Raw genomic sequence first — 125,230 nt, forward strand, 5'->3', positions numbered from 1 at the left:
TGGTTTATTTTAGAATTTTGCCACCTAAGGGGAAAGTGAGCCGCTGAAACTGCCAGAGTTCAGCCAAAGTTCCCCCAGCCTTGTCCTCCCCGTTCAACAACACTCCCATTCGGTAGACTCACTCTTCAGAAACCAGAAGTCCTCACACCCCCAACCCCAGCACTCCTTCTCCAGTCCACACCCTCTCCTGGGTGACCTCATCCACAAACATTCATCACCTGGCCCAACAACTCTCTGCCACTCACCCAGATCTTCCACCTAAGTTCCAGAATGCCACCAGAAATGCCACAGACGCTTCCAAGCCCCGTGATGAGAACCAAATTCACTGCTTTCTACCAAATATTCTCTTATTCTTAGATTTGCATCTCAGGAAGTTACCACCACTAACCCACGCACAGAAACCTGGGAATTGTCTTTCACTCAACCCTCCTCCTTATCACCTGTGATGAGCAAGGCTTGTCAATTCCATCTCCTTAATATCGCTGAAATCCACCCCCTAAAGCCAGTAATCACAATCCCTGTTCCAGCCAGCATCATATCTAGCCTGGTTGTTTGCAACAGATTCCTCATCTTTGCTCCACCCTAACTGAATTTTTTTTCTATAAAAAAAAAAAACTAGACAACCTATGGAATGAGAGAAAATATTTGCAAAAGATGAGACTGACAGGGGCTTAATTTCCAGAGTGTATAAACAGCTCATACAACTTAATTATACACAAAAAACCCAATCCAAAAATGGGCAGAAGACCTAAACAAGCAATTCTCCAGTGAAGACATACAAATAGCCAATAGGCACATGAAAAAAATGCTCAATATTGCTAATTATCAGAAATGCAAATCAAAATTACAACGAGGTATCCCCTCACATCAGTCAGAATGACCATCATTAAAAAGTCCATAAATGATAAATGCTGGAGAGAGTGTAGAGAAAAGGGAACCCTCCTACACTGTTGATGGGAATGTAGTTTGGTGCAGCCATTATGGAAAACAGTATGGAGATTCCTTGAAAGACTAAAAATAGACTTACCATATGATCCAGCAATCCCACTCCTGGCCATATATCTGGAAGAAACTCTAATTCAAAAAGATACATGCAGCCCAATGTTCATAGCACCACTATTTACAATAGCCAAGACATGGAAACAACTTAAATGTCCACTGACAGATGACTGGATATAGAAGTTTGGTATCTTTATATAATGGAATATTACTCAGCCATAAAAGAGAGTAAAATAGTGCCATTTGCAGCAACATGGATGGGCCTGGAGACTGTCATTCTAAGTGAAATAAGCCAGAAAGAGAAAGAAAAATACCATATGGTATCATTTATATGTGGAATCTTAAAAAAAGACAAATGAACTTACTTACAAAAAACAGACTCACAGACATAGAAAACAAGCTTATGGTTATGCGGGGGAAGGGGGTGAGAAGGGATAAATTGGGAGTTTGAGATTTGCAGATATTAACTACTATATATAAAACAGATAAACAAGTTTATATCGTATAGCAGAGGAAGCTATATTCAATATCTTGTAGTAACCTATAATGAAAAAGAATATGAAAACAAATATACGTATGTGTATGTATGACTGAACTATTATGCTGTACACCAGAAGTTGAAACAACACTGTAAACTGACCATACTTCAACTAAAAAATTACAAAACAAACCAAAACGAATCATATTCAAATGCTTAAAATCCTTCATTCTCTCCAATTGCCTGTCTGATGAAGTCCAAAATCCTTGGCATGTATGAGGGTAAAAAATAAGACATTTTTTACATCAACAAAAATAGGGAGTCTAGTACCAACATATCTTCACTATAAGAACTTCTACAGGATTTACTTCTGGAAGAATAAAAACTATCCCAGAAAGATCTGTGAAGCAAGAATTAGTTAAAAAAGAATAGTAAACTTGTGGGGAAAGCTAAATCAACACTGCTTGTATATAAGGATAATGGTAATATCTGATTTATGTAGTTTAAAAGCAAGGTAGACTTTGGGGTATAGACAGTACATTGTATACACTCTATTTTTGTTCTTTCCTGAAATCTACTGAAATGATAATGAAGAGATTTTTTTTAAAGATACAAGCTCCCAAAGACAAAGAGAATGGAAAACCAGTATAATACCGAATGCTAAAAAGCAGGCGAATGTGTGTGACTGACTAGACAGTTCAAAGAAAACTGAATTCTAAGTCAGTGGGCAAAGCTGAGGAAGAAAAGCTGATTGCAGCACAGATGCAGAACCCTCACGATTATCAGGAATCAGCAACACCAGGCACCTCTGAAGGGGATGATAAAGGTGGGATGAAAAACAGGAGAATTATTTGAAAATCTGTCTAAAAAGGGGATGTATCCCCAGGCTGCTGCTTCGCTCCAGGCAGCAATTTGACTGCCCCTCCTCCACCATAGCAAAAACCTGGAGGTTTATGTGCCAGAGAAGGCCAGAATATTATTCTAAAAACAGAAAGACTGAAAGAACGTTTACATTCTATAATCTAAGAACCTCAGCCTTTTCCCCCAACTCAGTACCCAGAACACTAGCAATCAGAACTATAGCCTCCAAGTGACAGACTGGAGTATGTCTGCTTTGGAGAATCTGGTCTAAATACACTGACACCGGGGGTTCCCCCAGGAAAAGGCCTGGCCAGATCATCCGAGAGGGAACTTTTCAGTTAACAGTTCCCCACCAAGACTCAGAAGTGTTGTCTCCTACCCACCCTGAGAAAGTAAAGCTTAGCTGTGATTGAGAGTCAGACTCCGCCCTGCCATTCATCGGGCTGGGATAACAGAAAGTCAGCAAAGGTAACAAGAAACACTGTCTCCTCCACGCTACGCGGCAGTAAAGTTCAGAACGACCCCTTTCTATGACCACTGCTTCTCACTCACTGAGAAACTCTGTCCTCTAGAATCGCAGACTGTAAGAAACACTGCTGTTTGAAAGCATACCAGTAAGAAAATCATTCTTTTGTCTGAAGGATCCAAGTCACGTCGACAGAGAAGCAGCCCTGATTTACAGCTCCAGTGCAGAGCTTTAGATGAGGGGTTTCTGGACACAGTATTCTACGTTAGTGTTTACTTCACAGTCCAGACCGGATATTAACTTCTTTACACAGATCCCTATTAGCTTTGACCCTCTTAGAACACAGCTTCATTTACATTTCACCTAAGCGTCACCCTTGCCCGCAGGCCTGTAGCAGGCACGCCTTTCCCTCCGTTGGGTGAGACGCCCTAGCCCTACGTTACCTCTGGTCCCTGACCTCCCTCCCTGCCGCGGGCCCGGCAGCCCAGGCTGGGTGGCTAGCTGGGCTGGAACAACTCTCTCAAAGAACACTGGAGGCTTTAGTCCGCCAGGCAAGAGAGCAAACCATGTTTGAGGTCCAAGGAATATGGGAACTAGAGCTGCAGCCCAGAGAAGCAGCCCTGAGCGCCCCTGGGGTGAGGGTGAAGGGAGCTCTCAGGGGGAAAGGGCAGAGAGGTCAGAGGGGCTCCGGCGGGAGGGAGGCTCCAGGAAAGTGAGGTTGACTGAACGCCTTCAGACACCCAGACAGCTGGAGGAGAGTTTGGAGTGAGCTAGTGAAAGCAAGGGGACAAAAAGCATTTCAAGGAAGGAAAAGTATCAGAGTGACTCATCTGTGAATATCATTTACACAGTCAAAATGAGGTAAATTCTGAATACTCTTTTAACCAAAATTGTTATACAATTATATGGGAAAAATGGGGGAAGGAAGAGGATGTGAAACAGCTGAGTCCTTATCTTCCATTTTAGAAATCAGTGCATAACATTTAAAGAAAAAATCAAATAGTCACAGTAAGTTATTTAGAGATATGGAAAGAGATAATTAATAAAATACCAGGTACAAGATGTGAAAGCGGTTGCTTTGAGGAGGGGAAAGTGGGGAGAGTGGGCTGGGATGTACTGTTTGTAATAAGAATTGTAACTGTTTAACTCCAAGTTATGCACATGTATAGCTAAAAACAAAACCTAAAGCAGGACAAGACAGAACTCATCTTGAGCATAACTGCACATTGGTTGGGAGGGACTGATTACAGATATTCTAAGCTTTTTGTATTGATTGATTAATTTTGATTGTTAAATTTGTTAAATTTAAATGTTAATAGAATAGAAGCAGAGTGTATAATTTCCAAAAAAGGAAGGAGAAAAAAAAGAAATAAGGGGGGGAGTGGGGGAATCTCAAAAATTCCTAAACAAGACAAGAAAGCAGAAAAATAAATACGAGAAAAATCTGGAGAGATTAAAGTCACCAAAACTTTTTTCCTAGAAATGAGTCCAATGATATCATAATCACAATCAATATAAATGGAGTAAATTCTCTAGTCAAAAGACAAAGTTTGTTAGACTAAATGAAAATTAATTCTATATGTTGATTTTATATATGAAACATACCTAAAACAGAAGAAATAGAAGGGTTAAAAGTAAAAACATAGAAAACATGTGTGTGCCAGGCAAATGCTAAACAAAAGAAAGCTGGTGCAGATATATTAACATTAAATAAAATACAATTACGACTACAAGCATGAACTAGAGATAAAAGAGCTACTACATTGATATAAGTTTTAACTCAGCATGAAGACATGATAATTATAAACCTACATTTCTTAATAACACAGCTTCAAATTTTAAAAGAAAAACTGTCAGAACTCCCAGGAGAAACTGATAAATTCACTACAATTATGGGAAATTTTAACATATTTCCCTCAGTTAATTGATGGACCAAGAGAAAAGTTTTTTCCGTAAGGACATAGGAGATTTGAAGAACATAATTAAAGGTTTGGCCTATCGAACTTATATATAACCCTGCAGCCAGTAACTAGAGGAACATAATCTTTTCTCGTGTATGTACAACATCTTTAACAGATTTATTGAGGTATGACTGACATACAATAAAGCTGCACGTATTTAAAATGTACAACACGATAAGTTTCAACTCAGTATACATCCATACCACCACCTGGGTGGCAGCATAACTGCTTAAGAGACTACATTTTCCACCTCTTGCGGCTAATTGTAACCACGTGATGACATTCTAACTATGCATGTAAACATAAAAAAGATGTGAGTGGAGTTTGCCAAATGGATCTTCCATAAAAGCTCCTTAAAGGAAGACCAGACAGCTGGCATACATCCTCTTGAATTCTCTGGCCCCTTTTTCCATCTGCCCTCTTTCTGTTTCCTGTCTAGAGCACAGACATGATGATTGGAGGGTCTTGTGGTTTGGAGGCACAGTGAGGGTGGGAGCCGTAGGCCAAGGATCGTAGACAGAGAGCCTGAGAACCTGATGAATCCCTGGGGACATTATGTCAGCCCTGGGCTATCTACATCCAGACTTTATCACCCTGAGAGAAAACTTAACTTCCATCGTGTTTACGTCTCTGCTATTTCCAGTCTCTATTACAGACATGAATGCAATTCCGAGTTGATTGATAGTTGGTATTGGAAGTCGGCTAGTGCAATAACAGCATCTAGAACGTGGCATCGGCTTAAGGGAAGTGTTTAGGGAGGATCCAGGCTCCTGCAAGCCAGAAAGCAGGTAACCCTGAGGATTTGCAAACCACCTGGTTAAATGGTTCCTCACTGAATCTTAGAAAGCCATTAAGAAAAGTTTCTGTGTTCTGACTCCTTTGCTGCTTTTAGCAAAGTTCTACATGAGACATGAAATCAGGCTCGAACCAGTCTTTAAACATTAAAAAATGGAAATAATACTCTGCTAAGGAAAGCACTCTCTACTTAGGGTCCACATGCACACACAAAATCAGGAATCAGCAATATAAAAGCTGACTTGAGGCTCTCATTATGTAAGGCTGCTGGATTAAAAAGTCAACTGCTTCTCTACCCCCCAAATGCGAGCAGTTTGGAATTGCAGCTGCTTGACAGTCACCCCACCAGAGACTAACACTGTGGCCCCAGAACTTTCTCAGGCACCTTCTGTTAAGAGGCCTGCCTGCCCATGGTGCAAGACTCCCAGCAAAGACCAGGTTAACAGTGCCGTCACCCCCTTCAAACCTTGAGAGTAAGTAGGGAGAGGGTCAGAGCATGGAAACCAACATGCAAAATCTGAGCGTGTTCAGGCTTAACGCAGTATGTAAGATCTTTGGCCACAGTAACTCATGCTCAAGAATTGACTGGAAGCCTCCTAATCATTTCAGGAAACTATGTGAATAGAAACAAACCGACAAAACCCACATCTGGCCTGCAACTGTCTACGGCTATAAGCCAACACCCTGGGTCCCCCACACAGAAGGGGCTCCGTCTACAGGTGGCTGCCAAAGCTGTGTGGCCCTTAAGGAGTATGTCACCCACATCCAAAGAGAGTAAGGAAATGAAAACAGCATAAAAGCACAAGAAGAAGACTAGAGAAAATGAGAGATGTAATTTTGAAAACTGGAAAGTTGTATGTATGAGGTTTTAAATCCTTAAGTGTGAATGTTTTCCACTCTACGCATGAGGTGGGGAATGGAAAACCAAAAAGGAATAAAATAATTGGAGTCTTAGAACTTGTAGAGACTTTAAAAATTAAGTTCTTAGTCCTTTGAAAGCAGGGGCAGGAGGACTGAAAATTCCTTTTTTAGGCGATAATGACTGATCCTGGAGAAAAAGTTTACAAGAATTAGAAAACTGGCCCCTCCCTCACCGGCCCTGCAGTGATCTCCACCCACCCCGACGCCCAAGCTGGTGTCTCTGGCCCTGCCACGGAGCTCCCCGGCAGCTCTTTTGGACCTCATGCTTAAGTTTGAACAGACAGCCAAGGATCACGATAGAGGTGAAGGCAGCCTCAGAGATGAAAGGCAGAAGCCAAAAGAAAAGGGTTCTGGCGTGTAATACATAATGAGGGACCAGAAGAAAATATCCAAAAAACTGCAATCAATAACCTCAGAAAAATTAGAGAAAATATTGTACCCATGATACAAGAATGCATGCTCTTTATTCTATTTTTTATTTTTTGGAGGTGGGGAGGTAATTAGGTTCATCTATTTATTATTTTTGGTGGCGGTACCGGACCTCATCCTTGCTAGGCATGCAGTCTACCACTGAGCTATGCCTCTCCTACCTTGGACGCTATTTTTAAAAGGAACATTCATAAAGTAATAAAGACTTCTTGGAAATTAAAAATATGGAAATGGAAGTAAGTAATTTAATAAAAGGATTCTAAGATAATATTAAAGAAATAGCCTGGGGTGTAGAATAAAAAATACAAAGAATAGAAAATATGAAATAAATATAAAAAATTAGAGGTTCAGTCTAAGATATGGAATATCTGATTAAAAGAAGTTTTGGAAAGAGAGACAAATAAAGTAGTTAGTGGGAAAATTATTAAAGAAATAATTCAGTAACATTTTCCTGAACTGAAGGACATGAATTTCCAGATTGAAAGGGCCTATTAAATGCCCAGCACAGTAAATTATAACAACAAAGAAACAAGCAAAACTTTTTTTAAAAAATCAAACACTCAAGGGTATCTCACCACAAAATTTCAGGGTGAATATTAAGAGCAACTTCTAAAGTCTTCCCAGAGAGAAAATCAAGTTGCACACAAAAGATACTCAGCTGCATACTCACAATGGTGTTGGATTTAGTAATACTCCTAAAAACTAGAAAACAATGGCACAGTGCTGTCAAAGCACTATACGACTATTATTTTTACTCTAAAATTCTACACTCCATCAAGCTGTTTTCAGGCATGCCAAAACAGGATATCTGCCTTCTGGACTCCCTTCCTCAGGAAGCTAATGGATGATGAATTCCACTAAAACAGAGCGTGGAACCAGGGAAATTCAGAACCTAATATCTGTGAAACAGAGGAACCACACAGAAGACGAGCAAAGAGATTCCCTGGATGATGGCATAGGGAAGAGACAGGACAAGTCTGCAGCAGGCCTCATGCCACCAGCCAGTCTGGAGCAGGTGGCCTTCTCGCGATGGCATCAGCCTGCCTCCTTTGTTTGGTCAGTTTGAGAGGTTTACACTTTTTTTTTTAAATTGAAGTATAGTTGATTTACAATGTATGTTTCTGGTGTACAGCATAGTGATTCAGTTATATGTATTGGTTTTTATATTTTTTCATTATAGGTTACTGCAAGGTACAGCATATAGTTCCCTGTGCTATATTGTAGGACTTCGCTGTTTACCTATTTTATATACAGTAGTTAGTATCTGCTAATCCCAAACTCCCAATTTATCCCTCCCTCTACTTCCCCTTTGGTAACCGTAAGTTTGTTGTCTAAGTCTATGAGTCTGTTCTGTTTTGTAAATACGTTCAACTGTCTCATTTTTCAAGATTCCATATATAAGTGATGTCATATGATACTTGTTGAGAGGTTTACATTTCTGATAGAGGGAATGAAAACAAAACAAAAAGGCCCAAGGCAATTATAAATTCCAAGAAAAATTAAAATGTGCGTAAGAGATAAACTTAATCATAATAATGATGTAGCTTAATTGTGGACAAAGTTTACATAGTCATAATTATATAAGCAACAAATACTAATTTATCCAAAAGTTGTTGCCTATTATTGGAAGAAGGGATGAGTGTTGCATGTGGAGTATTTAAAGAGCTAAACCCTAATCTTCTATTGTAAAACGTATACTAAGTGAACTAAGAATTTTATTGATTTTATTACTAAAATTTGTGATAAAATTTCAAAGTGACACTTCGTAAAATCAGTAGGTCAGAAAGATTTTTTTAACATTTTTTTATTGATTTATAATCATTTTACAATGTTATGTCAAATTCCAGTGTTTAGCACAATTTTTCAGTCATTCATGGACATATACACACTCATTGTCACCTTTTTTTCTCTGTGAGTTATCATAACATTTTGTGTATATTTCCCTGTGCTATACAGTGTAATCTTGTTTATCTATTCTGCAATTTTAAAATCCCAGTCTATCCCTTCCCACCCTCCAACCCCCTAGTAACCACAAGTCTGTATTCTCTGTCTGTGAGTCTATTTCTGTCCTGTATTTATGCTTTGTTTTTGTTTGTTTGTTTGTTTTTGTTTTTTAGATTCCACATATGAGCGATCTCATATGGTATTTTTCTCAGAAAGATTTATTTTGTTTCTGATGAGCAATGGGTTTAGTTTTTTTTTTTCCTCAAAAAATGCAGAATTTTTTTACATTTATAGCATTTCATCAAGGTCTCTACATACATTAAAAGCATCTATTAAAAGTGTCCATTCCTCTTTCATATAATAAGAAAAAAGTGTCATCGATGAAAATCTTAAGTCGATTTCACCTGAGATGGTGATTAAAAGTGCAGATTAGTTACCCTGCCTAAGATGTGCTGAACCAGTGTATCTCTGAAAACCAGAAGTGACATTTGACTGACTCTTCCAATGATTTTTAGGTGTCCTAATGGAATCTATTAGAAAAACACATCTTGGATTACTCTAATGTGTTTTCACATTATAAAAATTAATCTTGTATCAAATTTGTCCTCTTAGGATAGGAAGTTACTTTTCCCGTAGCTATGAGGTACATGAAATTTTGATTCTATAAATATTTCAAACAATACCGCATCCTGTTGTTTCATCATTATCGTCTTAACTCATTTGTCATATTGCTCTGACTTCTCAGTCCTAATTTATCAGATAATGGCCGTGTATTTTATTCATTAACTCCATTCCATTCTCAGGAAGATCAATAAAATACCTCACAAGTGTTGGTCAAAATATGACATTGGGATATAAAATAAAATATGAGAAAATAATATTCTTTATAGTCTCAGAAACTAACCTACTCCCAATTTAGCCTCTACCCACCCACCTTTTAAGAATAAATTTTTGTAAAAAAGTACATATATATGTATATATATACACACATATATACACTTTATAAAACTATGTGAAAATTGACCCAAAAAAGAAACAATAAAGACTGAAAAATAAAGAGCTAATTGCCAATTTAAGAAGTTTAAAACAACAACAGGATAAATCCAAAGTAAATGGGAGCATATAATAGAATTCCAGGCTGGTGTTTATTTTCCCTCAAGACTTTACATACAATTCCAATGTATTTTTGTATCTGTAGCTGCTGATTAGAAGCCTGTCATCCTTCTGATTTCTTTTTTTCCCTTCCTTTCTCTTCTCTTCTCTTCTCTCTCTTATAGATTACCCTTTTTTGACTCTAATGTGCATGGTAGGGGATGACAGTAGAGAAAGAAATCAGGGTATTTTAAGGAGGTAAAAAGGGCAGGACTTCACCATTGCTTGACAGTGAGGACGGAAGAGAAGAGAAAAACAAAAGATGATTCACCCAATTAGAAGAAAACAAAACCAAGAACAGGTACGAGGTGGGTCGGGGGAGCAGATGAGTTGGGTGTTGCGGGACATTTTAAGTAAAGATTCCTGTATCTGGATGGTTCTATGGGTTTGAAACTCTGGAATGCTTTTCAGTCTGTAAGTTGAAGCTACAGATGAAGGAGTCGGCAGCATAAAAATGTGATAGATGTTGGAGATCCAGAGAATGAGATGCTGGGGATGTTGAGAGTGAGAGGGCAGAGAGTGAGAAGTAAGAAAGCCCAGGACGGAGCTCCCAAGGAATACAAATGTTTAAGGAAAAAGCAGAGAAAGAGAAGCCTGAAAAGAAAATTGAAATATTGGAGCCAAAAAGATGGAGGCGGAGAGTGGAGAGAGTGCCGTCACAGAAGCAAAGACAAGAAACAAGTTTTAAGAAGAAAACGTTTTACAGGGCCAAATGCTATGTTGAGAGCAGGCAATATAGATAAGGGTGAGATTTAGCAAGGAGGATGTCACTGGTGATCTCGGCTAGAGAGGTTTCTTCATGGACGCAGCGGGTGGAGGAAGATGGGGTGAGGGGTGAGCGGAAGGTTTAGAGGTGGAGCAGGGAGAGCAGACTGCTCTTTGGAATAGTGGAGGTGTGAAAAAGGAAGAGACAGGGTGGTGGCTAAAAATAGGAGGAAGGAGAGGGAAGGTATAGCTCAGTGGTAGAGTGTGTGTTTAACATGCACGAGGTCCTGGGTTCAATCCCTAGTACCTCTGTTTAAACAAGCAAACCTAATTACCACCTCCCCAACAAAAGAAAAAAAAAGATAACCAAAAAGGAGGGAGGATTTGATTTGATTTTTGAAAGACAACATGTGCATTTTTCTGATTACGAAAGTAGTTACATAGTCTTTTCATGAAACTCAGAAAGCACAGAAAAGTGAAAAGAACAGACAATCCTTCTATAAACCTAGTTGACAAGAGTCGACAACTGTTCATCCTTAGGTGATGGTCCTTTAAATCACCCACGTTTATTTTAATAAAAATTGGCTACTTTGAAGGATGCTTGTTTCATTTCATACATCGTGAGCATTTACCATTTCAATAAATAATCTATACTTTTTTGTTATTATAAAAGACACAGATGGCCACTAAAAAATAAAATGTCAAGCAGTAAATACAAAGTCTCAGGGGTCGTTATTGGTAGCATGGACGTGATGTGCACACACTAGAGGAAGGCACTGGCAGAGCAGATGCTGAAGACAGACGAGCAGGAGAGAGGGCGTATCTGCTGCCAGGAGAGGCTGTTGGAGGCGGGAGGGAAGGGATTCTGAGCTTCCCACAGCCCTGACTCTCTGTACAAAGGTCACATCAGCTGAGAGTGATGGGGGAGTAGACGAAGGTATGAAGTCGTTGCTGCCGGGAAGGTGAGAGGGCTGCCGATAATGGGAAATAGCTGTTTTGAGGTGGCTCACCTTCCAGTGAGATAGACGGGGTCTTGATCTTGGTGCTGATCCCTAATTAGCTAAGTGTCCCCGGTCAATTATTTAACCTCTCCGCAACTTCGAAGTCTAGATGAAAAAGTGAAAAGGTAGATGGCTGAAAACCAGTCCGTGCCCGGGGTTTAGCTGGGCAAGTGTGGGATAAAAAGGAACTTGGGAGATGAGGTTATTGGCAAGATAGCAGTTTAACTGATAGACTATGAGGTTTTTGCTCATTAGAGATGAAAATAAAGCAAGAAACTATCTGTAAAGGAAAATGAGTAAGTTCAAAGAAGTTAAGTTATGTTTACGGTTCCCTGTTCTACAAAAGAAATATTTTGAAACATTCATAGAAACAAGGTCCACCTCCCACCCCCGCAAATCTGCATTCCTGTCCCCCAGAAAGAAACACTACAATATTTTCACCCATGTCTTGCCAGTCCTTGTATTAAGCTGGGGGCCGATAGTTACCATGAACAGTGCCGCCCATGCTATGCAGCCCTAGCCCCAGGCGCAGGAACTTCTTTTTTAACCACACAGGCTAGCTTTGTTTTTAACATGCAAGATGCCACAAAAGCCGGAGAAAACCAGACGGAACCGGCTGGATCCAAGATGGCGGACAGCGTAGGCTAAAGGTTACCGATTTCCTTGCCTGGATTCTGTTTCCATACAGACACCTGAGAGCCAAGGACACTTGCCCTGATTTATCTGCTCCAAAAGTACCTGGTGTTTGGCAGAGATGCTTTTGCAGCTGTACGCTGAGAGGTACACAGTGGTCAGCCACCGCGAACAGGCGCTGAGCTGAGCACAGGAAAGAACGCGCCTGCGCAGATGAAACCTGGGGGGTACCTGAGGGCGAACGCTGCGTCATTACCGTGCTAAGGTCTTCGCCCAGAGCGGGGATTTGAACCCTACCAGGCACAGTTTGTACAAGGAGGGTGGGTGACTGCACATGCCTCGGCTGCCCCTGAAAATCTCCGCCTTTTTCCTAGAGCCCTGAGACCTGTCTGATTCCTAACCCTTAAAATTTCCTTACTCCTCTCCAGGGAGAAGGTGCCTTCAGAGCATGAGCTCCCCATCTCCATTCTCTGGCCGTTGAATAAAAGCCTGTCTTGCTTGCAAACTGTTTCCTTATTGGCAGCGTGAACTTGAGTGGGAAAGAACTCCCTGATAGAGCTAGGGGTGTTTGGTTCAGCTAGAACCTCAATGGGGGGGGGGGTCCGCATCTGATTCGGTAACAAGAGCGTGGATTCAGAGCCAAAGTTCCGGGTTACCGCTCTCTGCTCCATCACTTGCAGGCTGTAGAACAGCAGTTCTCAAACTTTTTAGTCTCAGGTTCTCTTTGCTCTCTTAAAAATGGAAGATTCCCAAGCTTTTTGTTTATGTAGATTATATATATTGATATTTACTATATTAGAACTTAGAACAGAAAATTTAAAATATTAATCCATTTAAAAATAACAACCATAAACCCATTACGCTAACATAATTCAGTTTTTATGAAAAATAACTATCTTCCAAAACAAAAACGTAATGAGAAGGGTGCACTTTTTTACATTTTTGCAAGACTCTTTAATAGAAGACAGCTGGATTCTCATATGTGTCTGCAATCAATCTGTTGGAAAATGTTTTGATTCAAGTATATAAAGGAAATCCTTTTTTTCAACAACATTGTATGTTGTTGAAGAAAAGGAGGAATATTTCAAGACTTCTCAGATAACTGTGGACATTCTCTTTTGATGCTACACCAAAACCTGATGTACGGTGTGGTTTCTAAAAGTTCACAATGTGGACTCCGAAAGCACATCAATGAACTTTTTGTAATCTATTATGTCTGAATCCATTGTTTTTTTTCATGTATTTGAAATGGATCCTTTGGAAAGTATTGGTTCACTGCATAATGCAGAGCTTCCTAATGCTGACACATTACAATACACAATTTTGACATATACATTTATTAACATCCATCTCAAGCATTTTGAGAGTGTCCAATTCACAGTGGCACATTCAAGTTTTCCAATTAAAAATTTCACTTGAGAATTCACATGTCATCACTGACAACAAAAACTGTCAGCTGTGTTCCTTGAAGTGAGGCTCACTTCACTTATTTTTGAGAAAATGTTCGCCAAATATTCAAGTTTAAATAACCACAGTTTGTCTGGCAGTTGCACTTTTAAGTAAAAATGGGGGAGGAAAAAGTGGCTAGTTCATCTCACAACTCACCTGCCCAAGTGCTCTGCCCCCAGACAGTCCCTGTACTGCAGTTTGCAGCCAAGAGCTCTATGCTCCATGGGTTCTTCCCACTTCACCTCAGATGATATTAAAGATGTGTATTCAAGGGTTGAGATTTAGGACAATTAATATGTTTTGCTGCTTCATCAAGGGCAGTTTTTTGTTTGTTTTTTCAAGCCATGAGTATGTGTGGGTGAAGGACACAATGACTGCCAGCACAGTGTGGTGCCACTGCCTTGGATTTGTGATTAGACACCAACAATTTTACCCCCATTGCTTTGGCATCAGTGCAAGTGTCAACACAGTGGAAGAGGCAAATAACATCATAGTATACTATCATTATGAAAATAGTTTTGATCTCACAAACCCCCTGAAAGGGTCTTGGGGACCTCTAGGGGTCCACAGACCACACTGTCAGAACCATCACTGCAGAGCAAGATATCTAGCATTTCTGGCTTTCAGTTTCCTTATTTATGAAATAGGATTAATAATGCTACAGCTACTCATAGGGTTGTTGTGGAAGCTAATTTAAAACATGTAAAAACATTTAGAACAGTCTCTGGGACATTGTGTTATGTAAGCATTTGCTAATATAATCACATATCCGATGTCATTAAATCATTATCAAATTTATTGACAGTGTATTAGTCCATATTAATGGAACATAATTGTTGGATATCAGGTTGTTTCCAATTTTTCAACACCCTTGCACATAAGCCTTGAACTGCCCAGAGTACACACAGTACTGTTGAAAAGTATACAGGGAATATCAAAGTGGGGAAGCTGAAAGGAGAGGGGATCTACAGCCAAGTGGGTATCTGACTTCAGCCGAGAGCATTTCTTAAGGTGGACGTGATCCAGGGTATTGCCAGAAGAATGAAAGAATGAACTGTGATGATGATCTCTGAGCTGGAAGAGGCCATGGTGTCAGCTGAGTCACCCTCAAGCACACTGAAGCCACCCAGTTGGAGTGCAGAGGACCAGCGCCTAGGACACAGGTCCCATCATGACTTGATGGACGGACTCTGCCAGAACATGATTTTGCTGGGGAACCACACCTAGGCCAGGAAAGCTAAAGTGACCAGCGTCTTTATAACTGACACCTACAAAAGATCCCCAAGCCCTACATGATGAGCTATTTCTTTCAAGTAATATTTGATTCAAAACATACTAGTGTCCTCCAAAATTCAGACACAAACATTTATAAGTTCATTATTCAGAAATGGAACTCATCCAATATGAACATAATGCAGCACAAAGGAGGTTTTCTAGCTCTGTTTTGTGGAAGCTTGTTTACAGTCAGGCTTCAAGGTCTGACTTCAGGATACTAGAAATGAAGTTCATGGAGTCTTGGCCAGACAGTAGTTAACAATACAGATCACTGGTGAAAGGAGGAGGTGTTTTTTTTCAATAAACAATGCTGTAACAAGTGGTTTTCCATGTTAAAAAATTGAAATTGGATCCCTATTTCAATGTACACAGAAATCAGTTCTACATGGAATAAGGAATTTCTATGTGAAAGGCAAAACCATAGAACTTAAAAAAAAAAAAAAAAACCAGAATACCTAACTTTGGAAGACTTTGCTGGACACAAGAAACACTAACCTTGAAAGAAAAGATTGAGAAATATGACATTAAATTAAAGAATTTTGTTCACTAAAGGATACCTTTTAAAAAACGAAAAGACAAATCATAAGTGGACAGAACATATTTGCAGCATTCATAACCGACAATGACTTGGTACCAAGAATAGTTAAAGAACTCTTACAAAACATCAGTAAGGAGAAAATCCAGTGGAAAAATGGATCTAAGACGTGAAGAGACATTTCACAAAAGTGGAAACATGAAGACCTATTTTGGGAAAAATGAAAAGATGATTAACCTCACTAGTAATCACAGAAATGCAAATCAGGACCATAATAAGTTATCATTTTATCCTCACTAGACTGGCAGAGATTAAGAAGTTTTAATGATACTAAGGGCTGAAAAGGATGTGGTCAGTAAGAATTCTTATACCGCAGGAAGGAGTGCAAATTCATACAATTACTTAGAAATACTATTCAGAATTAACCTGTAAAGTATCGTAGAAACTCTTGCACAGGTGCATCAGGACAGATGTACCAAAAACTCCACAGTGACCCTGTTGATAACAGAAAAATAACTGGAAGCAACGCAAACTCCCCTAACAGGAAAATGGAGAGATTATAGAATATTCACAGAATATACATACAATCATGAAAAATGAACAGCTATATGCAGCAACTTTGATGAACCTCAGAAACAAAACATTTGTTAAAAAAGCAAATCCCCGAAGTCTCACAGTATAAAACGATTTTTTTATGAAGCTCAAAAACAAGCAAAACTGGGAGGAGGGTATAGCTCAGGGGTAGAGTGCATGCTTAGCATGCATGAGGTCCTGGGTTCAATCCCCAGAACCTCCATTAAAAATACATAAATAAACCTAATTCCTCCCCCTACCCACCGCCTCCAAAACAAACTCAGCAAAACTAAGCATATTCTAGTCAGGAAGCTACGTACAGGAGAAAACCGTGAAGGGGAAAAAACAATAAATGTTAAAATTAGGATAGTGGTCGTCTCTTAGGAGGGTGTGAAGAAGTTTGGGAAGGAACGTAGCCAGGTATTAGTAAGATTCTAGCTCTTAAATAAAGTGGTTTCAGATACGTTCATTTTCTTATGCTTCACAATTTATACATAGGTTAGGTATTTGAGGTTATTTACCTCTTTAAATATAGTAGACAAAGGAGGAGGTTAGGTGAATTGTGCATTCTATTCCATGCCCCACGAAACACCTACCTCTCAATTTGGTGTTCCAAGGAGACTATCATGTTTCTCCTGTGGCCTCACAGATCCCACCTTGTGAAAGTCAGGCCTCAGAGATCCCTGATCCCTGGTGTTCTGTCGCCTACTTCCCCACCTCCGGCTCCATGCACTCGCCCAACCGGTCTGAGTGCCCAAGTGCTGCTGCGTCATTGGCGCATGCTGTCTCTACTGACTGGCAGCATCCCCGTCTGTCACCTGTCGGCTGACGAGCTTTCTGCCCCATTAGAGGACTTGAACGTTACCTCCAGGAGCCTTCCCAGAGGCTGGAGGAGTTCGGCCCTCTCTCCTCAGTTTCCACTGTGCCTTGTTGAGGCCTCTCTTTGGGCGCTCAACATGCTCATTTACTGGCTGGCCCTTCCCTAGAGGCTGAGCCCCCAAAGGCCAGTACTGTTTTCTTGTCACCTCTGTGGCCCCAGTGACTAACACAGTGGCTCTCAGCAAAGTCCTTCCTAAAGAAGGACTGTCACGGGTGGATGGGTGGAGATGGGGGGGGAGGGAAATGGTCAGGACTTAAGAGACCAGGCAGCAGAGACAGAGCAACAAGGTATAGTCCCCTGTGTGCCATGCAATCCTCCCTTCTCTCACACTCAAAGCGTCCACTGTTTGAAGCAGAAGAGAAAACAAAAAGTTGCCAAGCTTTATTTAGGTTGTAATGGTTACAGATAACACATCTAACCCTACAACCCACCCCGCCCTATTCGGCCCCGAACAGGCTCAGCACCCCCTCCCTCCAGTCTCACTTCTTGTCCTCCTCCTTCTTGTCCTTCTTGCCATCTTTGGTGGCCTGGGAGGCCAGGGAGCCCATGGCATTCCGAATGGCCTCATTGTTGGGATCCACGCCTGGAAGGTTCTCCAGGACACTCTGAAGGAACTCTGGGTCCTGCATCACGTCATAATCATCCTCCTCCTGAAAAAGGGCAACGTCAGCTGGGACAGGGGGCCAAGTGTAAGAGACCTGGGCCCCTCCCCAACCCGATGGGGCTGGGGGCACCTCTGGCCAATGGTCGGAAGAGCTGAGGAAAATGCCCAGTGCCAAGATACAGTATGGACCAAACATTAATTACGGACCAATTAGAGGAGAAGCTTGAGAACGATGCTTCCTGAGCTCAAAGGGTAAAAACAGATGCCACTGCCTTCAGGTTTCTGGCTATCAGACACTCTCTCCTCCTCTTCCTTCTCCTAGACTCTCTTTTCACCCTCTTGGGAAGTTATCACTGAGGATTCTCCAGACTGCTCCCACCAGCAAGGAAGGAGAATTACAGAGCACGGAGACACTCCTCCGATGGCCCGCCAGCGTTCTGGCCTTAGCAAGGCTTCCAGACAAGACATGTGCGTCTGCGTGCCTGTTTCCTTCTGCTTCTCACAGAGCTCATCTGTGAGGCCCTGAGAGAGGAGCGGCCCCAGGCCTACAGGCTTGAGGGTCTGGACACGAGAGGACTTTGAAGCCTGACAGGCGCAGGGAGTCATCGCTGGCCCTCACCTTGGCAGGCTCGGATGTGTCCATGGCTGAACTGGCATCCATGTCGGCTGACTCCGTCTGGCCAAACTCTGAGAAGAAGAGGTTGTCTGTTCAGTCCCACCTCCCCATCCCGACCTCTCTGCCTCGGCACGACCACCCAGGCCCTGGCTCACCTGCACCCTGCAGGGACATCTGCATGGCGTAGGCAATCTGCTCCTCCTCAGTCATACTGCTGAGATCGGGGAGCCCAGCGCGGCCAAACTCCTGCTGGCTGATGGTCATCTTCAGCAGCGCATCATCCGAGTCTGGGACCAGGAGGAGAGGCAGGGTAGAGCTGTGCCACGTTCCACACAGACCCAGCCCCAGCCCATCCCCTCAGCCCCACGTTCCCACACTGCCAGACCCCCAGCCCTTCCCCCCGAAGTCTACACCGGGCTCCCACCGAGCACCCTGCAGTCCCGGGACTTCAGTTCCACCTCTTTCACCTTCAGTCCCGGTCGTGGCAATGCCGGCCTCAGCGGCAGAGGCGGCAGCTGCCCGCCGCGCCTCCTCCTCCTGCCGCTGCCGCTGCTCTTCCATGGACACACGGAGGGCCTGGCCAAGGGCAGAGGAGGTCAGACATTCTCCAGCCCTCGCGCCCACTGGGCGCAGGGGAAGGCAGCTGAGGGGTGGAAGGGCGTGCAAAGGGCCAGCTTCTGGTTATACATATGGGAAAGAAGCTGGAGAGACAGAGGTGATATACGAAAAAAGGACGGGCTTGGGAGAAGCCTGGGGTTTAATTGGGAGAAGTGAATGAGAGAGAGTCTGACACTGGTGCCCCGGAGATCAGAAAGAATTGTGGGGAAGAGGGACCAAGAGGGGGTCTGGGAAAACGAGCAAGGGTGTTTAGGACTGCCTAGCCCTAGAGAAGCTGTGTGACGTGTGGGCGTGTCAGTAGAGGAGGACCAAGGAGGACCCTTGGGCTCTACCGGAGGTCAACGTTTGCTCACCAGGGCCAGCTCAGGATCAGCACTGGGATCCACTCCAAATTCAAAGTCACTAGCACCAAGACCCAGCATGGCGCCACCTTCTCCAGCCAGAATTGGAGAACTGATGAGGGCATCAGCCAGACTAGGGCCAGGAGGCACTGTCACCAGGTGAGAACCGGTTCCATCTTTGCCATTCAGTGTATTTACAAAGGCGGTCAGCTTTTCTGTGTTCACCTCCTGGGGAAGGAAGAACACAGGAGGCTCTCCTTGCCACCCTGCTCCCGGTTCTCTGCCACCTCAGTCCCTGTCTGTAGCTACTCGCCCACAGTGCAGACACTCCTCTGGGCAAGGACAGCTCTGTTTACAAAGCAAGTCAGTGTCCCACAGTTGGTCCTTACTCACCTCTTCCCCAAAATTGATTATGTCAACATTTACTTTCTCCTTCTTGAGGCGCTTAGCCAGTTTCACCAGCTAGGAAGAAGGGGAGGGAAATAAGGAACTCTAGTCCACAGCGTAAGAGGAAACAGCACACCTCACAACAGCAGGCAGAAACCAGTGGCCCTCTCCAGGCCCCCCAGCAGGAACACTGAATTCTGCATATCTACCTTTCCCCGGTGCCTCTGCCAAGCTCTCCTAAGGGCCCAAAGACCCCACTCCCAAACATGCACTGCCCAGATCCCCCAGCTGTCACTGGGACTCACATCCTTCTCATTGTCCTCCACAGGGCTTCCCACAAAGGCAATGATTCGCATCTTGTGATTCTTGCCCTGTCGGTGCTTCAGAGCCAGCTTGAAAAGGAAGTTCTCAGAGTCAGCTGGAGAATCATCCAGCTCTTTACTGTCACTTTGTTCCTTTCCTTATGGCTTCTATGTACCTCGAGCCTACCACCATGCTCACATCAGGTCTAAACCCTCTCCTCCAACCTTCCCTTCTTGCTGAGCTTCTCTGTGGACAGGAAGGGAGGTTAATTCTAAATTCTAGGGAGTTTTCCCTTCACGATCCTCATTGATCCTAGGATTCACCCCACTATATCCTTTCTACTCCTTTCTCTAGGTCATCCCTCTTCCCTTGCTCTGGTTCAAGCTCAAGATTCAAGGGAAGAAATGGACAAGGGTGGAGGCAGTACCCTAGAGCAAGGAGGAACCACCAAGGGGATCCTGTAGGACTCACATGGGCCACGCGGATGCCAGTGCAGAAGGTGATCTTGCCCTTGGGTTGGACAGTGTGGAGCTTAGACAGGATGCGGCCGGTGTCAGGGGTGAGCGTGGTCAGCACTTCACAGTCACTGGGATGCAGGGAAAGCACTTCTGTCCTGACTTCAGGTCAGGACAAGTGCCTCCAAACCGTGCTTGACTCATCTTTTCTTTAGAGACTTTGGTAATAACTATAATCTCTATTTTTCTTAATCAAACATCTAGTGTTTAGAGAGTAGTTCTTACAAGTTCTCATCACAAGGGGAAAAAGTTTATAACCATGTGAGACGTGGATAGTAGTTAAACTTACTGCGGTGATCACTTTGTAATAGACACGTTTATCAAACCATTATGTTGTACACCTTAAACCTATACGATGTGGTATGTCAATTATATCTCAGTAAAACTGAAGAAAAACATCTAGGGTTTAGTAGAAATAAAACACAGAAAATAAGAAGGGCTTGATTTTGTGAGAAACATACCCTCTTCTCCCAATATTTCCCCCAAACCCCTCTGATGTCATCTTGCCCTCAGGGCCCTGGGAACCCTCTTTCAACCATTGGATGCTACTCTGTCTCTCTCCTACCTTCTCCTTTCTAGATCCACCTCCTAGAATAGCATGTATACTGGGATGGTGGTCACTCATTTGAAGATTATCAGTTTCAGAAAAAAATCACTTTTGGGGCAATAAGATGTGTGATACACACCCTGGGGCTCTGATTCAAAATCACTTTTCACTGCCTTTAAAATACACTGTGAAATTTTACCCCAGGAGATTTAGCTTAACATTAAAAACAAGTTGCTATTTATATTTATACTGAATAGTGAAGAAGGGAGTCTAGGATGGTGATGGGTGAAAGCAGCCTCGTGGAATCTACAAAAGGGCAGCACGCCAGGTACCACAGCATGTCACGTACAGGAGACACCTCCGCCTTCCCCAGACCCCTCACGTACTTGGCCAGTGTGATGAGGCCCACGTTGTTCTCAGGGTTGCTGCGCGTCTTGGAGTGGCAGACTATGTTGACGGCGTCCTGTTGGGCCTGCAGCCGGGTGGGTAAGAAGTCCCCGTTCCGCATGTACTCACTGTTGTCCACACTGTCGGACAGGAATGGAGGAGGAGGGAGAAGACATATTGCAGGATCTCTCTGAGACATTCTCTCCAGTCTTTGTGGGACAGAGAATCACCTCCAACCTTTTCTGTTTTATTTTTTAAATATACAGATGACCAAGCCTTTTTCTAGACTGATTGAAAATAATCAAGGGAGGAAAATCATTTTAAATTTCCACAAGTGATTCTTTAAGCACCCAAGGTCATGGTCTACTAATGAACCACAAGCACCTTTGTATAAGGTGCGTTTAGTGTTCTTAGGCATGGTCATGAAGGAATATGCTGTCTGCTACTGAAATAGGAGTATTCCAAAGGGAGGAAATGAAAAGTGGAATTTAAAAATATTTATAAAATAACACATACTTGGCAGCACCAGGTGCAGGAAAGCACAAAGTAATCATCTGGTTAAATGTTTAACAGCTTTGGCAGCTGGGATGAGCTGCAAAAATGCAGTTTCACAGATTTGGAGGGGGTCTCACCTATTTTATCTATGTGCAACTTCTCACAGTCTCTAAGAATCCAGATAATATGAAATATAAGTGCCAATTTCCCGGAGGCCAGGGGAAGGCAGGTAAGTGAAGCAATTACACAGGATTAATTCATGAAGACCTGAGGTCCCTCAGAACTCTAATGGTCTATGGTTCCGCCCATGGTGAGGGAAGGGAACAGTGTCCCTGACAAGACACCTCATTTCTACTGACAAGCAAAATACGGACTGAGGCTTTTTTTTTTTCTTTAGTATCCTTTGCCTGGTAATAAATACAAACCAAAAATGAAGACAGGTAAGTAAGAAGCTATTGGAACACAGGTAGAAAAGGGAGGGAAGGAGGGGCAGTTTTCAGGCACAGGTGCACATCACCTCTGCTACTTGTCAGTTCTGTGATCCTGAGGAAGCTACTCACTTTCTCTAAGGTCCAGTTACCTCAACTGTAAAATGGGTTTTATTGCACCTACCCTCATATGGCTGCAATGAGGATTAAACGCATGGAAACTTAGCACGTGCCTAATGGCAAGCAGGAAACACAGACTAGTTCTTCAATCCACATAAAGGAGGTCAAGGGCTGACTCTACTGACCATGCATTATATTCTTCTTTCCCTGACACACTGTTTCTAATTATTCTCCCAGCACGGAGATAACTGCCTCTCTAGGTTCAAATTCAGTGGTGAGTCCAAATATAAAAACAATGGAAGCTTTGAGGATCATCCAGATGGAACAGCTACTAAGTAAAGACTATGGGCAAGACCAGCAGATGAATGAGAGCTGGAAGAAAGGTGCTAGAGGAAGAAGGAGGACTTGAGAGAGAGGGAGAAGCGACAGCGCAGAACACGGCGGTGGGACTCACACTGTGCTGTGCGCGCATCAGAACCATGGCGAGGCTGCTGGTTACGGTGGCAGTGTTAAACACCAGATGCCTTTGCACCTGTGTATGCAGCCCTAAAAAACGCACTGTTTAGTTTTCCCAACTTTGAACTTTATATGAATGGAATATTGTATGTATTTCTTGTGACTACTTTCGCTCAACAGTATATAATTTTCCCTGCCAAAAAATTCACATCGAAATCAGGGCTTAAGATATGATCCAGCTATTCATAAAGTCTTCATTTAAAAGAAGACTACAGATGCTGAGACCTCCTTGGCTGGAAGTCTGACTCAGCAGATCAAGAACAGAGTTCAATACGCACAATTTTTAATAAGCTCCTCCAGAGAATCCTGACGCACAGCAGAACACGAGGCCCTATACAACAAAGGAGTGGCTCCCATGGCTATTCTATGGCTGGGCTATTACAGCAGCTACCAACATGTCTCTCTGGGTGTCCTGGTTGCATCTGCCTTCCCTCCCCAAAAGAAACTGCCTTAAACCAACAACCTTATGATGAAGTCACATTAGACTATTTCCTACTCCCTAAACGTGCCTTGGGAACTTACACTTCGTAGCTTTGTTTATGCCCTTCTGCCTACGTGTAATGGTCTCTCTTTCTCAATACTTGTCTCAGTGCCTTCAAGGCCCCTCTTAAATTCTCTCTTGAGGACTCTGAAAGTTTCATGGTAACTAGTGTATGTACAGTGCTGCACAGTTTACAGAGCATCATAACATACGTGTGCCATCAGGAAAGCAGATGTTACTATTATTCTCATTTTATAAAGAAAGCGAGAGATTTACTACATTCTCAACAACACACAGCTGGTAAGTACCCAAAAAAACACAGTCCAAATTCTGTCCTCTTTCTATTCTAACATGCTCTCTCACACAGGTTGCCAAATTTAGCAAATGAAAATACAGGACTCCCAGTTAAACCGGAATTTTCAGATAAACAACAAATAACTTTTTAGTATAAGTGTCCCATGCAATATGTGGGACACACTTATAACCATTTTTCAATATTAAGAATTACTGTTTATCCGAAAATCAAATTTAACTCAGCATCCTATATGTTATCTGGCAATGCTATCCTCCTGGCAAAAAGAAAATTCCTAGGCATCTGTTTCATCCACCTGGCGATTTGTGTATGTTTGTGAACTATTCTGTATTTATTCTATGTTCACACTTAGAAGAAACTTTTGAAAGCTTGCAGAAGTTGGTGTCCTCAGCTTCTAATCTGACTCCTAATAACTACTCAGCCCAAGTTTGAGACTGATGAGGAGAGCTAGCTCACTGGATAAGAGCCTTTGTGTCAGATAATCCTGAGTTTAAACCTTGGCCCCACCACATAATTAGAGCTGTGTGGCTCTGGGTAAGTCATTTAAAACTGGCGAGACTCGGTATCCTCATCTGTAAAAAGGAAGGATATTTACCTGGAAGTACTGTGAGGTTTAAGTGAGATAAAGTAAATTAAATGCCTGACACTTAGGTAGCAATCTATAAATAATACCTTTGAAGATGATACAGGGGAAAGCAATGAAGTTAGAGACGAGTGAATGGGGCGGGGAAGGGATTTATCATCTCTCTTCCTAACATCCAACATTTCGAGGAGGCCACCTTCACGACGAGTCCGAGAAGCAGGACTCTGGCTAAAGACAGACCTGAGGCTGGTCTAGAGAAGACGATGCTGGAACAGAGAAAGGTAGCAGGGATCGGCCGGTCAATGGCTGTCCGCAGGTTGAGGGTTAATGTCCTCCGGGAACTAGCTCCGAGGACCCAGGATGACTCAGGGAGTCCATGCAACGTCTTCCCTCCCGGCCCAAAGCCTCACCTCGCCCGTCAGCCCCCCGCCCCGACCCCAGGCCCGCCCGGCCTCCGAGCTACACGCGCCCCCGACTCAGTCCCGCTCCCCACCGGGCCCCGAGGTTGCTCCTCACCAGACCATAGTGCTTTCCAACACCATTTTGCCAGCTTCCTCCCTCCCGACCGGCTCTCCCAGACAGCCTAACAACGACTCCTCCGATTGGCCCAGCGCTCGCCACCAATCACGGATCTCGGCTCTGCCGGCTGGCTCCGCCTCCATCCTCCGCGTTGTATTCTGGGAGTCGTAGGCGCCGCCAAAATAAAAGGGATGTTTGGGGGCGGGAAGAGCAAGATAACACCGAAAAAGAGGGCCCCACCTCCACCTTCCCTGTTATTCTGGTTCTCTGATGGGATTCCTTGCGGACGGGTTCTAAGAGAAGCTGTAGAGGAACGTGCTGTGGCTGCGTCTGTTCCAGCATCATCGTTTTAAAAAAGTGGTGGGATGACTAGTGACAGTCCAGCTCCCCCTGTTCCCCAAAGCACTTCGTTCGTCCAACTACCAAGCCCTTATACCCCTGAATTGCATGTTTGTGTATCCAGCTCTCCCATTTCATTAAGGGCAAGAAAGTGTCTTTATCTTTGCTATCCCTGAGTCCACTACATAGCCTGATACATGGTGGGAGCCCAGAATAGGTTTGATGATGAATTAATACTTTTAATCTCCCAAAGAATGGGAGACAACCTAGTCAATCGTTTTGGGGTTTTAATCAACAATTACATTCAAACATGCCTTGGCTTACCTCCCCTCTCCTCCACACACACATCCCAAAGTAAAACTGGAAATTCCAGGTGTCTATCTTGGGGGGGGCAGTGGGGGAGGACGGGAGTGGGTTGGAAGGACTAGGCTTGGCTACAGAGATAGCAGATGGTAGATGGAGATGGCAGGAGTGTTGTAGATATTGGTTAGTTGTTGATAAAGTTTAAACGGATATGTTCGAAAGTTATTGGTAACCATCAGAGCTGGCATAGAAATAAAACTTCCATATCACTAGAGAAAAAAATGTCAATATTATCATAGATGGAAAAGGAAAAAATAGGAAAGCACATAAAAATAATTGCTGACAAGTTCAAACATAAAATATTTTAAAAATAAGAATTATATATATATATTTAAAAGATACACAATGTAAATAGAGACACACCAAACTAAGTGACAAAAGTTAAAAAAATAAAGGGAGAGGAGAAAATAATATATCAGGCAATAATAATAAAAGAAAACATTGTAACCATGTAAACATTGTACAAATAGAAATAAACACAGATAGTTGAAGTCAGATCAAGAGAAGAGTACTTCATAAAATATAAAATTCATCAACAAAATTTTCTAAGTTAATCAGGATAATGCAACTCCAAATACAATTTGAACATCAGGAATAACTATAAATTATTATTCTTCTAAATGTAGAAGTAAACAAACTTTCAACCCAAACGAAAGAACTAGAAAGTGAATGAATACTGTCATCATTGTTCCGGGAAAACATGATCATGGTACCTGCACAGGGAGATGTCTGACACCTGCTTAGCTTTAGTCAGAGATATTTAACAGATTGTGACCAGTTTTTAGTTACTACACTTAAAAAGTCTATGTAGATATTGCAAAGAATACAAAATACAGTGGGCATAAAAAATGAGATAGCGAACAGGTCCTGTAAGACTGATTCTATTCAACCTGGAGAATGGAGAACTAATATTCTCCTCAAAAGGAGAAGATGTCCTGTTAAAACTATGTCAGAAGATTTTCAGTTCAGAGATGTGTGAGTTGCAACAACCCACACAAAATATGAAATCTGTTAAGATCACATTTCAGTAAAACAAGAGCTCTATCATGAAAAAACAAAAACAACTCATTCATTTACCTGGGAGTCAGGCACTATTCTAGGCACTTGGAAGGAAACAAAACAAAGTCCTATCTTTGAGAATCTTACATTCTATTGGGGAAGGCAGAAACTAAACCAATGAATATAGACATAGTCAAATGATAAGCACTGAGAAAAATAAAGCAGGATGAATATGGTTTCCATTTTATATAAACAGGATATTAGAGAAGCCTTACATTTGAAAAGAGACCTGAAGGCTACCTGGCGGAAAGAGAAAGTGCAAATGTTCTGAGGTAAGAGTGTACTTAAGAACAAGGCCAGCAGAGCCTGGAGTAGAGGGAGAGAGAGAGAAGAAATGAGGCCAGAGAGGCAAACAGAATAACAAAGTGGGATCATGTACAACGGCATAGGTTATTTTAAGTACTCTGAGATAGGAGCTGTTGGAGTTTCAACAGAGGATCACTCTGACTGCTGCACTGAGAACAAACTATGGGGAAAAAGAGCAGGAGATGGACCAGTTAGGAGACTATTTTAGTGATCAGATGATATGATGGTGGCTTATTCTAGGGTAGTAACAAGACGTGAAAATTGTGACATATGATTGGATTTCAAGTATGTCATAAGATACAAAACTGACAAAATTTGCCAATGAATTTGATAGAGGATGTAAGGAAAGAGAGTGTTAAGGAAGATACCAGAGTTGGTTCTAAGCAACCAGAAGAATGGTGTCACTATTTCTGGAGATGGATTAGGAGGGGTAGGAACCAGAGATTCAGCTTTGGACATGTTAGGTTTAAGATGCCTATAAGACATCTAAATGGAGATGTCAAATAAGTGGGTAGATATATGAGTCTGCAGTTCAGGAAAAAAGATCTGGACTGGAGATAGTAATTGGGAGCTTTTAATTGATTATGAGGTGACAAGTTGGACAAATTATATAGGGTCTTCAGGACTTTAAAAAATTTCCTAGGGAGTGAATGTAGACTAAAAGAGGTCCCATGATTGAGCCCTGGACACCTCAACATTTAGAGATAAGACAAAGAAGGAGGAACCAGAAAAGAGGCTGGAGATGGGCCAGCATCTTGGTAAGGACAACCAGAAAGTATGTAGTACCCCAGAAGCTAAGTGAAGAAAATATTTCAAGGAGAGAATAACAAACTGTCAGATGCTGTTGACATGTCAAGTAAGATGAGGACTGATATATTTAGCAGGATAGAGGTCATCAGTGACCTTAATAAAAGATATTTTGTCATGGCAGCAAAAACTTGGAGTGAGTTTGAGAGACTGGGGTCAAAAAAACTATTTGTAAAAATTCATTTTAAGACTGTTGGCTAACTGTGATCACTAATTGGACATTAGTAAGGAATTAATTTTTAAAGGCATGATGTTTTAAAAGAGCCCTTATCTCTTGAGTTAAAAATAAAAGGATATGATGTCTGGGATTTATTTTAACTTAATCCTTTGGAGGTGCAGAGAGAAAGCAGGGGTGGGGTAGAAAGCATAGATGAAATGAATTGGTCTTATTTATGTTGACAATTATTGAAGCTGGCTGCTGCATACATGTTGGCTCACAATACTACTCTCCTTTTGGTTTGGAAATGTCCATAATAAAAAGTAAAGAGAGGAGAGAGAGGAAATTGGAAACAGCTGATGCTTTATAATGAATTTTTAAAAAATAATTTTATAGATGATATAGACTTGTCCTGTCTTTGAAAAACTAAATCTGAAATCCATTTTAACTGGCAGGTCTGTTTAAAGAATGAATGAGATGCCAACTCTGAAAACAGTGAATAACTTTCAGAATAACTGAGATTGACATACCTTAGAGTAAAATATTAGACCAGGATTTCCAGCTTTATTATCCTATGGTTTTGATTTCCCTGACTTTTGGACCAGATCCTACTTGTATCTGAATACAGATCACATCGTACAGCTGTAAAGCAGCAGCTACTGCTCACCACTAGAGGGACCCTCTGACCACTCAAGTGCACATCAAGTGCACCTGCCCGCCAGTTGCCCGAGTATATCCAGCAACAGGGTAAGGGTAGCAGTAAGATAATTTTTTGCCTAAAACACGTTCAGATTCAATTTCTTTTAGGGAAGAAGTCCCCTTACCCAGCCTAATGGAGGGCTGAGCCTGTGGCTTAACCTCAAGGTAAAAACTTTTAAGAATCCCCAATTCTTCCTTCAATCCAATTACTTGTTCAATCATAATAATTTTACTCTGTTCCCTCCCTTCCTCTCCAAGTGGTTATCAACATCATCCTAGACGCACATCACCTCAAACCTAAATTATTATAGTCTAATCACTTTTTTGTATCCACTTTGATAGGACTTAGTCAACAGACTAGCCTCAGAATTATTTTTTGATCATGTCCTACTTAGGGACAAAAACATACTATGCTTCCTCATTGCCTACAGTTTAAAATAAAAATCTCTCAGCCTAGAGGTCAGGGCTTCCAGTGCTGCTTCTACCTACACTTATCCCAGTATCCTCATTCGGGTCTCCCTCCACCATTGCTCTCACCGCGGTCTCTTCCTTGTACTCTGAACAGATGATTCTTAAACCTGTAGGCCCTTGTGCTGAAGAAAAACCTTCCCAACACTTCCAGCCCACATGACCTCTGATTTTCTTCCACCTTTATATTCTGTATCACTCTTTCAGAGAACTGAAATCCTTAACTGTATCATTAATCTAATGTGCTATTTTTGCATGCATGTACGTGTGTGCTCCTCCTGGACACTGTGAACTCTTAGAAGGATGGTTACTTCTTTTGAAATGCCTGCCCCATGCATTGCTCATTGGCTACTACGTAAATATCTGTAGAATGACCTTAACAAGACAGGGAATAGCAGTGTGGAAAAGAGCAATATTTAATTAACTTGCTTCTCTCCAAAGCTCCCCTACCCACACACCTTAGAGCAATCCTCAGTTTTTGTCTAGTTTCCCAACTCAGTAAAATAGCCTAAGCTCAACCTCACGGAGAGAAACACAGAGCTGAGGGAAGCAGTCTTCATGCCTCCCTAAGAGTGACATCTTAGGGCCAGGTCAAGGGAAAGAAAGGGAGGGAATCCTAGGACCAAGCAATCTCAAGCTTGTTTTTCCCACTGTACCCCTCCTTTCCTCCTAAACCTGAGTAAGATTTGGAGCTTTGGATCCCCAAATCCCTCAATCAAAGTGGGTTGCAACCTAGGCAACAGAACTACATTAATTTCCTTCCTATTCATTCATAGTTTTTCCTTGTGAAGTTTCAGTTGTTAAGATGGAAGGGGTGGCTGGAAGGTGAATGAAGCCATTTCTCTTAGCCTGAGTTAGACCGAACTGGAGTAAGGAAAACTGGAAAGGATGCATTTGTTCATGGCAATGTGAACAAAACTGAGCCTGGGTGATGGGGTAGGAGGGTGGAGCAGATGGTATATGAAAAAGAACCAAGAAGAAACAAGAGGTCTAAATAACTGATGAAAGTTTAATACATTAAAACCAGATATTTATCACTTTTATATTGTATTTGCCATTTCCGAACAATACAAAGTAGAGGCAAATAGTGACACTTCATAAAAATGTTGATTCCCCGTCCCCTTCCCTAAGACCCAGCCTCCCTCAAATATTCCCTCCCACCCCCTACAGAACTCTGTCCTGAATAAAACACTTAAATACATCATAAATAGTAAATTATGAAAAAAATAGCAAGAATTGTTTCTTTCCTTCTTGTAAAAAAGAACATGGCAGCAAAGACAGGCAGCCAGAAACTGGCTGGAGGTGTCTAATATAGACAGTTACTCGGGGTACGGGTTAACCTACTATCAAGGTAGGACGGGATGGAGAGGGGATGGTATGGGGATTCAACAACTGGCCTGAGATGCCAGGCCCCCCTCTTCCCCTGACAGGACTAGGGGGATCAGACAGAACCAAGACTCTTGGAGACGGGGAGGAGAAGGATGACACAGCCCCCCAGTTCCAAGGTCTCTGCATGAAGAGAGGCGGCAGGGCATGAGGCACAGCAATGACCTCACTAAGGCAAGAATCTGCTGGCTCCCCGTGAGTTTAAGAGAATATTCTCTAGCCTCAGAGTCATGGACTACCTGTTAAACAGACACAGTTGCACAGAGCTGTCCCTCAGCTCCACGAATAGCAGGATACTGTCGGAAAAGGTGGTGGTAAGAACAAGGAAGAAATCTCCTTTGAAGAAGAATCTGAAATTCATTTGATAAGTCTTCATATTTAGAAAAACAAGCTGAATACATTTCAAACGGCAAAACAGTAATAGTCATTACAGCCCGGCAGTGAGTAGGTCCCGCCAAGGAAGGAGTTCTGCTCTTTCAGCCCCGTGACTGCCCCTCTGTTTAACAAAAGGGGTAAAGATTACCCCCTGTCCCACTCTCTCCGTTCCTTCAGCCTTAAGAAATTCATCAGGAGAGGAGGAGGTAAAGTTGAGCTGCTCCTGGGAGAGCAAGCACCACACTTCCGTTTCTCAAATACCAGGGCTCTTCTGAGGGAACCGTATGAACAGGCATCTCTTTGACACATCTGCGGTTTTGATCTGAAACTGTCTGGCTTGAAACTGTGTGCTATTTTTCTTTTCCTTTTTCAAGGGGGAAAAAAAAAAGGCTGGAGGTGGTTAGACACCCTTACCCCAAAAAAACTTTTACAAAGATTGCAGGGGTCTTCTTCCAGAGAGAAAGTTAAGGTGGGGATAGTGTGCCAGCCAATCTGTCCTGAGGAAAGTAAGAGTCCAGCTCCTGGTAAAAGGTACATGACAGGGAAGAAAACCACCAAGTCCAGCAATCGCACTCCCAACAGGAAGAATGGGGGTTTAAAAACAACTCAGTTCTGGAAGTCAAGGCTGGCCAGCTGGAAACTTGCGCCACTCAGCTCAGGAGTGGAGAGGGTGCTGCTGTTCTCAACCAGCCGAGGCACTAATGCCCATTCATGAGGAAGGGGAAGTAGAAGACGTTCTTCTTCAGGAAGGAGACGGAGAGCTCCCCTAGCCTCCGTTACACCCCTTTTCTGATGACCAAGAAAAAGAAAAATCAGCATTGCTGGGTCAAGGGTTGACATCTTGGGATCACAGAGATGGCAGAATCTTGTTCCAGGTCTTCTGAGGATTTCTGCTCACTGAAAAGAAAAAGGGTGTAAAAGTTAAGGATGTGGAGTATGAGGTAAGGAGGTAGGAAAGGAATTCAAGTGAATTTCCACCTAGTTGGCAGAGTTAAGAAGTTTTCTTCTAGTTCAGCTTCAACTTCCAAGTTACAAGGCACCAAAAACACAAAATTTTAATATTTAGGCGGCACTCAGTCCCCTAACCTTGCCAATCAATCCCTTGCTCTACTCCATCAGTGATGCTCCCTATACTCTTTAAAGTGTTGCACACCTCCCCCACATTCCAGACACTCACGTGGATGAACTCTGACTCTGTAACTTCAGGCTTTTCCAAGAGGGTTGAGCTAACAGGAGAGAAAGAAAGAAAAAAAAAAAAAGGCAGAGAGAAGAATTAGTAAATAAAAAAGAAAAAGGACTTTCAAGTCAAATCTCATACTGCTTCTTCATATTTCATTCAGAATCAATTTAGGATTCAGAAAGAAGAGGTTAAGAAGCTATTAGATTTGGAAGCACGCTGTTTTAACTATTTAGTTTCTTGACTTCTATGAAATACTTCCCAACACCCTCTTCTCGCGTCTTCAATCCCCACCTGTGGTAGGCACCCAGTGATCACTGCCGCCTGGTAGTCATGTCATAGTGTAATTTTCTCCTCTTGAGTTTAGTAACTTTCTTTTAGTGAAGAGAATGCAGCACAGGTGATGGGAAGTCAACTTTTGAGATTAGGTTACAAAAAGACGACAGTTTCCTCTTGGACACATATGCTTTCACTTGGTGGCTGTGAGGAAGCTAGCTGCCATGCTGTGAGCTGCCTTATGGAGAGGATCATGTGACACGAAATGTAGGGAGTAACACAGGCCAGCAGCCAACAACAGTCTATAAGAGAATGAATCCTGCCAACAACCACACAAGTAAGCATGGAAGCGCATCCTCCCCTGGGCAAGCCTTCAGGGGTTAACAGCTTGACTGTAACCTCCTACGACTTTGAGCCAAAGGCACCCAGCTAAGTCACACCCAGATTCTTTTTTTAAATATATATATTTTTACTGAAGTATAGTCAGTTTATAATGTGTCAATTTCTGCTGTACAGCATAATGCTTCAGTCACACATGAATGCACATTTTTTGTTTTCATATTCTTTTTCACCCTAAGTTACTACAAGATATTGAGTACAGTTCCCTGTGCTAGACATCATGAACTTGTTTATCTATCTTATATATATTAGTTAGTATTTGCAAATCTCGAACTCTCAATTTATCCCTTTCCACCTTTTTGCCCCCTTGGTAACCGTAAGTTTGTTTTCTATGTCTTTGAGTCTTGTTTCTGTTTTGTAAGTAAGTTTGTCTTTTTTTTTTTTTAGATTCCACATGAGTGAATATGGTATTTTTTTTTCTCTTTCTAGCTTACTACACACCCAGATTCTTGAGCTACATAAAATCTGAGATAATGTTTGTTGTTTTTAGCTACTAAATTTTAGAATAATTTGTCACACAATAATAGATAACATAGATTTTTGTACCTGCAAGTAAAGTGTTGCTGTAATAAAAATCTAAAATGTGAAAGTGCTCTGGAAGAGGGGAGCAGGCTTGAGGAGGGTTCTAGTGCAAGTTTAAAAGCGTCCTGAATATACTATAGAATCTTGCACTTTAAGAGGTTTCCCAGTGAGGGCTTAAAGGAAAGTGAGAAAAATCTTATGGGACATTGAAGAAAGAGGATCCCTGCAATGCAGTGGAACAAAGTTCAGCAACAATGTCATATGCAGGTATGTGGAAAGTATGTGCCTAAGGAACTTGGTGATCTAGTTAGGATTTCTAAAGCAAGTGCTGAAGGTGCCACCTGGCTTCTTCTTAATGCTTATAGTAAAATATGAGAGAAGAAAAGTAAATTAAGGAACAGACTACTAAACAAAAAGAAGCCGCAACTTGATGGGTTTTGAAAATTCTAAACCTCTCCAAATAATGCTAAAATTAAGAAATGGATAAAATCTATGGCACTGCCAGGAAAATGTAGTCTACAGATGAAGCCAAAGCTATGACTGTAAAACATTTTTTTAAAAACCGAAAGTACTATTCATTCATACAAAAGGCCATTCAAAAGACTAAGGGTATGTCTCTCAGATCCTCTCACGTTAACAGGATCTTTAAGAAGCACAGGGCTTATCAAGAAGGTATTTGTGGGTATGGTTTTTGTCTAATAGAATGAATCCCAATGAGATTCACAGGAGGCCCATAAAATCTTGGCAAGTATTGTAAGACCAGAAACACTACAGCTTGGACTAAAAGGAACAGAAACAGTACACAATTAAGAGAGACCACTGGATCCCCAAAACTCTGCTGGCAAGAAGCAGGCTGAGAAAACTACTCAGCTGCAAACACATTCTAGCTTTCATGAAAAAGGAAGACTCAGAAGGCAAAACCAAGAGTCCACAAGGCAGAGCCAAGAGCCATGAATCATTCTCATGCTTTGAGATCTGATCAAAGAAACTCCAACATTTGCTGGATTTTAGACTAGCTACGGTCAGTGACTCCCCCGTGCCTCCCACTCTCTCTTTTTTGTACAGGAATGTGTGAAGTGGTTGTCTAATGTTTGTCTCACCAACGTATGCTGGGTGTGTGGGGAAAAGACAGCTTGTCTCTTAGTTTCAGAAGCCTACAGTGATCCCTGCTTCCTGACATTCACACTCTTGGGTAATGCCTTCCTCTTGACTGTGGGGCTGATTTAGTAGAATGCAGTACAGGTGACAGAATGTCAATTCTGAGATGTCGTTACAAAAAGACTGTGGCTTCTGCTTAGGTGCAGGCACTCTCACTTGCTCACTCTGAGAGAAGCCAGCTGCCATGTTCTGAGTTATCCTACGGAGAGGCTCATTTGGCAAAGAGCTGAGGGAGGCCCTAGACAACAGCCAGCAAGAAACCAAGGCCCTCGGTACAGCAACCCACCAGGAAATGAATCAATAACCACATGTATGAGCTTAGAAGTGAAGCCTCTCAGTTAAGCCTTCAGGTGGGACCTAGCCCTGGCCAACGGCTTGACCACCACTTCATGAAAGACCTTGAGCCAGAAAACCCAGGTAAGCTGTACCTGGATTTCTAACTCACAGAAACTACAATATATGTTTGTTATTTTAAGTCACTTAAGTTTTGGGGTAATTTATTATAATGTAATAGATGATTAACATACCAAGTAGCAAAATTAAATCACAATCTTTACACTGGATCCTTTTGAAAGGCTGACTGTTCATTGTCTTCACTGCCTATGAATCTTTCTAGCCTTAAATCCTAATCTAAGAATTCTCACTTTACTCACCAGGAAAATGAAGGGTTAGCTGGGGTATTCTGACTAAATGTCAGAAAAAGTGTGTACACAAAGGCTTCCCACCACCCCCTGAAAGTGCAGAGATGTCGATCCATCTCTGGATATATTTAGTTCCAAATCACTAAAGATGAGCTCTTAGGAAGGTGAACATCCAAAACTCTAGTAAAGAGCAAAAAGACAAACAATGATCTCTAGAAAAAAAAACAGAATTGCGGAGGTTCTCAAGGACCTGAACAGAGAGATGAGAAGACTATGTGGAGAAAGAGGCCAAGGAACCAACCTTGCAGTTAGCACCTGCAAAGCCTCTCCAGCTGCAGGTGAGGAATAGGGGTCGGGGACAGTCGAGACCTCACTGATTTTCTCCAAAGGTGGAGTCTGAGGTAAAACATCAGGACGACCGAAGTGGACGCCTGGAAAAAAGAAAGGGGAAGAAAATCAATAAATAAAAAAGAAGAGAAAATGGGGTGGGGGAAATATAGGGGAAAAAAATGTAGCAACTTGGCTTTTCCTGGACAGGAATGGGGAGAAGAGGTCCTAGGCAGACAAGGTAAGGGCTCAGAAGGAAGGGAGGGAGTGCCCCATCACATGGGGACCCCAGCCCCGGCGCTGACCTGGCTCCACTTCCGCCTTTGTTGTCACTTGTGCCTTGTGTTCCCCAGAGACCGATGGCTGGTAAGTTACGCAGGAGTTGCCGCTGGGGCCTGCTCGCCGTGAGAAAGATGAGCCAGACCGAAACTTTTTGGAAGGAGAGGGCTTCACTTCAAAAGGGAAAGAGAAAGCCTCCTTAGCACCCACCTCAGAAACCGTCACCAAGACATAGGTACGGCTCGCTAGCGTCCCCAGCACAAACCCCAAGCTGTTCTTCTGCAAAGCAGGAAAAAGGGTTAATGTCAACAGAGATGGGCTCTATGCGCTACTCTTCAGAGGGGGCATCTCAGTTCACTTCACTTCGCAAAGCAGCAGAGAATCTAGAGGAAAAGAGACACATACATCTCTCTCCCCTCCTACACTCAACCTCGACGGCTTTGCTTCCACCTGATGAAATGCCCCTACCCTCTCTGCCTCACCAAGGGACGACTGATGCCTGTGATGAGGAGATGGGAAGGAGGAGCTGGAATCTGCCAGTGGCAGCAGCATGGAAGGTTTCGAAAGAAGAACACTGGCACTTCCCAACTGAGAAAGTTGAGGGAAGAGACCAAGAACACCTGCTAAGCAGAAATGAGTAAATGCTTCTCCAACCTTCTGATCCTAATCTGAGAACTCCTTGGCACTGGGGACACGGACAAAAAAACGGAACACTGGTAATATCCTTGCCTATCTCTGTCCATAAATGCCTGGCTTTGCCTATCTCAGCTTGTAGCATGGATCCTACACCCACAACTACACATTTTTGCAATCCTGCCAATTTCTCAGAAATGCCCCTCACCTCAATGACATATGTAGGGATTGCCAGGGAGGAAAAGCAGCAACTTGGAAACGACTGGGACAGACAGAGTGACTGACATAAGGATGGGCAGCAGTTCTCACGCGATGTGGGTAGAGCAGGAGAAGCCTCTGGCTTTGGCAGTTCCCTGACAGAGGTGTCCTGCCCCTCATCTCTTGAAGTAAGGGGGTCATTAGGGGTCATCTGGCAGAAGCCACTTACAAGGGATCTTCTTGAAAACTGTATTGCACATGAAGCGCTGGAACCGTTCAGCATAGAAGCCTGGGCGATGCACCGATACGGTGTCCTGCAGAGCAAAAGAGACGGCTGCAGAGTTAGGGAGGGGCGCCCAGCAAGAGGACTTCTAGTCCAGGGGCCTTACCCACAAATGAAATAACCCATAAGAGGAAACAGGGGCAAATCAGAAGGGAGGGAGGCAGAAAGGGGAGAGCGTCTAGTTGGCTGCTACTCACCCCATCATGTACCAAAGCTTTCCAAGAGTGCTCCAACTTCTTAACAAACCTGCCGAGAACAATGTGTATCATGCATTCACATAGGTTTTAAATAAATGACCTTACTGTTTTCTGGTTCAGGTAGTTAAAAAGGCAATCATAACAGAAAAACTTAAAAACAGCAGCTGGGAAAGCACTCCCACTGTTAGACTGGCTTTCCAAGGAACAGACATCGCAGTGCTTATTCAGCATGGAGAACAGAGATGCTTCTAGATGAATCAATTATCTCCCTGTGGGAAAAGGGTAGTTAATATGTCCCTGGCAAGTCAGGGACAAGAGTATTTATCATAAAAAGAGAGCTGCAAGGACAGATGGGCAAGCCTGAATGGTGAACCTTAAAACTGGATGATAAAACTTGGAATCAGTACATCAAGTATTGTCCAGTCCTCGTTAGTACCTGAAAACTTACAGGAACAAAACTGGGGTCTAACACTTCAAGTTTCTCCCCCCTCCAACCCCTTCACTGCCTCTTAGTGCCACAGGCTAATACTCTTCACAGAACACAATGACCCTCTTGTTTTTCCTCCATGGAAAAAAGGAACGTGTTTCCAACTGTATCCCAACGTGGAGTATGACTCATCTCACAGGTTTTTCACAAAGAGCCAGACAGATGGGGTATTTTACCTAGCTCAGACTTGCGAGGACTGACTCAGCTTTCCACAGAGGTATATGCTATGCCTGGGGAGGTGGTGGGGTAAGGAAGCCAAGAGACAGGTGAAATCAAGGAAATAACCACCATTTGAAACCCAATGAGGCAAGCAGCCAGACTGCAATCATTTCTTACTGCAGGAAGGATCTGGTGACAAAGCCACCTGAAAGAGCAGTGTGAGTAGTTACCTACAGCTGCCCTGCCCCTGGGCCCATAAGCTCCTCACCTGTAAGACTGCAGGATGTCGATGATGCCAATATAAAGCAGCAGCCTCTCCCCTTTACTGTTCCGGGCCGGGATGCCACCCATGCTGGGGTAGAGAAAGAGAGTAGGAAAGCCTTTTGGCTAGCAGGCAGAGGCTTCGGCTAACCTCTAATCAAATCAGGACAAGTAACTGAAACCTAAACGTAACTGTTCCAATCTTCCATAAACTGGGGAAGAAGGAGAGCCTTCCCCTAACCCCAAGAACCACTTTGGAGTACATATTATAACCTCTTTTTCTCCAAATCTCACTTGCCTGCCTCTCCCACCCCAACACCACCAGACAGAATCTAAAAATCACCCCTACTCAGCAATTTTAGGAACACTCTCCCATTAATTAAATTTTCTTGGTACTTTTGTATTTTAATTTAGGCACACTAAGACATTCTTCTTGAGAGTCATGGTAAACAATACCTTAATATGAAACCATCTAACATTTGCTGAGCCCTGTTCTATTTTATTTTTTAAACTTTTTTAGAGGGGGGAAGTAATTAGGTTTATTTATTTATTATTTAAACGGAGCTACTAAGGATTGAACCAAGGACCTCATGTATGCTAAGCATGTGCTCTACCACTTCAGCTATACCCTCCCCCTAACATGAAACCATCTAAGAGACATTTATAATGCTTCAGCAACTACATTTCCTTGATTCATGATGGTAAGAAAGATGCCGGCCACCCCTCTCTCCCCCTCTTCGGAGACGGCCCACATTCTGTCTATGGAGTGTGTACCTACTTTTAATCTGAGCACCCAACCCCTACATCTCGTGGCCTTTCTCTTGCCTTTCAATGTATCTCTCTGAATAAATCTACCTCCACTCAAAAAAAAAAAAAAAAAAGAAAAAAAGAAAGATGCCCTTCTATAAAGAAGTCTACAATAAACTGTTTTTGATGAAGTCCTAACATAATTTGCAGACATGTGTCTAAGACTCTTAATGCACATTTTTTTCAGTCTCTTCCTTCTGAATAGTTCTCCTTCCCAGATGTACAAATCCCAAAGTTAACGCATCTTCCTTTCCTTTTAGGTCTGTAAGCATTAATGTTGTTGACGTAACTGCTGAATCAAGGCTACTTCTTCCCCAAAGCTGCATCCCTCCCTCAAGAGAAAATGCTCTGAGCTTATGCTCTCCTTCCTGGTGCCCCGAGTCCACTCACTGGTCATCAGTCTCCACGGTGCCACCTCGTCGAGCCTCGCCCTGAATAGATTCCATGGCTGTGGAGTAGAGAGCCTTTTGGGGGGCCGGTCTGCGAGTGTCAACTGAGTGCTGTGACTCATTGCCCAGAGGCTCTCGCTGCGCATGATCTATGTTATGGATGGACACCAGGAGGCTATAGTCCATTATCTTGAAGCTCTGCAGCACCTAGTAGAAAGAAGAAACGCAACCTGAGCCTTGGGAGGTCTGAGAGTCTGTCTTGAGGCTCTCACAGCTTTCCTGATCTAATTTTTCTCAATAATGAACTTTCAGAGTTAACCACAGGATTAGCCTTTGCTCTTCCTGCTCCCTGGAGAACAGCATATTAACCTCCTGTGGTCACCCTTCACTGATACCCTTCACTTTCTTTCACTGGAGTAAATACAAATTAGGCCACTGCCTAGCCCACAGGCTCCTCTTTGTTTATTCCTTCCTTGTATTTCTTCATGGAACAAAGAATACATATTTGTGCTCTGAAGAATCCACAAGGAGGGGCTGGTAAAAGCACACTCTGTGGCACAGCAGATGTTGCAGGATCTTATATGGCCAGCTCCAATTCAGTTCAATATTTGCTGAATTCCCATCATTTGTAGGCATTCTGCCTGCTTTTGGGGATACAAAGATAATTAAGAGAGCTTCTGTCCTCAAGGATATTATAATGTAGGAAGGGAAACAAACATAAAAATAAATAAATACCGTCTAATATGTGTAACAATAGAAGTGCCTACATGCTGGAGGAAAAGCACAGAGGAGGTAAGGAAGTGATACATAAATTTATGAGGGCTAGATTAGAGAGAAAATATAAAAGAAGGAAAGACTAATGCCAAGGCCTGGATGCATGAAAAGCAGGCTATGTGCAGGGAGGTATAATTTGGTGTTGCTAGACCATGAAATGCAAAGGGTACGTGTTTGGCACATTAGAGAGAAGAGTAGGGACAAGACAATGACAGGCCTGATGGCACATTAAGGAGCCTGGGCTGTCTCCTACAGCGCTCAACCCAGTGCGCTCCCACCAGTTCTAGTACCTTACTTTGGTGGTGCAGCTCAACCAAGGGTGTTTTGGTAGATGGGTAGAGTAAGGGATAAAGAGAGCAAAGGACTGATTCTTTTTTTTTTTCCTCCAGACTGATTCTTATGTTTAGTTTGAAAAACTCCTCTGCTCCACTAAGTCTGTAGGTCTCACAACCAAACGAGTCCACCTGAAACAGGCATTATCCCGGAAGCAGATGCACAGTGAGCAAAGAAGGCAAGGATGGACAACATTATGGATTGAGTAGAAGATGACAAAAGCAGTTTGGAAAAAAAAAATCAAGGATGTGGAAAAATAAGCACAGAAAGAGGTCAAAAAAGCCAAAAGATGTTAAGAAATGAAAATAATCAACTGTCAAACACTGCAGAAAATTCAAGGAAGGACTGAGAAGTACTCTGTATTTGGCATCTAGGTGGTCATTAGAGACAGTAGTTCAACTGAAGTGGTGAGAGCAAAAGCCAGGACACAGTGGGCTGAGGCAGGAACAGGAAAAGAGAAAGGAAAAGGAGAAATGGAGGTATCATTAGACGGAGACATTGAAAAAAATCCTCCTAATCATAAAATAAAAAAGAGATAAACTTGTTTGTATGTAGACAGAAAACAGTAGAGGTTAAAGCCTGAGGAAGGAAAGGAAGTAAGCGGTGAAGCAGGATCCTAAAGGAAGAGGGAGAAATGGATCTAGGTCACAAAAAAGACTGACCTGGAATAAGCCACCAAGTTGGGAAGAAATTAGATTAAGGATGCTTAATGTAGAACCATTTATAAATTGGAGATAAGGGTAGCACAAAGCGACAGCACAGGATAGAAAGTTGAGATAATCTGTTGAGAAACAAGGCTTGGGGGGTGGGAGTTAGAAAACTGTTCAAAGAGAGTGCCAATCATCTGAAGTCTCTCGGAGGGGCTGATGAACAACAAGGGGAGTCCAGGCTGGTTATCAGAAATCTGTAGAGACGCCAGGACACACAGCTGTGTGATTTTCTTCAGTAGCACTTACCTTCCAAGATATAAATTTCAATTAGGCAGTCAGGACCAAAAACTGAGGAATTATGGTGCTGGTAAGAAAATAAGGGGAATGTGTGATTTTGAGGCCCAGGACAGGTAGGAAAAAAAAAAATGAAGACAGGTAGGGAAGAATAAACAGGGAGAAAGTAAAAATATAAAGGCATAGCAAGGATCTAAAGTAAAAGTTATTTTAAATGAAGTCTGCGACATATGAAGCTAAGGAGTCCCATCTCCCACAGATTAGATGCCCAAGAACAGCAAAGCTGTTTTAGTAACTGAGATGTCTTGTGCCTGAGAGAGAAGGAAATATGACAAACTCACCAAACAGTCGCGCTGCAAGGTCTTGCACAGAGCATTGTACATGTCAGCATCCAAAAAGAGCCCGTCAGGGATGTCTTGTAAGAAGTCCAGGTCTTTAAGGGTGGGGAGAGGCTTATCTCGCTCTTTTTGGGAAGCCCGCCGTTTGTAGGTTGAGCCCTTGAGGTCATATTTGATGTGCATCTTGACTGACCGTGGTAGAAGATTGTTCATCACCACAATCCGAATGTTCTTACCACCTGCCTGCACACAGTACAGTCCATAGAATTTAGGCAGCAAAGTCCGAGGGTTCTGGTTGAGGTTCTGAGGGCAAGAAAGTACAAAGAAGTAGGAGAGCAAGTTAGTTTATTTTCAGTGAAACTCAAGGGCCAAAGCTGCCACCTACCTTTGTCTGCTACAGGGGATTCAGGTACAATCTGCCTGCCCATAAGCCCACAACATATTTGTTTAAAATTTCCCAATGCGTCTATCTCAGTAATGAGATCACCACCAAGCAACTGACCTTCCAATATAGTCATCAGTCAGAATGCTATACATACGATGAATATACTCCTTCAGAGAGGTTTAAAACAGCACTGAAGAAGTCTTAACCCTTAGCCTTCTGTATAATATATTCTTGCAGGTATTAAGGGAGGCAAAGGAGAGTTCCCTAACTTCTCCAGAACCTCCAAAAGATCTCAGTCAGAGTAAGAATGAATACAGAACTATCAAGGGAAGTAACCAACCTCATTCCCTAATCTAGAAGCTGGACTAAGAATGGAAAACAAAAACGTCACTGAATCCTGCCTTTGCGTAGGAGGGTCTAAGCCAAATAACACTTAAAATAGAAGCGATAAACAAAACCCCCTTTAGCCACAGAGAGAAAAAGATGGGGCCAAACACACAAAAATGAACTATGTCCCTAAGACAGAAGTGCTGACATTGTTTGCCCCGCGAGGACAGCCGCCCCAGCTTTGCCCAGGAGCAGAGTGGACAGCACAGGCGGCCACTGCTCCTCTTCCACTCACCATGTAGTAGCCTGGAAGCAGCTTCTGCAGAAACTCTGCCTCTTTGTGCTGGACTGTTTTAATGATGAATTCGTCATCACTGGACACGTAGAAGAGGGAACCACTAGCCCCAGAGTTGCAGAGTTCAATCAGTGGCTCACTGCAGAGAGAGTACTAGGGCCCAGAGAGAAGAGAGCAAAAGGTTCAGAGATACCAGGGTGTGCCCAGCCAGCAATCAACTACAGACACAGTTCTATTCTAAAGAAAAACTAGAGCAAGAGCATGCAGAGAGGGTCTTCCTTTGGAAGCATCCCTCTGATACTGGAGTCCCAGGGTCCTGGGATCCAGACGCTTACCAAGTAATCATCAGGCCGTATACCAAACAACTCTCGAAAGTAGCGGAAGGCAACAGGTGCATAGGTCTTGAACCGAAAGTCATTGTAGTGATGAGCAGGGGTCAGGTTGCTCCCTTCACTGCGGGGTTAAATAGAAGAAGCCAAAACTTACCAATCCCTGTCATCTACGTAGTCCACACGCTGGGAAGACACTCAGTCACCCAGAAGGAGGTCAATATATCCCTCCTGAGAGAACCAGAGGGACTGGATGAGTCAGGTACATAAATGGACAAAGGCACAATGTGGGAATTAAGACACGGGCACAGTGAATCATATACCTGCTACTTAATGCACTGAATTGTTTTTTAGGGCTCAGTCCACAGGCCAGAAGCTCATGGAAGCATCCAAAGGACAGCATCTGCTCTCCAAATTCTGCAGTCCCACATCACCCTGATTAAAATCAGGTTTAGGACTAGATGCATGCCTTATTAGACATGAACCCCTAAAAGGCCCTGATGTTGATATGAAAAAGCCTCATTTTCCCAGGACATTCCCCTGAACATTAACCTCTTACCTTGGAAAGAAGATACTCTCTACCACATAGAAGTCTTGCATGAGGACATCCCGCTCTGGTTTGGTACTCAGGCTCCCCACAGTGTGAGTAATGCCTAACTGGATGGCACCTTTTAGGGCTGATGAGGTTGTCTGAGAAACCAGAGAAACAAGTTTCTAGTATTAAATCTGATCACAGCAATAAAAACTCGGGAGAAAAGAACCAGGAGCCCGGGAAAGCAAATGCTCTCCTAGTAGTTCAGACTGAACTGGGGCGATCCAGTCTCCCCATCTCAATGCTTCACATGGCAGTTAGGCCTGCAAAGAATACAAGGCCATGAAGATATCCAGTAACCAAGGTGGGACTGTCTGAGCCAGCCCTGGCTAGGCAGGAGTTCCCTCCTAATCCTATCTATATTTGGAAGATACATTGTATTAACAGAATAATCTTAGGTCTCACTCCAAGGGTTACTGCCCCTAGAGTATCTGGGGCCCTCCAAACATTTTATTCATCTGATATAGAATGTAACTAAAATTAACTGATGTTCCTATGGCTACTGAAGCTTCAGTCCTCTAAGGCAGGGCCTGAATGGTGTTACAAGGACAACAGGGTGGCAAAAAAGGTTCTTTTTTCTATTGTTTTTTTTGAAGGTTAATTTTTGCTTTTATTTGCCAGTATAACTTAACTATAGTGGCTTGCAAACTTTTTGACCTAAGAAATACATTTTACATCACAATCCAACAAACACACACATACATATGTATATAACCGAAATCAAAGTTTTGCCCAAAATGTCTACCCTGAGTTTTCTTGTTTTTAAGACTTGTGTGTGTGTGTTTTTTTTTTTTTTTTTGAGCAGTTTTAGGTTTACAACAAAATTGACAGGAAGGTACGGAAATTTCCCATATACTTCCTCTCCATACATATATATAGTTGTTATTTTCATTTACCAGAGTGGTACTTTTTCTTTTTTTTAACTAAGAATGAACGTACTTTGACAAATCATAATCACCAAAGTCCACAGTTCACTTTAGTTTGGACAAAAGTACAATGACAGATATCCATCGTTATAATGTCATACGGAGTATTTTCACTCCTCTAAAAAACTTCACTACTCCAGAATGGCATATGGAATCTCTTTTCCCTTGAAGAGAGGTTCAAAGCCTTCATGTCTATAACAGGACTCATGGCAGACCCATGCATGGACCAGACAGGCTCTAAGTGGAAAATTCCCCCACTAAATACAGTGGCTTTTCTTCCAACATTGAGCCCTGTCCTACTGGTTCTGCCCAACAGCCATGTGGAGTGGAGGTGCAGGGGGAAACGTGTAGTGTGTATGTTCATAGGAAGGCCCTAAGTTTTGTACCTTGTCACAATGAAGCTAGATTCCTGTTGGGTGTGTTGTGAACAGAGAGAAAAAAAAATTCTAACTGAAGAAGAAAGCCTGAAAGGCTCAAATTATTTCTGAGAGAAGTATTTAGATTTAAAATGATCATACTATGGTTAAAACAAAAATATAAAAGCCCTACTCTTACAATCCAAGGTTCCAGTATCATGGAAAAATGTCATATTAGCTGGATCCGTGCTGTTCAATATAGTAGCTACTAGTCACATTTGGCTATTTAATTTTAAGTTAATCAAAATTAAATTGGGGAATAAGGATAGCTCAGTGGTATAGGACATGCTTTGCATTCACGAGGTCATGGGTTCAATCCCCAGGACCTCCATTAAAAATGTTTTTTTAATTTAATTTAAAATACACTTCTTCAGTCTTACTAGCCATAGTCAGGTATGGTTTAGTGGCTGCCACACTGGATAACACAGATATAGCACATTTCAAACACAGTAGAAAGTTCTATTGCACAGTTTTGCTCTAAGTGATTTCCTTTACTCCAACCCTCACTGGATATTACTTGTATTTCTACTTACAATTTAATTGGGCATTAAAATTATAAATATTTTTTAAGTGATTACCTCTCCAAATAGGTTAGAAACTCATCTGTTTTTGTTTGTTTGTTTCAATGTTTAGCACATAAAAAGAACTCAATAAATGTCTGTTGAATTGACATGGGCCTCAGAGCCCATTCCCGGGAAGAGTCAGGTCCCTGACTGCGAATGAGTCAGTCCACTTCTATTACTCAAGATAATGCAATAAAGGCAGAGAACAGACACAAGAAAAATTTACGTGGGCCAAGCAAGGTACAGATGCCAAATAAAAGGCTGAATGCTGTCCCCTGGGAAACCTAAACATCTCCAAATTAGTCCAGAACTGAAGAATCAGATCACCCAAGGATGCTTCTCTCCTGCTTTCCCTTCACCAGTTCAATTTTCTCTTCTTGGCTATTACTACTACTATCTTTCCAATCCATTCGATATCTATAGCTCAAAATCAGGTGTTCTAGGTCCTATTCACCAACTGAAATTACAATCTTAAAAAAAAAGCCAAAAGCCAAAACATACACAAAGAAGAAATAAAGAAAAACACTTCAGCTGTTGTCTATCTCTGTATCACCAGGCTGAATGGGATCCAGCCTTCACTTTATGTATATACATCCAGCCCCAGACAAAGACAGAAAAACTTCAAGAGTCATGGTTCCCTAAAGCTAGGTAAGAATGGCCTTGGAGGCTTGTTACATGTTTATACCTAACAAGGAAACACAGTTTCTTCAGCTCAGTGAAACAGCATCCAGCACCAGATTTGTCCATTAAGAACATTCCCATGTAAACACACGTACAGATGGAAGATAATTCACCCTTTGTGAAGCAAATTCTAAAGTTCAAGTTGCACGATGGCAACAGTTTAAGATATCAAGAAATGGGACAGAATGTGGAGAAAAATATCAAAGGGACAGAACTCCTTCCTGGAGTTAGAGGGTAGGGTTCCACCCAAACACACCTTTTTATATGTTGTCTCTCCCGAGGAATCAACACCTCGGTGGCCTATTTTCTTCATGGTCATGCCAGAGGCATAAGGCACCTAGAAAACAGTAGAGTCAAGATTAGTATATGATTCCCATTAAAACATCAAACAGCTTACTTAATGGTACATCAAAATATACCAAAACACTCAACACATCCTTTTTAGGTTAAGAATATTTTATAAAATCTTCAGAAGATCCACCCTCTGCAAACACAGCTATATGGTGTTACCTCCCAAAGAATCAACTGGCTACAAGACACAGAAGAAAACTCCGAAGGACACATTTCACCTTTGGTCCTCAGAAATATGACATGGAAAATAAAAATGAGTATTACTAGAGAAAAGTAGAAACAGGGGAAGTAGGAAACAGCAGCCCCAGAAAAAAGGACAGCCCCTCAGTTTACAAAAGCAAGACAGAAGTAATGCGCAGCAGACCCAGCTTCTTTTTAGAGACTACTAGCCCTCTAACCTTCAATGCAACATGAACACTATCTGCTCAAACTGAAATGCACCAGCAGAAATGACTGAGCCACTGGCAAATGCAAGTACTGTGAGCCCGGATACGAAAAGGCTGAGGTAATAAGATGAATCCTCTAAGATAGGGGTCTCACTGACTTGAAGAGATTCCTGAGAATGTGATGTGGCTTTGTTTTCTACTCACATGACAGCCTCTGAAAAACAGAAGGAATAAAACCAATGGGGCAGAACCTGGAAGGCTAGTCTCCACAGCCAAGACACCAGCACGACAGACATGAAGGGATTCTTCATGGTGTCAATATTCACTAATTTAATAAGCCAGAAGGCAAAAAAACTATTAGAAATAGGATGTCACGATCTTAGGGCTTGATACTTAAGCTCTGCTCTTTTTGCTAAGGTCCTGAGTGCCGGAAAACTGTCAGTATATAAACTGAACAACAAAGAAAAACTTAGGAAATCAACAGCATCAGTATGGTTAAAAGAAGTTCACCATATTACCCATGAAGCAATGCACTGGAGGCATTAACAGCAAAACAAGGAAGTGAGCTTCCGTGTCAGACTGGGTCTGAAGCCCAGCCTTAACGCCACGTATTCATTCTGAGACCTTGGGCAAGCTACAGAACCTCTAATCCTCACTTTCTACATCTGTTCAACATGAATGACAATGGTACCTACCCTCAGAGGGGCTGTTTGAAAGATAAAGTAAGAATACCTACAAAAGGCACTTAAATACATTAAAGATGCTCAGTCAATCTGAGCTATTATTAATATTCATAATAAACTGTGATAAAAGTAGAGTTGTATAATTACTAGCCTACAAAGAGATGTGAGAACCCTATCTAGATTCCAAGGCCCAAGCAGGGGGAAAACAAAGATGTCATAAACAGGTATCCTATCCCAGAATTAAAATTTTAGAACCACTGTATCAGTGTGAAACTCACCTCAGATGCCATGGGTCTCTTGATTCCAGACCCTGTTAAAAAAAAAAAAAGCAAACACAACTGTAAGTGTGTACACATACTCACACAATCTCTATCAAGCACACTGAGACAATCAGGATTTGAGTTGCACTGAACCTGACAATGAGCTCCTGCCTCTTGCTCAAGTGATACCATATCCTTTAGGATAGGGATTTTAAATGTCCCTTCTCACTCACAGAGTCCTTAGTCCGTTCTATTTATAGTCCTTTTTTCTTACAGAAGTGTTCATATTTTCTCTAGGAAATGTATCTGCTCTTGATACATTTAACCATCAGAGCCAGAGGGTCTCATTTGCTACCATGGCTGATAGAGAAAGGGCATAAGAGATATCTAAGACTTACTGGACAGTCTGGGGCTTGATTAATAATTTCTCCTGTAGAGCGAAAAGGGTAAGAACTTTTAGAGCATATCTATGGTGCTTTTCTCCTCTATTAATTACTTCAGAAAAAAGGTAAAGAGTTGGTCTATGGAAACTTTATTTATGATAGCCAAGATACCGAAGCAACCCAAATGTTCATCAACAGATGAATGGATAAAGAAGATGTGGTGTGTGTGTGTGTGTGTGTATACACATAAATAAAATATTACTCAGCCATAAAAAAAATAAAATTCTGCCATTTGAAACAACGTGGATGGATCTAGAGGGTATTACACCTAGTGAAGTAAGTCAGAGAAAGACAAATACTCTATTACTTGTATGTGGAATCTAAAAAATAAAAGAAATAAATGTATGTAACAAAACAGAAACAGACTCACAGATATAGAGAACTAGTGGTTACCAGTGGGAGAGAAAAAGGAGGAGGGGCAAGATAGGGGTGGGGAATTAAGAGACACAAACTACTACGTATAAAATAAATAAGCACCAAGGATATGTCATACAGCACAGGGAAATGTAGCCATTATTATATATTAACTTTAAATGGGAGTATAAGCTATAAAAATATTTAATCACTATGTTGTACACCTAAAATTAATGTAATACTGTAATCAACTATACTTCAATTAAAAAAAAAAAAGAGTTGGGTCTTGGGGATGTGGAGGCTAAGAACTGGAAGATGCAATGTCAAAATAATGACACAGCACTGGGTGCAGGCAGAAACTGGCTCTATGTCCCTACATTCTCATCTAGATTTCTGCTGTAAATGCAACAGGAATTTGCTGGAATTTACTTACTTACCAAAGTAACTTTGACTTGCTAAATATTTAATTAATGCAGATGTGTAAGTGTGTAGTTAAATCTCATAAATATTATTTATGACTTTTATCAGTTTAAATTTAGGAAAAATTTCAAGAATAAGCATGTTTAGAAAGTGACTAAAAGACCATTATCTATAGAAAAAATACTGAACGGTTAAATCAGTTCTTAAGGGTCTGCCATCCTGTAACCTTCATCAATGATCACACTGGAGACACATGATCACAATTCCTCAGGGAGACAGACCTTTCTCCCCTTCATATTGGAGAATGTTGGCCTTTTTTCTTCAAAGACTACTGATACATTACTTTGATCTAGTTCTAAAGAAGTCAAAGGGAATAAAGATTAGCCATGTTAAAGAAAATTAAAAAGAAGTGGTCGAATGGGATGAATCTTCAATAATATAATACCTGAGTGGGAAGACCACAGTTCCAGTCCATGTATAAGGATTAATGTAATGCAACACAGACAAGATAGGATTAAAGACAATCAGGTAAAGCTCTAATTATGATTGTTTAAGACCAATGATCAAGGGCCCTGAGAATTTCAGAATATAGCTGGGCTCAGAGGAGAGAATCTGATAGCCCTTAATAGTACAAAGGCCACAGACTAAGCATTTTTGGTATCAACAAGCACAGCAGTAAAATTTCCTTCCCCCTCTAGAGTCTGAGCAGCAAAATTATGGGGAACAGATGGTTTTCACTCCTCTTCCCAAATAAGGAGGCAAGGGAAATGTCATACAGCTGTTAAGATGTGCTACATAAAATGACCCAGAAAATTAGGGAAAAAGCAGAGTCCAATAATCCATGCGTTCTGCAGGATGCTTCATCTTCAATCATGCTGACTTCAGACAGGTGGAAGAGTGTATATTTCTGGACTGGAACCCTAAGCTAAAGCTTCCAAGGAATAAGCCAGGATGACTCAGGTTTATGATTAAAACTGCTACCAACTTACTGTAAAATTTAAGGTTTCCACTAACAAAAAAATCAGTCAAACTTTTATCTTAGAACCTTTTAGCTGACAGTCAACATTCTGAGCTATTTAAAAATCAGAAGACCTGGGTTCAAATCCCTGTTACACCAGGCAAACTGTTCTCTATACTTAACTAAAAAATGAGGAACCTATATTAGGAAGTTTCTGCAAAGACTAGATGAGATAAACTAAACCAAAGTACTTCATGAACTGTGTGTGACATGCTATACAAATATGTTGTTATATGTGATTTCTAATGCAAGAGCAAAGTTGGGCCCACAGGAAGATTTAATGTTCAATAACTAGACCTTCATGAAATCCTAATTAGCGTCTCAAAATTCTTGGCTCCTCCTAAAACCCTCAGACTCTTCTTTCTCCCAACATCCCCTGTGCAAGTGCACACGCAACTACAAAATCAGTGATTCTCAATGAGGAAATCAATATGCTTTCGGTTGAGAAGATAACACTGATTCTGGACTCCTTGGTCAGTGCTCGACTTATCTCTTCCTTTTTTGTCCCAGGGGAAGGGGTCTGGAGGGATCTGGTAGAACCAAGAGCCAAGTCCAGTCCTAGGCTGACAGTCTATTCTAGAAAATAACCTCCTCTGCATGCTAGGAAGGAGTCACTGGACAAAGTAAACAACGGAGGAAAAAAAGCAGGTAAGTGATTTCAAAGCAGAGAGTAGGTCTGAGGCTTTTCTTACTCCCTAAAAAGTTCTACTTTGCTACCTTTCCTAGTTTTATCACACAAACATGTAGCTCTAGGGCTGCTATAATCTTGCAAAGTACCCAGCATGAAGGTGGGAGGACTTCACTCAGTGGAATATTGTGCCAACTGCTTAGCTATCTGCAACTGCAAAGCTTGGATTCATCCCAAGAACACTACAGCTGAAACAGTTAGAATGCTGGGGTCTACGTAACAATAATCAGAGCAAGTAACACAGGGAGGAGAATCAGGACCCAAGACTCAACCCTCTTCCTTGTCTGAAGTTTTGCCCCCAGGGCACAGACCACAGCTCTAACCTATCAAAGAAGATTAAAAGGGAAGAGAAAAATATCTAGAGAATTTGATCAATGTTACTGTTAACACCCAACTTGGTCCAGAAACCCAATGAAGAGCAGAGCGACATTTCAGGGAACCAGGTACCACCTGCTAAGGCTTAAGCTCTGCCAATGAGAAACCACACCCTGAGACTGAAGAGTCACTAGCACCCGTACCTGTTCACCTCACAATCAAGCTTTTTCTTCAGTAGGAAGAGGAGTGGAAATGGAAGAGGAGGAGAAATGGGGGGGGGGGGGAGAAAGACAGATCAACTTAACATGGCAACACCCAGCTTAGTAATGCCTGCCAGCCCATGTTTTAGGAGAATGAGATTCATCCCTATGGATAAGATTAGAATATTATTCAACAGAAAGTTTTCTAGCATCTGCGTGAAAAACACTCTCTGATACTATACTATCATCTTCTTAATCCATATCCATGATCCAAATATATCATCCTCTTTTTTAGGCAGGGAAATTGAGTACAGGGCAGGATTTCAATGTTAAATTTACTCTTCCTCAGGGAAAAACGTTTCTCCTGAGGAATGTGGGAGCTGTTTCTCCCCATCTTAGCTAAAACTCAGAAGGATTATCATTTAAATGCCTACATTACCATTGGTCCACACTAGGAAATGTGGCACGTGCAAGAGAGGACAGCACACTACCTAAAGGTAGGTGTAGAGGCTGACAGCTTGGCTATAAGTGCCATAGGAAAAGTCCTAAACCAGCTTCTCCTCATTGGTTCAATTGTAACACATCTCAGCACCAGTTCAATGCTGAATTATTTTTGCTCCACATCCCCTTCATTTATTCAACAAATATTTATTGATCATCTGTTATATGCCAAGAATTATGCTAGGCACTATGGATAGAGAGTTATATGTCTGTGACCTGGAGAAGATTACAATATTTCTACTTCTTTCTCCATGACTTGCACGTCTTCACATTCTCTTATTACTCCTTAACGCTACCTATAAGACTAAACTGAAATGCTGATGTTTTTAGAAAGGTTATTTCTCTTCACTGACCAAACAATTTATATGTGTATAGCACTTGAAAAGTTTTACAAACATATCTCATTAGGCTCTCAAAATAGTACTACAGGGTATGAGAACTGTTTGGAAGACTTAAGAGACAAAGCCAACAGTTACGTGTGAAACTTCTTTGGATACTGATTAGGAAAAAAAAAAATTTTTTTTAAGTATCTCTGAGACAGGAGCCTTGAGAGGAGAAATTAATAATTCTTATTGATTTGTAGATAGGACAATGTCACTGTGGTTATGTTACAACTCCCTCCCTTTCTTCTCTAAAATAAAATCCTTCTCTATAGAAATACATCCTGAAATATTTATGGCTAAAATCACATGAAGAGTGGGTTCACTTCAAAATACTCCAGGGGGTGGAGGTGGGGCAATGGAGAACAAATGCGACAGGACTGGCAAATGTTGCTGTTGAAGCTAGCTGATGGGTATTTGGAGGTTCATTATACTATTCTCTCTACTTTGTGTATACTGAAAAATTTTATAATTAAAAGTTCAGAAGGAAAAGAAGCAAGTCTGGATAGTCAAGCTTCTTCATCTGAGCTGGCTTCTTTCTGAGAGGTTTCCTCTGGTAAAAGTAAGCATCAAGGATGAAGTAGTTTGTTTCCCTCATGACTATGTAACTCCTACTTATCAATAGGCCCTGGACCAGTAAGCATTCTAAATAACTAGCTAATGTTGCTCTACTGGAAGCAAAAAATGAAGCCATGACAAACAGGCCGCACCAGAAAAATAATGGTTCAAATAAAGAGCCAATCCTGGTGATTTCAAGCCCTAGTCCCTCTTCAGAAAGAAGGAAATGTAAAAGACCTGGAGGAGCAAGGGTGTACTCACTTAGGAAAAAAAATTTTTTCTGGCCAGGGCAGGCTCAGTCTGGCTGAAATCTATAGACGTTAACAAAAGTTGACTTTTAAATAGAAAAAGTTGAGAACTTAGCTCCTTCAGACACAAATGAAGCTACCTGCCCATTTCCAAGCTTAAAAAAAAAAAATCAACAACCATTTATGTTATGAAAAAATCATTCAGCAAGGGCCTTTGAGATTTTTAGTCTAATCCTCTTACTTGTAAGTAAAAGCACAAGAGCCTAAGGGATATGCTCAAAATCACAGAGCAAAGGCAGTGACAGAGCCAGAATTGGAATCCACATTCCTAACTCTCAATTCAATTCTCGTTCTTCTAAACCATCTTGTTTTCAATATCCTGACCACTTAGAGCCAAGTGGGACAAGAAAGCACCAAGGGAACTAAAATGTTTTTACAAATTAACTAAATCTCAGAACTGCTAATGGACAACATGAACACGAATTTCCTTCCCTTGAGATACTCCTTTCCCTTCCATTTTCAGAGTCTTCCTCCATCAGTTTCTCTCAATAAAATTAAATAAAATAAAATTAACAATAATGTGATCTGTTTCTTTGGCAAGTCATCAATGTCCCTGGCAAAAACAGTAGGAAAGTACCTTTCCTTTCTTTTACTGAGATTATCCTTGTTCTAAACTAGACAGTGCCAGTTCTAGAGGAGCAGAAGCTGTCTTTCAAGTCTAAACTTGAAAAAGCAGTTTCACAGATTTTAGGGTCCTCTCTAGCAGTTGAAAGTATCTTTTTGTCTTTGTAATAAGACATGAACAATTTTAACAGAGAGAAAAATAGAGCTCCATTCATCTCATATTAGAGTTTTCTTTCTGGTTTAAGTGGGAACATCACTTGCTCTGACTAAAAGCATAAGGATTATGATTACTGAATTTGCAACGGACTAAAAAAGGGCATCTGGTAGACACTCTTTTGTTTTGTTTTTGGGATCTTGGAATTGACTGCAGAATCAGTTACCAATCCTTGGTCTAAATCCACATTAACTTCTAAAATACTTTCTGAAAGAATGATCAATAACTCCACATATGCATGGAGGAGCTCAGAATTCTGTTGCTTTTTTAGGAGAGCTAAGGTCAGAAGGGGAAATTCCCTTCTGCACTGTTTTTTTCCTTCACCAAGGACTCCTAGTTCAATCAGTACACATTCAACAACAAATATTTAATCTATTTTAAAGTCAGGTTAATTCACACGCAGACTTTCAGATTAGTGAGAGAGCAATAAGGCATAGTGGGTAGGGATGTGGGCTCTGAAATCATAACACCTAGGTTGGCTAGGTTTGAATACTAGATCAATCATTTTCTAGCTAGGTAATCTTGGGCAAGTTGGTTAAAACTCTCTAGGCCTTGGTTACCTCATCTATAAAACAGAGATATAGTAACAAGTACCTCATAGGGTTGTTATAAGAAACCAGCCAGGTATATAGCACCTAACATGTAATATATGCTCTACAAATACTAGCAATTATCATTATCATTGTGAATTATGAAACCCCATCTACAGGATGGGACAGGTCAGGGGAAATGAGAGGTGCAACAGAAAGAAAAAAAAGAGTTGAGACTCAATTTACTGAAGCAAAAGGAAATGGAGTTATGGGAAAAACAAAAGATAGTAATCTGATTCATTTTATACTGTGGATCTGTGATAAAATAAGTTTCTATGTTAAGATGGCAACTTTTTTGAAGAGGGTAGAGGGAAATGGGAGCTAAAGTCAAATAATGCTTGCAAAACAACCACAGCCTTCTCAGAAGACCATGTACTACTACTTTTAAAAGTCTGCAATTGTTATGGGGAAGAGGAGTTGGCTGCTAGTAACTGCGAGGAGCTCATGCTTCTTCAGTACAGATACACATCAGATCTACCTCTCTTACGGTTGACCCCACAGCACAGAAAGTTGAAACCTAAATGAGGAAAAACAGAAAGTTATCACTTACTTCTGGGGTTCTATTTGCTTACAGTAGAATAAGCATATTGAAAAAAAAAACTCTTAAATTTAAAGTTAAGAATAGGATCTGTCCTGATCCCCAGTACCATACTATGAAATGTGAGATGATTTTCTGCAGTTCTACTAGGTAAATGTCAAAAAAAACCCAAAACAAACCAAAAAGCAAAAAAAAAAAAAAAAAAAAAAAACAGAGAGAAGAAGAAACTTTGGCAGAAAAATTTCAGAAGTGATCACAAAACTTGTAACCCAAATAATTTCACTCTGGAGTAACTTCAAATTGGCAAAAAAATTTTAAGGTACAAAGCTCCTTTGGACACAGACTTCTATCCTTTTAAAAAAGAATGTGTGTACATTTTATTTGAGGGTCTTTCACTCCTGAAGGCAATTTGGCAATATCTAGCAAAAAGCTTTAAAAATAAGTATGTACCATTTGTCCCAGAAGTGGGAATTCATCCTAAATAAATAATTAGTCAAGTGGACATAGACATATATACAAAGATACTCATTGCAGTATTATACATAATAACTATAATTAGATAGATATAATTGGAAAGAATCTAGATGAATAGGTTATACAAATCATGGTGCAGTCATAAAATAGAATAGTATATAACCATTATTTTATGTGTATGTATGGACACAATGTCACAATAAACTGTTGAGTAGTGGAAAAAGGTGAAAAATTATATAGCATAATACTTTCGTAAAACACTTTTATCTATAAAGTAACACGTATTGCACACATAGAAAAGGTCCAAAAATTATGTACCTAAATGTTAAAATATGACTATATTGGGTAGTGGGATTAGGTTGATTTTGTAACTTTAAATTTCCATTTTTCCTTATGTATATAAATTTTCTATAATGAATAATTATACACGTAATTTAACAACTAAAGAAAAGAGATACACAGGGATGGCTTTACTGTCATTCTGTTTTACAACCCATTTTTCCTAGTAAACTACTACTCAACAGTCCCACACATACAGACCACCAGCACTCCCCTCCTCACACATTAACTCAAGCTCATTACAATCATATTATGTTGTTGCAGACAGACCAGAAGGAAAAATGTGAGAAGAAGATACCTAGAAAGCTGCTGACAACTTCAAGCTACAAATAAGCATGACTCCTATACACTCATTCTCTTTCTCTATTAATTATTACTTTGAAATGTCTATCCAACCTGATACAAGCCTACATCAGCACATATGATAAGAGGTTCTCTCTGAAGACGTTTATCTTTCGTATCTTTCAGAATAAAAATGTTCTCCTATAAAACAGAGATCTCTAATTTCAGCATATCTCCTGGATACTTAAAAAATATAAAAGAGCTAGCCTCTAAACTATGCAAATAAGCTAAGAAACCTTTAATGTTACTAAGGTAATTTCAAAACAGCTGAACCATCCAAGTCAAGTGCCAAAGTGAAAACAACCCAATCAATTCTTGCTAAAATACGAAGTTGAATCATCATACCATGTCACGCAAAATTTTTCTAAGTAACTCTGTACTAGTCTTAAGGAAGCACTCCATTTTGGTCCTTGACCCCACCCTAAACTGTGTTTGTGATGGAAAAGGTACTGAAGGAGCTGGTTTCCAGTCACTTGGCAAAACATCGCTGTGACTCTCCTTAAGTTTGTATGCTACTACTAAAGTACTGTAGACTAAGATTCACTATTGGGAAGGAGAAAATGCAGAGGGAGAAAAAAATCAATGTAATTCTGAGAAATGGGAAAAAAGGCAAACTTCAGAGCTGTGTTGACTTTAAAAGAGGAGATAATTGAAACAAAGATACTTTCAGACAGTAAATAGCTCCAGTGAGAGAGCTGTTCCTCTCCTCTCCCCCTCCACCACAACTCAGTGTGTGGAACAAAACAGAGTTGGCCTTAATACCAGAGCCTCTCCCTGTGCTTTCAGAGCAGAAGCATTTCCGTCAGAGATGAGATGACATCATCTACCAGATGAGAAACTAAGAGGCAGTGTGTGACTGACTTCCATGTTTGAAGTACACATATAATTTGGGGACGCCAGAGGCTAGCCAGACATGCATTCCTCAGACAACTGGAGCTCCGCCTGAACAGGTCATAGAGGAGCAATCGCAGAGATTCAGCTCAATGAGTTACCAATACTACTGCATAAATGTGTCAACAATTCCCATATAAAGCACAAAGAGACAAGCAGACTTTTTGGAAGCAAAATGCTAATTAGGGGCCCTTTTGGTCGATAATACTGAGAGTCAGAGATTTTAAAAGAAAAAAAAAAATCAAAAGCAGAAACCTGCAAAAAACAAAACAAAAATGTCATCAGTCCAGTTGCTCGCTGGACTATCTCAAACAATCTTTCTGGTCCTCTTTAACTTGAAATGCTGAAAGCCATTTTAATTACACCTCTGCATGTGAGAGGCATAATACTTTATCAAAATGAAAATACATAGAAATATGTCTGAAATGTCAGCCTGCCTCCTGAGAAGTACTGTTTACCGCTAAGAGACAGTGTTTAAAAAAAAAAACAGTACCATTACTATACCCTCAATAAGAACTAAACCAAGCCAGTTAAGAAAACCAAACCACATTTCACAGAAAAGCTAAATTTTATTTCCTAGTAGGTGTCAATTTTTCCTAAGGATCTTTCTTGAAAAAGTCATAAAGGCAAGAACGCTCTTAGAAACAAAAGCTCAAAAGCAGTCTGATCTACCAGTCCTGGGGTCACCTCAGCTAAGAGCCACCTTAAGTAGTAAGGAATGAAACACAAATTTACTGACTCAGCTTGGTAACATACAGACATCACACAAAGTCTTTACCGGTATTAACAATGTATCTGAACCTCAGTTTCCTAATCTGGAAAATGAGAGAGTTAAATTAAAATATCTCTGTATTTCCCTCCAGTGATAAACTTTTGCTTCTAGTTCTATAAGGCAAATTTCATCATCTCTCTTAAAAGACTCGAATCTCCTGGATAAGCCAACCCATGGCCAAGAAGCATTTGAGATTTCTGGCAGATCACCACCTCTGAATTTTATTTGCAAGTGCGGCTCTAGATATCTCGAAAAAGCAGTGAATATTGTTGAATTGGAATGTACATATTTCAACAGAGAAAGTCTAATGATATCATAATGAACATTAACTGTCCCAACAATGCATTTCAATTACCACCCCCCCAGATCCTTATGCAAGAAAATCAGAGATACAGAGTTACTTCTCTGCCATCCCTTGTATACTGGTTCTGGTCAGTGAGAACTTGAAGTTTGTCAGGAATGTTTACCAACACTGCGCACAGGAAAGCTAATATACTCTAAGCTATTTATATATCCTAAAAAAACCTCTTTCCGTTCTCTCCCCTCAACTTCCCTTTGCCTACTCCCCCTCAACATTACTGATCCTTTGGGACAGTGCTTATTCTGAGCGAATTACATATTGCTCAGTTTAGTATACAAGGCAAACAAGATATACTGAACTCCCTACAAGGAATCTGTCCTTCTCTCTCTTTTTGATAGTATTCTTCAGACTCCAACAATAAGAGGCCTTTTTGGGAATCAGATTAAAAATTAATACTCAATGTATACAGCCATTACAAATAAACAGAAAGAGAAAAAAATAATTGGTGACCAAGTTTAAAAAGATGGAGCAGTTGAGAAAAAAGTCCACTACAAACAGGAAACAATGGAAAAAAAACAGATCATACAGGAGACAGGAACAAAACAGGATCAACACATATGTACAAACTAAACAATGCTCTCTTTTGATAGGAAAGGGTGGAGAAGTGAAGTGCTATAGGGGAAGTGAGCTAGGAAGGGGTTTCCTCCAGGAAACACCATCGGTCAAAACACTCTCTGCCTTTGAGACTGAATGGTGGCCCGGGGTTTCGAACACAGAGAAAGAGATTCCCCTCTGCCAGGTTATCAGAAAGTGGCATGCTTCCTGAGGTATACTTTTATCTTTGATCAAGAGGATACATCCAATGAAAAAAGGAAAGGGAGAAGAAACTGACAACTTTGGTCTTTTTGGTTTCTTCATGTCGAATAAGAATATCCCAAAATTCTAGGAAAGAAAACATCCACTTAAAGGATAAAATAACCTCCCCTTCCTTCTCCCCAGTTCTGAGTTTGGCCAGGTACTACCTCTGTTGTTCACTTCACAGGCTATAGTTTTCCATTATATCATCAAAGAAAAACAGGCTGATAAAATACATAATAGCCAGTAGCTAGCACATATTTGAACAAAGCTATTAATCAGAAGAGTTTTATATCAACCCAGAACACATACAGAAATTAACAAACAAAACATAATATGTATTTTGATATTCAAAGCTAACCTGTAAGTACACCTTACCAATCAATATCAGATGCTGGATACCTAATAAATCTATATAATTATAATGAACACTGGGCTGAAGCAGCCATGGCAGAAATAAATGGTTAATCAAAAACAATGACATTCTGATGTCAGTTTTCTGACAGAATATACCAAGGGGACAAAAGAAAAAAGGGGCGGGGGTGATGTCAAATCTCTTTGGAGAAAGCAAACAGAAAAACCTCTCCCTACTTACAAAATACCAACCAAAATGGTACCTGGTGATATTCTGATTACATGGCATTCTGTGCTATCTTTACATTTCCAAATTTCAGTTTCTCACTCCAGTAAGTGGTATAAGTTGCTTTACCTTTCACTGTATGGAAGAAGTGAAGGGAAAAGAATCAGTCTACAAATGGCTTGCACTGTAGACAAAGAACACAGACAAAAAGCCCTCAACAAAATTCCTACCATATGGAGTTATCCAATTACAGCATAATTTACTGGTAGAGCTCTCTGTTGGGAAGAACAAAGCTACCAGAATCAAGGACTGATGAGACCAACCCTACTATAAAGGTTCAAAGCAAAAATGCTTCAATCCTGGGTCTTCTGGAGTTTTCCTTAGTAGTTAAGAGAAAAATAAGTCAGAAAAGGAGCTGACTTTTCATGATAAAAATCACCTGGTGAAGTGTGACAAATACAGAAATGTTTTGGTCTGAAGCAAAATGAGCTACATACAGGTTCATGATGTTCTAAGGTTTCGAACACTTTTTTCTTAGGGGAGTCACACATGATTTTATCACACGGCTCTTATTTCAGGGGAGAATAGACACCTTAGCATTTTAACTTTACTTTTTTAACTCCTCTACTAACTTAAAATCAAGTCTGTAAAACAGAAACTCTTTACTCCCTTCCTGGTAGTAAAAAGGGGACTCAGTGGCTGAATTTCAAACTCTTGAAGGACTAGTCAAACTACAGATAGGGAAACAGGCTCTTTGTATCCGGGTGTGACAGATGTTGCACTGTCAACACCTTATCAGGGCTGATTTCATTTTTTTAAGTGGTGCCACCGTCCAAATAATGAAGATAGAGGAGAAAGGAAGAGAAGCGATAAACTTCCTTTACACACCAAACAGCTGACAGCAAACTGCAGTACCTTTTATTAATAACCAAAGTTTAAGAACAAGCACATGTTGATGGCTGCTGTAAGCTGATATTCATTTATAACTGCCTCCCTCAAATCCAAACATGGTAATTACTCTATGGGAAAAGATGTCAAATATCTCTTAGAGCATATGGTTTGTTCTACCCTCTGTATTTCACTTCTCAGCAGCGTAAAAGACCAGCTCTGGCTTTAATGGCTAAATAATCTAGACAGGGGTTTAATATAGCCTTGGAACAGCTAATTGTTCTAAATTATCTGTCCTTCCTAATTTGAATGCCAAAAGATTTTGAGCCTCCAAAGGTTCTGAGTGGCTCATCTAAAACATCAATCTGTCCCTGAATCCTGATATTCTTATTTTGTATCCACTTTCAACACTGCCAGAAAACCTTGTGAATTCAGCTAAACATCTAAGGACAGTAAGTTGGTTTCAGGATGATTAAAACACAAACATACACTCTCCTACCTTGAATTTCTACAAAGCTGGCCTTCTAGTCTTTAACAATTTAGGAAATTATAAACCACTCCTTATTCCTGCCAATGTGTTAATTCCCCAGTACCATCCAGAGCATCACTCCCCTCCAATCACAAATAAAACACATTCTCTACAGCTTTTGTTGCATCAGAATCAAACATCTTATCCTCTTCAAAAACATATCCTTGAAATGAAATACTCTATTAAATTAAATTCAGTAAGCCAAAATCTAAGTGGATGTGCAGAGACAGCAAAAAGTCAACACTCCATATCTACACACAGTAATTTCATGTTTTCAGGAATATTTATGAGAATATTTCTTAATCCAACTGTTACAGTACTTGCCAAAGAAGCAGAGAAGGTGGCTGTAAGAAATTAAAGTAAAAAAAAGGAATCTAAAGCTATTTATTCTTAGTCATTATTACACCTTGACTTCACATATGAATGTAGTAGAACCAAGGCACTGTAAAGCCCACTGAAACCAAATATTTGATTTTCTAGTTTTTCAATAGAAAAAACATTTATAAAATCTGAATTACTACCTGCTAATACTAGGATCTGGGGAAAAAACCTAAAAATATCAAATAGTGACATTTAAAAAAGATGGTAGGACTATCTTAAGTAGGAGTAGAGACCTGAAGAGGAGGAAGATACATCAGTATATGATAGAAATATTTCTTTTTAACCCTAAATCTGTCCACCTGGCCAATACTTCCATGAGACAGAGGCTGAATCAAATTTTGGGATATAAACATACAGCTTTTAAGATTAACCTGGTTTCTAACACCTGATTTGATAGTTAAGAAGTTTAAGAACTATACACAACCATTCTTTCTGCACTGGAGGAGGGGAGAAAAGGTTTTAAATTAAGGAGTACTATATTAAAAACTGTCATTTTTACCTTATCCTTCTTCACACTTAGAATGCAACATGAGTTGTTCTGGCCCTCTAATCTTTTTAGGAAAGGCAAAAATCACTCTCAGGAAACTAAAAATAGATGTACATAAATAAAACTGCAGTTTATGAAGAAGATATTTGTGACCGAGTATTCGCTCATCTGAGCTGGAGTAGGAAAAGTGGAACCCTCTATATAGTCAATTCAAAATGGGTAGAATGCAATACCGGGCCTAAGGAAATGTCAGCGTCTCAAGTAAAGCATCCATCATCTGGCAGCCTGTCCTGTTCACAGTGTAGAGGCAACAGTAACTGTGGAACACCAGACACCTCTGACAGAAGCTCTAGAATTTCTGACTCAGACTCCCCCGGCCACATACACACACACATCCCAACACCACACATTTTCTCTCCTACACACAATCTGTTGCTTTTCTTGTGGGCTTCTCAGTCCTCCCTCAATCTTCAATAGTTTCTAACTACTTTGAGCTATATTCCCTGGCTCTCTTCTCCAAGTGCCAATCTCCTGCCTAAGCATTCTTCCAGTCCATTTCCTATTATGCAATATTCTCCCACAGCACTTAGAGCCACCCCCTACCCTATCCTTCTCAGGCCTAATTCCCAGCATCACCTCCCTCAGCCTCTACCGCAATTCAAGACTCCATCATTGCACCTTCTCCCTCTGTTTTCAGGGGCTTTCAGCCCTAATTTTCTACATTCCTCAGACTCTCTTCAAATTTTCCCATTCCTTCCCAAAGCTGAGCAGTCTAGAGATGAGAGTCACCAAAGGAGGATGCCTGATAAAATGTGTACGTGTGTCTGTGCGATCGCCCGCGTGTTTATATGTGGGATGTGTGGGGGAGTGGGGAGTGCACGAAGGGAGAAGGAATGACGCACTGGGGAAGCCTCTGAGGAAAGAGACGGCTCCAAATAACTCCCGCTTCCAACAAAATCCACAATTCCCTAACTCCCCAGCAATCGAAAGCGTCCCGTAACGTTTCCAGGTCTTTTAAGTCCCATGGCTTCTCTTCCACATTTTTATCCCATTAACCCCACAATCAGCTTGGATTCTGCCTCTCACACTACGTAATTCCGCTCTACTTATGAGGCCTCCTTTCACTCCACTCTTTTATCTTCTCCCTTCGGTTCCCTTTCTGTTTCATTCTTGCCCCCACCGACAATCTCCATCCTTTCCTGACCCTACTCTTCGAAGTCCTCAACTCGGTCTCCTCCAACACAACCAACGTTGACATCTTCCCTTTTCTTAGTCAAAGCCATCCTCTCCTCAGACTCTCCCTGCCCGCTCAGACAGCCCTGCTATAAGAAAGCCTAGCCCTCTGTTCTTACCGGCAACGCCTCGGACATCCCCAGCTACAGGTGCCCTTCCTGGGTCTCGCTCTTCCTCCCAGCGCACAGGCGTCATCCGCCCCCAGCCCACGCCCCACCCTGATTACCTGAAGACGAGGTGCAGGGAGGGACCCCGGAATCCACGGATGAAAACCCCACCACCGACGGCCCAGAGGAGGCCGACGCCATCTTGGCAGCCCCCTCCCCCTCAGCGGCCTCGCTCCCTTTCAACGGGCTCTTCTTCTCGGAGTCGAATCTTCCCCACGTCTCTTCACATAACCCGCGCTCTGCGGGCCCCCTCCTGCCCCCTCCGCGGCCTGCCTCTGAGACGTCGGGCCGGCTCCTAGACCAACTCAGGGCCGCACCATTCGGCTGGCATGGGGGTGATCTGCCGTCTCGCACCCGATCCGCAACTTTAACCGCTTTCCGCGGGAGCTACTTTCCCCTTTCACATGAGACTAAGCTCAAGCCGTCCGCCGGCACCCCGCGTCTGGACGAAACCACACCTAAAAGAACAACGGGGTGTGAGAAGTCCTAGCTGAGCGAACGCCCCCTCCCCCTCCTTCCTAGCCACAGCCTGTTTATCGACCAACCCCACCTCTCCACTCAGCGCGGCCAGGGAAATCCGGGCACTGCGCATGCGTCTAACCTTCTCCGCGGCCCTTTCCACCCAATAGAGGGGAGGGAGGCCCTGAAGGGAACCAAGCCAATCAGGAAGCTGTTATTGGTCACATGATGCGGGTCCCTCACGCCCTAACGAATCCAAGGGTCGAAGACAGCGCGCTCCTCCTGTCCGTAGACCTTCCCTACGGTGGCTCGATGGGTCCATCTAGATTCAGCTCTTCGAAGGGGCTGATTTGCGGTGTCTGATCTCCAGATAAAATTCCGCGGGGCTGGCCCTTTCGATTTCACAGTCCAGGGAAGAACTCCCGACAGAAGCGCTGGGGTCAAGTCAGAGTCGTTTAAGAGTTGAATATAACAAAACATCACATGCCACCAACCATTCTTCCGGCTTTACTGCTTTGTTTACTATTTAGTTTAATGTGCGTGCACATCTTGTTTTCCTTTAACATTCGAAACAGGTCTACACTTTTCCTCAAGCGCAATTCTGAGCACAGTGACGGAGCTCAGGAAATATTTGATAATGAACGAATGAACTGTCAAAAAAGGCCAAGGAAGATGATCAGAAACATATCACAATCTTCCTGCGATCCAAGCCCTCAGCCTGCGTCAGTTACCTAAGCTCCAAAGGGCAAGGAGACAGCGAAATTCCCCATTCTAGTGTACTCTTCGTTCTTACCCTGCTCTGTTTTAACAAAATGCCCCGGAGATTATGAACACTGGTGGGGATCTGAAGACGTGACTCTGAACAGAATGTAAGCTTCTAGAGAGCAAGTACTGTGTTTAACTCTTCTATCTCCAGCTGCTCTCATGGTATAACTGTACATAGTAAGGGCTCAATAATTATTTGTAGAATGAATAAATGAAGAGGAATGTAGCGGAGGATCCTCGAATTTGCAGCCCCCATGATGGCCTGGTTATCCTCTACCTGGATGTCTTCTGGGTCTTTGAGAAGGAACCTAGGACCTGAACATCCAGAAAATATCCGCACCCGTTTACCTCTGCCTTCTATCCCTCCTTTACCAAGATCGAAAACAGTTGTTTCCCTGCTGCCACCTGCTGGGTTCTTCATCTTCCTTTGAGTACTGAAGATACACAAACTTCAAGTGGTTGTATTGCAATTTGCAATTCCATAGCAATGAAATTGTATAGCGTTGAAGTATTTTATGATTCTGATTTTGAAAGTGGAAATAGACCGATAAAGCCCTGAGGCACCAAGGCGGTAGGTCAACAAGGGGATCTCCTCCCTGGGATTTGATCTGTGAATTTGATTTTAGCCCTTTTGAAAGGAGAGATCTCTGTTCTGTAGCTTCTTAGGGGTCTTTGTTTCTCCTTTATGTACTAGAAAATAGCTACTGTTACTCCTACCACCTTGTATTATGTCAGTTTGTTTACTTGTTTGTCTCCCTCATAAGACTGAGCATTTCAGGGCAAAGATTACATCTTACCTGTTTTCATATCTCAAGCATCTAGAATAGTGCATAGCACAGAGTAGGTGCTCAATACATATCTCCTGAATATACGAATGGATGAAGGCAAAATTCAAAAAGTGGAGCTAGGGCTGTCTCCCACCTTTTCCCCCAAACCTTGTCTCTGCCCCCACTCCCTCTCAATTCCTAGGATGGCCTCTGAGTCATAGAGCCACTCTTCCTCAGTAACATTCCTGGCATAGCAGAACTGGGGTGACGTGGCAGGGTGTGGAAGCAAGGGCAGAGCAGGACATGCTGGCTTGGGGCCCCCAAGGAAATGGAAAAGAGAGTTCACCAATATATACTTTGGAAAAGGGGGGAAATCTGGTGCACTCAAAATAGAGTCACACATACAAACTTGAAGAGAATAGTGCATACACAGACAGACACACAGCACTTTGTTAAAGTGATCTTCGTATCTTAGGACAGCTCCTAAGGTCAAAATGGAGTAGCTACAGCCTGGCAAGATCAATGTAGAGGCAAAATAAAAGGATAGGTACCTTATTCATTCACTTAGTCATTAATTCATTCATTCACCGAATTAACGATATTTAACCTCAACTATGTCCTAGGTACTTTGGGAATTCCTAGTATACACAGATGAAGATAAAATTCCTGCCTTCAAAAAGATCACAGACTAATAAGAAAAATAGACACATAAATCATTAGAATAAAACATAATAAGTGTCATCATAGAGTATGCACAAGTGCTGTGGTTTGACAATCATATTTTTAGAATAAAAAATGCAAAGAGAAGTTGACACATTCTTGACAATTTCACAGACTACTTGAGATTTGAATTATTCCAGAGAATCTAGGAGGCATGATCTTCATGGGTATAGGAGCTGTGACTGGAAAGAGAGGAATGGGTGTGTGAGAAGGCTTCACTGTCCTACAGAATTGGAATTTTGCCAGGTAGACAAGGAAAGAAAGGGATTTTAAGGAGAAGGAAAACCATGGAGGCAAGACAAGAGACTTGGGTGTTAGAAATGATGCTAGAATAGGATGATGTGGCAGGAGGTGAGGCTATGAAAGTAAAGAGAGGTTAAAATGTGAAGGATCTTGAATGCCATGTTAATAGTAATTACCTACTAAACATCTATGTGCTTACTAAATACTGCGCTAACCAGTTTACAAGGATTACTACATCTCTTAATCTTTTCAACCACTTTAAAAGGTAGATATTATTATTAGTCCCACTTTACAGATGAAAAAACTGAAATTCAGCCAGGTAAAGCAACCTGCAAGAAGACCTTAAGCTCAAAGTCAAATTCAGGTCTCAGTGGCTATAAAGCTGTCCTCGTAGTCACACTACTATTCTGCCATAAGGACTTTGGACTTCATCCTGTCGTTAACAGGAAGCCATTAAAGATATTTGAGCAGAAGGGAGACAAAATCTGGGTTTTTAGAAAGTTTCCTACTGACAGCAGAGGGGGAAACGTACTGGAGCAGAGGGACACTGACCATTTTGAAGTGAAAATTTCTTGACTCCCAGATTCTTTACTTAGGTTAGTGGCGCTCCTGGTGTCACCGAGTTAAGAATCATTCCACAGCCCAGGTGCGGGCGAGCTGGGGCGGGGACCTTGGGGTGGTCTCTGCGCACGAGTGGATGGGGCTGAAGAGTTGAGAAGGTTTAGGGGGCGGGACTAGGAGCCTCTCGACGCTCTGCTACTTCTGCCTGTAGACGACCGGCTTCCGCCGCCGCCAGCTGCCCGCAGGTAGTGGTGTTGAGCGCCGAGCCCCGGGAGCCGCGATGGCTGAGGGGCTGCTGGTGGCGGCGCAGTCTCTCTAGGCGTTATGAGTTTGGCTGGGGGCCGGGCCCCACGGAAGACTGCGGGGAACCGGCTTTCTGGGCTCCTGGAGGCAGAGGAGGAAGATGAGTTCTACCAGACGACTTATGGGGGTTTCACAGAGGCAAGAGCCGGGCCCAAGAAGAGGGAGGGAAAGAAGCTAAAAGAAATCCTGAAGGGGGAAACCTCGGACAAAGAGGGGGCGGGGAAGAGTAAGGAGCCCTGGTAGCTGATACTTGAGACGGGGTGGGCGAATCGGGGAGATACACTGGAGTGCTAGACGGGAGAGCCCTGGATGGGGTTGGAGGGATCTGGAATGGAGAAGCTGTCCGGAGGCACCGCGGACTAAGGCTGAAACCTGTGTACTTCCCCAGGTTCATCTCTCACCGCACTTCTGACGTCTAACATATGCCAGGCACATCGTAGTCATGCGGTATATACACTCGTTGGCCCACTGCTTGTTCACTTTAAATATAGAAAGGAACTTCTCATAAAAATAGAGGGACTTACCTTACTTCTTTTAAACCTCATTGTAAATGTCTCTTAGAAAACCCTTGACTGTTCTAAAAAGTGGCCCCATTTATTTCGTTCGTCATTAGATTTTGTTTGCTTACTTGCTTATACTTTCCTATTAGATTGCAACTTCTGTAAGGTTAGAGATGATCTGTTTTGTTCAGCTGTATATGTCCATATATCTCCATTGCCTAGCCCAGTGTCTGGATTGGATCGGCATTTGTTAAGTTTGTATTGCTTGAATCTATGCTTTTTTTTTTTTTTTGTGGGTAGAAGTAATTAGGTTTATTTATTTATTTTAAGTAGTGGTACCGGGGATTGAACCCAGGATCTCATTCATCCACAGCTAAGCATGTGCTCTACCACTGAGGTATACCTTCCCCCTAAATCTATGCTTTCTTTAAATGTGTTAAGCACCTAGAGCAAGCCAAGCATTATGATAGGTTCTAGGGAAACAGTACTAAAAACACTGCTTTGTCCTTACATATTCTATACCCCAGTGGGGAACCAGCTGAGTTAACAGTTAAAAGATTGTGTGATAAGGAGTAAAATAAGTGGTAAGCATAGGGTGGTATGGTAACACGTGGACGCCAGAGTTGTTTGGGATGGGCATCCCATGGGGGACATGATGTTTAAGCTGAGGACAGTATGGAAAGTAGGCCTTGGCTGAATGAAGAGCAGTAGGACTGGGAGGCGGGAGAGGAGGAAGGTTAGTCCAGCGAGGGGATGGGCCAGAACGTGTAAAGGCGCTGAGATCCTGATCTGGGACCTGCACATCTACTTTCATTCTCCACATTGTGAAAGAATAAAAGTTGGTAAGGCTGGAGGGAGAAGGCCTGGGACAGACCATGTAAGGCCTTGTGAGCCATGTTAAGTTTTGCTTTTCATCCAGAGGACTGAAAAGACTCATCAAAGTTTCATGATCAGATTTTTACTTTAGAAGATCACTGTGTAATGAGGAAAGTGGTTCAAAGGAGGCAATGGGAGTAGAGAAACAGGGACAGGAGAGTTCAAGAGGAATTAAGGAAACAGAATCCACAGGACTTGGTGACTGGGAATCATTACTTACACAGCCCTAACCAATTAGTTTAAAATAGAACTTTCTCATCCCTACTCCAAAGGCCATTTTCCTATTTCTGTCATTTTACGAGTCGTTATTTAATATGTACCCTTCGTGCTTCCAAAAAGGGTTTAAGGAGGCTTACGATATAAACAAAAAGTAGAAACAGTAAAAATAGAGACAGATCAGAAGTAATTGTACCAGGAGCCGCTGCTAAAATGGTAATGGCAATTGATATTAAATTTAGCTGTGAGCTTCGTGGCAGCCAAACCTAGAATTTCTTTCTTTCTTTCTTTTTTAGTAAGAAAGAAGCATATAAGCTGTTTAAGACAGACAAACTTATTCAGCATTAAATCCTAGGGAGAATTGCCTTCTTACGTAAGATATATAAAGTAACAGGGGTTTAGTAGATGATGTAAAAACATTCTCTTACCTAGTCGTGTCTATTAATGACCCTCAATAAAAGCCAAGGGAATGGAGTAAATCCGTAACTTAGTGAAAGCATTTCAATTGAGCTAATGTGTAGTTGAATTACTACCCTCTGATGATATGACTTAATACCAACTCAGAGCTGAGGGGATTAATGTGTTCCCAAGCTGTCTTTCACAAACATCAGTTGGGAGGAAATGATGATCATCAGTGTAAGACTGAATGCTGCCTGGCTTGGAGTGTCAACTGTCTGTTACTTGCTTGCTTTGGCTCATATACCAAGATTAGCCCATTAGTCTCATCACTGATTGAAGAGAAAGCCACATGTTTGAGGTGCTGTCCTGCCTAGTAAACTCCCCTGCCCCCAAGTGTTCTTTTCCCTCTTTCCTTTCCAGTGGGGCTGCCATTTTAGCCCTAACCTGCCCTCAGCTCAGGGCTGTGCTGTACTCTTTACTCTCTACCCATCTAACCACCTCCAGAGCCTTCTGACACACTCCTTGGACACAATTTTCCTCTCCTCTCAAACCTTCCATGGCTTCCCATTATACAGCAGTAACCAGCTTTTTCTGTCTCAACTCACCTGAGGAACGAAACGTATTTCTCAGTAATTTTGGATTACCTCAACAGTGATTATCAATGCTGAGACAAGTAAGGAGAGGGAGAGGATTGAGAATCACAGGCCTGCAAGTCATAAGTTTATTAGCCTTTCATTTAAGTTTCTTTATAGATTGAATGCAACCTTCTTTTCAAATCTTATAGCCCTATAGGGAAATCAGTTAATGCTGGAAGGAGGCTGTGCTGGAGCCAAAAGCAGTCAGCTAGGAAGACTTCTTGCTAGAGATAAACCTGCTCCTTTACTGAGGTCTAAACCCTTAGTCCATCAACATGCTATACACATTCCTTCTTCTGCACCTTTGTTTCTGCTATTTAATCTGCCCAGGATTCCCTCTTCCCTCTTGGCTGTTTAAATACTGCCAATATTTTGAACCACGGCTCAAGTCCTCTTCATTCTTTAGAGTCTAAAGCAGGGTTTAGTAAACTACAGCCTACAACCTGCTGGCTGAGTCTGGCCCGCTACCTATTTTAACCTGGCCCCTTACAGAAAAAGTTTGCCAACCCCTGGTCTAAAGTTTCGGCCTTCTCAGGCCACCAGTCCATAGCAAGTGTGCCTTCCTCTGAACACCTGTAACATTTTGCCATTTGGTACTTTATGTGCTGCCTTGTATTAAAACTCCCTTTTATAGTTATGTCCTGTCCTCACTAGACTGTAAGACCCCTGAAGGTAGAGACCAAACCATATCTTTTTGTACCTCAGCACTACAGGTAAAGGGCAATCAATAAATGTTGGAAGGGGTACTGGAGCCAAAGTCCATCAACTAGAAAAGCTTCTTGCCTGAGGAAAATGAAAGGCTGGGCTGGGAAGGAGAGTGGGGCGGCCCTCATCAAGAAGCAAAGATATTCTGTTCCTCCTGGAGGGGCATTAATGATTCAGATGCCCGCAAGAACCTCATCTCCCTATGTCCTCAGGAATCAGGAGACGATGAGTATCAAGGGGACCAGTCAGACACAGAGGATGAGGTGGACTCTGACTTTGACATCGACGAAGGGGATGAACCATCCAGTGATGGAGAAGCAGAAGAGCCAAGAAGGAAGCGCCGAGTCATCACCAAAGCATATAAGGTGCATGCAGGGGAGCCCTGGTTTTCTTGGATTTCCTTAATTCCTTTTCTCCCTTTCATCTCAGTACTCCCCACACCAGTCCCATTTCTGGCAGTGCTGGTTTTGTCTTCCTAAGATCGTTATCATCTTTCTCCTATTTCTGCTGTTCCCTGGTGTCTGATTCCAATCTGTCCCTAGGAGCCTCTCAAGAGCTTGAGGCCTCGAAAGGTCAGTAGCCCTGCTGGTAGCTCTCAGAAGACCCGAGAAGAGAAGGCCCTGCTCCCACTAGAACTACAAGATGATGGCTCTGACAGTGAGTAGGGATGTTTGGGTCAGTTGGCAAAATTGAAATATGATGAAGTGTCAGTGTTAAATTTACTGAAATTGATAACTGTACTGTGGTTATCTAAGGAAAGTCCTTATTTTTAGGAAATATTCACCAAGTATTTAGGGGAAGAGAGCCATGATGTGTGCAGCTTAACTCAGATTATTCGGAAAACACATACACACAGAATGCAAATAGGGTCAGATGTTAACAGGTGATCTGGTAAAGGATACATGGATGTTTTTTGTAATAGTCTTGCAACTTTTTTTTATAAGTTTGCAATGATTTCCAGATAAAAAGTTTTAAGATTTAAAAAAAAAAGTAAAGGAGGTGGACATGAATTCAAAGATCTCTTCCTCTCTGACTTCCTTCCCAGGTCGGAAGTCCATGCGTCAGTCTACAGCTGAGCATACACGACAAACATTCCTTCGGGTACAAGAGAGGCAGGGCCAGTCACGGCGGCGAAAGGGGCCCCACTGTGAGCGGCCACTGACCCAAGAGGAGCTGCTCAGGGAGGCCAAGATCACAGAGGAGCTCAACTTACGTTCACTGGGTCAGTCTGGTTTTGAGAACAGTGGGTAGAGGGGCTGAGGAACATGAGAAAAACAGACCTGGGGGACCCAAAGAACGGAGAGATGGAGATTTGAGACAAGGGAATCAGAAGAAATGAGAAGAGTATGCAGTTATGAGCAAGGAAGTAAGCAGTTATGAGGGCTCTTCAGAACAAGTTACATCAAAGGACTATGGCGTAAGATAAGAATTATATAGAACTAAGTTCAAATCCTAATTCACTTGCTGTAAGGCTGCAGGCAAATTACTCACAACCTACTTGCATCTTTCTTTCCTTGTTCACAAAATGAGGTGATAATGCCTACTTTGGTGATCATGAGAATTAGAAATTCAGTAGAATCAGTTCACGAGAGACATAGCTTTAAAGTAAAAATGCTCTAGAATACCCAGTTCACGTGCTATTGGGCACAAGTCATGTATGGTAATATACCGTACAAAAACAGATTTCTGTAAAGGGCAGTGAGAATTTTCAGACCATAAGAGGTGTATGAGAAATTGTGGGAATAGCAGATTTCACACTTCCCATCACATGCTCACGCTGGGGCATACTTTCATTGAGTGAAATGACAGGTGGACTCCCCTACAGTATTTAGTGTGTTATTTCTCTCTCTCACTCACTCTGTCTCTCTCTCTGAAACTCCCTTTTTTGACCAAGCATATGTAATTGAACATCTATAACCCAAATGTGATTTCACTGTGGAGTGGAAGATTGTTTACCCAGAATATCTGGGACACAACTCATTTCAATTTAGTGATAGTTTTAAAATTTAGATACCTTAGCTCCAAAAGACTACAGTGATTAAGAAAAGATTTAGTTCATTTCCCACATTTTCTGGATGTATTCTTGTGATTTTTTTTTCCCATTATGTTGGCTTTAAAATGGGAAACATCTCTATCTGTATAATGGCAATTTAGTGCTTTAAAACATAAGCTATCTTTCAAAACATGTAATGACTGAGAGCCATCACAAATAATGAGGTCACTTGATGTCACTGTGATTACAATGTGCATCCTTTGACCACATTGATGGTTTCAGGCCACTGTAAAGAGAGTGATTCCCAGGCTTCTGACATCAGAAATCCTGGAGGGGCATGTTTGACAGGGGAAAAAATAATAAGTTTCTATTTTTTAATATGTTGGATTTGAGGTATCTATGAGCAATTCATGCAGGGCTGAGAAATCAGTTAAATATACAGATCTGGTGCTCGGACAAGATACCTGGGCTAGAAATATAAATTTGGAAGTTTTTTGGTTTTTTTTAATTAAATTTACTTTCCTTAAATGGAGGTACTAGGGATTGAACCCAGGACACTGGACATACAGAGCATGCATGCTACTACTGAGTTTCACCCCGCCCCTGGAAGTTTTAGAATATGGGTAGTAATTGACATTGGAGTGGATCAGATCACCCAGGGAGAAAGCATAGAGGGAGAAGAGTAGACAGAGGCTCAAGAGGGTCCTGCAGACACTAAAATATAATGGTCTCATACAAGAGGAGTGTAGAAAAGAGTCTGAGGAGTGGCCAGAGAGTTGGGAACTCCAGGAGAATTTGTCCTAGGAACGCCAAGGAAAGAGAATGTTTCAAGACAGAGTAACTGGTGAGTGCAGCTAAAACACCAGTAAAGAAAACTGACAGGTGTCCATTGGTTTTGGTGACATGGATGTCAGAGATGAGGGAGCACTTTTTGGGGACCATGCCATTTGGAAGTTGATTGGGAAGCCAAATTTTAAATATCTGACTATGAAGGAGAGGGAATAGGGCAGTCTGGGGTCAAGGTAGAGTTTGTCCTTGTTTTGTTTTATTCAAAGATTCAGGAGACTATTTTTGGTGAGATGCAACTGAGTTTAAAGATGGAGAAGAAACAAGGATAGTTGGTAGTGTAGGATCTTAGAGAAGTGGGAGATAGGGGTGGGAGCTAGAGCACAGGTGGAGGAATTGGCCTAAGTTAAGAGGCAGGAGGGAGGTTGGCTCATAGTTGTATGTTTGTCAACCCAGAGCAGGACAGAGCAGTAGTTCTCATCTGATGTCTTTTTAGGCCCTGTCATCTGTCAGGTGTTGGAGATAGAGTTGGAAGCTTGAGGAGCATGAAGACTGTTTGAAATAGTTGTTGAGATAGGATTAGCTGCTGGTGTTGGCACGTCTGTTGAAGTTTGGGACCATGAATTGATGGTGGTTCCACTCTTCCCACTGTGTAACTTTTCTCCAGCAGCATTCGGCAGTCCAGGTCTTGACGAGGGAGTTTAGGTCGACAGGAGAATGCCTGATAGCTTGAGGAACCTAAGCTCAATTTAAAAAGGAAAATGAAGGCTGGAAGGGGTGATAGGTAGAATGAGGAGATATCCACATACTACGAGTACTGAAGAATCAGAGAACAGAGGTGTCTAGAGCAGTGGAGCAAAGACACTTGAGATGTGGGCTTTACTTGACAATACGACATAGGCACATCCTCCATCAGACGGCCGCAGGGAGAGTGGTGGCCTCTGTGGATGACAGGCTTCCAGTAAGACAAGTTTTGGAAGGAATGCTGAGTGAGGAACTTGAGCAAATAGATGAGTTGGCTGATTATAGAGCAAGAGTTCCAGAGGGTACAGGGAAATGTTCGAGAGAAGGGTTGGAAGGTCGGCACGAGGGAAAGAAAGCAGTATTACCAACCAGAATTCAAGTATAAAAGAGGTTAAATGGTTGGTGGGGGTTGGGGTGAGCTGTTTCCAGAGGACTCACCTGGTCAGACTTTATCTAGAGGTTTTCATGGTACCCACATTTAAGGAGGACACAGAAATTTGGAGTTCATTCAGAGAAAAGGGACCAGGAATATTTTGGTCTGTTTATGCATTAACAAATCTTTATCAAGTGTTGGTAACGTGTGGAACGCTGTGTGACCCTGGTATTACGTAGGTAATATGAGTCACAGCCACTGCCCTAAAGGAAGAGACATATATATCAACGATGAGCTGCCATAGAGCAGTGTCACAGGGGCCAGCCGGCGGGACGGAGGTGCATCAGAGAGGAGTGCCTGAAAGGAGGAGCAGCTACTCAGCTCTGCTAATTGTTGCCATGTGAGGATGCAGACACAGGGTTGCCAGATTTTCTTCTTATTTTTTAAGAGGGACCAGAAATCTCTGTATTTAAATATAATTTCCTAACTTTTAAATGTCAGCAACTTATTCAAATTTTTCTTCAAAACGTTATACAGATGAAGCAAGACACATGAGGAGGCTGCCATCCTGCAGCTTCTGCTGTGGACTGTGATAAGTACAGGAATAGAAGAGTGTCCCAGGCCCAGGGTGGCAGAGGGAGGGAGTGACTCAGAACCATGTGGTGTGAGGAAGGGGTGTTGTGATCAGCATGGAGAGAGGAGAACACTAATTTCATCTATTTAAAGGACTGCCATGTGGAGACAGGTTAGACGTGTGTCCTTTATAGCCTTAAAAGGTAAAACTGTGTCAGCAGGAAGTATGTTTCAGCTCAGAGTGGGAAAGAACTCTGTAATGACTGGAGGTGCGAGAAGGTGCAGTGTGCTGCCTTGGATGGAGCAAGTTGAAGGGCAGTAACGGAGGAGTCTGGGGAAATGAGTAACTCCTCATCAAAGGGTTCCTTTCAGCTCTGAAGTCCTGCAGTTCTGAGTGGGTGAGGAGCCAGGTGGACTTAAGAAATGATGAGCAGAGAGGATGTCAGGAGAGGCAAGCAGAACACTTATGAAATGGGAGATGCTCGAGGGCCATAGAGGAATTTGATAATTGGCTGGGGTGGGCAGTGACCAGACAGCCATTAAGATGAGAGACTGAACGACAGAACTGGGGTGTGGTAAGAGGGAAACTGACATCCCCTCTGCCTTCCTCTGATCCTGAAGAGACATATGAGCGGCTCGAGGCTGACAAAAAGAAGCAGGTCCACAAGAAGCGGAGGTGCCCTGGGCCCATAATCACCTACCACTCAGTGACAGTGCCACTTGTCGGGGAGCCTGGCCCTAGAGAAGAGAATGTGGATGTGGAAGGGTGAGTGACTCTCGAGGGGAGAGAGCAGAGCAGCCTCTCCCTCTGTGTACGGCTCGTGCCCCCTCGGCCCCACTTCACTTGGGTTCCCACACAGCTTGGGTGTCAGATTCCTCTTCCCCGTGGCTCCTTAGTTCTTTCTCTTGTAGCCGCTGTCTTCTTTTCTGTTTTCCCATCCAGCCCAGCTTTGTTTTGTCCTATCACTTAATTGACTCTCTCAGGACATTGCATCTACTGCCACCTTCTCTTTCCTAACCTCACTGATCTCTTTATCTGTGGTTTTCTCTTCTCAGTTCTTTGTGTTTTTCTCTGTCTTCTCCCTCAGACTTGATCCTGCTCCCACGGCTTCTGCATTGACTCCCCGTGCTGGGACTGGACCCGTCATCCCTCCTGCTCGCTGCTCACGTACCTTCATCACTTTCAGTGACGATGCGACATTTGAGGAGTGGTTTCCCCAGGGGCGGCCCCCAAAGGTCCCTGTTCGGGAGGTCTGCCCAGTGACCCATCGCCCAGCGCTATACCGGGACCCTGTTACAGACATACCCTATGCCACTGCTCGAGCCTTCAAGATCATCCGTGAGGCCTACAAGAAGTACATCACTGCCCACGGACTGCCACCCACTGCCTCGGCCCTGGGCCCTGGCCCGCCACCTCCTGAGCCCCTCCCTGGCTCTGGGCCCCGATCTTTGCGCCAGAAAATTGTCATCAAATGAAGTGATGTCTAATCCTTAGAAAGTTCTTTCCTACCCTGACTCGGGGCTCTGAATGTTCCCTCTCTCCTGGCTTCTCCCCTTTGTCATGGCTGATCTTTGCCCAGCCCTTGCCTGTATCTCTTTCCTCATCTTTCCCCCTGGTTCCTACTTCTTTTGTTTGTGTTTTTTAATCTAATAAAATGGAAGGATCCCTTTTGTCTGGTGCCTAATGTAGGGTTGGAAGAAGTATTTGTGGATGTCTGAGTATATATACAGGTCTTTCTGTTTGTTTAATAGCATTTATTATGAGTTGCCCTTTTCAAATTGTGTTCATTCCTCCAACTAGTTTATAAATACCTTAAAATTAGACACCAAAACAAAATCCTTATACTCACCTTCATATCTCCTTAAAGGTACTGCCTTGAATATAGCAGGCACCAAATAGGAACTATGTGATTCTCACAAAAGTCCAGTTTCTCTGGGTCAGGCTCATGTGAAGGGGAGCAGGTGCCATAACTGCTAGTGGCCACTAGAGGCTCTCAGGGAAGGGCAGGGTATGGGGGCTGTATACGTGATCCCCCACTACCCCCCACCTGGCCAGAGCTAAAATAATAAAATGCTGAGCTCACTGTTCCCCCACCCTCTCCCCTGGCGCCCAGCTCCTGCTGCTGCTGAGACAGTGCTCCAGTAGAACAGAAAGACCGACTGATAGAAGGGGAGGTGAGAAGGGAAGTGGCCACCAGGACTGGTAGGTGGGGAGGGCGGGGGGCTTACGGATCAGAGCCTGCTGGGAGGTGGGAGATGGGAGGAGAAAAGTGGCTCCTAGCAGGAATGATCTGGAGGGTGTCTCTGTGTCACTCAGTGTGTTTCTGCTGCTGTCTGTCCTTTCCCTTAACTGTAGTTCAGATTGTCAATGTAAGTATCTCGCACATTTTCTGGATCTTTCATATTTAGCATGGTGTGTATCGGTGGCTTGTGTGTATTTTTCATATTGTAAAAGATGTGCAAGTTTAATCCTTTCACTGTTTTTAGAGAAACTTTATCCCATTTAGAAGGCATTTCCAACCCATTGGACTGTCATTTTCCCATCCAAAGCCTGGGACAAATTATGGGAACTCAGGACCTTCTCCTAAGATCCTTCCCCCAACCTGGAAGTCCCCCAGCTCCTCTAAGCCCTTGCTTTCCCTTAGGATTTAGAACTTTAGGAAACGTAGAAACTGAAATCTTAATCCTCCACAATAAAAGAGGAAATGTGGGTGGGGTAAAAGCATTGTCTTTCTCCCCTCCCACCCCAATCCTCCTTGCTTTCTTAAACCAGTTTAGGAAAAAAGACTGGATTATGGGGAAAAGGGGAGGAATTTCTCTGAAGCTCTCTGCCTTCCTCCCTTCCTTTCAATAGGAACCGGGCTTGGGGCCAGCTGTGTTGGCAGGGCTCCCAGCAGCTGTGCTAGGGCAAGAGGCACCGACAGGCGAGGTGACAGGGGAGGGGTGCTGCCAGGATCTCTCTGTCATACAGTGGGAAGGCAAGTTCAGCTTGGATGCCTGGGATCCCGGTCTAGAGTGGCTGGAAGCTATGGAAGCAGGAAGGAGGCTCTGGTTTTAACTAAACAACCTAACCTTCCCCTGTCTTCCCATGCCCAACTCGATCTCCACCCTCCAAGGCAACCAGTTTATTGTTCTGCCCCCGGCTTGTCTCATTGTGTTCCTACTGTGTCCATGTACATCTTTTGACTGTCCAACCACTTTCCCCATGTACCCCAGGCTCTGTGAGTGCCACACAGTGGGGAGGGGGTGGGGGCCATCATGTCATCGTATCTGAAGGAACTGGAGAAATACAGAGACATAGATGAAGATGAGATCCTAAGGACCTTGAGCCCTGAGGAGCTAGAGCAGCTGGACTGCGAGCTACAGGAGATGGACCCCGAGGTAGGGGCTCTAGCACAGGGAACCAGGGGCAGACCCCAGGCGTTTGGGAAGGGTGTGTGGCCCTGGGTGACTGAGACCTACAGGGCCTGGAGTCCCAAGAGGGCCAGGGAAAAGGTGTCTGGAGATGTGTTAGGGGGCCCTGGAGGTGCCCCAGGTCAGAGCGGAGGTCTGACTTGCTCCCCAAAACTCATCCCTAAGAACATGCTCCTGCCAGCTGGACTAAGACAACGTGACCAGACCAAGAAGAGCCCAACGGGACCCCTAGACCGAGAGGCCCTTTTGCAGTACCTGGAACAGCAGGCACTAGAGGTCAAAGAGCGTGATGACTTGGTGCCCTTCACAGGCGAGAAGAAGGGTATGGAGACCCCAACATCCTTGTCTCCCAGAACCCAGATGGTTGTCTCTCACGTTTCCCCCGCAGCTTCCCTCTCACCTTCCAGCTGCTGGCTGCCCAGGGACGCGGCTACCTGCATCTGCATGCCAGCTTGCACTCTTCAGCTCTTGTAAGAGATCAGGGGACCCAGGCGTCCTAAGCTTGTAGATGACTCAGGCTTTACAGTGGCTCCTACTGACCCAGCAGTCAACCTCCTGGAGAAGGGAAGGAAGCTAGAGGCCAGGATCTTAGGAGAAATAACCTTTACCTGAACCATCTTCATCTCCCATCAGGGAAACCCTATATTCAGCCCAAGAGGGAAATTCCAGCAGAGGAGCAGATCACTCTGGAGCCTGAGCTGGAGGAGGCACTGGCCCATGCCACAGATGCAGAAATGTGTGATATTGCAGGTGGGCAGCAGTGGGAAGGTGAGGAGTTGGGAAGGTCAGGGGCAGGGGTCTCCAGCCATGGTGTAGGACTAGCAGGGGGAGGCCCTGGATCAGGACATGGATATTGGAGAAAGGCTCAAGTAGTAGCTTTTAATTTTTCTTATTTGTTTTTGTATTTATTCACTCATTTTTTTAATTTAGTAAGTTAACATCTCAGGGCAATTTTACAGGGATTATAAAGTAAAACTATTCTGGCTGAAAACAGGAGAGCGTCTGATCGACTCCCTCACCCTGTAGCAGCTCCTTAGGGACCTTCCCTTGGCCCTATCTCAGTGTTGTAAAACCACTGCCTTACGCAGTTTAATGGAAGGGACCCCTGGGACCAAGGGCAAGTGGGAAGCTCTTTGGAAAAGTGGAAGAGGTGAGGTTTTAAAAATGCAGTGGATTCAGAATGAGCTGGGGGGCGGGAAGGGGGCTGGAACAAGTTCCTTTTTCTCATTCCCTGTCCCTCCTCTGCTTACTCTCTCCAGCAATTCTGGGCATGTACACACTGATGAGCAACAAACAATACTATGATGCTCTCTGCAGTGGAGAAATCTGCAATACTGAAGGCATTAGCAGTGAGTTTGGGGACATGACCCTCAGGGCTCTTGGCAGGCAGTGCCAGGGTCTGAGCAAAGGTAGCAAAGGGGGAAACAGGTGAATCGGAGAGGAAGTGATGCGTAAGTAAGAGATCCAATGGGGAGGAGACTGTGGGGGACATGTCGGGGTTTCCTTCCTGCCCTTGCCACCAGGTGTGGTGCAGCCTGACAAGTATAAGCCAGTGCCTGATGAGCCCCCAAATCCCACAAACATCGAGGAGATACTGAAGAGTGTTCGAAGCAATGACAAGGAGCTGGAGGAGGTGAACCTCAACAACATACAGGTATCTGACCCTCATCCTCTAAGCAATAACAGTGGGGTAACTCTGCTGACAGATGTGAGTCTCCTAGCCCACCATCTCCTATTCCCCTTTGATAGGACATCCCGATACCCGTGCTGACTGAGCTGTGTGAGGCAATGAAGACAAATACCCATGTCCGGAGCTTCAGCCTGGTCGCCACAAGGAGTGGTGACCCCATTGCTAATGTAAGGCTAGTGGACATCCTTCGCCGTCTCCCTGCACCGTGACATGCACCGCTGGCAAGGCTGTTATAAAGGGTTGTGCTGGGGGTGCTACTCCCATCACGCTCTCTGAGGGGAGCCCTGCTGGAGATGCTTCCCCTCAGTCCTGCAGCTCACAGCTCTGAAATCCTACTAACGCGCCTCAATCCTCTCTGCCAGCGCCGACTCCACGGCGCTTAATCTCCCTGCTCTCCCTACTGCCTACTCTCACTTTGGTCTCCCTCTAGCCCCACCTACAGTGCCTCAAGGACTCTTCTCAAAGAGCTGTGTTTCCTTCTTGCTCCCGTTCTTTCTCTCCTCAGTCAAATGTGAAACTCTCCCCTAATCCTAACCCAAGTCCCTACTACCCAGGCCGTGGCTGACATGTTGCGTGAGAATCGTAGCCTCCAGAGCCTGAACATTGAATCCAACTTCATCAGCAGCACAGGGCTCATGGCTGTGCTGAAGGCAGTTCGGGAGAATGCCACACTCACTGAGCTCCGTGTAGACAACCAGGTCAGCGCTCCCTTCCCCTGGACTCTGCAGTCAGCTAATATTCACTGAGCCTCCTTCCTGAGGCAGCCCCTGGGGCAGGAGCTTATCTAATCTTGTTTGAACTCCCCATCTTCTTTGTCCCCCTAAAGGAAACCTAGGCAGCCCCTCTCATCACCCACTCTAGAGAAACAAGCCTCTTTGACCTCCCAAAGGGTCAGTGGTCTGGGACTGTGAACAACCCAGACAGGGTGGGTGACAGCTTCCATCTCTCCCTCCCCCAGCGCCAGTGGCCTGGCGATGCAGTGGAGATGGAGATGGCCACCGTGCTCGAACAGTGTCCCTCCATTGTCCGCTTTGGCTATCACTTTACGCAGCAGGGGCCCCGAGCTCGGGCAGCCCAGGCGATGACCCGGAACAATGAACTACGTGAGTAACTGCGGACGTGGTGTGTGGGGGAGAGGGCAAGTAAGTGCGGCTGGTGGATCCTCCTGAAAGCTGACTTAGTGACTAACGTCCCGAGTGCTGCCAAAGCGATATTCACACGAGAAGTTCAAATCCAGTAAGTGATCAGAAAGTAGACAGAAAAGCCCCTCTGCCCAGACATCCCTGTTTGGAGGCATGGCATTTTTATTTGCTGTGTCGTTTCTTACTTTGTTACTGTGTTTGGTGGCCTAAGACATTACCTCTGTGAGTCTGGCCAAGGAACTGGAAAGGAGAAGAGCACCTTTGCAGGCAGCAAGAGACAGAATAATGACTTGTGTTTCCTCTTCCTCCTTTACAGGTCGCCAGCAAAAAAAGAGATAACACTGCCTTTCCCTTTACCACCTAGAGCTAGGAGCCCTGAATGCTTAAATCCTCACCTGTCCCCCTTTCCTGTAAATAAAGGTCCTTCTGTCCACTCTGCTTGCCTCCTTCCTTGGGCTTCGGGGTGGAAATCTTGGCGCTAACCCCCAAGGGTTACTGCCAGTTCACCAGGGGATTATTTATACTCTGGGGATCAGCAGGCTGGGAGGTTCAAGTTACTAGGAGGAGGTGGGGGGAGCGCCCTCCCTTGGTGTTCCCCATAACCCTGCCAATGCCTTTAGTCTCTTCTACTTTCACAGGGTGGCTAGCCCTGGCCCTGTTTCCAGACATGTCCAGGCGCTCCCCTCCCCTCCACCAACCAAGTACCTACCCAGAATCCTCATGTTATTTGAAGGAGGAAAGGACTTTGAGTGGAGGTGGGGAAGAAGGCAGGCAACATGAAGGGCAAAGACCTCCCTCTGACAGACTTATTAATAGGGCACCGGGCTGCATGCAGCTGACGCTTGGCATGGCTTTGGTAGAAGGTGGGGGAGGGGGTAGAAGTATGGGAGCTGTGTACATTGCAGGGAAGGATTGGCTGGGTGAGGAATGAACAGATCTGAAATCTTGAAATGGGATGAGGAACCAGACTCAAGGGAAGTTAGGCTCCCAGCTCCCACTGTAGTTTATTTGTGAACTGAGTCAGGAGAGAGGGTATCAGTCCAACGGGAGATCAGGGGGTTCTTCCTCATCAGAGTCAAACTCAACATTCTCATCTTTTACCCATCGACCTTGTCCATCTGGGATCCATCCAGAGCTGGAAACATCAGAGAAAACAGAATTGATCAGGAAAGGAAATTTATTAAGAAGTTAAGTGGGGATAAGAAAAAACAATTGAGAAGGTTTTGAAAAAAAGGAGGGTCAGAGAGAAAAGGGAAAATTTAAGGAAAGTGAGTCTGCATACTCACCTTCGAAGGGTTAGGTAATGATCCAGGGCCCGTCTTCTTGTGGGGCTCATGGGTGCAGGGGATGAGACAGTTGCTGACTCCTTGGCCTGTGGGCCAGCCCCAGGCTCAGGGTCCCTATCAATCTTCCCACTTTGGGGTTCAACCTCTGGGGGTGGCAAAGGGGAATGAGAGACAGAGGGACGAGGGGTTTCTGGTCTGGATAGAGAAGAATCAAAGTCTGTAAAAGCGGTAAAGAAAAGGACCAAATCTCCTGTGACTCCCAACCCCTTAAAGCAGTGCTTCCTAATCTGTCTTCCTCAAGCTATCAGTAAGTGTTCTGCATAAAAAGTCTTTTGGAATCAAATGAACTTAGGAAAGGCTAAGTTAACTTTTTTCAGGTTTTTTTTTTACCTTAAGACTTTGTAGAGCCCTTAAAATATACTAATATTTACTATTCTTCAAATAGGATTACAAAGCACCATTTCCCAAACTTTTCTTCAAATGATGAAATTCCTTTTCCTGAATTACCAGTTGACTAGTCCTCAGAATACAATTTAGAAAACAATCATTTTACAGCCATCTATCTCCTGTCCCTCCCTACCTCTGGTTTTCCCAACCCACAGACCTGTACTTCCGGCGGCAGCAACTGTTATAGTGAGGAGCTCTGTGCAGAGCGCTCTGGGTGATAAGTCGAGTTTGGGTTAACAGAGGAGCCTGGCATGGAGATGGGAGACAAGAGTCAGAACCTTCAGAGCTAGAAAGAAGCCAAAGCGGGGAAGGGTACAGCTCAAGTGGGTGGGTGCATGCTTGGCATGCACGAGGTCCTGGGTTCAACCTCCGGTACCTCCACTAAAAACAAATAAATGAAATAAATTACCTCCCTTGCAAACAAAATAAAAAATAAATAAATTTTTAAGAAGAAAGAAGCTAAAGCCCTTCAAGCCTAAGGTGTGCTGACACAGCCCTGACTGGAACACAGCCTCCCCTCTTTGATCACCTCCACTTTGGCCTCTTCCCTCAGTTCATTCTGCTGTCTTGGATTCGGGTCCATACCCTTTCCTGGCTGCTTCTTGCCATAGAAAAGCTGCAGGCCTGAGGAAAAAGGGGAAGAGAATTAAAAGCAGAGCACCAAAAGTGGTCTGAAGAAATTTTAAGGATTTATTCTCTATCCCCTGCCTTCCCCTAGACTTACTGGATAGATGTTTCTTGCCTCCACGGTGGGCAGTCAGCATGGCCAGGGTGTCCAGTACAGGTCGGTGGGGACAGATGGCACAAGCAAAGCTGGAGAGGAGGGAAGAAGATAACTGGTCCCTGGGGAGTGGAGTCTCTGCCTCCTTGTGGGTCCCCACCCTGTCCTAGCAGTCCTTTCCAAAGTCCAACTCCCAAGTCTCCCAATCTCCACCACCCACATCCCTGTCGCTCACTCCCCGCCAAAAAATCCTAGGTACTCCCGCTCTCCTCCTTAATAGCAAAAGCTTATTAAGCCTCTAACCGCAGAACCCTCAAGCTTGATTCACTCCTCGCCCTCACCGTCCATCCCGTAGCATCAGCGCCTCATCCTCTGGGATATAACTGGCCAGCAGATCCCCGACTCTTCTTTTCTGCAGGGGATAGGGGAAGAAGTCCGGAACGGGATCAGCTGGATAGGAGACAGGGATGGAAGGGAAATGACAGGGACGAGGGCTCAAAGGGAATAAAAACATGGGCAGAGCAGAGATTTGGGGCGAAGAGGGGGTCACCACCCACTTCTAGTCGCCTGGCTCCCTCCGAGCGCCCAGCCCCCAGCTGTTGCCACAGCAACAATACAGCGCCTTCACAGCCTTCAGAAGACAGCTAAAGCTGCTCTGGACGCTCTCCTCTCGCGCTTACTTTGAGCACATTAAGTTGACTCCAATCGTCCCCTTCCCTCTTGAAAGACATCACGTCTGTGAGTCCCAGAAATGACAAATTCTACCGCGTCGCCTACACCACTCCCTTCAGGCAGGCCACCGTAGCTAGAGCGGGACCTCTCCTTCCCTTCCGGTCTCTTTCCGGTTGGCCTCCTTACTTCCGGGGATGCGCTTCCACGCATGCACCGCGCGATTCCGAAAGCCCGCCTCCAGCCTGTTGAGGGGACTGCATTTCCTATGGTGCCCTGCGACCCCGCCCGCGCGGCGCATTTTGGGAAATGAAGTCTTTTGTCAAAGAGCTTGCCGCCCTGCTGGATCCAGGCCTTGCATCTTGGCAGATCTGAGGCGTTTAGAGGGACAAGACCCTAGATGTGGAGCCCGAGTTTGAGCGTGTGACTGATCTGATGTGGAGCGGACCTTTGAGGATCGCTGAGGGGAAACTGCTACAGACTCTCGCAATCATCAGGCGCTTCGTCTGCGGCCACAGCCCACCTGGGATGGGCCTGATTTGTTCCTGACCCTAGCGGACCAACCCCGGGACGGGGCGGAGTTGGAGTGTTGGGGGACGGGGAGGTCAGGCTACCCGACCTGGGGGCAAACCGAGCGGAGTGTTGAGGACGGTGTCTAGAGTTCAAAGGTCAAAGGGCAACGTCGCTAGTTGCTGTCGGGGGTCGAAAGTCGGAGGGGTACTAAGGAGAGACTCAGGTAGAGACTGAATTGTCAGGGTACAGACTTGTGGGAAAGGGACTTGGAGGGAGAAGAAGCAAGGGCTGAGAGGTCGGCTAGTGCCAGGAGAGGCGGGGAGACTTAGGAGAGAAGACAGAAGGGGAAAGGAATCCTCTAGCTATCCGTTTCTAGACCCCGGACCCGTCATTATCGATCACTTAGCCGGGCCTCCTGCAGTTGCAACCCTCAGTTATCCGCAGGGTGAGGAGATGGCTTCTCCCTCTAGACAGGCCCCCGTCGGAGGGTCAGGACTGCTTCGGGGGAGCCGGGCTCGTTCTTATGGAAGCCTGGTGCAGTCTGCCTGCTCGCCAGTGAGGGAAAGACGACTGGAGCATCAGCTGGCGCCTGGAGACACCCTGGCTGGACTAGCACTCAAATACGGGGTGACGGTGAGTCTCGCAGGATTGGAACTTAGAAGAGATTTATTCCTCAGGGGAATGTAGCGACCCTCTGGGCAACTTCCCCTGAAAATTTCCTAGTTGTATCTAAATTAACTAATTGTGATACATTGTGATAGAAGTCCGGTCCACCTTTATCTTTTTGTTTGTTTTCCCATCTCAGTGTTGCACTGTCTGGTTGGGACAGATTTTGTGTCACTATCCCAGTGGAGGGGAGCAGCTCCTCTTTATTACGCCAGTCACTGTACCAAAGACTTTACATCCATTAGCGCATTTGATCCTCACATCCCTATCAAGCATACAATCATTGTCCCCTTTTTAGAGATGAAGAAACTGAGACTTAGATTGGTTAACCAGTTTGACCAAAGTCAAATAACTAATAAGTGTTGGAGTGAAACAATTCAAACAGGTCTGTCTGATTCCAAAGCCCATACTATTAACCACATAGAAATTTTAATTGAGAGTGATTAAACATTTACAGGAAATAATGGAGAGCTGGTTTGGATCCCTGAGTTCTTTAAGTGCCTGTCTCTTCTTGTTCTTTTTCCCTCCTCAGTGCTCTGCCTTCTTTTCAGGAATGTGGCCTCCTTGGTGCAAAACAGGTACTCTCTATGCCAAGCATCTCAGGTCATGCATAGGGTATATTTGGTAGGAGTGAAAATATATTGCTTTAGAGTTAATGAGGATTTCTTTTCCACATCCTGTTGAATTTAGCCAACATTTTTATGCTTGGTATGTTTAAAGCACTGTGATAACCATCTTAGGAGATAGAAACGTCTATGTAGAGTTGCTGCCCTCTTGGAATGTACAGTCTAGTGAGAAGTACACAGGGACACAAATAATGATCATAGGTGATAGAAGGTGGTGAGTTTGTAGAGGTGTTAACAAAGAGTGAGAAATCAGGAAAGAAGATTAATTTTTATTTGGAAGGGGACATTAGTGCAGATTTTAAGGGAGCCATCATGATCAGCCTTGAAAAACTTACAAGTTCCTTCCTCTATGCTCTTCTCTATAAACCTATGTGATCCAGTGGTTTACACCTTCTACATCTTTGTCTTTCCAATAGCTTATACTCTCTTTAAGGGATGGAACTATTTCCTTTCAATTTTATATCTCTAGAACCTGGCATAGTGCCCAGCACAAAGAGGCTCAATAGATGTTTTTTGAATGAATGAAAGTATGGCTAAGATTTCTACCCATGGAGACTGGGAGTATAGGAAAGTAAGCATTTGAAGCAGAGGGATTGCCTATCCAAAGGAAGTGGATATGAAAGTATTGAGCAGCCCTTTCATCCCAGCAGAGGCTCAGAGGCTGTGCAATGAAGGGACCTGTGCTGCTAGTGAATCAATAATTTTTTCTGAGGTTTCTTGCAGCCCTGTACCTTTCTGAGAACAGAAAAGCTCCGTGGCCTAGTGAAGAGTTCTGGGCTCTGGCCTCATCCTGCTGCTTACTAGTTGAGTGACTGAATAGTCAATCACTTCCCCTGCCTGGGTCCTCAGTTTCCTCACCATTTGTAAAATGAGGAAGATGTATCAAATAAAAAACTTAGGTAAATGAATTACCTAAGTTATTACCTATCGATCATTTAACGAACCCTTAGTATGTGCCAAGCTCTGTATATTATCTCATATTATCTCCTTAAACCTTTATGAGGTAAGTGTAACTATTTCCATTTAAAGATAAGGAATAATGAATTACTGTGTTGTACACCTGAAACTAATATAATATTGTAAGTCAATTTTACTTCGATGAAAACATTTTTTAAAGATAAGGAGGCTGAAGCTTAGGGAGATAACTTGCTATGACTATGTACATCTAGTCTAATTAGTAGAGCTAGAGTTCAGGCCAGGTTTTCTCATTCTCAAATCCTCACTTTGAATTGCTCTATTAAACTGACTAATGGACTTTCTATCTCTTGGTTTGATGGAAGTGGAACATTCTCTACTTATATGTACTTCTAGGAAATCATAAAAGCAATGGAAAGTTCACAGATTAATTCTTCTCATCTTGGAACTAGGAGAGACCTAGAATATTATCTAGGAAATATAAAATTAATAGCATCAAAGCACTTGGCAAGGTAAAAGTACAAAACTACAAACCACTTTTAACTTTTTTTATTTTTCACATTTATCTGGTTTTATTTTTAAACTCTTTATAGCATAAAATTTTATTAGTCAAGTTTATTATAGTAGTCTTACCCCAGGGTGGAAACAGCTTTGATATTTGACAGATATAAGAATTATGATTTCTCAAACTGGTGCCAATATGGAATGGATTTTTAGTAAAACTGGCTGCCTGGCCTCTGATAATAAAATACTGATACAGTATATCTGTGGATTCTGGATTTTATTATCTAGTTTATTTACTCATAACCATTCATGAGCCTCTGCTGTATGTCAAGCTTGTGCAATGCTGAGGAGTGTCTTAGGGATACAGAGACAGCAAGTCACCAACACTGCCCTTAAAGGACTCACAGTTTGGTCAAGACAAATATGCAAAAAGGTGACTAACAATATAATAGGGTACGTATTATTACAACAATACTGACAGTATGCATTGGGAACCTTGAAGAAGATAACACAAAGGCAGTGATAGTTGAGGAGAAGCTTTCCAGGCAGAGAAGGGAATAGTGGAGATGCAGTCCAGCCAGATAAAGACACAAAAGTGTGAAAGATCATGAAATGTTGGAAGAAAAATGAAAAGTTTGGGATGGCAAAAACATATAAGTGGCAGAAGAAGGAAGATGTGGGTGGACATCCTAGGGGGGCTAGATTGAGAACACCCTTCAATGCTAATTTTATCTCGGAGTCAGTGGGGAGCCGTAGGAAGTTTATAAGCAGAGTAGGGGGTTTATCAGATTAATTTTTTTAGAAAGACAATGTCAGCATGGTGGAGGATGAGTAGAAATGGAGAGAAGGGCAGTTGAAGAATTGTTACAATACCCAGATGAGAAACATTAAGAGTCTGTTGTTCTAAATCGATGGCAGTAAATGTGAAGATGAGATTAGATGTGAGAGAGGGTTTTGCAGCATTTTTGTTTACCTGCTGGGTATGGGTGGTGAAGGTAAAGTGTGAGTTCAGGATGACACTGATATTTCTACCTTGGGAGGCAGGTAGATACAGATGGTAATGCCAGTCATTATGTTCAGTGATGAATAAATAGGTACTAAATAAATATTCGACCAGTGAAATTATTATAGTAAGAAAGGCATTCCTGGAAGGAGTAAAAAGGCCCACAATTCTAGTTCTAGCTCTGACAATAACTTGCTAGGCAAGTAACTTAACTTCTCTGAGCCTCAGTTCCATCATCTTTAACAGATGTTCTCAAAGTGAGGTCCAGGGACCCTTTGATCCACAAGGTCAAAACTATTTTCATAGCAATAATGTCTTTTCATTCTCACTCTCTCGAGTGCATTGTGCTTTCCAGAGGCTACATGACATGTGAAATTGCAGCAGATTGAATGTAGAGGCAGATATGAGAATCCTGTTGTCTTCTATTAAGTCAGACATTAAAGTGATGTGCAAAAATGTAAAACAATGCCTCTCTCCTTGCTACATTTTTGTTGTTTTTGTTTTGGAGAATAGAATTATTTTCCATTAAAATATTTTTATTGGTGGGGAGGGGATAGCTCAGTGGGAGAGTGCCTGCTTAGCATACGTGAGGTCCTAGGTTCAATCCCCAGTACCTCCATTAAATAAACAAATAAATAAATAAACCTAATTACCTCCCCCCATTTAAAAAAAAGAATAAAAGCTGATATTCAAATTCATTTACTGAAAAACTTTTTTTAAAATATTTTTGTTAACATGTAATGGTTTGTTATTTTTAAAATAAGCATTTTTAATTTTTTTATTTATAATACCCTTAAGTATTGATAGCTGTGATCAACATGAAGCTTTTTTCCTCAATAATTTTTAAAAATGTAAGAGTAGAGCTCAGTGGTAGAGCTCCTGCTTAGCATGCACAAGGTCCTTTGTTCAATCCCCAGTCCCTCCAGTAAATAAACAAATAAGTAAAAACCTAATCCCCTCCCCCCAAAAAGAAAAAATAAATAAATAAAAATAAAGGGACCCTAAGACCAAAACGTATGAAAACTGCTGACCAATAAAATAGGGATACTATCAACCCGTTGTAGTTTTGGTTGTTATAAGATTGGAAAAGACTTTTTATGATCACTTTAAAAGGCATGAGATGCTGTACAAATAATGAGCTGGATCAGTATTACTGTCATTAATTGTGGTACCTTTTTTTAAAGATGGAACAGATTAAGCGTGCAAACCGCCTTTATACTAATGACTCCATCTTCCTGAAGAAAACCCTCTACATCCCCATCCTGACAGAGCCCAGAGACCTGTTCAATGGTTTGGATTCTGAGGAAGAGAAGGACGGAGAAGAGGTACAGCCAAGTAAGGATGAAGTTTGGCCACACTCAGCTGAGAGGAAGAAACAAGAGACAGGTTTGGGACGTGCCAATGGTGAAGTCCTTCCCACGCCTGGCCAGGAGCCCCCGACTCCCATCCATGACCTCTCTGCCTCTGATTTCCTTAAGAAGCTTGATTCACAGATCAGCCTGTCAAAGAAGGCTGCTACCCAGAAGCTGAAAAAAGGGGAAAGTGGGTGAGTCTTGAATGATTCTTTTTAAATCCCTCCATAGACTTCTCTGTACTTCCAACCTTAGCTGACCAGACACGAAGTAGGTAAGCACAATGTCAGTGGAAGCATAGTGAAGCCTTTTCCTCCAGGTCACCCCAAGGCAATGAGCAGAGCCTATGGCTACTGCAATGGGCAGAGGCACTGGGAAATGGTTCTGTGTTCTCACTGCACTGATGATCCACGAAAGGAGCATTAGGATTGGTATTTATCCAGAGGGTATCGAGGCTCCATCTTAAAGCAACCAGCACATGTTTATTAGGAGAGGAGGACAGCTTCCTGTGTACCTGTTCACTCGGCCAGTCTCAGGCTCTTCCCCTGATCTGTCACTCTTTCCCCGCTTTTCTCACCTGCAGGGTACCTGGGGAGGATTCAGGTCTTCACCTGAGCTCTCCTCGGATGCAGCAACGAGCAGTCCTGGGTCCTGTGCCGCTGACCCGGACCTCTCGGACCCGGACACTTCGGGACCAGGAGGATGAAATCTTCAAACTCTGATGTCCCCAGAAATGATTGAGAGAAGCAAGATGTTGAAGGAGCAACTTGAGGGGGAGAGGAGCCTGAGGTGAGGCTCAAGAACATGGCTTCCCAGCCTAGCTCCCTTACTCCTGCCATCTTCCCAGCCTCCTTGTCCATCCAGAGTTCCTTGGCCTGGAGCAGTTCTACTGGCAAGGGTAGGGGATGGGAATTAGACCCCTTCTCAGTTCTTGGGCTGAATCTAGCATTGGCCTTTAGATTCAAAAGGCTCTTTTAACATCCCTGCTGCCTTTCCCACCCCTTTCACCATCCCTTGGCCTTAGAGCAGGGAGGCAGGGACTCCCCTGGCCCCCAACTTCCTCCCCATCTCCAACTGTGTTACCTAATTTATTTGGTGCTATTTTGAAGTAATATTTATTTGCTGTATCTTATTCTTTCCCACTCTTAGTTGAAAAATGGGATTTCTAGATCCTTGGGGTGAGGGGAACCCCAGAACAGTGAGTGAGCCAGTGACTGCTGGCTCCCCACCTTTCCCACCTTCCCCAACCGTGTTACTGAGAATGGGTGTCGGTGATCTAGCCCCAATGCAGGGAATGGCAGATGGTGCAGGGCCTCTCCCCAGTCTCAAGACTTTGGGCTCAGTTGTAGTTAACCAGGTCACTATAACTTTTTCACAACTTTGCTTTGAGAGAAAAATGGCAATATAGGGTCTGGAACACTCCATGTCCCCAGTTCACCCATCTAATCTGCTCCTCTGTTCAGCCTGTGTGAGGCTAAGGGACGGAGGAAGAATTGCCTTGGAGTTTAAAGAGCAGGACAGTTGTGGGAGTCTCTTTGTGATCCCCTGTCCCCACCAGAGCCTCTTGATCTATGCCTTGCTCCTCACTGCATATTTATTTGCAATTTGTAGCACTGATCTGCAGTACAGGATTTTTTGAGTTTCTTAAACAGAACAAGTAGGCAAGAGCACTCCAGTGATACTGGAAATATGCCTCAGTCTCCTGTATGGAAATGGTGAGAGGTGAGAAAGGCGGTGTTTATATACCTCTTCCCTTTGTGACGATCGTAAAATATAAGAAGCTGGAGAGATTAAACATTGAGCCCTGTGCATGTTTTCATAGTTTTATTTCCTCTGTGAGCCTCTCCCCTGCCCTAGCCCCGTCTTCCCCGCACTCTGGAGCAGAGCCACTACCGCCGTGCAGGCTCTGCGTGCAGCTGAAGCTCTAGCCTGTCTCTGAGGGCCTCCTCCCCACTTCTGTCTTTAGTGTCCCCAGAGGAGTTAGGGTGGCTACACCCCCCCCCCGGTTCCTAGGACAGGGGGCTTGCCTGTTTGGAACATCCCTTATGGGGAAAACAGAGATCCAGGTTTCACTTCGTCTTTTTCAGGCAGCTTTGTTTCCTGTCTAGGGGCTGGACTGGGAGAGAGGCCTCAACCCTCAGCATGGCTTCTTCTCCACCCGCACTTTGGGGATGGGGTGGACTCAGAGTCAAAAACACTCTTGGGAAGGACTGAAGCCTGAGGGCTGAGAAGCATTAGTGCAGAGGAGCAGGGTTAGAAAGCCCGTTGTCTGTGGTTCTCTCAGTCAGCCATTTTGCCAAGAAGGACCGCGCTGGGCCGCGGGCCCTCAGAGCTTCCCCTCGTCCAGCAGCTTCCTGAGCCCATCGCAGAGCCGGCCGAGGTGCTGCGTGAAGTCAGGCCCGTAGAGGGCCGTGAGCAGCCCGGGGTCAGAGAAGTGGTCGAACACGTGGCGGATGCGGCCGTGAGACTTGGGCGTGAGGTGGGGCGCCACCAGGTCCAGCAGCATGTCCCGGCACTCGGCCAGCAGGCCGGCCAGCACGGCGGCCTCGAAGGTGAAGTCCACCTCGCCGAAGCTGAGCGCCGTCATGGCGCCCTGGCGCAGCTTCTGGCGGAAGCGGGTGGCCAGGGCCAGCTCCCCGGGGCTGAAGCAGCCGCTGCGGTGCAGCACGGCCACCTTGACGGCCACCTTGATCAGGTCCTTGATCACCCGCTGCGCCTGGGGCCGGCTGTGTGTGTACTCTTTGGACACACGGTAGAGCTCATCGAGCACCTGGCTGCTCGTCTCATCGATGAAGAGATGAGCCACAGACCGACCCGCCATCTTACTCAGTAGCTTCTTCTCGGCCTGCAGGACCAGACTCTTGGAACTGAAGGACTCCATGGCTCCTGGGAGAGGGGTGGGGAGGTGAGGTATGGGGTCAGTCACTAGAAGAAAGGCCACAGGCTTCCTTAGAAAGAGAGAAATGGCTTTTCCCCTTTCTGTCTCTGGTTTCTGTCTCATCATCATCTTTGTCATCTTTTTCCCCCTCGGCCCCCTCAGCCCTCTGTGCCTTGTTCCCATTTTCCCCTTTAGTACTGTGGGAAATCTTGATCTCTAAAACAGCCTTGAGGAGCAGTCCTAGCTTTGGCTGGAGGACTGAGGCGCACAGGAAGCTAGCCCACCACCAGTTAAGACCTAAGGGGAAGTAAACTGTTGCTAGTACTGCAGAGCAGACAAAGCTACCTGGCAGGTAGCTCTCACAGCTGCCATTTTTGGATGCTGGCTGGGTACCATACATCTATGGGCTGTAGGTTTTACTGTCCTTGTTTTACAGCTGAGCATACTGAGGCTTACATTAGATAATGTATCCAAGTTCAAGCACAACTGGTTTTCTAACTCCAGAAGCCGGTGTCAGCTGGTGTGCTGTACTGCCTTACACAGGTGAGAGATACAGCGGTCCCGGGAGTCCTGATAAAGATAATAACTAACATTTATTGAGAACCTACTATATGCCAGGCGCTCTATGTGAAATATCTTAGTCTTCCTAACTCTTTGTGAGGTAGGTATCCCCAGTTTGCAGTGAGAAAAATGAAGCTAAGAGAAATTAAGCAACTTGACTGAAGTCACTAGCAAATGATAAAAGTGGGCTTTGAACCAAAGAATCAAAAGAAACCTCCTTCCCTGGAACGTTCCCGGTGAGGCTGAAGCGCAGCGAGGAACCCTGAGAGACAGGCCGTCAGGGCAGTGCTAGAGGCCTCAGGGCCTCTGCTGCGACTGAGCCGAGGACCCGGCGGCCCGTCAGCTGCGTGTGTCCAGGGCGTGCTCCCCGCGGCCTTCGCCTGTGCCGTTCTGCTTGTTCTGCTTCGTACTTCCCCCTCCCCTGCTCTGCAGGATGTGGCTGCGACCGCAGTGAGGAGCAGCCTCGCCCTCTCCCCCAACCAAAATGGGAGTCTGAAGAGGCAGGGGAGGTGGGTGGCTGGGGGTATTCTCCCCCGGCCGAATCAGTCCGCTGGGAACCTGGAACCTCGCTCTGCTCCGGGCTTTGGTGGGGGCTTTCAGAACCACGCTCCACGGCCGGAAGAGGAGATTGCTCCATGTGAGCCTGCCTTCCTCCTTGGCCTTCCTGTTACCCAGCTCTCACTGCCCCCGATGCCATCTCACATTTGCTCCACTGTCTTCTCCTTCTCTCCCTGTTTCAGTCTCCCTTTTTCTCTTGCCTGGCCTGCCCTGTGATCCTCTGGCTATGCTCTCCCTCTGTGCCATGCTCTCCCTCTGGCCCTTGTGTCTACCTCCACGTCTCCGAAGGTTTTGCATCTCTCAGTAGCCTGTCACATACCCATATCCATTGTCATCCCTCAGCCCTGCCCCCACCCACCCTGAACCACGTCTTTCTTTCTGAGGCTGCCTTGCCCCAGGAAAAAAACTGAGCTGGACCTCCCCAGTGGGGACTCAAGAATTCTATCAAATGAGAGTCTCACAATATGGAAAACTCAGGCTGACAGAGCTGCGACTTTTCTGCCACCATCACCCTTATAGCCTACCCTTCTGTCATTGCCGGTCCCTCACCTGCTGTCCCCTGGGTGCCAGTCTTGCCTTGGATGTTCCGGGAGAGCTGACAGAATGGAGAAGCTCCTAAGTGAGAGGCCCTTTGGCCTAGCTCCACCTCCAAGCCCCGCCTCCCTGCTCTGTGCTCAACCTCCGGTTCATGACACTGTCACCCAGGTCTATGTCCCGAGAGTCTCCTAGAAATAAGACAGGGGTCCAAAGGAATACCACTCTGTAGGAAATAGGCTTGATCCTTTGAGGTGAGAAGGAGAGTTGCATATCCCTTGCTCCCAAATCATTTGTCTGCTTCTTTCTTTCCTTGTTGTCCAATTACTTGAGACTTTGTTTCTCCTTGTATTTCTGTGGTAATGGGGAAAATGTTAAGTACAAATTGCCGGGGTGGGGATCAGTGGGGCAAGTTCTGAAGTTTGAACTGAACTTAGACTGGGGATACCAGAGGCAGGTTAGAGATGAGCAGGTCTGAGTGTGTCCCTGGAGTCTCCAGGGAAGGGTGATGCATGGGGCATTACTGCAAGAATGTGTTTCCAGTGCCTGTCCAGCTGAGGGTGTCTACACCCTTAATACTGGGGAGAAGATGGTGCTGGGGTCAGGGCAGCCAAACCAGATATGACCAGCAGGTGTCAGCACATCACTGAACCATTAAACAAGCTTACTGTGCTTTGTAGCTGCTAACAGGATGCAAAAATGAAGGTAAGTCACAGTTCCTGCATGAGGCAAAATTATTTACCATCAACAATCTTGTAAGCCTGGTCAGGGAGAGAAATGGAAGCACACATAACTGTAATACAAGCCAAATGATGGCTTTAGCTTTAATAGAAGTTAAAGGAATTATGAGAGTAAAAAGCAATTTAGATTCTTTCTGATAGGAGGGCTGAAGAAGTAGACTTAGAAGGATGGATTTAACTACTTAATAGGCAGAATGTGGAAGAAATGCTTCTCACATAATGGGGATAAGCATGAGCCACCCAGCAAATAAAGATAATACAGGGCACATTCAGGAAGTGGTGATTTATTCTGTATGTCTGGAGCATAGGTTGTTTGAAAAAGAAGTGAAGGGGGGAAAAGACCAGATCATGGAAGGCTTTAAAGGAGTTGTTCAAGGCCTCAGGCTTTTGCTGTAGAGAGAAGGGAGACATTAAAGATTTTTGATTAGGGGAGTGAAATCATTAGCACAGTGGGAATGGGTTAGAGGCTCCAGTAAATTTTGAGCTGAGCGAAGGGCATGCTTAGAAGGAAGTGATCAGTGGTATAGCTTGCTTAAGCACAGGATGAGAACCAATGAAAGACCTTGGGATCAGGTGATTTTATAAGAAGTTCTAGCAGGCGGGGGGGAATTGAAAAGTTATCTGGCTGTGAGAAGTTGAAGAGTAAGTTGAAGTTAAGAAGTTGAGGCAGCCAGCATACCATTGACCCCACTGGCTCTCCAGTGGCTCTCCTTGGAGACAGTGGTTGGGTCTTTGTTCGTTTCTTTCTCCCACCTCTCTCAGCCCAGGGTCCAGATCTGAGGGTCCTTGATATAGGTTGGATTGGGAAATGTGAACAACTCCTTTAAGGAGTGTGGTGGTAAAGGGATGAAGAGAAATGGAAAGATAGGTTAAGGGGATGGGGAGCTGGACTGAGAGAGGAACTATTTTTAGTTTGGAGTTTGAGGACATTTGTAGGCTGAGACAAAGGAGCCGGTGGAGAGGGAGGCTTAGAAAATGTAAAGGAGAGGAGGTAATGTTTATGGAGCAAGGTGGGGGGGCAGATGGAAAAGAATGAACTGTGAGTTCAGGGGAGGGAAGTGAGAGGAGAGAGCAGGCGGTGCTGTTTGTTGGGTGCACTCCGCTAGATCGTATATAAATATCTCATTTCATTCCCTGATACCTTTATGAATTACATGCCACTGCATCCTTTTTGCTGATGAAAAACACTAAGGCTTAAAGAGATTAGATAACCTGACCCCAAATTAGAGAGCTAAGTAATGACAGACTGAGAACCTTGTGATTCCCAAGCCTCTGCTTTTTTCTGATAATGAACGTGGCAGTATTCTACTCCTGTATGCTCTGTCGCTTTACTGCTTTAATGCTCCCGGGGACAGTAGTAGGTGGCACTGCCAAAATCACAGGAAAAGTACAAGTCCTTTTTAAAAGAAATGCATAATCTAATTGGAAGAGAAGAAGAGTGAAAATACAAGTAGATGTAAATACACTGATACCTTCCGAATCCAGAATTCTGCCCCCAGCTCCTTGCCTGTTTACCTCTCCAGCTTCACCCTGTGCTCTGCTCTAGCCGTCCTGTAATTCTCTCAGCTCCTCCAGTACTCCGCATGGTTGGCTTCTCTCTCTCCCTCTCGTTCTACCTCTTCCTGTGCTCTAGACTTTCCTGCTTCTCATCTCTCTTCCCGTGCATACCTCTTCCCTGCCCTGTTAATTCCTACCCATCCTTCAGGCCTCAGCTGGAAAGTCGTATGAAGCCGTCATGACTGGGAAGCCATCATGACTCCCTAAACTACCTTAGATCCTCTGTTAGGTAGTCCTGAGAAGCTGCAAACCTCCCCTATTATGACAGTCACTCTTCATTGTAATTTGTGGCTTTATTAACTGCCTCTATATGACTGTAAACGCCATGAGGGCAGGGATTATACTTTAGTGCCTGGCATGACTGTGCTCAATAAATATTTGCTGGAAAAAAAAATTCAAAACACATCCAAGCACTAGCAGAGAAGGGGAAATGGTAGCAACGTAACAGTTACATGTTATATTATTGGCTTCACTCATGTGGAAGTCTTTCTTTTATTTTCTCTTAATCTATACCCATTTCTAGTAATCTTCTCTGAACCCACAGCATATAATCAGTAGCAAATTAAAAGAGGAAAGAGGAGCTTTCAGAAGCAAGAACACCAGTGAGAATTAACACAGATAGCAAGAGAAGGCTAGGAAAACGGAAAAGCAGACAGTTGGAAATTGCAGCGTTGCTGGCCCTGTAGAGGATGAGCAAACGGTATCAACTACACATACTCTAGACCTTGGGGTCCTCACTGTTTTCCTGGACAGAAGTTCACAGTGCTTCCTCTGAGTAAGCACAAATCTGGATAATGATGATATCTTAAATGTGTGAGGCACTGTGAGATTTACAAAACATTTCACTTATGTTATCTTACTTCATCCTGTGAGGCAGGCAGGCAGGTAGTGTCCACACGGAGATGACAGACTCAGCCTTAGAGATAAAGTGGTTTATCTTTGAAGGTCAGTCTATGTCTTAATGACTCCTAGTTGTGGTCTTTCCACTATATAATCCACAGGAAATTGATATCTTTCTGAATAATCCCTATTTGAAACAGTTAAAATGAAAATGTTTTGCATTTAATTGGGTAAATTCAAAGTATCTGGAAAAATACTCAGAATGGAACGTTCCTATGTTTCTGCTCAGCTGAGGTTTTCCCGTAGTTGGGATCAGGACTCTCATACCAGTTCAGGAAGAGAGAGTTGAGTGTGATTTGAAGCAGTCAAGCAACACTTCGGCCTGACATAGCTGAGGTAGTGCACACTTATTTCTTCCACTACTTACTATATTCCAGGCATTATGACTAAGTACTAGAGATACAAAGATAAAAGACAAGCTTCCTGTCTTTAGAGTAAGTGGTAAATACCTATGAAAAATCCAAATGAAAGTATCCAATAAGCAATTGTAAAAGTGAGTTTAAAGCTCAGGAGAAAGACCAAGATTATAGATTTTTATGGTGAGCAGCACATAAATAGTTATTGTAAATCTTGGTGTGGACTATCTTGACCAGTGAGGGTGTCTAGAGCAAGAAGAGCTAGCTCAGGATATGACCCTAGGGAACACCGACATTTAAGGAGAGATCAGAGAAGGCTGAGAAAGAGTGGCCACATTAAGAGAAGTGAAGCCATTTATTCACTTAAAAAAAATAAATCTATTAAGTCCCTAGCCTTTGTCAAGAGAAAGAAGGACCCAGGAGCCAAAAGAGGAGAGCATTTCAAGAAAGGAAGGGTCAGCAGGGCCAAATGCAAAGGATAAAAGAGGGCAAAAGGATAAAGACTGGAGAGCCGTTCATTGGATGTGACAAGGAGGCCATTAGTGGCCTTGCTGAGAACAATCTCAGTGGAGTGATGGGGGCCAGAACTAAAATGACTGAGAAGGTGGGGAATGGGTACAAGTATGGGTGGCTCTAGAAATTTAGCTGTGAAGGGAAGAGAGAAAGTGAGTGGTGGCTAAATACAGGCAAAGATCAAGGGAAATTTTAGAATTTTTTTTCTTTCAATCATGGGAGATTGTTGAGCATGTGTATATGCAGAGGGGGAAATGTCAGTAGAAAAGGAGCAGTTAGAAATGACAGAAGGTGGGGAGGGCATAGCTCAGCGGTAGAGCATGTGCTTAGCATGCACAAGGTCCCAGGTTCAATCCCCAGTACCTCCATTAAAAAATAAATAAATCTAATTACCTCCCCCACAAGAAAAAAAGGTTTTAAATGAAAAAAATTAAGGAAGGAGAAAATATGTGAAGACATATGGCATAAAACCCCTGAGTAGGAGACACAGAGTCGGATTTATTCAACCAATGTGTTAACAGTTAATAGCTGCAATGTGATAAATGCAAAGGATACAGTGGTGAGCAAGACAGACATAGGCCTGAGTGCATGGAGCTACAGTAAAGCAGAAAGGCGTGCCTTCGACAAGCATACGCCAAGCATCCTCATGTGCTGGGATGAGAGAGATGTGAGAATGCAGCTAAGTGCAAATCTAGAGGGCAAAAGGTTGGTGGAATTCCCACCTTTTAACCTCTGTTTTCTCTGAAGGTGGATGGGGGTTCTGCTAAGATGAGCAAGGATACTGTGAGGAAAGGATCTTAAGAAGCAGGCATTTGGCATAGTTACTTGTAGGGATTGGGAGACGGTCATTTTCCAAGCTTGGAGATCCTGAATTTATTAAAGGCTCCAATCTGTGCAACTGTGATTTTTTTCCTCAGAAGATCCTGGGGAATAGGAAGAGAATCATTTGGTTTGTCCTTTGGACTATCCCTCAGAGTCACCCATTTCTTTCCATACCCAATGCCAGCATCCTTGTCTGACTGGCTTTCTCCCCTCATCCTTAAACCTTCCTGTTTTCTCGCTAGAAGATCTCCTTGTCTTCTTGCTGAAATACAGCATTTGACAATAACACCTTTATCTGAGAATTTAGGATTGTGAACAGCCACACCAACACCAAGTTAACAGAATACATTTCTGACTCAAAAAACACAAAAAAACAAAACTTGAAACGATGTCCTGTTCGTATTCCTAGCAAATTATTTTAACCTACTCACTCGGTATCCCAGGCCTTCCATAATTTGCCTCCTTCTTCCCCTGCCCTCTGCTTCTAACTAGTATCTTTTTTACATATCACACGGGCCCTTTTTTATCCATGTTTCAGGTTCCATGCTCACCAAGTAAAAGCTTTTGCTGAAGCTGAAGCTGTGTTCCTCTTTGGAACACTTTCTCCTTTCTTTTGCACCAGGCCAGCTCCCACCAGAGTTCTCCCAGCCTCCGTGATAAAATATATCCACATCTTTCCCTGCTGTCACCATGAAGGACATTTATTGTTCTTTCTTTCATTTAGGAATTATGTTCAATGTAGCTTGGAGGGTTTTTTTTTTTTTTGAGACTTGGTATTGCTTTTTAAGCATTTAGTAGGTGTAAGTCTTGTTCTAATTCAAACAGATGGTCATTTTCTTAAACACTGGGACTGCATCCCACAGCGGACTGTACTTGAAGTAAGTGCTTAATATTTATTGGACTGAATTTAGATTTTAGTCGGGCCCTAAAACTTTAAATGAGTTACACCTTCATCCCCAATTCACTAATCTGTTCAATGAGCACATGTGTTAGGAGCTGGGGAGATTTCAACCTCTAAATGCCTGTATATTTTAAGGTGTCTTTCTCCTGAAACCTCTTTCCAACCTTTCAAAACAGTCCTCACTGGCCACTGAATTATCTTGGACCCAAGACTCCCAGCAATTAACCTTGTGTAAGTATTGCTCCATCGTTTCTGATTCTGTTTATCTCACTAATTCACCTTCCATCTCTGTCTCTGTGTTTGCATGTCTGTATCTCTTGCTTACTTACTGTGGGGCTTAGTCCAGCCAATGATGCTACCTACTCTGATCTCAGTCCAGGAAGAACTGTCCAAAAGTAGCAAACCTCTGCCCCTCCTTGCCTTCAGTCCAGAGACCAAGATGTGTGTGTCTGTAGGGGGGGTGCCCACTCAGATAAAACTATCCAAGAATGCCAATGTTTCCCATGCCACCCACTATCCTGGGAATTCTGAGAGCGCCTTTTGTCCTAGCCCCCACGCAGGGAAGAATCTTAGCAGGCAATACCAAGGTGGGAGCCAAGCAGTGCTGTCTGAAGTAGCCTCATTCTTCCTCCTCACTGACATTCCTGGAATCAAAGGGTCGTTATGGAGGTGAGGATGGAAAAGGAGCAGTTTTGCTATTTGAAGGGATGTCCAGGGCCCTCTGAGGAAAGATGGGACACGACTTTGTGTCAATGGGGTTGGAGCAGCTGGTTACTTTCCCTCTTTCAGGTTTCCGTGTTGCTCCTCTTTTTGTGTGACTCTCTGAGTCACTTTGTCCTGATCTCCACATCTCTCTTTTGGCCTCAGCCCCACTCACCTGTCCTCTTCTGTCAGCCAACAGCCTGACTGCTGGCCACCCTGGCTTCCTGGCTCCTTAGTTCCTGGCCTAGTGGTCTAAGCCCATCTTGCTTTGACAGTAGGGGTGGGAGGGGAGGAGATGTTGGGGATCAGGAAAACTTCCTGGTGACATCTTCCTTTCCTTTCCTAGGCCTCAAGCCTAGGAGCGGGCTAGGCCTCCCTTATCCAGGTCAGAATGAACCAGAGGAGGCACATGGGAAGAAATAAAGGGGTTGAGGTAAAAAGAGTAGAGAGGAGGAACAGAGGGTTGGAGGCAGAATAGGGGAGAGGTGTACCCAGGGAGCAGGGTAGCCAAAGCCACTGGGGAGGAGAAAGGAGGTCGTGCCGGCTCTGACAGCCCAGCCCAGCGTAGGTCCCGGGTTTCCTGTCTATCTCTCCTCACAGCTGCTCTTCCTTCCTCTCTTGTTGTGAGATTTCTCCCCAGGGCCTCCCCACATTAAAGCGCGTGACCCCTCCTCTGTCCGGGTCTCAGCGACTGTCCACGGATCTCTCGCCTGGCTTTGGTCTCTTCAGCTCAGCCTCCCGGCCAGGCCCTCTCAGTGGGCGGTGCCCCCGGCGCCCCCCGCCAACCTCCCAGGAGTACTATTGGTGGAGAGCTGTCGAGAAGGCGGTGTTTAGCTGGCCTCCGAGAACCGGATTAGTTGTGGGGACCCCGAGGCGGGCCGGAGGCGGGTCCGTCTGGGAGGCGGGCGGGGCGGCTGGGGCCCGGCCCAGAGCTCCGGGCGGTCGCATTGTTTTCCTCCGCGGAGCCGCGGCGGGAGTGGGGTTTGCGACTGGGACCCAGGGCTCGCTCGACCCGACAGCGCCCGGGAGCCCAGATCCAAGCTCCATCCAATTCAGACGCTCCCCACACATCACCAGAGCCCTAGCCACCGATTGCGAACTCGGAGCGGTGCGCGGCCGCTGCCGGCCCGCTGCGCTCTCTATCCCGCTGACCCGGATCTCCGAGCAAGTACCCCGGAGCAGGGCTGGGGCTGCAGGGAGGCGGGGAGGATCGGGGAGCCGAAGGCTGGGAGCAAGCTTCCGAAGTGCCAGAGGGATCTGCGAGGGTGCCAGCGCGCTGTGTGCCTGGATGACGGAGAGGGTCAGCGGAGTTGGGGTGCGCGGGTGGAAGAACGGACCGTGCCCCGTCACGGCGCTGTTGGGCTCAGGGTCTGGGCGCCTCTTCCGAGTGGCTTCTCCGAGTCCCATCCCTTGGACTGGGGAACGCGAAACGGGATTATTTGAGGCGCGCACCGTACAGAGGGTGGAAAACCTGGTCCCTTGCCTCCCCAGTAGGGAGATTAAGGCTTCGAGACCTGCGGAGAACCGGACCCTCTCGTTGCCTCTGCAGGGATGGGAAGGGGGACGCGTCGTTCCGGACTTTGGTGTCACGGATGCACCTCTGTCCTTGTGCAAGCGGGAGTCTGTGCACCTCCCAGGGGGTTGGCTTGGGCACAGAGTCGGGAGTGGGGCCCCTGAGAAACATCAGTCTTAGTGCCCATCTCCTCCTTTTCACTCCACTCGCCCTGGGGCTTTGTTAGACCGAGGTCTCTCAAGGAGGAGAGCCGAGCTGGCGACTGCATCTCGAGCCCACGGACCCCGCTCAGCGCTGGCCCCAGGCCCGCCTTCGTCGGTTCCAAGATTCTGGCCCTGTTTCCCTGGCCTCGGAGACCCGCCTCCGCTCCCCAGCCCCCGCTCCCATCCCCATTCGGTCTGCGCCTGCAGGCCCCTCCAGCCCCTCCTCCCGCTAACGTGGCTCTGGGACCCGGTCCCGGCCCAGACTCTGCTACCCGCCCCTCTCGGAGCCCCAGATCCAGTGAGGGGGAGAGACGTCGATCCCCTGGCCTCGGGCCCACCCCTTGCAAGGCTCTAGACACCTGGATTATCCTCGTTGGGGGCTGGGTGGGAGGGAGAGTAGGTACCGAGCCTAGGGCTGAGAGCTAAGGGTGAGGGGAACTGTCTTGGAGAAGGGAACGCGCCTGTTACTCGGGGCTCCTTGGCGCGCCCCCCGCTCCTCCAGAGGAAGGTGGACTGGGGCGGGTGATCAGCCCGAGAGCTTCCTGCTATTGTCCCCAGCCCGATCTCCCCTTCTCCATCCCTTCCCCAGCCCCCGCTAGCATCTGGCTATGACCCCGGCCACTCCCCAGAGGTGGCTGCTGAGCCAGGAGGAGAGAGAAGGGCTGTTTCCTCTTCCCAGCAAGGGGAGAAGCCAGGAGGGGGAGAAGGAATCGCCAGGCCTCTCTTATTTGCTCCAAGTGGGGAGGGAGGGGGTGTGAAGCAGTTGGGATTGGTCCTGGCAGGGTAAGCCTTTGCCCAGGCCAGGGATTGGATGGGGGCCCGCTCAAATGCTGCTCCCCCAAATCAGCTATAGGAAGCCCTCTTAAAGATATATCATAGTTAAGTCTAGGGGGCCAGTGTAATGGCCAACCAAGTGTTTTTAGAGGCTGGACTAATCCAATCTAAGGTTGGGGGTAGGGTGGAGAGATTGGGTGGGAAGGAGGTAGGGCCTGCTCTCTGGAAAGAAGGAAGGGACTGGGGGTGCTAGCTATCAGAGAGCATTTTGCCTAGAAATGAAGAGCATGCAAATGAGATGCAAATTACCCTCTATTGTCCCCAGCCAGGGCGCTTTTGCTAAGAAGGCTGCTGGATTCTGAAGGTTTTAATGTGGGAGTGGTCGCCATGCCCCACAAACTCTCCCAGTCACCCCTTTTCCCAAGACTAGTCCTGCAGTTGCAGGAGTTTCTGTTCAGGGGCCAGCCCCAGCCCCTGCCCTCACGTCTCTGGGCATGAAGCAGCCAGCACCTCTGCAGTCAAGCTCAATGTCTATGGGTCCCCCACTTCCAGGGCAGCATCTCCCCTACCCTAGCCTCATTAGACTTCTCCTGAATGTTCACGTTTACTTTTAAGGGATGTGGAAAGGAGGTGTAATTCAGTCTCTTCCCTCCTGTCCCTTCTTCCATCAGGTCAGAGGTCTCCTATCCCCCACAAACCCTCACAGGAGTCACCACCCCAGGTAAGAAAAGGGCAACACCTCCTGAGGGCAGGGGATGGAGGCAGGCCTGGGAGCAGGAAGAGGGTCCAGCCATTCTCCTCACTTGCCTGAGGCTGAAGTTGTTTCCTAGGTGAAGATATCAGTTGCCCAGGGCAACTTGGTGGGGGCAGAAGAGGGAGGATAGGAGACAAGCTGTGTCCTTTTCTCTTCCCCTGGGAGCACCAACATCCGGAAACATGGGAGCCTGCCCCTGGGGAGGGGGTCATCATTAGGTGCTCCTACCCCTTCCCCTCCTCCAGCTCTCTTGGGATCCCATCTGACGTCAGCCTCCCCACCAGTGACGCTGGATTGGGGATGGGGTACACTTGGGTCCTGGCTCCAAGAGCGGAATTATTGGGGAGAAGGAATGGGCTGGGACTGGAAGCCCAGAGTCTCTTTAGGGGACATGGCAGGACAGGCAACTAAGGATTGGTGAAGGATAGCTGGGTTCACAGAAAGGAAGGAGTCTCACCCTTCCTGATCTGATTTCCCCAGTGTACTCAGCCCCTCACTTAAACTGCAAGGGAAGGCAGGAAGCTGGTGTACCCCTCCCACTGTGGGTCCCAGCCAGGGTCAGCTTGGCTGGAGGAGGCTGATAGAGGCTGGTGAGTGGGAAGGAGGGCTGTCTCACTGTCCCTTCCACCATATCCATCTTTTCCTGGACTTTGGGCTACAATAGCCTGCCTGTCATTGAATTATTTATATTTTCATTCCAAGACAGTCCAAAGAGGGAAGGAAGGGAAAAGGGGGCATGTTCAGCCCTATCTCTGCACCAGTATAGCTCCTTCCTTGCCTGGCCCCTCAGAGAGGGGTGGGTTTGCTCTTCCCCCATCAAGTACATGCATTAGTTCTTCAGAATTAGGGAGGGAACAGGGGGCTAGAGAGGCTGGGAGGGGGCACAGTGGTCAGGCAGACAGCTGCAGCCAGAGCTAAATTTAGCCTCTGATCTGGCTTTGATGCAGATTCATTTTTGGCTAAGACAGCCCCCCTCCCCCACCCCCCTCCCTACCCAGCTTCTCCCTAGCAATGGGGAGAGCCCCTGAAGCATGAGCTTAGACCAGGACAGCCAACCCTAGGCTGCCTCCTCGACTCTGTTCTTCAACCCTAGACAGGATGATGGCTGCCTTACAGCTGCCTCTGCCAGGGCACAGCGACAAAATTGCTCCCAGGGTGCCATGGGGGTCTGTGAGGGAGGGGGAGGCAGACATGGTGCACTCTTCCTCCCTCCAGTGCCAAGGAGTCACTATTTATAATTTTAAGGCTTCAGTGTCTAATTATAGCTAAGAAGAGGTTAGCAAGAGGGGGGCCAGGAGGTGTCACCTACCGAATGTCCCCAGCCCAGTCAGGAGACAAGAGGAAAGGCTGAGTGAGAAGGCTGGGAGGGGGAGCGGCTGTGTCCTGTCCTTACCTGGGGTCATGCTGGCAGGCCTTGCACCAGCCAGTTTGGGCCAGTTGGAGAGGGAAGGGCCTTAAGTGACAGTGACAGCTGGTTGGGACTGAGACAGTGCCAGAGAGAGGGTTCTTACCCCCCACTCCACAGGGTCTTCTGGGGATAGACCAGGGGAGGAGTCTGCTTGCTTCAAGGGTGGGAGGAAACTGGCCCCTTACCCGACCCTCCTGTCTTGCCTTTCAGGGCCAGCATATGGGTAAGGGGGCACCCCCTGGGGCCTGAGCCGCCCCGCACAGGATGCCCCGTGCCCCTCACTTCATGCCTTTGCTGCTACTGCTGCTGCTGCTCTCACTGCCCCACACCCAGGCTGCCTTTCCCCAGGACCCCCTCCCTCTGCTGACCTCTGACCTGCAAGGTGAGTGCCCCGGTACCACGCCCCCTCTGTGTGAGCTTGGCACTCAGTCCTAACAATTAGATACTGGGACCCCTTGTGTGGAAGGCAAGGTGCAGGAAGGCTCTCAGTCTCAAGGAAGCTAAGAGCCTGACCAGAAAAGGGGAGTAGACAGGTGGAATGAGCTGGCACTTCAGATCAGTCACTTCTCATCCGTGGTCCTACTTTCTTCACTCCGAGGCAGCACTGTTTGGTGGTAAAGAACACGGACTCTCAGCCAGACCAAACTTTGGCAGGTTGGAATCCCTGCTAAGCTGCTCACTAGTTGTATGAACTTGTCAAGCTATTTAACCTTTCTTTACTTCAGTCTCCTCATCTGCAAAATGAAGATAATAATAGTATTCTACCTTATAGAATTATTTAGGGATTAAATGAGGTAATATAGGTAAGGTGCTGAGAACACTGTCTGGCACAAAGTAAATGCTTTATATGTGTTTGCTATTATTATTAGCTCCAAAATGAAGACTTGGAACTAATGCCGTGGTTCCTAACACCTGCTACCTCCCTTTCCACCATTTTACCAGTACTGTTAAGCCTGGGTCCCACTGTGAGGGAAACCATAAGCCAAGTTTTTCTGAGATAGACCTTTATCTATTTGCAGGTTCCTGTTATATATGTAGGATTTAGAGTAAATTTAAAGATGAAGGAACTGCAGTTTGGTTACTGGGAGTAACTGTTGGGGGATGGATAAGATTAGCAAACACTTAGCATGTGCCAGACGCAGTTCTAAGCACCACGCTAGTGTTAAATCACCTCTCCCTGAACTCTGGGCTCCCTCTGAATGCTGATGACGGCAGGTTCCGTGATTAGGCCAGGTGGGTGCTGGCATTGGTCAGAGGAGGCAGAAACCTTGGAGGGCTGAGGTGGCCTGTGAGGGGCCTTGAGGGGAGGGTGCAAACAGAGGGCTGGGAGAAATGCGGGTGAGTAAGTGCTCCAGATGGGACAGTGTACAATGTGGGAGTGAAAGGGAATCCCTAGCCCTAAGACAGTTCCATGAAGGGTCTGGGCTGGGCTCTGGAGTCAGACAGACCTGGATTCGAATTTGGGTGCCTGCCACTTCCAACTTAAATGAGCTATGTAAATTTCTTAATGGCTTTAAGCTTCAGGTCCCTTATCTATAAAATGTTAGCCCCTACCTCACAGGGTTGTTGTAAGAAATGAAACAATGCATCTAACGTGCTAACACAGTGCTTGGCAGAGGTTAACTACTCACAGTTAGCCAGTATTTTTTTTAATAACCTTATTAATAGCTTTATTAATACTTCACAACTCATCTCACATATCCACTATGTCCATGGCTGGGTTTCCTCTGGTTGGAGAGAGTGTTGAGGGATTCTGTGGTATCCTGGGTGGCCCTTGGCACCCACTTCTCTGTGCCTTCTAGGTATTTCCCCATTATCCTGGTTCCGGGGCCTGGAGGATGATGCTGTGGTTGCAGAACTTGGGCTGGACTTTCAAAGATTCTTGACCTTGAACCGGACCTTGCTAGTGGCTGCCCGGTAAACTGGCCGTGGCACCGTTGTGGGGTCGACATGCATGCTCCTGGGCAGACATGGGACTTGCATGGCCGCTGCAGCATCTTGCAGGGGACACATGCAGGTGTACAAGCCATGGGACATGGACATACTTGGACCCAGAGCACAATTGCCAAGGCATGGAGTAAGGGGGAGGAGACAGGGCAGGTCTGCACTGTTTGTCCCTGAGCAGCTGAACATGGGCAAGGCCGGGAGGGGGGTGCTCAGGAGCTCAGGTCAGGTGTGGTGGCTTGGCTCTTATCCCTCCTTACCTGTCCCTTCAGGGATCATGTTTTCTCCTTTGATCTTCAATTCCAAGAAGAAGAGGAGGGGCTAGTGCCCAACAAGGTGAGGGGCTGTGTGGGAGGAGGTGAGGCATGGAGATGAGGCTGGGAAAGGTCTAACGGGGGTCAAGTGGAGCCATAATGTGAGGTGGGTCCAGGTGGCCCCATGATTTTCCCTCTTCTGCTTCTCCCTCCAGTATCTAACATGGAGGAGCCAAGACATGGAGAACTGTGCCGTGCGGGGGAAGCTGACGGTGAGGAGTGGAATGCGAGTCTCTGCTTCCAGGCTCTCTCCAAGCAGCCTTCCACCCTGCCCAGTCCCCTGGCCCCCACTTCTCTCATCTCAGGTCACAGAGGAAAATGTACAGGAAAGGGAATTCATGATTTTTAGCTTCCTTTACACACCTCACAAAGAAGTGAGGCTCCAAGAGGCCAGAGAACTTGCCCAAGGCCACAGGACTAGTGAACAGCTTAGCTGGGACTTTACCCCACATTGCTCTGACGGCTCAAGGGGAATAGCCTTACTTCCCGTGACCCCCGCCCCACTCCCCAGGAGCCCTGTCACTGACCTAGAACTTTGGGTTCTCTAGGACGAGTGCTACAACTACATTCGTGTCCTTGTTCCCTGGGACTCCCAGACACTCCTTGCCTGTGGAACGAACTCCTTCAGCCCTATGTGCCGCAGCTATGGGGTACAAAGGCGAGGGTGGGGTATCAGGACCGGAGGGAGGAGAACCCAAGCTGGGTGATCAGTTTGGTGGGGATGGACCAGCAGGGCTGGGGGAACGAGGGGTGCCCAAAGTGCAGGAGTCCAGAAGGGGTGGGGGAAGGAGGTAAGGGGACATGAAGGAGTGGGCTACGGAGCCACACTCCCAAAGCCCCAAGAACCTGCTCCCTCTGCCTTCAGATAACTTCACTGCAGCAGGAGGGTGAGGAGCTGAGTGGGCAGGCTCGATGCCCCTTTGATGCCACCCAGTCCAATGTGGCCGTCTTTGCAGGTGTGCACCTGGGCGTGTGAGAAGCAGGCATGTGGCTGGAGGGAACTCCCACCTTAGCCCCTCTCCCAGTTGGGTCTTTCCCATGCTCCTGAGTGGAGGGTTGAGGTAGGGGCCAGGGTCAGGCGGAGGTAGGGGTGTGGGAAACCCAAGAAGAGCCAAGATACAGATCCCTGAGGCCTCCCCTGACCCCATCCTACCCATCCCTCCAGAGGGCAGCCTGTACTCAGCCACAGCTGCGGATTTCCAGGCCAGTGATGCTGTGGTTTACAGAAGCCTTGGGCCTCAGCCCCCACTCCGCTCCGCCAAGTACGACTCCAAGTGGCTCCGAGGTCAGGGCGGGCCTAGGGGAGGGAGGCTGCTCTTGGGGAGGAGGTGCAGGGGGAGAACTGTGGCAGGGAGCAGGCAGAAGGTGGAAGGGTGTGCATGTGTGCAAGGGGGAGAGGCTGTGTGGGGCCAGGAGTTTCTGAGCAGGTAATACATACTCTTCTATACACTTCCTGTCACTCCCCCTCAGAGCCACACTTTGTCCATGCTTTGGAGCATGGAGAACATGTCTACTTCTTCTTCCGAGAGGTGTCTGTGGAGGACGCCCGCTTAGGGAGGGTAAGGAGCTGGGCATCAGGGGTGGGCAGCTAGAGGGCTCTGCTGGACTCTGAGGAGCCAGTCAGTCAGGGGACAGCTCCTGACCCTTATCTCCTGATTCTGAGCCCCAATCTGGAGTAGCCCCAGGCCTCTGCCCCCACATCCTGCTGTGCCCCTCATCTTTGACCCAGATTGGCTGACCACACCATACCGTTCCTTTGCTGGCCTCTAACATTTGTCTCTTGGTGCTCTAACTCACCGCACTGCTCTCAGCTGGCTGGCCCTGGGTTCCTTCTCACCATCCTCCTCGTCCCTGACTCTCATCCCCCAGGTGCAGTTCTCCCGTGTGGCCCGTGTGTGTAAGCGTGACATGGGTGGCTCACCTCGGGCCTTGGACCGCCACTGGACATCCTTCCTGAAGCTGCGGCTCAACTGCTCTGTCCCTGGGGACTCTACCTTCTATTTTGACGTCTTACAGGCCTTGACTGGGCCTGTGAACTTGTATGGCCGCTCTGCTGTCTTTGGGGTCTTTACCACCCAGACCAATAGGTTGGTACTAGACTAATGTGGCTCAATCTGTCCCCTGCCCCACCAGCATCCAAATTCCCCTCTTAAAGCCTGTTGATGACGGCAATGAGGAGAAGCTCCATTCAAAGTCAGTTTGCTGTTCAGCCTAGTTTGTTTTTTTCTCCCAGCATGGCCCCAGGGGCTGCCCCACCCTGTCAGGCTCCCCCCTAATGTGGTGTATGAAGGGGAGCTGCCATGTCTCACTTGGGAGGAGCTGTGCTGTCCCTTCCAACACCTACCTACTTCCTCTTCTGGCTCCTTCAGCATCCCTGGCTCTGCGGTCTGCGCCTTCTACCTGGATGACATTGAGCGTGGGTTTGAGGGCAAGTTCAAGGAGCAGAGGAGTCTGGATGGGGCCTGGACCCCTGTGTCTGAGGACAGAGTCCCCTCCCCCAGGTACCCTGGATGGGGGTGGCTTTTGTAGGGGCAGAAGCAAGCAGTGCCTGCTCCCCAGATGGGATTAGGAAGAGGGTCCAAGGCCTGGGGATGGGGCTGGTGGGACTAGAGACCTGCAGCAGGGAAGGGAAGCAGTACTGGGGATGTCCGCGTACAGGCAGAGCAAGGGTTACCAATCATGTCTGGGAGCAGTGGGCCGGCGGTGGTCACAAAGCCTAACTCAGCCCCAGCTCCCTGCTCTAAGGCTGCCTCTTCCTATGTGTCCACCAGGCCAGGATCCTGTGCAGGAGTAGGTGTAGCTGCCCTGTTCCCCTCTTCTCGAGACCTCCCTGATGATGTCCTGACCTTCATCAAGGCTCACCCACTCCTGGACCCTGCCGTGCCACCTGCCACCCATCAACCTCTGCTCACCCTCACCAGCAGGTATGGGGCTAAAAAACACTGACCACTGCCCTCCTCCACCCAGCCACTCTCTTTCTTTGACCCCACAAGGTAAATCATATTGGTAGGAGGAAGAACCCATGAAAGTGGAAGGGAGAGGGCTAAGAAGGAAACCCTGGGCTAGGGGAAGGGCCCAGAAGTGGGTACCCGGACACATGGGCTGTCCTTGAAACACTCAAGCTTCCATTGGTCAGGCTGTCCTGACCTGAGGCCTATCCCTCCAGGGCCCTACTGACCCAAGTAGCTGTGGATGGCATGGCTGGTCCTTACAGTAATACTACAGTTCTGTTCCTCGGCTCCAATGATGGGACAGTGCTGAAGGTGCTGCCCCCAGGAGGGCAATCTGGGGGCCAGGAGCCCATTCTGTTGGAAGAGATTGATGCCTACAGCCCCTCCAGGTGAGCCCTTTGTCCAGCAGGCCCCCTGCAGAGCAGGGATGGGATGGGATGGGCTGTGAGGTGGTACTTCGGGATATGGAGGTGGGGTGGGAACTCCAACACTGGAAGTTGTGGGGAAGAAAGAGCGGCATGGCAAGAAGCTGGACAGTGTGTTGGGGCAGGGTGGCCATTCACGAACCCCAACCCTGTGAGTTGTACTCAGTTGCTTGTACACTTCCCTACCTCTGTTTTTTAACTCACCCAGGGAGAAAGAAGCCTCATCTGCCACATATCTGATTCCTTCTGGCCTCACCCTAGGTGCAGTGGGAAGCGGGCAGCCCAAACTGCAAGGCGGGTCATAGGGCTGGAGCTGGACACTGAAGGTCACAGGCTCTTTGTGGCTTTCTCTGGCTGCATCATCTACCTCCCTCTTAGTCGGTGTGCCAGGCATGGAGCTTGTCGGAGGTGAGAGGGACCTGAGGTCAGGCCCTGAAGGTGGGCTCCCTGGGCCAGCAGGCACAAAGGAGCACAGGCATGGGGGTGACAGGGAGATGCAGGGGATGGCTGTGGGGGATGTCTCAAGCATTCTGCAGGGGGGCAGTAACCAGGGACTGGACTAGGGACTGGGTGAGAGTAGATGAGGCAGGGGAATGGAATGTGATTAGAGGGTCCCAGCCTCACATGACTCAGTTTTCTCTAGGAGCTGTCTGGCTTCTCAGGACCCATACTGTGGATGGGATAGCTCCAGAGGCTGTGTGGATATCAGGGGACCTGGTGGGTAAGTGAGGGGCCCCCAGATCTCCTGAGGAGAAAGTTCCCCGCTACTCATAGCAGAAGCTGAGGGCCAGGGTAGGGGATGGGGGCAAGATGTATAACCGCTCTGAGCCACCACCATGTCCTCTTAGGACTGATGTGGATCCAGCTGGGAACCAGGAATCCATGGAGCATAATGACTGCCAAGGTAAACAGAAGGGCCAGGGGCAGCTGCAGCCATTGTTGAGCACGGCTCTGATGTGGGCTTTTGTCTTTCTTTCCTCCTGTTACACAGTTATGCCCATCAGTTCTGCATGAAGCTTCCCCCTGTTCTCCATCTTCACCCTCTCTCTCCCTTCTTCATAGATGGAGCTACTGGGAGTCAGTCTGGCACAGGGGATTCTGCTTATGGTGAGTTCTACTGTCCCAGCTCCACCTTTCCTCGTTCAGCCCACACTCACCCAAGTCTGTGCCCCATGGCAGCAGCAGACCAGCACCCTGGACACTCTTAGAGAATCTCAGAAAAGGGTTGCATCCTCCAAACACCTAGCATGTAGCTCAGTGCTTGGCACATAATAAGGTGTTTAACAGACAGGTTTTGAACAAATAAATGAAATATCCTGCATGGGGAGCCCTTCCCCATTCCCAGAGGAAAGTGGGGGCTGCAGTTCTGGACTTTTGGGTTCCAAAGCGGGAGAGTGGGGGACCTGCTCAATGGGTGTCAGAGGTGGAGAGCAGAAACCTCACTAGCTCTGACCTGGTCTCTGTCACCAGTGCTTCTGGGTCCTGGCCCTTCCCCTGAGACCCCCAGCCCCCCAAGTGATGCCCACCCCCGGCCCCAGTCTTCCACCCTTGGAGCTCACACTCAGGGTAAGGGGGCTGACTGGGAGGGACAGGAGTGAAGTGTGGGGCTGCTGATTCTTGAAGAATTCTAAGCCTCTCACTGACCGTTGTTTGGTGCTCACTAATAATGCCTGTTTTGAAGCCTCCTCTCCCTAGAGCCCCTTCGGCACCGGCACAGTTGTCAGTTGCTCTTGGCATGGCTACAGGGGCCGGAGCTGGGAGGGGGACTCCCCAGGCCCAAGCTCTAGCTTGTGTGCGAGGGGTAGTTCGATGGGCTGTGTGTGTTGAGAGGTCAGGGGGGAGGTGATTCCTCAAGAGGGTCAAGGCTGCGTTGGATTGAAGCTGAGCAGCAGCAGGAGAGCGTGACACTTCGGAGCTCGCCATCCCGCCCCGGCCTACCTTCGCTGAGCCCCCTCCTCCCTCTCGGTCGGCAGGCGTGCGCCGGGATCTGCCCCCAGCCTCAGCCTCCCGCTCCGTCCCCATCCCACTTCTTCTGGCCTGTGTGGCTGCAGCCTTCGCCTTGGGCGCCTCGGTCTCTGGCCTCCTGGTCTCCTGCGCTTGTCGCCGCGCCCACCGACGTCGGAGCAAGGACATCGAGACCCCGGGGCTCCCGCGCCCGCTCTCCCTTCGCAGCTTAGCCCGGCTGCACGGGGCGGGCCCGGAGCCGCCGCCACCGTCCAAGGACGGAGACGGGGCGCAGACGCCCCAGCTCTACACCACCTTCCTGCCTCCTTCCGAGGCCGTGCCCTCGCCAGAGCTGGCCTGCCTTCCCACCCCGGAGTCCACGCCGGAGCTGCCGGTCAAGCACCTCCGCCACGCCGGGGGTCCCTGGGAGTGGAACCAGAATGGGAACAACGCCAAGGAGGACCGGCGCCGCGCCCGGGGCGGGAATGCTGCGGGCGGCCCGGCGCCGCGCGTGCTGGTGAGGCCGCCGCCGCCCGGCTGTCCCGGGCAGGCCGTGGAGGTCACCACCCTGGAGGAACTGCTGCGCTACCTGCACGGCCCGCAGCCGCCCAGGAAGGAGGCCGAGTCCCCGGCCGCGGCCCCTTTCACCTCGCGGGCGCTCCCGCCCGAGCCTGCCCCCACCCCCACCCCCTTTGCGGGCTCCAGCCTGCTTCCGCGTGACTGTGCCCCGCCTCGGAGGCTGGACGTGCCCCCGGAGGGCAAGTGCCCGGCCCCCGCCGCCCGGCCTGCGCTCTCCGCCCCGGCTCCGCGGCTCGGGGTCGGCGGCAGCCGGAGGTTGCCCTTCTCCACGCACCGCGCCCCCCCCGCGCTGCTCACCCGAGTCCCCTCCGGAGGCCCCTCCAGGTACTCCGGGGGGGCCGGGAGACACCTCTTGTACCTGGGCCGGCCGGAGGGCTGCCGAGGCCGCGCCCTGAAGAGGGTGGACGTCGAGAAGTGCCAGGTGCCCTCTAAGCCTGCCCTCGTCGGACCCTCTTCCCAGCAGGCCGTCCCTAACGGCAGCCATTTTAACTTTTAAAGGGAGCTGCTCCAAGGCCTCAAGTGGGACCCCTGAGGCCCACGCCCTCGAAGGCCTTGAGCGTGGGCATGTCTCCAAGGACAGGTCCCCTCCCTCTCTCCTTGCTCCACACCTCCAGCCTTCCTGGACTCAGAGTCTCCCGGGGTCTCTGCCCGCCTCGGACTTATTTATTGACTGCCGACTCTTTCCCCCTGTCCTCGAGAGAGGAGTGGGAGGTGAGAAGCTCGCCCCCTCAGTGAGCCAGCTTTTCGGGGGGAACTGGCACACTCCCACTCCCCCCACCTCAGCCAAGCTGCCTTAACTCGCCCCTCCGGGCTTCCTCCACAGACTGGGCCCCGGGCGGGCCGCACGGCGGACTGACGGGGCTGGGCCACGCGCGTTGTGTACAGAGTCCTCCCGGGACGTGCCTCCTCCTACCGTGTAGGAGCCTCCGCTTCCCAATACAGCTGTGTCCCCCAGCCGCTGCCTGACTTTTCTCGCGGAGGGGGCGGGGCAGGGTGGGAATCAGTAGGCTGCTCTGAGCACCTTTGCCCCAGAATCTCTGCCTTCGTCTTGGCCTTGAGCTCTCTCCCCAGTAATTGGGATGGCTGCGGTCCCACAGGGGTTAATCAGGAAAGGTTTCCTGAAGGAGGCAAGCGAAGAAATGGTGCTTGGAGATGAACCAGGGCCCAGGAGACCCAGGGTAGAATTTAGGTGGGGTTAGGGAGGGCACTGGGAGCATGTTTCCGGGTCGAGGTAAGACGGCCTTTTTCGTAACCTGCTCTATGGGGTAGGAGGAGGGTATTTTTGGAGAAATAAAATGAAGCTGCAGCGTAAGTGAATTAAGTTTCGCATCAGGAAATCTTGTTATAAAGAGAATTTAGCTGGAAGAGCCTGGGTCGCATGAGGGATCGGCTGCAAAAAAACCAGCAAAGGCATCACTCCTCCTGGAGGCAGAGGTTTGCCCCATTAGTTCCCTAAGGAGCAGTTCCTCTTCGCAGAGCGAGAGGGGTGTTGAGAAGCGTTATCTCATTGCACGCATGCGTAGCCTTCTCTGGGACCGCGCTCAAGCCCCGCGTGCCCCACGCGCGGAGTATCAGCCAGCGTGTGTCCTGGTGGTCCTCTGGCCCGGGCTGGCTGCAGACACCTGTCTGTTACTCCCGAGGGCCAATGAGAGTGGAGAACAGGACGGCCTGTCCCACCCACTACCTTGAGCTGAGGACTCTTAAGGCCTCGCGCCGGCGGTTGCATGTCTTTACGGATTTACAAGTTCCGTTTTTCACCCTCGCGAGGCCGGAGTGTCCCGCCCGGTTGGAGCCCTAGGCTGCCCTCCCGCTGGCGTAGCCTGGAGGCCGGACAACGCCCTACAGCGAAGGAAGCCTCGCCAGCCCTTCTCTCCGTTCTTTGCCTAAAAGCCTTCGGCGGGAATCCGCTGGGAACAATTTTGTGAAGAACCCTAAAATGGTTTATAGCGCCAAGCTTTACTTCTTGTGATCCTGCCTAGCCAGAGCACTAATCTAAGCCTTTGTTTCCTCATCTGAAAAATGGGGTTGAGAGGCTCAAGTACGATAATATATGTAAAAACGTTTTCCTAAGAAGAAAATATTGGTATCTTGTGAAACGGTGGTTCCTCCAAACTCACACTTAGGCTATTCCTATCTTTGTGATTTGCTGCTTCTCAGCAACCCGTTTCCCTTTGTATCCTTATAACATTCATTTGTAGATTTTACCCTCAAGGTTTTTAAATGCCTTCTGAACACTTCTTACAGCTGGGTTAACTTGTTCTGCCAAATTCTGTCCTCCAGAATCTACCCTCTTTTTTGCTTGGAGCTTGTTTCACCAGATTGGCGAGGTCCTTTAGATCTCAGTTTTCCCCTCACTGAGTGCCTTACTTAAACCAAGATATTTTGAAATAATTGCTAATTTCTAGATAGTGGAGGAGGGCAAGGAAGGAGGTCAGAAGCTTTCCAATCACCTGACTTCATTAGCCTCTTCAAACCAAGCCCGGACAAAGAAACAATTTAAGGCTGCCACCTTTCATAGACCTCTGAGTCTTGCCCTGAAGGTGGTCACAAAGAAAGGGGTAAATGATCCTGAAGTTTAAATATAGACCCAAAAGAGAAGTATTAGTGGAAATTCAACCTTGTGACTCTTGTGACTTATTGTGAAGGTTGTTCATTAGTATTTATAACGTATGGCAACTTCTCTAGCTAGGAGTGCCTAAGCTGGGCTCTCAGAACCTCCTCAGGGCTAGTGAAAACAACCACATTGCAGTGAGAGCAACAGCTCTTTGACTCTGCCAATTAATGGTTTGTGGGTGTCCTTGGCAATTCAACTTACTTCTCTATGCCTCAATTTCTTTTGTACAGTATGGAAAGAACATTAAGTCAACAGGGGTTTATAAAGCACCATATATATAGGTTCAAATTAAGCGTTTTGTGGGAAATGGTTATTTGCCCAAAATAACATAGACTACCAAGAATATAATTCATTAATACTCATGAAATACCTCATCCTGACAGTAGTGAATAATAAATTAAGGAATGAATTGAAAGAAATTATTACCATTGACAACAGAGGGATAATAAACATGATCCCAATTAAGGAATCTGATAGTCTCTTAAAAATTAGGATACTGCTCAAACTTTGTCTTTAGACAAACCAGAATGTGCCAACAAGAGGATAAAGTCATCATCCTGAGGGACTTCTAAGCTGATTTCTCAGAGGCATCCTGGGAGGTTATGGAGAAACCAGGGCCCCAGTAGGCAGAGTCCATCAGCTTGTATAAAGCTTTGGGGACCTGAAGCACAGAAGGTGCCACAGTCACAAAGCTTGAAAAACTGTTCAGCATCTTGGGTTCTTTGGGAGCTAAGTCACAGGGGCCTGAGCTATTACTGTCTCTCAGATTTATGTCTCCTTGATGCCACTACCCCACACTTGGGAATCACATAGGTATGAGTCACCCTCTGTTACTTAATCCAGCAGTTGACCCTTCAGAACTGTTGACGCATAAGAATTTAAGGTTACATGTATGAGTATGGTTGAAGTCCATGGGTAAAATATGAATTCTGTGAATCCAAAACATCACTTACCTTTACCAGGTGTGTATTAGGGTTCCACTAGGAAATAGTTGACATGTTCAAAATGAAGGGCTACTTTTTAAAAGTGTTGGCAAGGGACAGGTCAGTAACTGGAGGCTAGCAACAGGCTTATGCCTGAAAGGACAAAAGGAGGTAGTGGTTACTGGGACTCAGAAGGCGAGATTGCACTGAGAGGAGCAGTGTCCTTTAATCAAACAATACAACTAGGCCCAGGTGACCCCAAGGGAGGGAACCTGGGAAATCAAAACACTGATTTCAGTCTTTTCTCTCCATCCAGTCTCCTGCTCAGAGCTCCCTGCTGACTGAATTCAACTGGAAGCCAAAGTGCAGGGAGCCTACTGATAATGCAGGTTAGCTTTCCAGGACAGAGAATGAGCTACACGAGGGAGAAGAGTAATCTGCAAGGAAAGACAGATGATATCTAGCATATGTAGAGATAAAGATCCCATCCATTCCCCACAAGAGATTATCTTTGACTCTCCTTGCTTATGTTGGTGTCCAGCAACTTCACGGAGATGCCTCCTGAATTAGTTTTGGAGCAAAACTTACTTTGGGGATTTTGCAGGGAAGACTGCTTGGAAAAGTTACAGAAGTCCCCAGTTTCTTGACTGCAACTTGAAATGATCAAGCTGTCCAAAGTCAAGTGAGATAGTATTGATTTTTTAAATTTTTTTCCTTTAGATTTTTTTATTGAGATGTAATTTACATACAGCACTGAATATATTTCTTTTTTTGGGGGTGGGGGTACTTAGGTTTTTATTTATTTATTTAAATGGCAGTACTGGGGATTGAACCCAGGACCTTGTGCTTGCTAGGCAAGCACTCTACCACTGACCTATACCCTTCCCGTTAGTATTGTGATTAAAGGACAAACTACAGAGGAAAAAACACTAATAACTCTATGTAGAAACTGTAACTTTGGAAACAATAATTTTTAAAGCTAAGAGGCTTGGGGCAAAGTCACAGCCTGTTTTTTTTTTTTTTTTTCTGTATCTATATACTGAAGATAACACACAACTTGCAAAACAGGTATGTTTTTGTGTATGCAGAGTACCTAGCTCACTGCCAGACATGCAGCAAAAGCTAAAAGCATGGAAGCTATTGTTATTATTTATGATCCTGGCCTCTCTCTCAAGCCTCATTTTACTTTATAATAAGAAGTTTCTAAACTTTAAGTCTGGTTACAGGAGCAGAGTAGAGCCCCACACCTTAATCGGGGTCCGCTATAGTCTTAAGTAACTTACTGTTACCTATGAGAATCTTGCACAAATCCTACCGAGGTGTAACTATCACTGAGTTGCTCCCACTTCCACCTTCTCTTGTATTTTCTACCTACTGATCTTCTTGGAGTAGAGGGCTCACTTTTACAGAGAGAGAAAATCTTAAGAAAGTTGCTCTAAGTTCATATTTTTTCCCATCATTTAGGAATATTACCCTTCAGAGAAATCTAGGTTCCTCTCTCTCCAATACCCTTCCAGCCTTCCCATATGCCTAATGACTTCTCTCACTGGGATTTTAATTCAACACTTTTGGTTCTTTGCTTCTCAAGGCTCTTCAAGTTCCTGCTCTTTTTCTCTCAGAAGAGCAAAGATCATATGTACACTTATGAGGTAACTGCCAGATGTACTTTATGATTAATATGTACACAATATTTGTTGATTATATGTATTTACCAAAAGCAATTATCCACATGCAGCCTAATACATGGCGGATGTTCAATTTCCTAAATATTGGCTTTGAGAGCTTGCCTGGAGATTCTAGTGTTGAACACTGAGGCTTGTATGTCCTTGACTTTGGTATTACCCTCCTTTAAGAAAAGCATGTTTATTGACAATGGAACAGCTTTTGAAAATATTATACACTAGATGGGGACACCCACCTAGCCAGCCAGAAGGGTCTGTTCAAGCCTGGCTATCAATGGAGGCTGCGCCACAAGCAGACTGCTACTCGTACGTACTTGACGTGTGCTGAATTGGACTGAGATAACAATAAACATCTTAGTAACTATGAGTAGCTGAGAAGCCAGCAGAGCAAATACACTATTTCCAAGCCTCCCTGACCTGATGCTCCCCACACCCGTACCTGAGCATTGACTTTACTCCCACACAAGGCACAGAATCACGTCCTTCACCTACTGTTCTCCTCTCTTAGTTGTTTGCTTTTAGGGAAGGGAGTAGGGGGTGAAAGAAGGGAAGAAGATGTAAATTTAACAAGCCAGTCAAAAGTTCTCTCCATTCTTCCTTCAGTACTTACTTCAACTTGCTGTCTGTTAAGAATACCAACTTGCGGGGGTGGGTGTAGCTCAGTGGAAGAGTGCCAAGGTCCTGGGTTCAGTCCTCAGTACCTCCTCCAAAAAACAAACAAACAAACAAACACACCTAATTGTCTCCTCCCTCAAAAAAAAAAATACCAGGTAAGGAAAAGGCAGAGGGTGTGAATGAGTTAGAAGAACTGCCCCCACCAATACCCTCCAGCTGCCCCGCCCTCACTAGCTGGGCTGGTGGGGAGACTTGCTGTTGAGGTTTATCTGTGACCAGAGAGTAGATTGCCCAGGAGGTGGGAAAAATTCCAATGACACCTGAAATGGTAAGACTTTGACAATTTATTAAGAAACATCTTTTTATTTTAAATGATAGTAAAAAACCTGTATTTATAATATAGATCTGTATAGGTGTACATACACACAAATGCTCACACACACGGACTTCCTCATCAGAATCAAACCCTATTTTATTAAAATCCTAAATAAAAGAGAAGTATACTCAAGTTTTCTAAAACATACTGTACATAAAGCTGTCAGAAAACCTGAAAAACTGAAGATGTTTTGAGAAGAGTCTAGGCACCCCACCTACCCTCTCTCTGTTCCCACAAATGGCCTTGGCAGAAGGACAGTACACAGGGCAAAACCAGAGAAGGGAGCTGCTATCATTAGTTTGTTGATAGAGCAAGATGCCTGAAAGCAAACTAGGAAGCACAGGATACAGGGTGTGACCTAGATTAATTCTCAGAAACAAACCACTTAAGAATAAACAGAAAATATATGGCAGGGAAGGAGGGGAGTGGAAATAGGAAAGACAAGGCCCATAGATTAGAAATGACCTACTAATTAAGTTCTAATGCCTGGGAAAGACTCAATGAGATAAGAACAATGGGGTCACAGAAGCAGAAGTAGTTATAGGGGAAAGGGGAGGAGAGAGAGAGGGAATCACAATTTCCTGCCATTAGCAAGCCAAACTGCTACTGTAGAGTCTAGAGTCTAGGGACATCACCCCACCCCCAAATCTTAGAGGGGCTTAAAAAAAAAGGCAGCACCAGAGGTTCAAAGCTACTCAATTTGAATTCACATCCTTCTTGCTCCTGGTCTCTTGTTAAATACACTGGCATAGGAAACAGATTACAAACTCAGAAGGGGAAAATATCACATAAAATGGAAATAGGTAAGAGCCTAGAGCAGCACATAGGTGGTTTTCATATGATTTCCATTCTAAAGCTCCCTTTCTGGCCATACAGAGATGTCTACACAAGGAGTGGAAAATAGGGGGCCATTCACCAATAAATTTGGACAAAAACTAATTCCCACTCAATGTTAAACTTCTGGGAAGAGTTCACTATATGCCTCAAATCTTCTAGCTCTGGAGGCCCATATTGTTGTTTGTTAGGGAAGAGCCATGCAAGCTTTTGCAAAATCATTTCTTAAAAGGATGAGATGTCTAAACTGGGAAAGTAAATATACAGAATGTCTGCTCCTGCCATGGACCTTTACCTAGGGTTTCTTTTCTGTTCAGGGGTGTAAGAAATTGTACAAAGGCCAGTCACAACAGCTGCCATAGGAGCAGAAAGGAGGCTCACTCTGTGGAAAGGCAGCTCCATCTCGACCCCTGACACTACCCTGAATCTTTCAGTTTACATGATGTCATCACACGATATGTTAAAGAAATCTTTGCAAAGCTGGGTACTGGCTCTCCCGAGGGCCTCACTCCTCAGGTTTCTCATTAGCGCCTGTTGAGTATGCCTCTCAGAAGAGCCCAACTAATGCTTTTTCTTCCTCAGTCCCTTTAATGAATCTAAAGACACCCTCTCTAATGTGTTTAATGAAATAAAAATATTTCCAGCTTTACCAGGTACTTTAGAGTTGAACCCCAAATAAACAAAGAGAAAAGTGGAAAAATCCGTATGTATTTATAAACACACACACTAATAGACACACAGCAAAGGGGTGTAAAAATGCCCTCGTCACAAAATAAGCTAACTTCAACTGGAGAGCCCTCTGGTAAATTCATTTCTTTTAGCAATATAAAGAAAGAATGTACGCTGTAGATTTCTAACATTACTGAGCAGACACAAAAATTTGAATAATGCAATAGGAAGGCTGAAGGGGGAGAGGCAAAGCCAAAAATTATGAAACACAGATCTGACAGAGAAAAAGAACATCTTTTAAGGTGCTGAGTTCAAAACACAGAAAACCTAAAGCCAAGTTCTCCCATATTTCAATTAGGAGACCTCAACTCTGGCATTATAATGAAGAGATCCCACAGAGGTAGTGACAGGAAGGGAATGCACGTTTATACATATGTAAGTAACTTCCCTGAAGCTAGGAACAAGAACAGAAATGTTACGATTTATTTCTTTCTCTTTTTTAGGGGAAAGCTTAAGATCAAATGCAAATGCAGGATCTAAAATTCCTATATTAATACTGATATTATTAAAGCAGCTTTATTTTAAAATAGGCAACCATCCTAGGCTCCAGGTTTCTCCTGCTCAAGTACCACCTCTGAACCACTTGTCTGTTATTTGATTCTCTGTAATCCAACCTTGCCAATAAACCAGTTGGAATCCCCTAACCCGGACGATCTAGCAACATTTTCCCAACTTCCATGTTGATTCAAAAAAATGGCAAAATCACAGAACAGTACTGCCATTAATGTCTTTAATATTTAACTTCTAACTACTTCAAGGGACCCCGACCTACCATTCTCTCTATGGCAATACAACCGGAGGTCAAATCCTACTTCCCTTCTCTGGGATGCGAAAAGGCCTATTCCAAGTAAAAAAACAAACGCCTTTTTGCTGCCCAGCCCTTTCCAGACATGTTCCTTCTTTCTCTCCCTATCCCAACCTCTCTTTTAACCCCCTATCTCAGAGACCCCATCATCAAAAATAACTTGGGCTGTATTTTGGGGGTGAGAAAGAGAGTCTCTTACAGAAAAAGAATAAAGAAAACCTCTAAACAGTTCCAAAACAGTACGGACTCTGTGTGCTCAGAAGGGAGGGTTGGATGGAAACCCCCTGCCCCCAGTCAGAAGCTACCTCAGAGGGTGAGGTGGTTGGGCCTGGATATCTTCTGCAGAGTTAATCTCCACCCTCTTTACAGGACAGAAAAAAAGAAGGAATTAAAGTCAATATATACACCAAGAACACACAAAAATACATCTAAAAAGACACCTGGTCCCTCTATAGTTAAGCTAAAGCTCTGAAATGCACACAATAGCAGCTTATTGTCAGCACCTGATTCACAAAGGGACTCAGAAAAGGAAAAACATTGCGAACAGTAACAGGACGATTTAACAGCAGATCCCACAATTTTACCCTCACTCTTACCTAGGCTGGCCCTCTGCACTTCTCCATCATCCCCTGTAGCGCAGAGTAATCTGGGAAGTGCTCAGTACCTGGTCCGTGGAGAAAACCTAGCTAAGGTGGCCAGGAGCCAAGATTAATTTTAAAAACTGATATTTTTGCCTATAAGCCTCTAATAGCCAATTCTGTTTGTTAAATTTGGTTTGGGGAGTTCTGTTTTCATTCTATTTTGGGCCCCAAATGATTCTGCACCTCTGGAAAACTGCAGCAAATTCCTTCACTAATCAAGGCAAACAGAACCATGTTAACTGTCAAGTTTTATCCCAAATTAAAAATGTATGTTTTCCCCATGATTGCTAATTAAGAAAAGAGTATTCTAAACGGTCATTCAAATGTTTACTTGGCACATCTCCCTCTGGTTGCTTCTAATTTACAACAAAGCAAGCAAGCAAGTCCAGGATGATGAGGACACAATTTCAAAGGCAATAACCTTTGTAATGTAACCTCTCCACAACCCTTCTCTCTCCATCCATATTCCCTTTCTTTAAAATAAAAAACTCTAAGCTGGCAAACAAAAAAGTCTCAGCAATGAAACACTTTCCCAAAGTGTCTAGGCAAAGGGAGCTGGCGTAGTGGGAGAGAAGGGAGTAAGGTGACGAAGTGTCTGGCCAGAATCTTTGGTTCCTTGCTTTATGGCACTGATGTTACTCCCTTTGCCAACACACTGAGCACCTTTAAGGCACAAAAGCTCTGCACAAGACCTGACCTCAAGGAAACAGAGCAATTTACTCATCCCAAGTCAGATGGAAAAAAACTACACAGCATCCTCAGCATTCACCTCTCCTCTCTTTGCATATGAGAGGATACCATGTAAACTCCACAGAAAGGCACACTTAAAAAACTCAGATGTTTATAAAATAAAAAGTTGGTATTAAAGCCTGATATTACATAAACAAATGTTTGGAAGCAAGCTGTTCTAACAACAGACTACCCTCTTGATTGCGATTTTATAAAATCCAGCCAGCAAAGTTGGTATCTTGAGACCAGATTGCTTCCTAACCCCACAAGCCTTGTTCTGGCCACTCTCCAGCACTGTAGAAGCACAGCCTGCAGGATTTTGGATTTATATACACTTCTCCCACATCAAGTTTTCTTTCCTTTCCAGTTTTTAAAAATTCTATGTCTGTTTCTTTTAAACTGGCATCTGAGCTACGGACACACAATGGATGCAAATTCAGTCAGACAATCACAAATTTCTTTTCAGTGAAATTAACCCAGAATAGTGGGGAGTGCCTGCTTTCTCCTTTGGAAGTGGAATATAGTTCTTTCTTTTCCCCAAAGCTTGCTTCTAATCCCTCCTCTCCATTAGTTTTCTCTTTCTTCTTTTTTTTTTTTCAATTAGATTTCTTCTTTAACAGGTACACATCATAAATCTAAGGCAAATTTTCAGGTCACTTGATGGTACAACTATTAAAGGCTCTGAGTGTGTCCGTATTAGGAATATTATTTTAAAATCTTTTGATAGAAAGTCAGTTATTTAAAAAACAATCAATCCACAACGGCCAGCATTCTTTCAGCTCTATGCTTAAAGCAATGATGTGAGCTGAGAAACTTGGTCCTTTTCCTTTTGGTCGCTCAGAAGATATGTTCCCTAAATTTGGCTTTGAATTTTCCAGTTGCATAGACAGCCTTCCTAAGCCTAAGCATTGTACCCTGCGATAGTTTTCTTCTTTAGGACGTTCTTAATTTTTATGAAATGTTTGTCCTTGTATTTTCTTTTAAAAAGAGGAAAAAGATGGCACAGCACAAGTTGTGGCCCTTGCACATTAAGATGAAACAGTCTCCATGGAAACTCCAGTATGAGGCTCTGGGGGCCCTCCCGCCCCAGTCACTTGTGCCTCTCTGTCCGCTGTCTCCCTCCCTGTGACTGCTACAGCGCCTGCTTCAGCCACCGCTTCAACCACGGTGCCATCAACTCCATTGGGCTGCTGTCGGGCCATGGCCTCCAGCTGGAGGCGGTACTGTTCTGCCTCCTGCTCTTTCTTTAGGAGCTGGTGTCGGTATTCCTGGGCTCTTCGGTTAGCCTCCTGGAGCTGCTGCTGAAGTAGCTCTCTCTCAGTGCCTTCCTGTAAAAGTCAACCACCACAGGTAAGAATTTCTGATCACAGATTACGCAGATAAAGAAGGGTTCGGACCTTGACAGTTCTGACTTTTGAGTCTTTGCCTTCTCTTCTCTCCATCACTGCTAAAAACATTACCTTGCTTTCCTCCACCACGCTGTTTGTCATCTCTTCTATCCTTGGTTTCTTGGTCAGTGGCAATTTCTCTGTTTCTTCTGCCTCTTCTTCAATGACAGTCTCCTCTGCAACCTGACCAGCAGGTACAGTTAGAACTATAAGCCAAAGGACACCAATTGGAGGTGATGAATACACAGTAAAGCAAAGAATTTTTGCTTACTTTGAATTAGAAAATAAACTAAAATATATTTTCTGATCTCTTACTGTTCATATCTCTTTGGATTTTAGAATCAATAGGTAAGGCATGGCTTTACGGAAACAGAAAGGGTTAGAGAGGCACTGAGAAGAGCTCAGAAAGGAAGGGTGAAGACTTGTGAGTTTGGAAGCCATGCAGTTAAGACCTAGGTCTAAGGCTCTTATATAAAGATGTCTGACTGTAGATCAGAAGCTGTGACCACTTAGCTTACAACTCTGCAGGAATAACTTGTCTAAAGTAGCCCTAATATCTTAAATAAGAAGTTTGAGAAACCTTTCATGAAAGCAGTTTGCCA

The 125,230-nt window shown here is 45.0% G+C and overlaps 9 protein-coding genes, 2 long non-coding RNA genes and 1 pseudogene across 30 annotated transcripts in view; 4 read left to right on the forward strand and 8 right to left on the reverse strand.

The window, feature by feature from the left end:
- Positions 1–11,247: 11,247 nt before the first annotated feature.
- On the reverse strand, positions 11,248–12,537 carry LOC140687978 (uncharacterized). Its single transcript, XR_012062616.1, has 2 exons — positions 12,451–12,537; positions 11,248–11,817 (listed from the first exon to the last, which is right to left on the reverse strand). It is a non-coding gene; the product is annotated as an uncharacterized lncRNA (long non-coding RNA).
- Positions 12,538–17,423: 4,886 nt separating this feature from the next.
- PSMD4 (proteasome 26S subunit ubiquitin receptor, non-ATPase 4) lies at positions 17,424–24,956 on the reverse strand. 4 transcript variants are annotated; one of them, XM_031688946.2, is made up of 11 exons: positions 24,828–24,911; positions 24,401–24,577; positions 21,375–21,515; positions 20,398–20,512; positions 19,929–20,015; positions 19,630–19,698; positions 19,249–19,464; positions 18,736–18,853; positions 18,433–18,564; positions 18,281–18,348; positions 17,424–17,707 (listed from the first exon to the last, which is right to left on the reverse strand). In XM_031688946.2, the coding sequence occupies exons 3-11, from the start codon at positions 21,494–21,496 to the stop codon at positions 17,537–17,539; spliced, it is 1,098 nt and encodes a 365-aa protein (XP_031544806.1). In that variant the 5' UTR covers positions 21,497–21,515; positions 24,401–24,577; positions 24,828–24,911; the 3' UTR covers positions 17,424–17,536. The 4 variants fall into 4 exon arrangements, with proteins under 4 accessions (XP_031544806.1, XP_006217037.1, XP_015105585.1 ...); XM_006216975.4 differs by lacking the exon at positions 24,401–24,577 and having other exon boundaries at positions 18,745–18,853; positions 24,828–24,956; XM_015250099.3 differs by lacking the exon at positions 24,401–24,577 and having other exon boundaries at positions 24,828–24,956.
- Positions 24,957–30,017: 5,061 nt separating this feature from the next.
- Positions 30,018–63,481, reverse strand: PIP5K1A (phosphatidylinositol-4-phosphate 5-kinase type 1 alpha). 8 transcript variants are annotated; one of them, XM_031688944.2, is made up of 16 exons: positions 62,955–63,439; positions 54,597–54,635; positions 47,584–47,615; positions 46,142–46,222; positions 43,267–43,397; positions 42,714–42,831; positions 42,379–42,531; positions 41,375–41,674; positions 38,984–39,189; positions 37,794–37,877; positions 36,880–36,928; positions 36,629–36,713; positions 35,595–35,741; positions 35,264–35,393; positions 31,967–32,015; positions 30,018–31,686 (listed from the first exon to the last, which is right to left on the reverse strand). In XM_031688944.2, exons 1-16 carry the CDS (start codon positions 63,034–63,036, stop codon positions 31,684–31,686), a joined length of 1,689 nt encoding a protein of 562 aa, XP_031544804.1. In that variant the 5' UTR covers positions 63,037–63,439; the 3' UTR covers positions 30,018–31,683. The 8 variants fall into 8 exon arrangements, with proteins under 8 accessions (XP_031544804.1, XP_006217034.1, XP_072802691.1 ...); XM_006216972.3 differs by lacking the exon at positions 54,597–54,635 and having other exon boundaries at positions 62,955–63,481; XM_072946590.1 differs by lacking the exon at positions 35,595–35,741.
- On the reverse strand, positions 44,569–44,691 carry LOC116284981 (small nucleolar RNA SNORA11; annotated as a pseudogene).
- A 3,166-nt stretch (positions 63,482–66,647) lies between the features above and the next one.
- On the forward strand, positions 66,648–76,198 carry VPS72 (vacuolar protein sorting 72 homolog). The gene is made up of 6 exons (XM_006216966.3): positions 66,648–66,851; positions 70,257–70,409; positions 70,587–70,701; positions 71,090–71,266; positions 75,135–75,279; positions 75,602–76,198. The coding sequence occupies exons 1-6, from the start codon at positions 66,735–66,737 to the stop codon at positions 75,987–75,989; spliced, it is 1,095 nt and encodes a 364-aa protein (XP_006217028.1). The 5' UTR covers positions 66,648–66,734; the 3' UTR covers positions 75,990–76,198.
- A 500-nt stretch (positions 76,199–76,698) lies between these two features.
- On the forward strand, positions 76,699–81,192 carry TMOD4 (tropomodulin 4). Of its 2 annotated transcripts, XM_072946592.1 has the most exons (9): positions 76,699–77,894; positions 78,093–78,249; positions 78,561–78,677; positions 79,187–79,276; positions 79,451–79,581; positions 79,677–79,784; positions 80,172–80,315; positions 80,576–80,720; positions 81,076–81,192. In XM_072946592.1, the coding sequence occupies exons 1-9, from the start codon at positions 77,772–77,774 to the stop codon at positions 81,096–81,098; spliced, it is 1,038 nt and encodes a 345-aa protein (XP_072802693.1). In that variant the 5' UTR covers positions 76,699–77,771; the 3' UTR covers positions 81,099–81,192. The 2 variants fall into 2 exon arrangements, with proteins under 2 accessions (XP_072802693.1, XP_072802692.1); XM_072946591.1 differs by having other exon boundaries at positions 76,699–78,249.
- A 546-nt stretch (positions 81,193–81,738) lies between these two features.
- SCNM1 (sodium channel modifier 1) lies at positions 81,739–84,073 on the reverse strand. Of its 2 annotated transcripts, none has more exons than XM_006216969.4 (7): positions 83,894–84,073; positions 83,555–83,625; positions 83,217–83,305; positions 83,022–83,116; positions 82,650–82,738; positions 82,046–82,240; positions 81,739–81,894 (listed from the first exon to the last, which is right to left on the reverse strand). In XM_006216969.4, the coding sequence occupies exons 1-7, from the start codon at positions 83,942–83,944 to the stop codon at positions 81,795–81,797; spliced, it is 690 nt and encodes a 229-aa protein (XP_006217031.1). In that variant the 5' UTR covers positions 83,945–84,073; the 3' UTR covers positions 81,739–81,794. The 2 variants fall into 2 exon arrangements, with proteins under 2 accessions (XP_006217031.1, XP_015105589.1); XM_015250103.3 differs by having other exon boundaries at positions 83,555–83,663; positions 83,894–84,067.
- Positions 84,074–84,116: 43 nt separating this feature from the next.
- Positions 84,117–91,272, forward strand: LYSMD1 (LysM domain containing 1). The gene is made up of 3 exons (XM_006216970.4): positions 84,117–85,028; positions 89,294–89,655; positions 90,045–91,272. Exons 1-3 carry the CDS (start codon positions 84,849–84,851, stop codon positions 90,181–90,183), a joined length of 681 nt encoding a protein of 226 aa, XP_006217032.1. The 5' UTR covers positions 84,117–84,848; the 3' UTR covers positions 90,184–91,272.
- Positions 91,271–94,092, reverse strand: TNFAIP8L2 (TNF alpha induced protein 8 like 2). 3 transcript variants are annotated; one of them, XM_072946597.1, is made up of 3 exons: positions 94,008–94,048; positions 92,796–92,909; positions 91,271–92,347 (listed from the first exon to the last, which is right to left on the reverse strand). In XM_072946597.1, the coding sequence occupies exon 3, from the start codon at positions 92,340–92,342 to the stop codon at positions 91,788–91,790; it is 555 nt and encodes a 184-aa protein (XP_072802698.1). In that variant the 5' UTR covers positions 92,343–92,347; positions 92,796–92,909; positions 94,008–94,048; the 3' UTR covers positions 91,271–91,787. The 3 variants fall into 3 exon arrangements, with proteins under 3 accessions (XP_072802698.1, XP_072802697.1, XP_072802699.1); XM_072946596.1 differs by lacking the exon at positions 92,796–92,909 and having other exon boundaries at positions 94,008–94,092; XM_072946598.1 differs by lacking the exon at positions 92,796–92,909 and having other exon boundaries at positions 91,271–92,386; positions 94,008–94,066.
- Positions 94,093–101,390: 7,298 nt separating this feature from the next.
- SEMA6C (semaphorin 6C) lies at positions 101,391–114,244 on the forward strand. Of its 5 annotated transcripts, none has more exons than XM_072946599.1 (19): positions 101,391–101,647; positions 103,645–103,694; positions 105,346–105,517; positions 106,938–107,052; positions 107,352–107,415; positions 107,549–107,605; positions 107,942–108,043; positions 108,259–108,349; positions 108,559–108,678; positions 108,864–108,952; positions 109,263–109,480; positions 109,763–109,894; positions 110,165–110,317; positions 110,560–110,733; positions 111,031–111,177; positions 111,413–111,490; positions 111,618–111,673; positions 111,832–111,876; positions 112,743–114,244. In XM_072946599.1, exons 3-19 carry the CDS (start codon positions 105,400–105,402, stop codon positions 113,786–113,788), a joined length of 2,805 nt encoding a protein of 934 aa, XP_072802700.1. In that variant the 5' UTR covers positions 101,391–101,647; positions 103,645–103,694; positions 105,346–105,399; the 3' UTR covers positions 113,789–114,244. The 5 variants fall into 5 exon arrangements, with proteins under 5 accessions (XP_072802700.1, XP_072802702.1, XP_072802704.1 ...); XM_072946601.1 differs by having other exon boundaries at positions 105,346–105,358; XM_072946603.1 differs by lacking the exon at positions 101,391–101,647 and adding an exon at positions 101,672–101,783 and having other exon boundaries at positions 105,346–105,358.
- Positions 106,697–108,622, reverse strand: LOC140688114 (uncharacterized). The gene is made up of 4 exons (XR_012062866.1): positions 108,547–108,622; positions 107,921–108,036; positions 107,340–107,423; positions 106,697–107,095 (listed from the first exon to the last, which is right to left on the reverse strand). It is a non-coding gene; the product is annotated as an uncharacterized lncRNA (long non-coding RNA).
- A 9,775-nt stretch (positions 114,245–124,019) lies between the features above and the next one.
- The window catches only part of GABPB2 (GA binding protein transcription factor subunit beta 2), an 18,924-nt gene continuing 17,713 nt past the window's right edge, over positions 124,020–125,230 (reverse strand). For both annotated transcript variants that reach the window (XM_015250154.3, XM_015250155.3), the window contains 2 exons: positions 124,701–124,834; positions 124,020–124,568 (listed from right to left, as the gene is read on the reverse strand). In XM_015250154.3, coding sequence (XP_015105640.1) covers positions 124,269–124,568; positions 124,701–124,834 — 434 coding nt within the window. In that variant the 3' untranslated portion in view covers positions 124,020–124,268. The remainder of the gene's footprint in view (positions 124,569–124,700; positions 124,835–125,230) is intronic.

The sequence above is a fragment of the Vicugna pacos genome, chromosome 21 (assembly GCF_048564905.1).
Source record: "Vicugna pacos chromosome 21, VicPac4, whole genome shotgun sequence".
Taxonomy (NCBI): domain Eukaryota; kingdom Metazoa; phylum Chordata; class Mammalia; order Artiodactyla; family Camelidae; genus Vicugna; species Vicugna pacos.

What these genes read in the sequence shown, in the direction of transcription:
- PSMD4 (XM_015250099.3), bottom strand. Translation starts at nt 24,853, where the DNA reads ATGGTGTTGGAAAGCACTATGGTCTG. An exon ending in TTGGAAAGCACTATGGTCTG is followed by an intron (nt 21,516 to 24,827) that starts GTGAGGAGCAAC and finishes CCTGTCCGACAG; the next exon opens with TGTGGACAACAGTGAGTACA. An exon ending in CGGGACTGAAGGTGAAAGAG is followed by an intron (nt 18,565 to 18,735) that starts GTGGAACTGAAG and finishes TCCTGGTCCCAG; the next exon opens with ACTCGGATGATGCGCTGCTG.
- PIP5K1A (XM_072946586.1), bottom strand. Translation starts at nt 63,036, where the DNA reads ATGGCGTCGGCCTCCTCTGGGCCGTCGGTGGTGGGGTTTTCATCCGTG. An exon ending in AGAGACCCATGGCATCTGAG is followed by an intron (nt 46,223 to 47,583) that starts GTGAGTTTCACA and finishes ACTGTTTTCTAG; the next exon opens with GTGCCTTATGCCTCTGGCAT. An exon ending in CCTTGCAGCGCGACTGTTTG is followed by an intron (nt 39,190 to 41,374) that starts GTGAGTTTGTCA and finishes TCTTTCTACTAG; the next exon opens with GTGCTGCAGAGCTTCAAGAT.
- VPS72 (XM_006216966.3), top strand. Translation starts at nt 66,735, where the DNA reads ATGAGTTTGGCTGGGGGCCGGGCCCCACGGAAGACTGCGGGGAACCGG. An exon ending in ACAAGATGATGGCTCTGACA is followed by an intron (nt 70,702 to 71,089) that starts GTGAGTAGGGAT and finishes CTTCCTTCCCAG; the next exon opens with GTCGGAAGTCCATGCGTCAG. An exon ending in GCTCAACTTACGTTCACTGG is followed by an intron (nt 71,267 to 75,134) that starts GTCAGTCTGGTT and finishes CTGATCCTGAAG; the next exon opens with AGACATATGAGCGGCTCGAG.
- TMOD4 (XM_072946591.1), top strand. Translation starts at nt 77,772, where the DNA reads ATGTCATCGTATCTGAAGGAACTGGAGAAATACAGAGACATAGATGAA. An exon ending in CAATACTGAAGGCATTAGCA is followed by an intron (nt 79,277 to 79,450) that starts GTGAGTTTGGGG and finishes CCTTGCCACCAG; the next exon opens with GTGTGGTGCAGCCTGACAAG. An exon ending in GTGGTGACCCCATTGCTAAT is followed by an intron (nt 79,785 to 80,171) that starts GTAAGGCTAGTG and finishes CCTACTACCCAG; the next exon opens with GCCGTGGCTGACATGTTGCG.
- SCNM1 (XM_006216969.4), bottom strand. Translation starts at nt 83,944, where the DNA reads ATGTCTTTCAAGAGGGAAGGGGACGATTGGAGTCAACTTAATGTGCTC. An exon ending in GGGAAGAGGCCAAAGTGGAG is followed by an intron (nt 82,739 to 83,021) that starts GTGATCAAAGAG and finishes TCTCCATGCCAG; the next exon opens with GCTCCTCTGTTAACCCAAAC. An exon ending in CATTACCTAACCCTTCGAAG is followed by an intron (nt 81,895 to 82,045) that starts GTGAGTATGCAG and finishes TGATGTTTCCAG; the next exon opens with CTCTGGATGGATCCCAGATG.
- LYSMD1 (XM_006216970.4), top strand. Translation starts at nt 84,849, where the DNA reads ATGGCTTCTCCCTCTAGACAGGCCCCCGTCGGAGGGTCAGGACTGCTT. An exon ending in CACTCAAATACGGGGTGACG is followed by an intron (nt 85,029 to 89,293) that starts GTGAGTCTCGCA and finishes CTTTTTTTAAAG; the next exon opens with ATGGAACAGATTAAGCGTGC. An exon ending in CTGAAAAAAGGGGAAAGTGG is followed by an intron (nt 89,656 to 90,044) that starts GTGAGTCTTGAA and finishes TCTCACCTGCAG; the next exon opens with GGTACCTGGGGAGGATTCAG.
- TNFAIP8L2 (XM_072946596.1), bottom strand. Translation starts at nt 92,342, where the DNA reads ATGGAGTCCTTCAGTTCCAAGAGTCTGGTCCTGCAGGCCGAGAAGAAG.
- SEMA6C (XM_072946599.1), top strand. Translation starts at nt 105,400, where the DNA reads ATGCCCCGTGCCCCTCACTTCATGCCTTTGCTGCTACTGCTGCTGCTG. An exon ending in CCGTGCGGGGGAAGCTGACG is followed by an intron (nt 107,606 to 107,941) that starts GTGAGGAGTGGA and finishes TGGGTTCTCTAG; the next exon opens with GACGAGTGCTACAACTACAT. An exon ending in GATGCCTACAGCCCCTCCAG is followed by an intron (nt 110,734 to 111,030) that starts GTGAGCCCTTTG and finishes GCCTCACCCTAG; the next exon opens with GTGCAGTGGGAAGCGGGCAG.